Genomic DNA, 105,207 nt, shown 5'->3' on the forward strand with positions numbered 1-105,207 from the left:
TAAACACTGGCATGTGCTTCAACTACTGACTGTACTATTCAAAAGATTCATAAGAAACTCATGAATAAATTTCCAAATATTGTTGCATTAAGAAATTGCATTGTGTTAATGAAAGTTAAATATTTAGAGTTGGTTTAGACAGGCAGCTATAATGCCATGATTGCAGTTTGTCTATGTTTATTGGATTATGATCATCAGGGTACGAAGTCAGTTTATTTACATAGCCCAAAATAAGTCATATGTTTTTCCTAGAGGGCTTTATAATATGCACCATATGACCTCTATCCTGAGTTGCTAATATCTCAGGGCTGTGTCAGTTAGAGTAGTTTACCACCAGAGGGAGACAAAGATTTTCCATTTAGTGAAGAATCAATTAATCATGTAAAATAATACTTCTGCTAAAACTGACCTGATTTAGCCAATTTGGTCTCACTCAACGCTCAGAGTGGCACTCTCTAATAACAAGGAGCACTATTACCTGATTGTCATGATGTAGTGTTATGTTTGCAAAGATTCAATTTTGACATATCTGATCTGTTGAGGGCCTCTTTACTACAATGTGTAGTATGTAAGAGTCAAATCTCAAACACCTTTGATAGTTAATGAGAACCAAACTCCTTCTCTACTACTTACTGTAGCAAACTTACGTGTTTTTACAAGCCATAGTTTTGTGTCAATCTCTTCAAATGTCTTTTTTTCTGTATTTTCTTTTTGCATAATATTTTCCACACAACAAACACCTCATCAAAATCTTGCAAGCTCATGTGAGATCTCAGGTCAAGGTTGGTCATTTTATTATCTAATGTCTATAAAACACTTGTTATGTGTGGGGTCTCCCACAATTCCACATTGGAAAACTTTGGAGTGTTCCCAGTTCAAACCACATTTATTCTTGATGCAGCGCTAGTGCAGTTTTGTGTGGTTTTAGGGGTCCTGTTGTGGGAAACTCTCCATATATATTAAATACTATGCCATGCACATAGATTTTTTGTGCATTATTATATGTGCTATATTGTTGCCATATGACCCAGCTATTTGTCTTTGAAGCAAAACTTTTCCATTTTCCTTTGTTTCCTCTCAGATCTAGATTACTTACAAGACACAGTGTTGGTCCCGAACAATCTATCATTGTCACCCAGAAAAAGGGCAAAAAGTTTTAAAAGAGTTTGGATGTTCTCCAACATTTTTGGCTTCAAGAGCCTATAGAGTTTGTCAGTCCCTTTGTCTTCATCAGCTATAGGAGGATGGCTCTCATTTCCTGCAGATGTCACACATACTACAATGCACGAAAAGGGCACACTGATGCTGACAAGATAGAAACACACACACAACCCAGAGGTTGTACACATTAGCATGCGGTTTACACTCCTTGCCAGGAGAGACCCATAAGGGAGAATTGGGAGCAGCTGGTGATTCACCACTCCCATGTGTTGGGAGTTGAGGCCTCTTTGCATCACAAGCAGACACAGACGCACACATACACGACTTACAGACACCCACCATCCTCATCACACTGTAGTTAGTGGGACGATATTTCAATGGGACAGCTCATGAAGTTCCTTAGAACACATGTTGCAATATCCATTTATCTGTCAACTATGGAAAGTGCGTTTGCATGTGCACTGATAAGTGTGACACACACAAATACCTGCAGATTAACCCCAAAGAGAGCAAAGCCTTCCAGGACGGAGCAAAAACAAAATGTACTGATGTCATTTCTAAATTATAAATGAATGCATTAAACTCTGTTTGGTTTATGTCCCCTTGCATGTCAGTGCGCTATCACACACTTGGGTTATGGGTTTTCTGTGTCTATAAGGCTTTTGTTGAGCTCTCATAAAACTTATTCTGGCACAACACAGCTATTGTCTCAGTAAGTCCACCTGTGTTCAATATGTGCAGAAAAACTTAAGGCCTCAATTGTGGTGATCGAATGCTGTGGTGCCTTTAGCATAATAGATGTGTGGGAAAGGACTTCTGTAACACATTTTGTGTTGAATGTAACACGCCTGAAGGTGCACATTGAAAGAAATGGATGAAGTCTGGTTAAGGATCCATTGTGTTTCCGTACCTCCTTTACTCGCCTCTGTCTTCACGTCTGCGTTAAGATCAGGAAGACAATCAGCGTCTTGTCTCAAACTGAAACTAGAATTTACATCAATGTCCAAGGATTGGCTCTTCGTTTGGCCATAGCTAGACTAGACATGCCTGAAGCCATGGGACTATACAGACAAAATAATGCAAGCAGTTCATGGAGAAATACTTCGAAGTTAAGTCAGTCACAATTACAGGCATTGTTACAAAGGTGGGTCAGATTAGGTTGAATGTCAGTTAGCATTTGTCAGTTATTAAAGGGTTTTGGATATGCACTTCAAAGGAACATGACAATCAATCCAGATCCAAATAGGCTAAATCATCTGTGTATAAACTGCAAGTGTATTTGTCAAAAACCTGCAAAATTAGAATAATAGTTGTACCATAGCAAGCACTCTTTTAGTCGTACCCTGTTTTACCTTTATATAAACATTAGCCACTCAGCCAGTAAGGAGTTACCTTTAGCCTTAGGATGTTTTCTAAATACGACCTCTGGTTTCTACATCTATGTTCTGTATGTTGATGGTCATCCTCTGATGAATGAGTTTGCCTCTGGCCTGAAACACATTAGCTCTGGCCACAAGTGTGTTTGACAGATTTCTACAGGGATCAAAGGCACAGGGAGGGAGATAGCATGTTTAGATAACTTCAGCACCGGACGTCAAGGATTAGGAAACTGAAGACCTGCACGCCAACATAAATTGAAAACTAATATCTGCCCTGATTTACTCAAAAATACCTTTATTTAGCATTTAGAAATGATTGTGGGTACCAATGTGGACATACGTTACTTATATATGTGAAGAGTGGGTGGCAAACAACTGAATCTTGCCTTAGAATGCATTTCTTTGAAAGGCCTCAGGATGCTTGCTCCAGAAGTGCTCATAATTCACTAAATCAATAAAAAAATCCCCCAACTTCTCTATAGAAATCAAAGCCAACCATTCTTTTGCTCAGAAAGTCATGATTTTAGTAGTTAATGTCTACTGTGTGTCTCTTGGTAGTGGTTTTGCAAGAACTTCAAGTCTTAAAGCAGTGGTTCCCAGCCTGGGGGTCACAACCCCCCAATGAGTCAATAAATCAGAGGTGTCACAAAATGATTAATAGATTAGCAAAGCAGAAAACACACTTTTACTACCCAATACTACATTTATTTTTCTTGGCTTTTTTGTAATCTTGTAATCTGGTTTTTGCTTACTGGATAATTTAACTTATTTAGGTTTGAATTAAAACAATTTTAATCACCCTGTATAGACATAATACAATCTGTGATGAGGGGTGACAAGAAAACAAAGCCTCATTTTAAGGGGTCATGCCAAAAAGGTTGGGAACCACTGTCTTGAAGCAGACTATGTTTTGCCTTGATTGACAGAGCTCACTCAACTCACTTTAACTCTAACTACGCTGCACCATGTTGCCCAATTTTTGATTTGACAAAGATGGTGCCTTCTTCAGGTTTTAAAATGTCCATTCTGAAACTTGTCACACTATGTTTGTATAGACTGTGAAGGGGAGAAAAGGCAGCTTTTGGTTTTAGGGTTTGTGCTGTCACAACTGGTCTTGTAACTAAATCTAAACAGCATTTGTAATGAATACTCTCATATTTAATAAATCTGTCAATTTTGTCATTTCAAAACGCTTATACCTGCTGAAATGAAACGAGACTAAATCCTGGACATGATGTTGTAGTATTTAAAGACAACTACATGTCACATAGTAATTTGAAAGGGGGCTATAAGTGCCTACCCCAGACCCCTTCAGTTCCCAGTACCCCCACAGTTGAGAAAGCTGTGGTTTCTGAAGTATGTGTGTGTTTCAGTGTGTGTGTGGGAGGGTATTTGTGCATGGGAGAGTGAGTTTAGATGGAAACAAACTTATGAAAGTGTTTCAAGACGGCTTTTAAAAAGCCTGCTGTCTGATAATGATGATGAGTGTCATGTTGATGAGGACGCTGATTGATACCAAACAGATGGCAGGGTGGTCGGAAGGTTACACAACCGTGTTGTGATCTATTGTTGCGCTTACTGCACAGGTACCGTAGTGGTGCCTGTGAAATGGAAATTAGAGACTGTTGCCAGCGCCAGTATCCTCTGAATAAAATGATGTCGTGTCGTGTACTTGACTAGCATCAACCATTTCGATAAGTACTGACAGTTTAGATTAGCATGCTTACATAACCTAGGTTTGTGTATCAGTGTGTTTGTTTAATACCCATTCTTTGTACAGAATAAATTGTTGTGATTTGTGGTACGTGATCAGATTTGCTTACATTACTGTCAAACTTGACGGACTTGTTTCCCAGCGTGAGTCAAAGAGAACTGTCTGTTGGGTCAAAAGCATCTGTTTCAAAGTGATGGATGTTGTGTTGCTTATATGTGGTAAAGCGGGCCAACAAGGCTATGGAATTTCATGCTTCAAGTACGTCGGGAGTGCCGGACTTTGACACAGCTTCTTTGACATTCACTGATGGTGTCGTTAGACTGTAACTTATATGGGCTGAGTGGCGTTTCTGTTAAAAGCGGGGGTTGGAGTCTGTAAACTTTTACAAGTTGGCCGTAGTCTATCTCTACACCCTATGGATTGTTCTGTCAGTTTGTTAGCATGCACATACGGAAACTATATAGTCAGCTTTGTGGTGTTGTGAAATGTATATTAAAAAAATCCTATAAAGAAGGAAACGCTGCAACAACCCAGAATAAACTGAAACAATGTATGTACAAAAATACTCTTTAATTACTAAAATCCAGCCTTTTGTGAAAGTCTGTATTTTTGTGAGTCTGCAACTGAACTGTTTTTGTGGTTATGTTTGTGTACAACTAACACGTGTGGTTTTGTAAGTTATTTCCACTTGATATCAATAATATCTCTACCTTTCCGCTCAATGAAAAACACGACTGCCAGTCTTTCAGAAAAGAAGAAAAACAGCGTTAGTTTAAACACAGAGCGGTGAGCTGGAAAGGATAAGACTTGTATAAAAACAGATTAGTCTGTCAACCTGTGTTTATTTATGCTCAGAGATGAATAAGAGAAGAAGAAGCGGATATGATATTTGGAGGGAGAGTGTATTTATCATACGCGGAGAAAAAAAAAAAAAGAGGGGCAGAAGGAAAATAGCGTGAGAGGAAGTTTTGCTTCCCCCTCTGAGATTGATGGCACGGAGGAGAGCATGGGAGCGACCTTGACTTGGTCATGAGAGTGGTGTGATCTTGGACAAAGAAACAGAGAGAGAGGGTTTTTATTCAGTAAACAGGTTCTCGAGTGCCCCTTAGGAAGTAAACACTTAAACATGAGGCGCTCTGCCATTATAGCACAGAGTTAAGATACGGACAATAAAGACAGATGGCAAATTGGTTGAAAGGGAGGAAAAAGCTGTTTGGATTTGTAGAATGCACAAAATTCAGTAGAGATTTTAGAGTAAATTAGCACAGGCATCATACTGAAATGCACGTTCTTTGTTTTAGAAAAGCACGCTCTTTTGCTGAAAGGCTAAATGGTTTTTGCATAACTGTAGGCAACTTGTGAAGCAATTATCCAATTATCCTACTCTTATTGATACTTTTGTACTGCACTTCAAAACTTCACTTATACACTGAGACAGGACTTTTTAGGTCTCATTTGTCTTTTGTCTCTAATGTCGTACAATCACACATTAATTGCCATTTAGTTCTCTAATGCCACTATAACAAAGATTAAAGCATATGTTCACAATTTTTCAAGCCCGTCTTAAAACAATAGTCAGGTTCCCATTTGAATATTGTAACAGGTTTTGCTTGCTGTAATAATGACCATTAGAAGATCCCCTCCAAATGCGATTATAATGGAAGTGATTGGGGACAAAGTCCACCATCCTCCTTTGAGAAAAAATGCATATATACACACAAATGTTGCATCTGGTCTTAATGTGTTAAAAGTTTATCTTAAGATAATAGACTTCAGCTGTCAGAGTTACTCTTTTTAGTAAAAAAAAAATCCTCTCTTTGTGCCTGACAGACAGTGTTTTCCTGTTAAGCCGCAGTAGAAAGCTCGTAACAAAAAGAGTGAATTTGGCACTAAAAAGCTAGTAGCTCTGAAAGATATTGACTTGATTTGACAAATAAGATGACGGAAGCTTCATATTAACTTCAAATAAACTTTTAAATACATTTTTATTATCCTTTTTTTTTTATCCAGGAAGGTCCTATTGAGATATAAGATCTCTTCTTCCAGGGAGTCCTGGAAGAGTAGGTGCTTTTAGCACAGAGGGAGGGTTGTGGGTTTTGTCCCACATCCTTTACAATGATAGTACATTATGAAAGGATCTCTTAATGTTCAGTATGAACAGGAGATTATTGTTTTATGACAGATTTGAAAAATGGTGAACTTATCCTTTAAAATACATTCTACGTCTAAGTCAGTCAATCATGTCACTCAGGTTTAGTTTCTGACATATCTCTTTGTATCATTTATGACATATGAAATCCACATTTTTAACCTGTTATCCATCCTACATTTAATACACGTGCATTGCAGTAGTCCAGAGTGTTGTTAACATCCTTCCCAACAACTTAAATTATCTTCTCCAACTTGTCCAACATCTGTCATCACTCATATCAGCTATTACTGCTCGAATTATCGAACATTCCTCTCCTGAACTAAAGTCTTTAAAAACCTTTGATTCAGTCAGCAGCACGTGAAACAAGCATATGGATTTCCTCATGCCAGGGCTCACTAGGAAATGATGTGTTTACAGAAAGCAATATTCTAATTGACAGTTTCACAGCAGCAGCGCAATTGAGCTATTTCTCTTTATCATAGCCTTGATATGCGTGTAATTTTGACATTTATGGAGCTATAACGCAGGTTTGGAAATATAAACACTGCATGGTATTTCATGGGAGTGTGATTGTGTTTATGCTTGGAGCTCTTGAAGAGTCAACCTTAATTTTCTTTTTGCCGGACTGAAAGGTGCGTGTCAGGCCTTAAGGTGTGCAGCTGTGGGAGATATACATTCTTTACATCTGGATATCCTTTTTAAGAGTGGCTAGGATGGAAAGTGTCTCAATAAATCAGGATTTGTCCAGTGAACATGATTTTGAATGTTGTAGTTGTCGGTCCTGGCAGCTGCTGCATCCCATCTGTGAAACATATCTGCAAATAAAATGATTACAGGCCAATGTGATTTATAAACAATGATAGCTTTAGCCTCAGGGATTTTCATGTAAAGTAGCTCTCCTATAGGCACAAACCCAGCAGTATGCCTGTATGAAGAAACTCGATATTGTATACCCTTGATACACTACTGCAGAGCAGACATGAGCTTTGAGTTTACCCACCTGGCAGTTTGATCAGAAAAAAAAGAAATGACCTTACCCTCAATTGCATGCACTATTAAATATTGCAAATGTAAGTGAAATCTACACTGTTAACACTCTTCAAATGATCCTAAAACAATATTATTTGCCCTGCATTTAATTTCAGTCTAGGATTAAATAAAAACAGCTGGTTTTGTGTCCATAAATTATGTTAAAGTTGGTTTGTTGATGGAAGAACGCCCCAATTTAAAGAGTAAATTCCTGTAGGTTCATACACATTCCTTATCCGCTTTTTTAGAAAAAGATGCAAATAAGATGCATAAAATATTGTATTTATCTTCTGTGTTGTGTTCTGTGTTGAACCTGATGTGCATTCGTGGGGACTGGTCAGAAGGTCAGAGCCTATAGATTTTGTACATACTCTGTTTTCAATTAAATATATATTATATATATATCCACATATATATATTGAGTTGACTGAAAAACTCACTTTTTTTAAAGGAAAACATGTCACTGGTCTAGAAATTGAAATGAGCATGATTCACTAATGTTTTTAGTTTTTAAATATTTTGTCATATAGTGATATTGCACAGGTTTGATTGCAATATTACGTAACATGAAATAAAATTGCTAACTGTGGTTTTTGTCGTATTTTATGTGAACCTCATAATTTGTAGCATCTTAGGATCTCTCATGCCAAAACGCAGCAGATCCCCCAAAAATTATACCATTTTCAATGATCTTGCAAAACAGTCAACTCCTCGTCATTTCGGTTTTCCCTCTCAGGTGATTTGAATTATAGACAACAAGATTTATTGGTGACAGTTTGAACTTAGTTTGTGGTTTGGTGTTCAGACAGTTCAGCAGACATTGGTAAGCTGTTTCTTCTGTGTGGCAAGGAAAGTTTCACCAATACTGTGACCACAAGTGCATGTCTCTGTGTGTAAGGGAAACTCTGGATGACTTTAAAATGAGCATACCATCGCACAGACATGCATGCACACATGCACGCACGCACACACACACTTCTTTTCCTCTGCCAGAATGGGATCTATTATACACATAACAGGGAGTTACTTACACTAATGTGCTGGCAAGAGTCAGCATTAAGCATTAAAATAACAGGATCAGGATGACAAATGTAACCAACATGCGATTCTCATTGTATCCACCAGATGGACTCGGAGATCTAAATGGACATTTTGGCAACCCTTTCTATCCTCCCTCCTTGTTAGAAGTGTAAACCTTCAACTTGGACTGTCTGCTGATGGCTGTGATGATTGTGTTCATCAGCGGTGAACATTTCGTATCATTTATCCAGCAATCTTCTGTAAAACAAGAGCAAGCTTTAACAAAATATCGTTCGCCTCTATAAAGAAACTAAGGTTTCTTTATTTGTTTGCTGTAGTTACTTCCTATTGTTGAATTCTGGCAAGAGTATTTATTGTGCTCATTTGCGGTGCTCTAAGAGCGCTATGTGGAAAATGAAAATAGTCATGTGGTTATGAATAAGTAATTGTTTTTTTTTGTGTTTTTTTTTTTTTTTTTTACACAAGGAACAAACACAGAAACAGATGCAGGGGGCAAGTTCACATGGGCACTAAAACAATCACCATGGAGACCAGGATTTAAGTGTGTTTGTGTGTGCTTTGTGCGGTAAGCACATGCGTGTGCAGGCTCATGTGTGATGTTTCACAGAAGCTGGCCCGACGTCTATTACAGAAGTGTCTCTCTGTGTAAGGAAGAACATGCCTCCATTTGGCGAGCTAAATCGGCCATGTCCGTCTCTGGCCAACTGGTGTTGTGTGAGGATAGAAGAACACTGGTGAGGAGAAAAACAGGGTAGGTGTTACTGATCATCACAGAGGCATAGAAATGGGATCTTAAGGCAGAATGTTCTTCATGAATAGAAACAGCCTTGTAAAAGCGTCCCTTGGATGAATTCCTTTATCTTGCTATTTTACTACCATCAGAGCTCAGGTTTTAGCAGTATCCAAAGTAATGATGTCAATCTAAAGTAATGATGCTGTAACAAATCGTACAAACATGTATATGATATAATCAGGGAATCCTCTCATAACAAAAATGATTGCTTCACCCAGACACTTATTGACACGCTTTCATTTTAATTCAATATAACCACTGTGTGCCTCATGAGACAAAGAGTGTCACCGCCTGCCGCAGATTTCTGCCAGTGCTCATTATGCAATCCTAAGCTTTGATAATTCCTCCAGTGCACCGTTTAATTAGAAACACATGGCCCTGAGATCGCAGAGGAGTACAGAGCTTCTAATGTCTATACAGCCTGCACCATGAGTAATTGTTTCTCCCTCGCTAGTGGCGAGCCATTTTTTAACCTGCTGACAGCCAGCAAGCAGGAGGAGGAGGGAGAGGGAGATGAAGGAGAGAAAAGAAGAGCGATATGAGATAAGAATTAGTCCATATCTTGAGTTTTTATTGTTGGTATTTTGCTTCAGAGGAAAAAGAAGATGTGAGGAGAAGTGAGAAGCAGAGGCAAAGCTTATGGATGAGGAGGTTGGTTATAACCTCCGCCACCTCCCTTTTTTTTTTTTTTTTTTTTTTGTTCTTTTCTCTCAGCCAGGAGTTGTTAAGAGTGAGGGAGGTCCCAGGTGAGCCAGAGACCAATGGAGGCTGACATCATGACAGGACACTTCATCAAAGCCTGTGGAGGCTGTTTGGATACCTGCCCGAGCTGAGGAAGAACTGTTATAGCTTCTCCTATATACTGCCAGGCAGTGCAGGAACTCTCAAGTTCACCGGATATCAAGATCGTAATAGGTCATGAAAAAAGTGTGCATATGTGTGTGTGTGTGTGTGTGTGTGTGTATGAAAGACAGATGGAAAGTGCGGTCATTTTTTCTACTCAAACCAGTTGAGGATATCTTGTAGACGTTTTATCTTTTTCCATTACTTGTCACCCCTTTCGGTCTTGATTTGTGATAATTGATTTGTCGCCATGGATATGATATTTATTTTTGTCCCCTCTTTACTTTTACGTGTTTTCCTCACATTAACACACCACAAACATGCACACATATGGCTTTTACACTTTTACAGGATGAATAGATTATACAGCAAAGGAATGAATGAGTGAAAGTCTTGCACAACTTTAGGGGAGACAGAAGTAGCGCATAAATAGTGATATTTTTGAGGCCAGCTGTCTATTTCTGGTAGTTCCTTATTTGTAGTTATTCTAAATCATCATTTTAAAATACTTAAATGAATAGAAAGTGGGTAAGTTACACCCTTAATTAAGAGTCTCCATTTGGACATGATTAAGTTGATGGCATGAACACTGAAACAATCAATAGTCAGTTATTCGACTAGTTGATAGAAAATTAACTTTTTTTTCACAACAATTCTTAGATTTAGCTTTTTTTTCAAGGAAAAATGCAGAATATTCATTGATTTTAACTTGTTAAATGAGAATCTGCTGATTTTCTGATAATTATAAATTGCGTCACCATCAATAAATTAATCAAATAATAGTCAACAGATTAATCTATACTGAAAATAATTGTTAGTTGCCTGCCAAGAGGACATTATTGAGTAGAATTAATGTAATACAACCCAGTTATTTAACATAATTTCACACATTTCATTCGAGGCATCAATGGGCAGCATTGAGGACACAAGTTTCTATTCTCGGTGAGCGGATTTCTACTCATCATTCATTCTCTTGTCGAACTTTGCCATGCTGTGTTCCATGCCTATCTCCTCTTTGTCAGATGTCAGTCATTCCCAGCCGGCGGGTGCTACCCTGCTGGGTGGTGTGTAAGCTGAACTCAAATACCCACAGCTGTTCACAGACATTTTAGATGGAAAGACTGAGGCAGAGTGGAAAGTAAAGGAGGAGGAGGAGGAGAGCGGAACTTGAGAGTCGTGAAGTCGATCAGCTTCTCAAAAGTCCCGCTAAACTCTTTCCCTCTTTTTCGTGTCTCTCTGTGCCCTGTCCAGAATAACCATTAGGTGGTTGGAATCCCAGCTCACATGACTCAAATCCTCCTCTGTGGGAGCTAACTGTTTGGCACCTTCTGCTTGTGGGTTGATGATGTCACCGATCAGGGGGCCCCTAGTTGTCATCGGGGAGCCGGACTCCGGGCTGATGTCACAAAACTGGCGTGTGGTGAGCTAGTGGCCCTGACGGACAGCTTGGTGTGTTTGTATGGCACAGATGGTTGGGAAAGGGAGAGGAGGAGAACTCGGGTGCCAGCATAGAAGGTGGCAAAGACGCGTCTTATCAAGTGGTGCCACATGCAGGCTCTGATGTGCCACTGTGACAGGACGTTTCTCTCCCTTTCATCTAATTTTGTCTCCTATTGTCTATTTTTTCCCTATTGTTCCTCTTTGCCTCATTCTTCTCAAAGTCATTAATTAATTTCTCTTTGGCCCATGCCTTTTTTTTTTTGCTCACTCTTGCTTGTTCTTTGTCTTTCCCTCTTTGTCTTCCTCTCACTCGGTCTCACTATCTTTTCTCCATCTCTTTCAATTTGCCAGTTTGTTTGTGGTGGTTTATCTAAGTCTCTCATCAGTGCTCTCTATAGCTCTTTCCTGCACTGTCTCCTCCATTTCTAATTGGAATGCTTTTTAATCCCTCTCTTTGTCTGTCTCTCGCTTCCTCATGTGTTCTCTCTCTCTCTCTCGCTCCCTCTTCTCTTCTCTTCTTCCCTCCATCCCTCCCGTTATTCTTTGTCTGGGATTGTGTCTTTTTCTCCTTTGTGTGCTCTGACAGGCCTCTTCCTCTCATTGATAGTGATGGCAGGCTCAACCCCACTCCATAATGCTGCTGATATTTTTCCCACTGGAGACCCCACTGTTGCTGCTGCTGCTGCACTCCCCTACATCCAAAAAAAAAAAAAAAAAAAATGGACAGAGGCACCCCTCCTCCCTCTCGATCCATACTTCTCTGTTTCCTCCAGCTCTGCCAAGCTTCTACTATTCAGCAGGGGAGCAGTTTCAACAAGACTGGTTTGTTTTGGAGAGTCACTAGGCCCCAGCTTCATAGAGATTAATGCTTAGACAGACTGGGATGACATTTATGAGGCATGGACTGTAGTAAAAGATGGAAGAAGGGGAAATTGTACAGGGTTATGGTGTTGGATCAAATGTGACCCTGTGCCGATGCACAACGCCACTTCAGAAGAAAGCTTTTGAGAGACAGAAGGAGGAACAAAGTATGTTTGTGTGACTGAAAAAAAAGAAGGCCATATCTACAGAATGTGTACAGTGAAGTCATAAAATGAAGTCACAATGACAATGAGTCGGCCTCGCATTTGCCGCCTCAGTATCATCCAGTGAAATGCTAGTGGTCATTCTGATTGATGGCGACAAACTCAGGGCCAGCCGAGTGTTAAAGTAACTTAATTAAATAATTCATCTCACAGCTATTTGCTCAGAGCAACCATTAATACATGTATCGACATAGCCTTCAGTTAGAAGTGATCGCTGCACTTGAACATACACACACACAGCAGTCATGAATGCATCCATAAATGTGTCCAATTATATCCGCTTTTAGCAGAATGATGAATATTGCTCAAAGGCTGTAAAAGAGGGCTTACTCTATTCTGCAACCTAACATGCACTGCACATCGCTACAAAAGGGTTCTAGGGGAGAAGTTATCAATATTAGAGCCAAATTAGAATGGATCTGAGAAGAATTAGAACATGCACAGCGCTCTCTCCCCGCGCCGAGGTCCATCACTCTTCACAGCCAAGTGATCAATTGGGGCTGAGACAGTGTTGCCAAGCTGCTATCCATTCTCATTACTGGCACCGCTGTCCACTGGCGTCGCTGCTTTATCCTTGTTGTCCGGCAGAGGCTGAGACACTGCAGACAAGACAAGCTGGAGGAGTTGTCAAAGTGGATTTGCAATAGTGTTGAAAGCGGGATTCAAATTGCCATGTTCTTCACAATGGAATTCGTGTTTTATTGTGTGACCTTTGGCTGAACTTAAGACGTGTCTTCAGGGAGCGATGATGAACCTGAGCAGTGGCATTTGCAGGATCATCGCTGTTAAAACTTTGTCTCTGTTACATTCCTTTTCCTTGCACTAAAACTAGGACACATTCACACTTGGTCTGTCCATTACAAAATATATAATATGCACATCCTCCAGATTTCATGTACATGTACATATAAGAAAGTATTTGCACAGTTGTTGCACAGTATCTGCAACACTCTTTACATAAAAAGGAGCGCAGGAAAACTAGAGCGAGCATGAAGGTCAAGGCATGCAATTTCATCCAAAACATGCAAGGAACATGAATGGCATGACTTTAGTGGCCTTTTGTGCTTCCCCAGCCAAGTCCTGTGGAGTTCAGATTATCATCAGCCCCCTATAACAAACATTCCTTCTTCTTCTTTGAAGTTGTCTGAAGTAAGCAGAGTCCCACTGATTATATTCTGTTTCCCAGAGATTTCATTAAGTCATCTGTGTCACATAGTGAGTAATTGCTTATGATGTACACATGCATGCATGTACAGTCACATACACGCGCATTTGTGTATGTGCACAAACCTCCAACCACACACAGCAACGTATGGATACACTGTACATTTTCAATGCAAACTGCTTTGGACAATGAGCCTATATGTGCATGTGCTATAGCCTGCAGATAGTCCGATGAAGATAAGACACAAGCGTTTGCGCACAAGTGTGCATGTGCACCCACACTGACATAGCCTGGTCTGTTGATTCTCAATAACTGGGCCTCCTGTTAGGGAACATGCCAGAACACAAGATACATCTAGTCATGTCTTAATTCAGTTATTTCGGAATTATAAATATCCATGCTTGTTTGTCATTCATCAAAATTATGTCAACTAAAATTCCTGCTCAGCTTTCTACAAACAGCTCCATTGTGAGTTGGAAGCCTTTGGGGGCAGGAGGAATCAGGATAATTAGATTGAAAGGGTAAATTATTTTTCTCCAAACACATCAGAGTGCTGTTGTCATGTATGAAGCTAATTGTTTTGGGGGGAAGAGACTTGGTACTTGGGTACAAGAAGCCTTTTGTTTTGCTGTGTTGTCTTGTGTGGTCAAACACTGAGCTGTTTAAACAGCCAGAGACATTTGATTTGAGTTTAAGAGCACTAGTGTAACATATGGCATGGTCCTTAGGGCTTTGTGGGTAATTCAGACATGCCAGAGGCCATGGGAATTGCCAATTGGGAATGTTCAACACTGACATATCTTTTCTCCGTAGAACTTTATTTTAGGTTGGGTAGCATACTCTTGTGCAAGAGACATATATGTTACTGTGACCTTAGAAGCACCACTTGTGTGGTGATTCATATCTTATCCGTGTTGCACCTGTGAATAAGGCTAATATCATTACTCACCCAAGAGAAAAAGGAAGTAATGAAATCTTGCATCTGGACCCATTCTAACAAAACAAAGCACTGTGTCTGCAGCACGTATATAATATCACATTGTGTTGTCATGTAAATATTTTCAAGTAATCCGACAGTATTCTTCTGTTATTAACCCCAAGTGAATTTTTATGACTGAGAACAGGCCACAGAGGCAACAATGAGCATGAAAGGTGATATCGATTTTGATGAATGCCAAATGCGCGCCGCTGGAAATGGGAGTAATTTCACAAGGGCTGAGGGCTGCATTAAAGCACAGTGTGTCTCCAGTTTCAGCCAGTGTTCATTTGGGAAGTGCGGCATTCGATTCATTTGTCCCTGTGTGTTGTTTCATAGACAGGGTAGGTTACTGATGGTTGTGGTGGCGAAGCAGTCCTCCATCATGGCTGACGGGTGTGACAGTAATGCAGAATGTAGCTGCTAATGGGACCGCCGGGACTTTCCGCTGTGTGCGACATCAATCAGGGTCCTCAGCACGCTCACTCAAATGGCCCTCCTCACTCACTCAACACATAGCAGATGTCCCACTCTGATCCTCCAGCACACGTATAAATAATGCCAAATGCATGCTAATGACGTTGTTCTGTTGCTTTGGCAAAACAAATCCCCATTATGGCTACAAATGGCTGCAAGGTGCTGGGCGTGTTCCTGCATCCTGTTCAATTCTGTTTTACGAGCAGCTTTCACTGTTTCCTCGAAAATTTTTAGTCTAGTCAAAATGAAAATCTCTATTGAAATGTTGCTGATGACAATTTCTGATATTGGTGGGCCCAAATGGTTGTTGACAGGGTTGAGTGTTTTATTGCATTAAGTAGGAGAACACTTCTGAACTCCCACTCCTGCTTCACATTAAAACTAATTTGATTAAGACTTGATGAATGTTCAAAATATCTACTCCTCCTTACAGCCAAGACACCTGTGTTGTGCTCTAACATGAGCAACTGTGTCTGTCGTACTGGAATGTAAGGACTGGTGTTCTGTAGGACAGGAATGGCACGGTAAAAGGTGTTATCTACCTTGATTTGCCCAAACTCCAATAAGTTACTGCTTTCTTCACCTATTTCTCCAACGAGCTCACTGTCATTATTGAACAATGAGTGACTGCTATTAAGAAAATGTGTTATAAAAACATTCTAGTAGTTTGTTCAATTGTTGATGGGAATTAGTGGGTGGATGGTTAAGATTAGTGGTTAAACATTAAGCATACTGAATATATGTCAGTATTGCCACTTACAATCAGTAACAAATGAAACGATCTTAAATTGCAAGTTCATGCTTCATCATCCACACTTGAAGGGCTGGATGCATTTTGGCTGTGGTGCGGTACAGCACGTATCCCGCCGTGGTTCACCCTACTGCATTGTTCCACCAAAGGACAGGACTAGTCCGCGGTGGTCCCAAGGGTTCCTGCAAGCAATAAAATGATTCACCTTCACAAAGGATCCCACAAGTTCTTCAGAGTTAGTCGAGATGTCACTTTATTCTTTCCCTTTTACCATGTCCCTCTGGCCAGGTGCTGAATCGACACACCAGTGTCTGTTGGAGCGAAGCATCGATCTCTCCCCCAGTCAGCATGTCCTCAGGGGGGGAAAGAGAAAGAGAGTGATATGCTTAGAGCAGCATAGCCCCTCTTGTACCAAAAATGCTGAGACAGAGAGGAGATGCGCTGATCTGTGTAAGATACACTCCTGAACGCTGCATGATGGACGCGATAGACTGTAACCTTTTGGCAAAGTTTCAAGGTACATCAATGTGAACAGCTTTCGAGCTTGTTGTGGTGCTTGTTGCAGTTGTAATCTGTGTATTGAGGGCACAAAGCCTTGATTCTGACAGTCCAAACAGCTGCATCCTGCTGCCTTTTTTTTTCACTCAAGGATATGTGTATAGTGTGGCTACCTCTAGCACTACCTGTTCTCCGTGTTGAATCAGCTTCTTTTCCTGTCGCTGTCCCTTCAAGAACAAGATAGTCCTTTTGTCTCTATGTACCTGCTCATTTCCACCATTTCCAGAGTGACACCGCTGGATTAAAGCCCCACGATTTCCTCGCTGCCATCATTCCTACCCCCCTTCACCCAGACAGGGAGGGCTTTTTTGTAGTTGGTCCCCTCCCCCTGTAGGCTGTAATCACCCTGAGAATGGGGTAATTAGGGCCACTGTAGGGTAATTACCAGAGCTTGAGTTGTTTAATTACGGCCTTCTCTGGAGCTGTCTGATGCCAGTGACAGTGGAGGCGCCACTCACCGATGGAGTGATTTCATCCTCTTGACTGCAGCAGCTTGTGAGGGACCGAGAGAGAGAGGAGACACGGTGATAGAATGAGTGGGCGTGAGTGGGAGGGGTTGCAAGAGTTAAATTGAGAGTGAGGGGTACAATATAGGCAAAAAGCAAAATATCCTGTGTTGATAAATGTCCATGTGTACAATAGTGAGGGGAGGCAATGGATAACAAAACAAAGCAGAGTTCATTTATGAACAGGAGATGTACTGTACCTTTGCATGATATATTTCACCTTAGTTGTTTTCTGTTGGTATTTTATTTATTGTGGGGTTTTTTTTTTGAGCATGTGATTTATTAAGCTTCTCATGACTGTGCAACAACAGCTGGATCAGGGAAAGCAGCTGAAATGGTGCATGGTTTGTGTTATGTGTGATTTTTTGATAATTACCCTACAGAAACTTTATCAGCAACAAATTTCATAATTTAAGTTAATTTTTTAAATCATTTATCAAGTAAAAATGGTAAACATTTTCTCATTTTATTTTCTCAAATGTGAACATATTGTCAGGTTGGGGAAGCAGGAGTGGACCCAAATGCAGAGGCCATAATGCAGATTTGATGAAAAAATCTCCTTTAATCGTGGATGGTCATGAACAGACAAACAGAGCTGAACAGAACTAGCAGATGAAACAAAATGAATGATCCAACAAAGACTCAACTCAAAACCAGACCTTAAATACAGACTAAACTAATCAGGGAATGGGGAACAGGTGACGAGACATAAGGGCAGGCTGGGAGTGATTGGCTGAGGAAACACAGGAAGCAGGGCAGGGCTGACAAGACTGATACAGGGCAGGTGTGGGGAAGACACAGAGCAGAGCAGGGCTAACAAGGGTGAAGCAGGGCAGGTGAGGAGGAGTACATGAACACAGAAGGGAAACACAGTAACAAAACCAAAACCCAGAAAACACAATACAACCCACACCAACCTGTCCAAGAACCATCATGAACCTAAACTAAAGTATACAACACACCAGGCTAAACAACAAAAGGCAGTCCAAACCTACCACCCAAATATAACAAGAAAACCCATATGACCCGGGGGACTAAACAGAAGTGCAAACCAGGAGACCCCAAGGAGCACAAGAACATAAAAAGACCAAAAAACACACAAAGTCCAGGCAGGGTGTGACACATATGCTGCTTTTCTCTGCTTATATCTCTGTAAATGGAATATCTTTGGATATTTCACTGTTGGACTACACAAGCAATTTGATAATGTCACCTACATTGGGTTCTCATGAGGTTCAATGAGCATTTTTCACTTTTACCAAGCATTTTCTGACATTTTATAGACTAAACGGTTAATTGATTGATTATTAATTGGATAAATAGTCAACAGATCAATCAAAATAATCATTTGTTTCACACACAATGTATTTGATGTAAACAGTAGACATATCTGAAGAACACAAGGAGAAAAAGGTAAATAAATGAAGTCAGCTGTGGTGGGCATAAATGCTTTGCTGCTGAACAGCCTTTGGAGTCTGTTTTGGAAAAATCTATACTGTATCCAATCTATGTCTTAGAAACTGAGAAATGATAATCATTTTTTCTAGAAATGTAGTAATTCATTTGAATGACCAGTTTCCAACACAAACGGCAGGGGCCAACATGACAAATAAGCTTCCAAAGGGCAGCGTAAAAGGTTCCTGTTTAAAGAATCACACATGAACGTGACCGAGGGAACCTAGGCCTCCCTTTTGTCTCTACCAATGGGCCATGACACCAATGGATGGCCATCTTGGACTCCAACAGTAAAGGACCTGTGGACCTGATGATTTGTGGGGCAAAGGGCAGGGTGTCAATCCCCAGACTAGGGAAAAGGAATTCACCCGGGCGGCCTGAAATTCCCCCAACTGGAAAGATGACTCTGTCTGCACAGTGTCTCAGACCAATCCAAAAATAGTGTGGGTGAGAAGTTTCCCGCCACCCACAAGCCACAATTCCAAAATCTTAACCAGACCTAATTAATACACATCATTTAAACCATGTTCTAATATTTTGACCAAAAGCAAAAGGTCACCATCGTAAGACTGCATAACAGTTTTAGATTTAGCTGGATTAGAAGGTCTGACTGCAGTTAAGAATAAGTCCACATTTCAGTCCAATGTGGTCAGTAATTGAAAGGGTCTGTTGGACACATTTGCATGCATGTTTACCAAACATCATCCTTTCCAATGTTTCTGAACTTTATGACTGATGATTGAGAGGCTTTTTAATGGTGCGATGACCTGTTAAATCTTTGTTCGGATTCCAATGAATTGCATGTGAGCTGTGTTTGTATTTCCACTGTACCAGAGACCCTCGTAACTCTAAACACCAGATGAAGATGTAAAGACAGAAAATATTTCCCGACAGATGTGTCGATTGACAGTGGCCCTTTGACCTCTTGAACTTTGACCCCACTCTCCCATATCTGGGATACTAGGTTTAGTAACACTGACCCTCTTTTTTGGGTTAGGTTTGTGTTGGTTGTAGGAAGTGTTCGTTGATGCAGCACTTTAACTCAACTAATCCCAGTCCCTCCGCAGCAAGTTGTAACTCTCCCTGTTTCTGAGAGTTGAATGACAGACATGTGTTTCATATACTGATCTTCAAACAGATGAGTTACAGTTATTGTGAACAGCGCAGATGTGACATACGACCATTCTTTAAGATATTTCACATGGTGCTTGACAGATGTTACAGCATGACAGTGGAAGTCCGTTGGGGAGGGATCGTGATAGATGAACCGGCTGCTTTCCTCGGCTGATGAACCCCAACAATGCGGGGAATCACCTCTGCTTGACAAGGATGACTGACTGAGGCACCTTATGGTAAAAACCACAAGACCTTAAACCCATGACCCGCTCAATATCTCATTGAACTTTTATTTGTTTTCACTGAGTGTATATTAACACTGTGTGACTGTCAGTCAGGTGGAACCGTCGGTCATATAAGTGTAAAACGAGGAGATACCAAAGGCTTGTTGAGAAGTGCTATTTCCAGACAGCCTTGCCCTCCCTGGCAGTTACGATGCAGGGTCAGATGGACACCCTCAAAACATCTTTGACACTCTGCACTCACTATCTCTGTCACCAAGTCCACTAATGTTTCTTCTAGGATGTGGAGACATTACAATTTGGTCCAATAACACTCTGAGTAATTTTTAGATTTTGTTCACACAGCATTCAGGTTTATTTCAGAGTAAAGAAACAGGAGCTTTGTAGACAAAACTTTTGGCATGGTTCAACAAGCACTTTCTTGTAAGGGCCTGTCCATATGTTGTGGATTTTCACTGATGTATTTTCCATGTGCGGTATCCTCTCATAAACTAATGAAGGTGCAGGCTTTGAATAGTTAGAATTTTATTAACTCCCTTTGCTTTGTAAAATTATTCTAATCACAAGAGTTAAAAAGCTGTTTGCTGTTACTTTGCTTTGATTGGCTGAAGATTGATTGCACAACATATAATTAGTTGCTCCCAGCATAATTACTCTTTCAGTGTCGAAGTTCCCATACAGAAATAACTCCACTGTATTTAGAACACATCTCTTTTGCCAACATGTTTGCTGCTTACGTGTGGTCACCTGGCAGATTTCTCTCAGTTCAATAGCGCTTTGCTGTCTCATGGGAATTTATGAAAAAACATGGCACTTTTGAAACATTTCAAAGCATTTGAAAGAAAAAGAGGAACTTCATATCAGTGACCTTCCTCAGTTCCAGCTATCTCCTGCATCCGTCCGTGAGTCTTCTCTCCAATTAGTGAGAGAAAAACAACCTAACTCAGAGAACTGAGACAAATTCAATCGTAGACTGAAAAAAAAGCAGCCTGTGTGTTTGATCTCTGCAGGCAACGGAATAAAGAAACCTTCACCGAAATGTGTTATCTTCAGAATAGAGTGCAGCCTCACCTCCTCCACCTCAGTGACCTTGTCATTTGGCTCTCCATCTTATCAGAGAAGGGAATGATGTCAGCACTCATCCCTTTTCAGCATAACAAGGGGTGAAACCAGACTCTCCTGCAGCCAGTCAGTTAGAAATAATTAAAGTGGAGGCTCAGTGATTTAACAGGAGACCACAAATCGATAATAGCCTGTAGTGTGAAGACTGAAAATGCTGGGTAGGTTTTTGCAGAAAATAAAAATAAAATAAAAAACCCTCTCCATGGATTCTGATGTGTTTCCAGCGTCACATGAGGGTCAGTGTAATGCAGTTGGCTGCCAAACTCTGGTTTTTAATTGGCTCCCTTGTGTTGATCATTGGACTGTTCTCTCCTGCACTCCTGAAGCAGCAGTACAGTGCTACTGCCTCGCTGCCTATTAGAACTGACAGTTTAGCATCCATCACTTAATGTGTCCAATTTCTCATCCTCCTGTCTCAGGGCAAACTCAGAGACTAGTCCGGCTGCTTTACTTTCTCTTGTTATTTCTGCTTTGTTGTCCTTTTGTTCAGGCTGTATGGATGTATGCAGAATAGCATTAACCCCGTCCTCTAGTGTCTGTCAATCAACACAGTGCCTGTCCTTTGTGTATCACGTCACTTTTGCCAAGCGCCTTTAGCTGAGATGAAAAAGCCACCTGACCTCTTTTAAAGAGGAGCTCCGCTTGCAGCCGTGTGATCGCTCTACCATTTGTGCCCTTCCCCATGGTTTGGGTTTGCCCCCACATTTCATGGCTTCAGACACTCTCACTGAGATCAAACTCCCAAAGTCCCTAACCCCTGCTGGGACTCCCTTCGAAAGTGCTAATGACCCTGTTTGTCTGAGGAGAAACCAGCTCCTCTCTTGCGTCCGCCTCCCCCCAAGCCCTGAGTTCGTCCTCACTTTATAGTTATTACTTTGCCACCTGTGGCCTACTTGTATGACCTTAACTGCCTTAAGGTGGAGGATGTTTGAACTTTCACTGTAGGTCAGTGTCTTTGGTGGGAGAATAGTGCTGGTCTTGTTTTTTAAGGAACAGACGGGGCAAACACCTGCTGACTTGCTGATGACACAGGTGTTGACATGTCCGTGAACACGTCACATAGTGTAGATTTCTATATTAAAACTTGTTAGGCCTACAGTTTCAGATTTAGATTTAGTCAGGAAAAGATTTACTATGTCAGTTTGATAGACCCACAAGGACAAAATACTGTCGGTAGGAGGACTATTAAATGTTAGCGTCAGCGCTGGCTTGATGTTCACAGCCTGAAAATGAATAAAAAATTGGGTGTAAATCCACCCCAAATCACAAGACGACAAAGGACCAACTGTATCATTTTCATCTGGCTATGTTTCAATAACACAAACTATGTAAGGAATCTGATATGAGAGCTGTGGCTATGTATCCGGTGTTTTGCAGTGATGCGTTTTTCCTTTATGTCAGCGGTTAGGATCGCAGGGAGATCATCTGAACTGTGATGATGCTTTCCTGGGATCAGACCAACTCTACATTATCCATGAGAGTTGAATTTGCCACTCCCCTACCCCCTCTGCTTTAGGCCTCACATTACCATGAGCCCACAAAGTAATTTGTAGACTGATAATTTCAATGACCTCTGACAGCAACTAGACATTGTTCACTGTAGTCCTTGTTTGGTAGAATGACTTTCAGAGGTTGATCAAGTTGCTAGCATTGGGAAGCTGGCAAGAGTGTCTGTGGTAGCCCAATTAGTGGTTTTGGCTGATGGGGCAGGGGATCAGTGTTAGTTAGTGGAGCACAATAATGTGCGTCATGTTTCTTCATCTACAGTACAACAGGATAACCAGTGAAAAATGAAGACACATTTTTAAAACATATTCTGCTTATTTTCAGTGTGCTATGTGAAGAGACACAGTATGTCCAGCGGGCTTAGTGCGGGCTGGATGCCATGAAAATCTGCTCAAATAACAGAAACAGAGAAGCTGGAGTCAACTGAGAACTCAGCCATCAGTTCTTGCATCAATCACTTGTGCAGATGCAGTAAATTTATTTCAGTTTTAATCTGTGTTGCTGGGTCTTTGTGGACTCACACTTATAGAAACACACAAGAACTTAACTTATCACCTCCAACCCAGAATGTAAACAATGAAGGGCAGTAGACACTCAGCTTGGAATTGAAAAGTGAAAAACAGTCCCAGCAATTCCCTTCAATCACCCACAATGGATATGTTCTGTAGACATAATTACGCTCCAAAAATGGATAGTAGTGCATATGATCACTATCAGTGTTTCCACTATAATTGTACAGATCTGGCAGTCTGCCAGGCCAATGAGAACCCCTGCCAGGCCAAAAAAAAATTTTTTTTTAATGCCAAAAATAACGCCAAATATCCATTCATTTGGAAATCAGTAGCGTTTGGGAGCCTCTGTGCAGCACTGTTCCAAAACGTGAGTCAACCTCTGTGTCGTTGCCTGGGAAACTCTTGGCAGCGTAGCTCCTTTTAAGGAATAGGGCAGTGCGTAATGTGTATAGAGAGTGAGCGGTCGAGTGAGAGAGTGAGCGGCAGAAAAGTGACGGTGAATGTGAGCGGAGCAGAAGAAAAGGTTAGCAGTAAGTTTTCAGTCTGGCAGTAAATGTACAGTATAGGCTACAGCGTGTCAGTTAATAAATGCTGCAGTTTGTCAAGACCAAGAAAAGTCCCGTCTGTTGTTTACCAAATTGCTGGAAAAGTGAAGGGGGTTAGCTCAAAAGTTAGTGACAATGGGTTAGCCTAACGTGACGACGCAAAAATCAATAGAAAGCTGAAAAATGAACTTATTTATGTAAATTAGGCTCTGATTTGAGGAGAAGATGAGTTATAGTAAGAGTTAAAAGTAGCTAAATAGTAGTTATAAGTGTTAAAAGTAGCTTATAAAATATATGATTAGTGGACACTGGGTTGACGTGCTAATTAAGTGATGCTGACAAAAAATCCTGAATGAATTTAATGTTCCCAAAAGTTTAACCAGATATTGTGTATATATATATATATATATATATATATATATATATATATATATTATATTCACTTTTTGTCAACATTTCATTCTGGTTTCATAATTTTTGTGGATATGATAGATTATACAGTATTCACTATGGTTCGCTATCTATTTATATCTATATATCTATATAGATATAGAAGCCAAAAACAATATAAGAGGTTCTTAATTCTTGCACATTGTTGTCAGAGAGTCTGTTAGTTGCTGGGACCATATTGAGTTACGATAGTAGTGATGATAATATGATTTTATTTATGGTTTACTTATTTCTAGGCTATTGAGATCCATTTAGCCAATAACCTTGTAACATTTTTGTAGATGTTTTATATGTGGGCAGAGCTGCTATTGAAAAGCCAGCCATTTCTTTTTTATTACTCTCTCAACATAGTTAAGCAGTCACATAGTGGTTAGTATAAACTTGCAACACATCCACAATGAGCATAAAGACTTCTTTTTCAGCACAGAATGGTATGTGAAACAGCAGAAAGCCAGTGACTGGAATACTTTTTGGCAGATGCCCTGATTTTGTAGGAAAAGGCCACTTGTGAATGAGTTAAACCCACTTTGGGGGGTTCATTCCTGCTCCGGTACCTGTGAGAAAACCACTCACTGTACTGCAAGTCTCCAGTCTGATTAGTCAAGGGTTTGGATTAAGCCCCTCCGAATGCTTGTGGTTTTCAATTTAAAGCCTTGAAAAGCATCCAAATAATCTTGTGGCAGCCCCAGAATAACTTCTCCGCTTGGTGAAATCTGGTATGTAGAAGCAGCAGAAGTCCAGTTGTTGATTTCATGCCCCTCGTGTGATTAACTAATCACAGTCAGTGATGAGCCATGGTGAAATGTAAATATTTTCTTCTATACAACAATGTAACTTCTAAGCGCCAAACTTTTAGATTGCTTCCTCTTGTCAGGTTGTTTTTAGTCGAATTCCAAGAGCAAATTATTTTGACACTATGATTCATTTATGCAAGATGAGAAGTTAAACAACATCAGTGGAATATGGACACTGTCTGACTGCAGACTTGCTGGTGTCCATTTACGATTTAAAATGTAATGTTGTAGCACAATTTATTATTGTTTTAGGCCTCATGTTTAATTTCTCCTCTATGCTACTTTTTAAGTACCTCTACGTCTACAGAAAGATGAAAGTTGATATATTTTCATGTGCTTAAATGTACCGTATGGTTGTGGAAGTACTGTTGGATATTATGTCTCCATATTTTAAAGGGATTTTGACTTTATATTAGTGTGTTAATTTCCCAAATGACTTGGAAAATAAATTTGTATTCAGGGAAATAATGTAAACTAATCAGCCTTCAATAAATGGCATAAGATTTTCAATGCAAATACTCTTTCATTACATAGTTGACAAATAATTAACTACTTTAATTCATTCATTCATTCATTCATTAAAGTCACCCCATTTGGTGATGGTTTGTTTTGTATGTCCAGAAAAAATCATGACAAATATAATAAATGTTCTGTTCATTAGCCAGGTCTTTAAGTAATAAAAAAAACATTTTTTATGAGTTTAATGAGGTTAATGAGGATTCTGTTAATCGAATATAAATGCATTTTATCTTCTTTTCTGCTGCTTCTTCAATGCTCTGAGCCCCCTTCACAGCTGGAATCGATACACTTTTTCCTTGGAATTCAATGCACGAAAAGATAATTACACTATGGTACAGGGAGAGCGCCAATGAGTTGCAAGCGTTCTTTAATTACTCTTTAGCATGTGAAAATGAGTGCCTGCAGTGCTGATTCTAGTGCTGCGAGTGGTGGTGTTAAAAGGAGCTGATAATGCCTGCAGACTCACCGCTAGCTCTGGAACAAAAGTAGGTTACAGACTTAAGATGTGAGGAAGAGCTGCTGACCGTGACAATACTGTATTCTACTACATTATGGAGTGGGAGAAACACTGAGAAAATGTTTTAATTGCTCTTATTAATTTTCCTGTTCATCTGTGTTTAAATCTGATTTATTTTTAACACTAGATTTTTCAGGTCTCAAATTGATGTCTAAAGTTTTACTCCATGAACTGTAGTGCGCTGGGGTAAAATGCTCGAGCATTGTGGGGTTTTTTTGGCCCAAGACAGTGAAAGCTTTTTTTGTTTGGTTGAATAGAAAATTGGTCAAATGTGCATCCTTCATCTGGCCATGGGCTCCTGCATCCTCCAGAGTGGGTGATTCAGGGGTGAGGGATGACGTAGGACTGAACAATGTGCCAGTCGTCATCTAAAATTCCCCCACGTTTAACTACCCATGGGTGGTATTAGTGAATGCAGTTAAAGGCTACTTTGTGATTAGACTGTTCAACATCAATGCCATGTATCTGTTTTGTTTTACACTTGACGGAACGAGAGGACGTCAGCTAAACACACAGACATTCAAGTCTGATTCCTCAAAGTGTTTTCATGATGCAACACGCCAACTTGAGCATGACGGCCAAGTGCAGCCACAGGATTCCATTACAGGGAAGGAAAGGCTGATTTTAGACATGGGTGTACGATGCATAGATGAAAAATAACCTTTTAGAAGCCATGCGTGTTATCCTCTGGGACCGTCTCCACGCCTCCATTGTGTGTGTGCTGGATATTGTTAGGAAAAAGAATCAAAAACCAATTTAGCGCTTGAATTGTTTTCCTTCAGAGGGGCCAGAGTCTTTTCTGTAGGTATGTGGGTTCACTCTCTAGCAGTAGAGACCCTTGTTGTGGTGTGGTGGCTGTGTTGTAGCAGTGCAGCAATATAACAGATCTCCTGTGGGACACTGATTGAGTTTGAAATAGGGCAGGTCAGCCTCAAGATATCTGAACAGGTCTAATGGACCTGCAGAAGCCCCTTGAGGGTGAGGCTGGCTTGTACGGGTCACCGCCGGGTCTTGTTTATTCAGTGCATCTTGGAGTGTGCCAAAAACCACGTGGTGCCTCCTTGTACCCCTTACCCCATTCACCTATTCTGTGTCTCCAACCCTGACTGACCGTGAGCCAGGCTCAGGCCACATCTGGATGCAATTCCCCTTTAAGCTGATGCTTAGAAAGTCTCCTGAAATTTTTTCAGGCCGGGGGAAGCAGGGAGATGTGACCAAAATTGAAGGAAGATGAAATTGTAAAATTGAACTTATTTTCTTTCTTTATTTATTTTTGAGTGCACCATGGTATCTGTCAGCCTTAAACGATTGCTTGTACTGTTGGCTGTCAAATCTGCAGATTTAGACAAATGTGACATATTTATATGGATATTCGTAACCTTGTGGGATTAGGTGGAGGGAGCACAGTTTCATATTTGAGGCCTGTTTAAAATGTGCAGTCACATTTCATTAAATTCCAACCAGATTTTGGAGTACCTGCCAATTGTTAACTACACTCTTTGTGAGTGATGCAATGGGGAAACACTGTGCACGTGAGGAGCAAAATAATGCACCGAATGTGTGACAGAAAAAGAATAAGATGAGAGGGTTGACTAGTTCGCAATGCAACACTCTGGACTGTGGCTCAGCTATAATAAACGCAGTGTATGATCCTCAATGAAGGCTTGGCACTCGTCTGCTATGTAAGGCCAGCCGCCACCTATTAGCTTCACATTTTATCAATAGTTGGAAGAGAACTGGGCTGAAAAATAGGAATGCTGTTCACCATTAAAAATCTGAAACACTCCATTCACCATCACATTAGTGGTAACTTCTAGCATGGTTTAAAGTTCCTCATTAAATTTTATGTTTTGCTCAAATTTGTGTCAGAAACAACAATATTATTCAGTGAACTCAAGAGTTATAAATGGAAATAGAAATATTTCATTATAAACGTAAACAAATGAGGACTCTATTGCTATTAGTTTGCTTGTAATTTAATATATTTTATTGGAGAAAAAATGAGAAAAAATAGGGTAAACCAACACATTTAACACTGAAATAAAAAAGGTTATTGCGCTCCGGCACTTTGTAATGTATTCACATATCTGAAATGTGATCGGAGTACAAAGGATATAAAGGATAATCTTGCTATTATAGTTTTACTCAGGTTACATTCTGACGAGTTAAAAAGGTACAAATCAATCATCAGGGCCTGCTTCCCATCTGTAGTTTCTTTCCTAGGCTCAATATAGACATGGCATTTTCTTACACAAGCTCAGATTTTATTTGGAATTATCTCATTATTTGGTTATTTTGTGCTCCCAATAGGACAAACTAAAGTTGAAGCCAAGTTACTTTGACTCGAAGTCTCACAGCGTGGGCAACAAGCCCTCACGGAAGCCTATGGCTACTCAGTTGGCTTCGTGAGTAGGCTCGGAGTTAAATTGCTTGTGAAAGCTGTTCATTTGCATTGATGGGCAGTGAACTTCCTCTCACCCTTGGACCTGAGAGCTAAAGAATGCAACTCCCATTGACTTCAAATAAAGGGATTGACTTAAGTTGAACATCCTTCTAGTATGGAAAAGAATATATGCTGACACCTGTCATGTTCTGTGAAACTGAGTACTGAGTAACCAAAGAATATGAAAGGTGTTAATTCACAGATGCTGTCTCTTAAAATAAGTGTTGATTTTTGATTGTTCTGGAGGCACTTTTGTGTCTTTGGGTGCACATATGTTTCAGCGTACATGCACACCAGTATTTTCTCTTAGGTATAGGCCGTGAGTGTGTGTTTCAGTGTTCATAAATGTGCACTCATGAAAGTGTATAATTCAGGGAGAGCGGTGGTCAAACCCCAGCAGTCTACTGGGATTTGAGAGGTATCATGTTCAGCTTTTGTGATCCGGTGTAAGACGCTGACTGACCCCACTAAGACAGCAGAGAAGTCAAAAACAGCTGGGAGACTTGACACACTGTTTACTGATATTTATCTGTGACTCACTCTGATTACATGAATACTATCAAGGAATGGTGAGCTGGTGATGGAGAACGAGTCATTGAGAGAAAAGTATTTGACAGGAAAGATTGGCAAAATAAATGGTAAGGAAAAAGGAAATAGCTTAACAGAGATTCAGGGAAATTACCCATATAGTTTTTGTTTAATCTGCTCATATTTTGAGTAATCCATCACAGGATTTTTTCCACAACCCAAACAAAATGGAATTAAATGGAATTTTGTTTGTGGTGCTCAAAGGAATTAAAGTTCTTCCAATGAAAACTGTTGACAGTGCGGTCTGGTGAATTCTCCGGGGTTCTTTTTTTTTCTGGAAAGACATGTTGCTATTAAAATTCAAATGTATTTTTTCAATGCTGTGAGCACCGCAAACAACATTCCTTTCACCTCAAGCGTATTGTGTTGGCAGCATAGATATCCCGAAGTTTCCGCATATAAAACCAAGTTAATCTTTTTGTTATTTGTATGAAGTGACCCTTTAATGATTCACCCTGAGCATTTGCCTGTGCTCACAATAACTGTAGACTCAAAGATACAGCAGCAAACCTATGATGGGAATCAACAAGGAGCTGAGGTTGCATGCTGGGATGCCTCATCAATGGGCCTCTTCAGCCTCACCTTCTCATCAGATCATGGGCAGGGAGGTCAGGGGCTCTGGATTAGCACCCCCCCGCTTTTGTGTCCTGTCTAGATCTGAATGTTATCAGCTCTGTCAGATTCACAGACAACGGAGGTCTGGGACCCTCTTCCTGCCCTGCCCATCAGCTCCCATAGGAATTCCACTAATGAGGCACTATGGGGAACAGATGCAGAGAGGGCAGTCTGGGCAAAAACAACCTGCCACACTCACTTAATGATCACACACACGGTTATGTCACAGAGGCTTTCAGGACGGTTTGTTTGTGTGTGTTTGTGTGCTTGTGCCATAGAGTAATTATATTTGTTTCTGTTTTTGTGAATCTTCATTCCATGTGTACAACTAAATTTGCAAACAGCTGTGGAGGGAAACATTATTTAGCCTTCCACAATGTGACTTATTTTCTTTGATGACTCATTTGATTATTTTTTTCTCCTCTCTAATACGTCACAGACTAACATTTTATTCTGTCTGTGTCAATCCTTGTCCTCATTTGAAACCATTTTGAAGTACTGTATCTGGGAGAGTGAGTGGGCTGCTGAAGGCATATGGCATACGGCACATTCATTACTATTGGCTTTTATTTCTGTACATATCAGGAGAGATGCCCTCAGCATCTGGTATGTAATTTCAGGAAGGGCTGTGCCTTCCAGAACACTCTATCCATCCTTTCCGAGAGATGAAGTGGTTTATTATTACGGTACAGAAGTAATATCAGATGCGATGTTTCCACACGCCAAGAATAATGCCCAGAACATGCCTCGAATCACACATGGTCACTGTTCAACCCCACGCACATGCACTCTGCCTGCCCTTGGGAAATGGGCTCATTCTGATTCTCCAAGGTTTCAGGCCTTGACTTCAATCAAAGCTGTAAATGTTAGGACATGTTTGTGTTGTGCAATTGCCTAGTGTATACTCCAATGCCCCGTGTTGTTTGCATCAATTGTGGTTGGATAGGATTAAAGGGCTAGTTCATAAAAACAAGTGAGGGCTGCCAAGACCAAACAAGAGAATGAAAGGAGTGGAATCTGTGCCAAGTACTTACAGACTATAAGGAGTCTTTTGAGAAGAACTCTTATGTAATTAACATAGTTTAGCTTTATTTCTGTCTTCTTGGTCAGTCGTCTTCTTGATCAGTATTTATTTTAATTAAGTATGACTACACTGATATCAAGTTTGTTTTCTTATTTTAATAGGATCACCATGTATCAAGGGAATGTGGTGGATGGGAGGAGTTAGTTTCATATATGGAAGGAGGCGGCATATCTGCTCCAGATGTGTGTTGACACACTGTCAAGTTGTGTGATCAGGTACCATGAGGCCCAGCCTCTCTGTCTGTCTGTCTCTATCTCTTCTTGTTTCTCCATACTCTCACTTGTTCTCTCTCCTTCTTACTTTTCCTGTTTTACCTCCCATCTTTCCATCTTCTCCCAGTGAGACTATTTACATGTCCACCTTATAAGCCCCATTTCTCTGCCTGTCCAAAAGAGACAGATGATCCAGACAATGGAAATGAGCACATACCAGCTGTTGGTAGCGATCAGCTCACGCTTACCTCAGTCCCAAATCGGATCACAGATTAAATACAAAACAGAAACCCCATGCTAACTGCATCTGGATGCAGATTCCTTTTCATGAGATTCTGAATCGCTTCTGGCACGGCATCAGCAGAGGCCCCTCTTTCATGTACATATTGAGATTTATGGAGTTCCAGCACATGAAAAAGTTGATTTATAGGCTTTGGCAGGTACATATTGTGAAATACAGACAGGGGTTTATTTCAGAAATATCATAAAAAATTATTTAGTTTAGTAGTTGTCTTTTTTCACTATCACCAAATCTATTTTTAACATGGGCAGTGCTACAATATGCCAGGAATACAACTTGCTTGGATAGTTGTTGGACCTATTGAATTGGCATTGAAAAACATATATATACACCTTTCTAAAATGTATAAGGTTTAATTTCACTCTGTGACTATTTCCACAATCTATCTGTTTCTCTTTTAACAACACAGTTTATGTGTCTAGACACATTTATAATTGTTCACAGTACCGTCCATTTACAACTAGCATTAGCATTTTCCTGGCATGAAACAAGTGTTGAAATGCCAACTCAACAGTGTGGCACAATGAAATCAGCCCTAAACAACTTGGCCCACCCAAATCTAAACTGTTTCACAATGTGAAAATAAGAATGTAACAAAAGGTGCACCAGAGGTCCAGCGTTGCTTAGCGCTAAAGGTCTTTAAATGTCTCCCAGGGGAAAACAACGGCACACGTAGAGTGAGGAGTCAGGCTTGGTTAGTTATGAACTCAATAAGACAAATTTTGTGATTGTGGTTTAACTTGTACAAACATGTCAAGTTCCCCCTGATTAGCCCTCTGCAAAATCCCTGGACACTACGTGGGGGAGACCTCGATGATTGACAGCCTCTAGGCACCTTCTCAAGCTGCCCAATCAGCACAATTGAATTGGGACTTGGCAAGTCTTTACAGATTTTTAACAGCCCCTGTAATCATATTGATTGGCCTCCGGCTCCAGGTCTGAGGGTTTGTATTGAGTAAGTCATAAATAAGAGCCATGTTTTAGTAAGAGGAATTATACCACAAACAGCTACTGAATTTGAGCGTTTGAAGTGGGCGGTTGAAATCGCCATGAACTTTGTGGAAGATTGAACTGAGGGCTGGAGTTGACTGACTTTAAAACTATAATCTCCGTACCAAGGTGCTGTTGGGGTCACCTCCTTGATTGAATAATCGAAGATGCACCGGCAGGAAATGAGGGAATCAGTTTAGAGGGATTGGGTTATCTAAGTAGAAAATTACACTATTGATTTTCATTAAAGCGCCTGGCCGCATGTGAGTGAATTCATTAAGAGGAATTCTTTAGGTCAGACTGTCTGCACTTTCACACTATCTCTGTCTTTTTCCCTCTGTCCCTTGTCTCTTTGTATCGCTCCTCGTCTCTTTTTCTCATGTTGTATAGTTTGGCAAGACAGTCAGTGCCCATCAAGTGCTCTCCAATCAAATCATACAGGTGAATGCAGTCTGCTCCTATAAAAGAGAAAAGAATTTCAGAACCGTTCTTTGTAAAACTCACCTGTCAGAGAATATTATCAGACTACTTAGGTTTCAAATCTTCAAAGGCTTGACTTGCATTCCTTTGTGTTTTTGGAGAATATTTTGTGTCTGCGAACGTTCCCACCTCTGCGTCCGGTTTCATGTTTCCATCCATTATGAAACCTCCCTCGTAGCTGAGCATGAATGACAGGGGCACTGCTAATGCAAGGTTACTCATACTGAAACTCTGGTAGAGGAGCCAGATCAAATCTCACCATGTCGTAGACAGCACACATTACAGTCTTGAAATGTCTTCATTGTACGAATGGACAGATTGTCAAAGACATGCTCATAAGAAAAAGAGCTATTACAAATACAATGTGCCCTCTGTATTTGTGCTTGCCTGCAAAGCTCTTCTTTAAAGCCAATATCAGTTTCACAGCAGGTTCACTTTGCGTGATCTTGATCCAGTGCTAGAGAAGGACAGTTACAGCTGAGGGTGATGAGGAGTTCTTGGTGAAATAGATATTTCAGCAACTAAGGTTTCCTCCTGGATTGGATGTTTAGCACAGATGGACATTGGCTTTCATGCACTTTACCTCTAATCCCCGTAACCTTTCGTGAAGTGTTTCCTCACAGGACTTCAAGTACCAATAATTGAACTTAAGTCAAACTGATAGACCTCTTAAGCGGAATGATGAAACGGCACCTCCTGACCTTTGGGATTGTTCAAGCCGCTCTCTGTTTTACCATTGCAGCAGGGTGTAAGTCATGATGTCAAGCTCCCTAAGCCGGGGTCCATGCATCTTCCACTACAGATGAACCGTCCCCTCTCAAACCCGTTGACCTCGCCGTTAATACAGGTAACACCCTGGTAATACCAGTATTGAGGCAGCATTGGTTGTAGGTATTGAGAGGAGAGTGAGGTAAACAGAAAAGTGCTTGGCTGGAGCATGGGAATCAATGGCTAGGTGGACAGAAGGCCAATGCAATCAGGGAGCCGAATGAAGCGGACTCAAAGCCTGCTGAGCCAGCACCAATGCAGAAAGAGAGTCATTTGGAACTGGGTGCCTTCTACTTGTCCTCTGGGCAACAAACACTTCTGCAAACACAACAAAGCTACATGCATTACAAGCAGGACTACAAGCATTACATTTTCTCCCACAGTTAATCTCGATCATGCATACACTCTAATGCAAGCACACACTCTTTTCTCTTTACAGTTCTCAAACCATGCCCTGGCTGTATTTATTAATAAGAGCTCCTGAGCTGAGACAGAGATGGATGAATTCCATTTTGATTTCAGTGCAATTTTCTTTGAGAGGAAAAAGGCTGGAGCAGGAAAGGAAGTACATTTTTTCATAAATAAATGTGTTGTGTTGAGAGAACTGCTTGTATTTGCAGGTTGAGGTCGCTTGGACGGTTGTGCAGTGTCGTCATTTCTGTCCCTCCGAGTGCGTGTGCATGTAGGAATAGTTGTGTGCATGCTGCTTGTGTATGTTTTTTTGTGGTGCTGTGTTTGTTTGTGTGTTTGCATGTGCGTTGTGTTCTGCAGAGGCTTGTTAAAAGTGGTGACAGAACCCCGCTGGAATTCCAGGTTCACTTATAAACATCAGCACTCGGATGTTCTGCAGCTGCGCCTCCCCACCTCGACTAGAAAACAATGTCTCAGTATGGGAAATCTCAACATAGGTGCTTGACAGCGGGATTCATTTCATATATGCCTCAAATTCCGATACTTTTTCTCTTGGAGCTTTCACTTAAGGGTGGTCTAGTTGAATGCAGTGAGGTCACTCCTTTCATTTATTTCCAATGAAAGCATGGGTGGTGTGGTTATTGTAGACCACAGACAGTAGTAGTTACAGTAAAATCAGTCAAAGACTAAACGGGTCTTGCTGCGGAACAGGCAAAATGGCCAATACAGGCTCCCTTGATTTGTAATAATACAGGACTGTTGTCTTTGTGAGATCTCTACTGGCTGGCCAACGTGCTGGCATGCTGTTTTCCTGTTAAATCTCGGTTGAGGTCTCTGTCTTCTGGCTCCATTGCGTACTCAGCCTCATCTGTGAGCACAGTTGGAGTTTTTCATTAGCTATGTATGCACTGCAGAGATTCTGTGTGTGCATGAGTACATGACCTTAAAAATTTGCATGCACAAGAGAATTGTGTGTGTGCGTGTGCATGTGTGTTTGTGTGTGTGTGTGTGTGTGTATGTGTTGTTGTTGTTGAAGGCCACAGCCTGACCCTGTGCAGGAAGAGCCATTGTTGTTTTGACATTTTCTGCGGAAATTGGAATTAATGAGAAAAAGTTTCAAGTCAGATAACCTATAGCGATACCAAGAATCTGACTCTAATTTTAACCTGAGTGACATTTTCTTCACACTTGACACTTTGACATAGAGAAATCTGAAGTTACCAGCAGATTCTTTGTATTTTCCTGTCTCTCAACTGGACATTGCAAGAAGCAGCCGAAGTAGGTCAAATTTTGATTAAATGTTGTAAATGATGTGGATTTGTGATTTCCAGCATTAGAAGGTTTTGGTTTTCATTCATAACTGTGAAGATATTCCTAAATCTCAATAAATAATTTTTACTTAAACGGATACTTAAAAGGAACACTATTTGTTTTGTATTAAAGTAATGGTATAGTGTATTGAGAAGGTGTTACTGCTGAAGGAGGTTTGTATTCTCTGTTTATCTTCTAGTGTAGTTAATACTAGGAAAATGAAAGAAGAAAAGGAAAGAAGGCCTTTTTACCAATTATGTAACATTCACATAATCCATCTGTTTTCTGTCATCTAAATTAAATTATTTAAGCTCAGTGCCAATGTATTTGTCACTAAGAAAAATTTTCTTGAGCTGCTACATTACTAATGAAAAGGAAAGATGCCTTTCTGGTGGTTTTTAGTGTGGTTTTTTGTGTTTATTTTCAGTATTAACATGTTCAGTATTTTCTGCCTGTTACCAATTATGACATGAAGATGTGCCAATGTCTTCGGGAAATCCTGGTTCATGCATGATGTCATCAAAATCATCCTTGGTATTTGTGTTGATGACTCACATAGGAAACTTGCCTTTTAATTAAAAAAAAAAAAAACTTTGTCTGACTGTTTAGAACAATATAACACTAAGTAATGAATGAGGTCTCAGTAGAGGTCTCTTAAAGCATGTCAGTTGTTGCATTGGCTGTGTGTGAGAGAGAGAGGGTGTATGCATGCAGGGTTAGATGACCGACTGGGCAGTGTGAAAGCACATTGTGGTAACTCCACTCAGGTCAAACTGTCTCCTGGGACTGAAAGTGGAAAGTGAATGCTGCCAGTTTGGACATCGGAATATGACAACTGCTCTCAGCAGCATCTCATCTGACAGACCTATTAGTACTGACGCCAACACACAAGCACAGAAACAGCGGACAGGCACATAAGAGTATAAACACAGACTACAGTAGGGGTAAGTCATGCTTTAAAACAAAGTACAGAGGAAAAACTTTGACATCTGTCCTCTCCTCATAACTCTTAGTATACAGTAGGCATGCAAGTACACACATCACCAGTAGGCAGTGAAGGGCATATTTCATATGGTGCCTCTTTAAACACATCACAAACCTCAGACCACAGGGTGCAAGACATTTGTGTTTCATTTCCGTTTACGTACTATTTGCCAACAGCCGCCTCTTCCCCACAAAGAGGAAATTGAAACATCAAGCCCCTGCGATTATCCAAAATATAATTATTTTCAATTGATGTACAACATTGAGGATGGTCACTCTTGGTTGAGGTCTAATCGGGTCTCATGAAGACAGCATAAATTAAGAAATATCGGGTTACACTATCCAAAATAGTGCACAACTTTAGGGCAGTTAGCTAAAATTGCCTGTGGCACTTTGAAATTTTGGTTTTACCCAACACACTTCTTTTCACATGGAGGGAGAAGTGTTTGGTAGAACTGGCTAAGGATTAGACAAGTTCCAGCCCTTTTGCATTTCCTCTATCCTCATGTGATTGTTTTCAACAGGCGTCTCTCTAATGACTTCAATCAAACATTGTGCTGCTGAAGCATAGAAAGAACCCAATGCCCTATGTTAATCATTTATGGCACAATCAGAGACAGAAAGTGGCAAAGAGAGTTTCACTTGGACCACTCACATAGAATAGATGATGCAGGCAGTTTGTAGATTTCTTTTTAAAGTGGCTTGATTTTGTTTGTGCTCAAGGCTCTATTATTGCCTCAGAGTGGGTTGCGCACAGTTGCATTTGTTAATGGGAAGTTCTTTGTGGATTAGAACTTGGATCTCGGTTATTTATGCAGACTTGAAGTTGTTTATTGAATGTTTACTGCTGAGTAATTAATGTGTGCAGTTTTCTGTTATTCATATTGTGTTGTGTCTTTGATGGCGTGATTCAGGTTTCATTCCAACGTCATTGGGTCAGCCATTTGTGTGCGTTTTCTTAGCTCCGGCCTGTGTGATCAGAGGTCTTGATTTGTGCCGCCTCGTTCTCAATCATCTATTCTGGCTTTGATTTGTCTGGCTGACGTTGTTGCTCAGACACCCAGGTGTTTCTCATCAGTTCCGTAAGAAGGAGTTTACTACTCACCTAAACCTTTCCATACGTAGAGGTGCCCTTTTTCCTCTTCTCAGGTTTCAGCTTACTCGCACTGATGAACCTCGGACAGAAAGCTCCACTCCTTTAGACCTGGAGTTTATTAGGGCTTCAGAAAGAAATCCAAGATAGAAGAAGGAGCTGTTGAGAGTTGTCGCGACTTGTTAGTTTGTAATGATTCCTGCTCCTTCACAGACTTGTCTGTAGTCTTGCACAGTGAGGTCTGCTTTATGGTTCACATGACACTGCATAACCATACTGCAGATTTGTAGTAGTTTTGTAAAGTTTCTAGTAACTACATTAGAGAGTAACTATTAGAGATGCACTGAACCAATACCAGTTCCGATACCTCAACTCTGGGTATCTGCTGATACCAAGTACTAATCTAATATGGCCCTCTCTTTTTCCCAAATTTAAAATTTGTATACCTCACTGTGTGGAACTCATTGAAATTATTTGATATATAATAATATGAATAATAGTAAGTTAACAGGGTTTGCTGTGGTGCTAAGAACTATTTCTGCAGCCCACTGTGAATGTACAGTAACTGAAAGCTGAAACTGTTGTGGCTTATAATATTATAATAACACTGATAAAGACACTGTATTTAATTTGGATTGGTAACGTCATGGCCTGACCTGCTTAATATGGTGATACAACATATCAGATTGGTGCTTCCCTATAGATACTGTATTTGAAAAAAGTAAAATGGTTATCAGTCTTGCCCAACCTAGTTTTTGAATCTGTTGTATAACCATGTTCATCATAAAAATAACTGAACCAGTAGCTCTGCACACTGTTCTTATTCAAGAAAAACTACTGCTAATATTTTATAGATGTAACGTATATGTGTGAACTAATCAGGATATATCAAGTTGCTTTTTTGCAGGCTTATTTTCCCTGTAGTAGCTGATTTCTCAGGGTTTTCTCATGATATTTGAGATATGGTATTGTATCCTGAATTATTATTGTTCCTTATAGGATTACAATAGTTATTTTTCCTACAGATATAACATTATTAAATGTGTTCAGAACAGGGTCTTTATTATAATCCACCCTGGGCCATGTATCCATATTTCTGTTGTATGTTCTGAGACGGAACTAATCTGCCATGTGTTATAATGGTTAGCAGACACCTGTCAGTAAAACACCACTAGGTATTGTGAGAGAGGGCACTCAACCTTCACAGGGGCCACTGGCCAGTACTTCAAACTATTAGAATGCCTGGCTGAATTCATGCTTCTCTGTTTAACAGCCCTTGGCCCCACTTTTAGGAAAACGGGCCTGTCCTTTTCATTGGTGCACCTGGAACAATTTTATTTGGAGCTGCTGGAAATATTCAAGGTGCAAGGAAAGGGGACATTAGTGGAGCTGTGGTGGAATGAGTCTCTTGGCTTATATTGTCCTGAGCAATGCCAGAACACTTTTCATTACTTCCTCAAATAAAAAATTATTTTCTGTTGCTCAGTAGGTTGTTACAAAGTCAAGCTGAGTAGTTCTGAATAGCTTGGACATTTTTGGCAGCTATTGGAGTGTCTTCTTTTGTCATTTCATTTATGCAACATGACTGTTTAATGCAGGCCATCCCTGGGAGAAATTTAAGGCTCATCCTTTGTTACAGTGATGTGAATCCATGATGTCAGCTTTTTTTTTTATTTTTTATTTTTATTGGTGCAGAGTACATAAACACAGGGCAGAGGTAGTGAGAAAATATGACAAGAGCTAGACAATAACCCACAAACCATAGATTAAAAGCAAACAATCAAAAACAAGTGGGGCTCAGGTAGAGGTCAGACAGGTTGGGCCTGTTGGTCACACACTGCACACTTAGCTGGTCTGCTTAGGGCGGCACCCTGACCCTTGGGAGGGTGCTGCTCCATTTGCAGATCATATGGTCCCTTTTTAGAACCGGCTCTTAAACCTCCTGGCATGAGCCAGCTCTGACAGGAATGAAAGAATGGTAAGTGTTTTGCGGTTTGTTTGCTTTTTTCCCTCCCAGCTGGAGGTCCTGGTCCTTGCCCTCACCCTGCCTGGTGACCCCTCCCCCACCCCCACCCCACCGCAAGGCTACTGTAGCACATTGCGGAAACTACTGAGGTGCCCAAAGGTGCCCGCCCATAACCTCAAAGAAAAAGTAAACAAATAAAATAAATATTAAAAAATAAATAAATAAATTACTTAATTAATAAATAATTAAATACATAAATAAAAATAGAGAGGAGAGAGAGGGAAACATATCTCTATATATAGACAAATCAGTAATGATAGTAATAACGATAATAATTCATGTAATTATGTTGCTAATAACATACAATAACAACAACAACAACAGTAATAGTAAAAATAAAAATAACAAAAAGCAAAGCCCGTCGTTAAAACTAAGCAAAAAAACAATGTAATTAAATAACAATAGTAGCTTTAAATAATAGTTGCTAATCTTGTTGGTTGAAAAGAGAGAAAAATAAAAAATAAATGAATGAATAATATATTCATATATACAATACATACACAGGAGGAAACAGTAAGGGTGTAATGGGTGAAGGTTTACACAGCAGCAGTAATTGTATGTAAAGGTACCCTATGTATTGGAGGTTCATCTTTCAAGGATGTGGATATTTTTTTCTTTTTTTAAAAATCAGAGACAAATCCGCCAGGTAGGGCAGTGTTTTGATGTGAAGTTGGTGTGAGCGGAGTTATTGGCTTCACCAGCAAAGGAGGGAGGCTGTTATTTGAGGCATGATTATATGTGAGTGAGTTACTGAGTGAGTGAGTGATTACACTGTATATGCTTGTATGCTAATAGGGTTACTTACACTGTAGAACTGATGAGTGGGGTGAATGGGGCCCAATGGAAATTAAACTGGTCAACTTGGTTTTTTGTTATTGCTTTGAGTCTTTCCATTGTGATGTGCTCAGATAATAGGTGAAGCCCCTGGGATGCTAAGAGGTTGTGTCTGTTTTTCCTGTAGAGTAGAATCGTTTTCTTGACAATTGTTAAAGCAGTCAAAGTTGGCTGTTCATTGGTGAGTGGGGATTCAACTGAGGAAAGTTCTCCCAAGAGACATACAGATGGGGAAACTGGAATGCTGAAACCCAGAATGGAGGAGAATTTATGAGTAACAGTTGTCCAGAATATTTGAATGGCTGGGCAGAGCCAGGTGGCATGATAGTAGTCGCCCATGGCATTTAGCGTGCAGTGCGTGCAGTGCGTGTCTGTGTGTCATGTGTTGTTGCCTGTGAATTCCATTTTGAACATTTTCTGTTGAGTGCAGTATACTCTGTGCGTGATTTTGTATGGAATGAGTTGTATTTTAGTGTTTTAGGACATTGAAAAAGTGTTATTCCAGATTTGTTTCCAATAGTTGATATCAGTGTTAACAGCTAGGCCTTTTCCCCAGTTTTGGGCCAGAATGGTCAGGTTGTCATCACTTTTTTTTTAGAAAATCTTGTAGATTTTTGAGAGGGTTTTTGTGAAAGGTTAGTTGTTTAAGTTGATTGATCATTGGAGGTGGTTTAAGAGTGTTGTTTAATAGGTTGATTTTACCCTTAAGACAGTATTTCAGCTGTGAGTACTGCAGGAAGCTGTTACCACCAATATCATACTCTGTTTGAGCACTTCATGTGGTATCAGTGAGCCATCTGGATTGTGCCATATTGGTGTCAATTTATTTTGGGTCAGGGGATGTCTGGTCATTTGGTTTCCACCATGCTGTCAGAGTCACTGCTATAAATGGGTTTTTGAAGCAATTATGTTTTTTATCTGACTGTGTATGAAATGGTAGATCTGATATTGGTTATTACTGGCATTCATATTATTCGATACCCATCCATGGGTGTTGTGATTGTTTGTTAATTTGAAGCCATTTTGTTATGTATTGAAGATGGTTTGCAAGGTGGTACAATCTGAAATTTGGGGCAGCTAGACCTCCATTGTCTTTGGGTTTCTGTAATGCTAATAATCAGATTCTTGTTTTTTTTTATGTTTCCAATAGAATTTAATGATAGAGTCTAGGGTGTTAAACCAGTGTGATGTAGGTTGGACTGGGATCATTAAAAAACATACATATATTTTTGGTAGTATGGTCATTTTTACTGCTGCTGTTAAAATAAATGGGTAAGTTGTTCCAGCGGATAAGGTCTTCCTCAGGTCTTTTAGTAATGGAGTGAAACTTAGGAGAAATAGCTCTGACAACTTGGTGGAGATATTGATATCAAGATATCTGATATTACCTTTTGTTATTGTGAAAGGTAGTTTTTTTCATTGAAACCTTCCAGTCTTTCCCACAGAGTGAAACAATTATTGATTTAGACCAGTTTATAGTGGTCTGAAATTTTTGAGAAATTGGAGATTTGAGATTTCTGTAATGGATGTTGGTTTTGTTAGATATAAAAGTATGTTGTCTGCATATAAGCTAATTTTGTGGTGGAAGTGTTTTATTTGTATACCTGTAATGTTATTGTTTTGACAAATGGATACTGCAAGTGGTAGATGAAGATTGCAAAAAGCAATGGGGAGAGTGGACATCCTTCTCTTGTGCCTCTCGTTGAAGTATAAAACGTTGGTGCAATTATTGGTAATAACAGATGCCGAAGGTAAATTATAGAGTGTTTTGATCTGTTGAATGAATGACTCTCCCAAACCAAATTTCCCAAGAGTGAGGAAGAGGTATGTCCAATTTACTTAATCAGAAGCTTTTTTGGCATCCCATGATGTGATAATGGTGTGTAAGTGGTTTCTTTGGGATGTGTTGATTAAACTTAATAGACAGCGCATGTTGGAGGATGAATGTCTGCCCTTTATAAAACCTGTTTGGTCCAAGTGGATTATATAGGATATGACTGATTCCAGTCTGTTGGTTAGTGCTTTACTTATTATTTTGAGATCTCAGTTGGTCAGGCTTATTGATCTGTAGCTGGAGGTGAGTTTTTGGTCTTTGTTGGGTTTGGAATAGATCTGAAATGAGAGCACTATTCATGTGTGGTGGTATATTTCCTGATGATTTGATTTCATTAACCATTCTGAAAAACAGAGGAGATATGAGGTGCCAAAACTGTTTGTAGAATTCTATGGGATATCCATCTGAACTGAGTGATTTATTGTTAGGAATGGAGAGGAGAGCTTTCTTGAGTTCTTCGCAGAGTTATGGGTTGGTCTTATGCGTTGGCCTGTTCTACGGATAGTTTAAGAAGTTTGATGTTGTCAAGAAATGAGTGGACACTCGAGGCGTGGCATTCATTGTCAGAGTGGCAGAGCTCCTTATAGTAATCATGGACGATGTGGTTTATGTCACATTGTCAACTTCTGACATACTCTCTTTCTCCAATGTGGCCTGTATTGCTGAGTCAACAGAGCATTTTTGGATATTTTTTTTTCTTCAAATCCTTGTCCCTTTCCCTGTTCCTAAATCACATCAAAACCTCAAGCTGTTTCTTAAGTGCCTACCGTGTTGCTCATTTTTTTCTTTCCTTTAATTGTACCAAACATAGTTTTTTGAAAACCACAAACTCTTAAAAAAATCACTGGCCAACGGCATGGCCGGCAGTCTTGAAACAAGCACTGCATTTGCACACACACACTCACACAGAAACTCACTCACACACACATCTGGTTTCAGTTTCGAATGCCTTTCCTTATATATTTTCCCCGTTCATCCTCACACACACAATAGTCTTTTTATCCCTTCTAAATCTGGCAATGCTCGACCACAGTCACCGCGTCCAAATAGGCCAATGAATCGCAACATGTCATCAGCATAATTAAGCCATTTAGTACAGAGGGCTGAATGTGTCATGCATTTCATATGATGCCTACCACTTCCCCATATAGATCAGGTAAAGTATTTTAGCTGCTCTTTAGGAAAGTCAGGGAGGAAAATAAAGAGTCTTCAGTAGCCATGGCATTTCACAGAAGGCAATTACCATCAATCATGCTGAATTCTGTGTCAAGGTGGCCTGGAGTTGATTTCTGTACCGTAGGGAGAACGTTTTGACAATGACATAAGATCCTCTATTGGCCACAAGCAGGAACATAGAAGATGAAAGATCCTATTGGACCTAATGGGGGCCATGTTCTGAAATGTAATGCATGGCCATTGACTATCATTATGTCCTTGAAAAGCCAATAAACTGCTGTAGGACACAGACCATTATATGTCATTAGAACTCAGCTCATACCCTCCGTCTAAACACATTAAATAATACTGTATCCCTTTAGCAACTAGACTGTGGGAACAAAAGTGTGCTTTTCAGTAAAATAAGGTTGGAGTTAACAAATGACATCACATACAGGAAGGCAGGGAGACTAACACAAATACGCTTTTTTTTGTACCAAATTTCCTGTCAACATAACCACAACTAGCTCTCCTTCCCAACCCATATTCTCTTTCTCCTCTCTCATTTTCCACTTGACGCTTAGTGCCACTGCAGTAATGTACACACAAGGAGTGCATTTGCACACGTAATAATCACCTGTTTCCAAGTATCTTCCTGCGAGTGTTTATAGTCCCAGAAAAGGGAATTGACAGATCCCACTTCTGTTTTTCCCGCTCTCGGCACGGAGCATTCCAGAGCTCCGCAGAGGTGTTGGCTAATTAGTCACCTGACCTTTCAGGTCAAAGGTTGCTGGTGCATGCAGCCTCAGGGGAACCCAGTGATATTTTAAGGAGTTTTGATTGTGGATACTTAAAACAGAGAAATACCCTCAAGGCCCCGCAGACCATCTTAAGTGCATTACCTGGGTCACATAGTGACAGGTGACAGGTATCAAGATGGAGCTTTTGTGATTTTTTTGACCCCTGATGCTCTGCTCCCCCAGAGCTCTCAGGTAAGGAAAAGAGCCTGTAGTTGATGATGCAAGGGGAAAGGGGCAGTCCTTCAAAAGCTGACCTGAAATAGTTGCTTTGGGCTACGGTTGAGAATTGCAGCATGTTCCCTCTTTCGACTGGGGAGGCTCAAGGGACAAAAGAGATAATAGCTTACCACAGCACCTACAGCCTAATCATAGCCTCTCCCCTGCATTTAATGGACTTAGAGAGAGTTTAGAGTTTATTAGACAATTCCACAAACCCAGAGTTTTCAAATTCTCTCTTTCTGCAATATCTGCGGATGATAACTACATTATGGTTAAGGAAAGATCATGGTTATGGCAAAATAAATTATTAAGGTCAGCTAACTAAAACATGGGAAAGATTATGGAAACAGTTCATAAAAACTTGAATGGTTATGCAAGTCTGTGATGGAATAGAAACTCTGTGCTGCTGCATGAAAGTCGGATTCACTACACCCCCACCCACCACCTTGACCTCTATACCCTTATTCTCTGCCTCACTAAAGTAGGGCATAGTACACTACTTCCTGCATCAGCACTTAATGTTGGCATTGGGCATAAATCGTGAGGTGCAGAATTGTCTAAAACTGATGAAATTCTTAGGGATACTGGGCTGTAAAAATGATGAACCAAACAAGCTGAGTCAAGTCAGTTTTATTTACATAGCTCAAAATCACAAATCGTATCTATCCGTAGAAGCTACATTTGGAGGACAAAAAAACCTTCAAGGTGAAGAAAAGGAGAAACCTCACCAAGAGCAACAGAGGGATTCCTTTTCCAGGACAGATAGACATGCAAAAGATGCCTTACATATAGAGTAGAGAATAATAGAAATAGAGTGATAACATTAAGTAACAAAACAGAACATTGTAAGAGAATCTGCTGGTGAACTGGGGAGTCACAGGGTTCATAGAAACATCTCACCTCCAAAGACCCGAGCAAACAGAGACAGTGACAGAGTAAGAGAGAAAACAGGTGTGACAATGGGAAAAAAGAGCTATAACCCACAAACATGGAAACCTCATTTACAAGCCCTGGCTTCTTCATTATAGATCTCAGCCTGTATATCTTCCCCACTTTTTGACAGGTGATACCTGACATGCATAAATCCATGAGCATTCCTTTCCACTGATCTCCCACTGTATCTTTACTAGTCACCACCCAGGTGGAATATATAGCTGTACATATTGAATGGCTTTGAAAGAGTACTCTCACTCTCTTAGCCCCAGGGGTGTTTGAACATAGTGCAGATGACCCACCACACCATTAAACTTACCAACCACCGTGGTCAGGTGCAGTAAATGAAAGTGCATGCTATGATTTACTCAAATGATTCAGTTATTTGCCAAGACTTAACCTTGGGCTCACTTGTGAAATATTTGAAAGATAGATGCATTTCTGTAAAGCACAAACCAAGGCTGATTTGAAGAACTGCCTCACTGTACTTTACTGTAGCTTGGATGTAATAGTTCATGGTGTGCTGAGACCACAGTTTTGGTGGTGACAGTGGTGTTTTCGGTGGGGGTTTGGGTGGGAGGAAAAGAGAAAAAAAAAAGTCCCAGTCGCCATTGCAGTGCTGCTGCATCCTTGATAAGTGTCCTTGTATTGCTGCTGCAGACACAGCTCCACTCTTTCTGTTGTGACCGCAGTGCAGTGCATTGTTTTGTTTTCCTTTGGTTACAGAATGTGTTTGGCCATTGTCCTACCAGTTAATTAGTCCTCCAACATGAAAACAAAATGAGAAAGTGAAAAATAGCAGCCAAAAACAGTCGATCTGAGCTGACACACTCTTCATGTAACTCATTAATACTTACCTTATTTATGACTCTATGAATATGAAATGTGATGTCAAGAACTCTTTTCTTGATAAGGTTTGTTGTATTTTGCAATATTAAATTTGTCACCACTGACTATTATCATTTGTAAACCATAAATATGTTTTACCTTTGCTCTGTACTGTAACCCTGGGGTTTGCCTCCCACTGTGTCTAAATCCATGTTTTTTGCAGTGGTGTTATTGCACAGTAAGCAGGACCAGCAGGGGGTTTACAGAGTGTGTAAAGCATTAGGAGGCCACACAGACAGTAATAAGTCTGCTCCACCATGAGTGATAGGTCCACTTTATTACAACAGCAAGAGAGTGCTGGAGTCCCCTCAAGGGACACATAGCTATCTGCATGATGGGTGGAGATTTTTGTTATATCATATCCCCTGTTCGCTTTGGGAAAAATAAGTTTTTCACTTTTGTTGAGGAGTATTTTTGAACAGCACTATTTGGCCAGTATGTGAACAATTAAAGTGCATGGAGTGGAATGTCAGAAGTTCAAGCTGATAAGATATTGTGGATTTGGGGGAAGACAGGTTTTGCAGGGTGATTTGTTTCCTCTCTATCCACCGAGGATTCGAATGAATGAGCTCCACTGTGCAAAGAGCCCGAGCAGTTAGGAAGTTTGGAAAGTGTGAAAGTAAGTTGAAGGTGCTAAGTTGTCAACCAGCCATCAGGCAGCAGGGTGGATGTAATGAGCTCACTGCGTGTGTGTATATGTGTGTGTATGAGTGCTTTTAAGAGAGATCGAGAAAGAATGGGGTGTTTTTGATTGTGTGTGTGTATGCTTTTCAGTAAGTGTATGGATGTGCGTACCTATATGTGTGTGTTACAGTGGTCATTCCTTTCTGTTTACACACACACACACACACACACATACACACATGCCCACACAGGTCACTTTGACACCCATTTTAATAGGAAGAGAACAAACACTGCAGATTTATCAAGACTGACTGCTTTACTGGGGCTTTGTTAGCGCACTAATCCCTGCAAATACAGGATCAATGAACACTATTACAAGCCACGCTAAACTTCATTTCCTGCCTGTTTACAGTGGCCTACTGCATAGTACATCAATACCAGAAAGGCTATCTTTCTATAGAGGTGGGTCTTTGTTGTGATTGTTTTTGAGGTCCTTGAATGGAGGTCACTGCTGGTGTTGGAGCACAGCTTTGCATATCGACACCGCACAATGTTTGAAAACATGACTTATTGATTCATATCAGGTCGTTAGGTTTATAAAAGTCCAGCACTGATGGATGGTGGTACTTGGCTCAAAAACATGTCAGGCTGCCTGATGGATGTTCAGCTCGGGTAACATGTCAGTATTGATAAGCAGGGATTCTGTGCTAAAACATGCGTGTGTATTGATTGGTTGATGCAGATGAACCAAATGTGAGGGTCAGAGGGGGCCCTCGGGGGCGCGTGGACGTGTTGGTGTGAATGTCAACCAAGGTTGGATCCAGTCGTTTTGCAACACGTGTGTTTAGAAAGGGCTGGGGGCTGGGTGTGCGCGCGCAGTATTGCTCCATAGATGTGTGTCTTGTGAACATAGATGCATACACATTGTCTCTTCATATTTGAGTGTTTCTTGCATGAAAACAAATTTTTTTTTAAAATTACCAAAACATTTCTACCAGATACTCTATGAGCGTCTGTGGTCAATGTCAAAATTTTGCAGTAAACGTGCAATAAATGTAATTGTATGGCTATCAGTGCTATGGCATGTAGCCATACCTCAATCATTTTGCGGAGAGAATTGTTTCAAAAGGTTGTATTTCAAATGCAATATAAACTAGACCTCTAAATACATCTAAAGTTGCATTATTCTCATAGTTTATAAACTGTCAGTAATGTTTCTGACATTGCTTATGTTGGCAAAAAACACAAAAGACAATAGATAGACTGAAAATGACAAATACTGTTAGAGAAACATGAGGTAAATAAAAGCGGGGGAAACATGACCAGAGGGGAATTTTCCATTAAGCGCCCTTTAGAGTGAAGGCATTTCTCCTTGACTTCTGTAGACACCTTGGATTGTTCCCTGATTCATGAGCACTTCAAGTTGAAATGAGCATGCCTTCTGTCAGTAGGAAGGTTGACACTTTAATTTGGTAAAATAAATAGCCAAATGTTCAGCTCAGGTCTTTTGTTGCCACGGGGCACGCAGAAAAAATGCTCTAAAAGCCTAAGTGTCTTTTCCAGTTTTGGATTGTATGTATTTCAGTGAACTTAGTTTCAGCATTTTTTTTTTAATGCAGCTCTGTAATTCTGTTATGGCCATGAAGGAGGGAACACCTCTCTCACCCGTCCTTCGCTATCAATGTTTGAAAATCTTAAGTGTGGTGTAGATTTCCCCCGATATTTGTTCAGTAATTGCTAACAGAGTAATCCTTGTCACTAATGTTACAGTTATTATGTTAGTTTTGTCACTATATGGCAATTAATCTTATCTAGACAATCCTCTAGGTGATACAGCTCAGTCAGATATCGTCATTTGATCCTGGTGATCTCACAGTCCGGCCTGTCATCGCCAGATAGCAGAGGTTATTACACTTTCCAATGAATACACTTCCTATTTGGATAGTATATACAATGTGCTCCAGTGGTTTGGATAATATTGTGACAGGCTGTGTTTGTTAAAATAGCCAAACTGGCAAACACAGACTACTTGATTCTGCTCTGCCATTGATCACATTGATTAAATTTCTGTTCAAGTGCAGCTTTGTCTTAGAACACTTAAAGTACTTTTAAGGCACCTCCCCTCTATGTGCGTATCTGACCTACAAACCTGGACCGTGTCATATTTAATGCATCTGGGTGCCACGGTGAGTTAGCCTTTCAACTTGGCTCCAGTTTCTGTCTTTTCGCTGCTTTTACCATTTCATTTTCCAAAGAGAGAGAGGGAGAAGGTGCTGTGCAGTGCACCTCTCTCATCCTCACACCTGCCCCCGCTGTAGAAAAGAAAGGGAGGGAGGGAGGGAGAGAGAAAAGCAACAGTGGATCACATGTCTTCATGGCTGTCCAACAGTAAATTAAAATGAGGAGCAATTTCCTGAGGCCCAATTAGCAGAAAATTGGTCCTGTCTGTTGGAGTGACTCCCTTGGGAGGAGGGAGAGGTGGGGGCTGTTGCTGAGAGAAAGAGAGAGAGAGGGTAAACTCTGCACAGATTGTCACATTACAGTGTGTGAACGAGAAATGGTGTGAGACGGTAAACTAGGTTGAATTGACAGTCAAAAATAGATTACAGCGGTGATGGAATGAGCAAGATTAAACAGACATACTGTTAACATGGAAAATATGTGTGGTAGAAATTGTGGGCTAAATCTAAAAACGCTGTTTATGTGGATCCATGTGAGTATTTTCTGGTTATTTTCATAAAGATCTAATCTAAATTGTCTGAACATTAAAAAACAGCTGAAATTCTTGTCTGTTTTCATTCAGCAAAGAAAGATCAAAAGCAACAGCTGGTTAGACCTCTGATCTGTCCTCTACAGCTTTCCATTGTCACTTATACTGTGTTTCAGTATAATCAAACTCACACTTTAGTTTTTCTCATTGACATATTTTTTCTGTTTCCGTTGACAGATAACTGAAAATACTGATATCCTTCTGGTTCATGAGTGCTACCTTTTAACCAAGCTGAACAGTTTTTCCTGCGCTGTTGCAATGACACATGGGGTTGGGTACTGTTTACATTTAGACTGATATCAGTATCAGTACCCGACAGTGCCTTTTTTTGGTACTTTACACTATCTGTAATAACAAAGTACTATATAATAACAAAGTAGTATTACTTAGTTACTACGTATTACTTAAAGAGACCATACGTAAACCTATGGTCTCATCCATATGTTTACATAGGATTAGCATGCTAGGCTAACAATCTGTCAGCTGTGTGACTTTATATCTGCGCTAAACAGGAATCACAATGGCTGCACCTTATTTTTTCTGCAGTCTATGGGCTACACACAGCATTGCATGGCTATGCTGAAGATGCTAGCCATGCTAACTAGCTGCTAGCCACAGTGCAGGCTGGTAAAATGGATCTATTTCTTTGTATCCGTAGGTTGGTGCTCCTGTTAGCATCGGAGCCTCCGTGTGAGATGCTTCGGTCAGTAAATGTGTGTTTTAAAACTTATTTCAGGGCTCCACTATTTCAGGCCAGTGGACGCAACGCAATTCAGTCGGTACCCTTAAAAGTTCGATACCCAGCCCTAATGACACTTTGATCAAATTGTCATTGTTAAACAAAGTCAACATAAATACAAGTTAATGGCAACACTTGGATTGTATGATCAGGTTTTTGGGTTTGAAAAAATGCCCAACTGGCTTAGCATGGACAAAAGGCCAAAACCGAGGGGAAAAAGTTGCATTTACAAATTTGGGCGGCTTAGTGTGGACGTAGCCTAAATGTATTGGGAAATTTACAAAGCAAGGCCAACCCTGTCTACTACGTATTTGTTTTGCTGACAAACATAATTGTTCCCTGGATTATGTGCACGGACAACATTTTTGCGAGTGACGGCAGAGCTACATTCTTCTACCACACAGAAATTGTAGGGTGTATTGTGGGCAAATAAATCGCAGGACACAAGAAGTGGTGTTTGCATCCAGAGTCTTGCATGTGGTCAGGTTTCAGCAGCAAAAGTACTTTGGTTAAGGTTAGAAAAAGTGATTTCAGTTGCATGTTAATACAGTAAACACAGTGTGTATTGTGCTTCAAGTCACTTTTTCAATTTTCAACCAAAACCATAATTTTCCCCTAATTTTAACCAATCTCTCTGAGTGCATAAATATAACCATAAAACATAACCAGAAAAATGTTAATAATGCTGTTGTTGCTACGAGCAAATATTGTACCACGAGAGCGGATATTGTAGGAAAACAAATGACTTATTGTGTATTGTCAGTGGTCATTTTACAGATTCGTTCACTTGCAACATTTTGTGACTTGGCAGATACGTTCACTAACAGTGTTCCTCACTCTTTAGTTAAACCTAATCAGAGACGGGGTTGACAAGGGCTTTAAGCAAATAGAAAGGCGAATGAGAGGGAAAATAATGCAGGAAATTAGCTTTCTAGGTATAATCAGAACCACTGAGAAGCTGGATTTACTTTTACTGATAAAGCAACAAACACTTCCACTCTTCATTCAATCAATTTCCACTTTTATGTGAGACAAAAGTCAAGTATGTTTTCGCTCAAATCACAAAACGACCACATAACTAATGAGGCGGAATCTGCTGAGCTTTAATTAAACCATAATGGAGAATTGATAATGGAGGCAGCATAGTGATGGATGTGGGTTTTTGGATGAGGTCCAGTGCCTCCACAAGTACTACTCTGCATGTGCACACTTAAATCAATTCACACACATTGCGCCCCAAAGGGCTTAGACTATTGATGACAGTGATGATGGACTTGGGTAGACACAGGACTCATGTAGGGAGGGAACTGGGTCAATGTCAGTCCTGGTTCGGGATCGACCCGTCTCGGGTGCCCATCACTCAGTGTTAATGAAAGTGCCTAATCGATGCCCGGGCAGGATCCCGTCACTACAACAGAAGCCGTCAACCCTGCTAAAGTCATTGACCGACAACAGCCATTGATGGAATTATTGTCGTTGTTCTGTTAATTAAGTAAACATTTATCTGAGCTTCTCTCTCTGCTAGGGTTTGATTCAAGGACGAAAATCTGTGTCCTAATGCTTGTCATAAATCTTTCTCTCCAGCTTTTTCCATGGTAAAAAAACCATTTTGTCGGTACTTTTGTCAGCACAGTGGTCAAAAAACATCTGAAACAAAAAACATGACCTAATCGTGGCAAAAATATAAACCACTTAAACTGCTGACAGACCAACAACTAGCAATGCAGTTTATGTTCTTGGAAGTATCAGGATTATGTATAACTATAATTTTGGTCAAAACAATATAGTAGGCTATATTTTTCATCAATGATTGCATATTGCATGGTTTTGGTTTCTAACAGTTTAATCTTTTGTTTTAATGTTGCCACGCAAACTCTGTAAACTGTTACCATTTTAATAAGACTGAGATTTAAAAGAAATTATTATTTATTTAATCTAATGAGACAAATGTTTATGCCTTAATTAGAACATTTGAGTTCTGGCCTAGTTGGTATGTTTGAAAATGAACACCACAGCGTCAAATGACAAGAATAGCTTCTACTCCGAGGACCTGAATCATCCTCTTCGTTCATTCATCCTCTTATTTTAAATTAAATAAATGATGGCCTGTCCATGTTGATGAATTTCATCTTATCAAAAAATCATTCCCGCCCTCTCTGGACGAAATTATCATGTTCTCCTAGAATCAGAGCCAGTCAAATATATATAAATGTGTGTCTAATATATGTGGGAATTACTTAAACTCTGTAAACTCAAAGTTTGATTCTAATGAGACACATTTCAAATAATCCCAAACTAATTTTGCACACATTAAACATATTTGTTTTGCCAGCTTTATAGCGCCAATTTTAGCACAATGTTTAGTCACACTGTGAATGTAGGACAAAACTTTCAAAGAGTATGTGCCTCTGTGGACCCAACAAAGAGACTAGGACATGACGATCCAGTATTGTCTGCTTCCCTGTTGTTCCTTGCTGATAAGATTCAGCACTGTGTCTACTCATCCATCTAATTATCTGTCTACCTGCCTGCCTCTGTCCGTCGCCACCCTGCTCTATTGTCATTCACTCCAGGCAGGACAAACATGACTTGCTGACCTCTGGCCATTAAAAACCTTTCAAGCAAAAAAAACAAAAAAAACCCCAACTGTGACCCTTTTTACCTGTAGCGCTTAGGGTCATCGAATGCCACTGTTTCAATGCAACATGCCATTATATCATCAGAAAAGAGTATAATGGCGGTTTGCCAAGTTTCATAGCCTCAACCCAACTTCAACTGTGGCTTCCAAGAAGACAAAAGCAAGATAACCCTAAGTGAAACCAATTGAAAACTTACCCTCCTTTAAACATCCACAAACACAAGGACAGAGCTTCTCCTGCACTTGGGGGTTAATATATAATCACACATTCAGGAGTTTCCTCCAAGATCTCAAAGACACAGGAGGGACTTGACCTGGATTTTAGTAAAGCTCTAACTCTGGGCGATAGTCGTACTATTCAGGGATATCGCGTCTTATCATATTCTCTCTTTTTTTCTAAGTAGTATCGCTTACTTTCGTAAAAGCTCTGGCTTGTAACAATACGCCTTATTCTCTTGGTGATTGAGGTGCGGCTTTATGCTATAGCCCTCGATGCATAGGAAGGTAATTTCATGGCTCCTTCCTGCAGACACATATCAGACACAGTGCTCTATTATCAAGCCCTGGGTATTAGGCTCCTAGGTAAGGGATGGAGGCAGAGGGGATATTAAGCCTCAAAGTGTGTATATGAGTGTGTGGTGTGTGTGTGTGTGTGAGTGAGAGAGAGAGAGAGAGAGAGAGTTGGAGACAGAGCCAGAGAGAACCTGAGTATACGTGGTCTTCATGAAGCAATAGCGAGGGAATGGCGGGGAGGTCTGGAGCGGTCCTGTGCATGATGTATCACGTTGCCGACTGTGTGGCTGCTGCCATCACATCAAAGAACAAAGGGGTGTTTATGTCAAGCCTGACTGATTTGGTTTTTATTAATGTCTTACCTCCCTTTCTCCCCCACTACCATCAGCTTCCACACATCACTCCCCTTCCCCCATTATATTAAGTCCAAACGGTGCTTTGGAGACCACACTGATTTCTTATGCATTTGTCTCCCACCCTTCAACACACACACACACACACACACACACACACACACATACTGTGCAGGGCTCTTGCCCTACTCCTGTCTTAGCTGGGGCCTCTCTGAAACGTGCCATGTATTCTCCCAGAGTGGATGAAGCGCACAGGCAGACATTCATTCCCACTTGAGTTCCTCTTTCTCCCCCTGAGCCATTTACACAGTGGAAAAGGTTAATTGCTTGAAACACCAGCGGTGTTATTTCAGCTGATTCCAGAAGCATTGCATTTGATATTAAACAGACAAGAGATTACTGCGATGATAACATACTGAGTGTGCCAACGGATTATTTGTACATGTGAACGGGATACGCTCTAATTCTTAGGATACGTTATGGGGATAAGTTTAACAGGCAAGACGCAAATATTAAAGCTTATCCTCCATGCAGCCACTGTACAGTATAACGCCATACATCCACAGAGGGAAAGACAGAGAATTCAGAGCAGCTCCAAAGTTGTTAAATCATTTTCAGTTGAAACTGCCTTTGCTCTCAGCTGTCCTCACCCATGAGTGATGGGTCCATGTGCAGAGAGCTGCGCTAATCCCTTACGACCACATTGCGCACAGTATCGTCACCCCATGAAGACCATTACCATCATAGCTGTGGGTGATCGCTCTCTACAGCTCCGGGTCAGTGCTGGGTTTACTTTGAGGTAGCAGGAGCCCATAAGAAAGAAAGATGTGGATCAAAGTGAGGGTTTTGGAGGAGAAGAAAGAAGACAGACAGAGACAGGGGGGGATTAACTGAAAGAAACATTTGACTCGACAAAGCGGAAAGCTCTTGTGAAAGAAAGATCCATCCCGCAAAACTTAAACAGGTGGTTTCACTAACTCACTAATTGGTTTCCTCTCTCTGGCTTAAGGTGTGCTAATCAATCACATCACCTGTGCTCCATCCCAATTCAACACTACTGAAAGAATGATTAGAAAACTTGATGTACTGATGTTAAGAGAGTCTTTGTTGTTTATACATATATATACTGCTTATGCACAGTACATATATACCTTTAAATGTTAATTATTTAATTACAGTGTATTTTTCAAATTCATCCTTTAGAGTATTTAAATCTTAGCTTCAATTAAACCCAAGATTGTGAACGCTGGTCCAATTTTCTGCTGCCTCGCCTCATGAATTAGAGTTATTTTATCTTCATTCAGCTTAATCAGTTGTATGCTTAAAGTAACATTTTTCACTATGTATGTGCATATGTGTGTGTGTGTGTGTGTGTGTATAAGTATAAATGTGTGTATGGGGGTGTATGTGTGCTGTGAACGCTGAAACACATTAGGTGTAAGTGGCATCGGAGAGGCTAGCATCGTCAAACAAATTACACAAAGAGAGAGGTAGCTTGTGCTTTCAAACACGTTACAGTGATTGAGCTTGAGAGGTAGAGTGTGGCATTCTTTAAACACAGCGTGTTTGGGAAGAGGTGGCGTATTCAAACACATTATGGATAAGAGAGATGGGGGTCGTGTAGCAAAATGCATTACGGAGTCGGAGAGGTTGAGGGAGTGCAACGTTTCTAAACATTATGCTGGAGTGACGATGGCATGCTTAAACAGAGTGTTGATGGAGAGCGGAGAGAGAGAGGGGGTCAAGAGAGTTTCTGTTTTATTTCGGTGAGGTGTGTGTGCTTTGTCTGCCCATTGAGTGCTGACTGAGTTTTGACATCGGCTCAACTTGGGTACACAAACTTAGCAAGTTATTTGTCTCACCCAAAGTATACGTGAGGGCTTTATTGGCACACACATATATTCACAGACTGTCAAATACATGCACATAGACATGGAAATGTGAATAAAATCACAATTTGACAAGCACACCCAGTCTTTCTTGTGATCTTCAAAACTTGAGTCATCCAATAAAACCAGCTTGTAGAATCACTCCCAGAACTACACTCCTAACCCCTCCGATAAAGCCCGTCATGAAAGATTAAGCTCAGATCCAGCAAAACACTTCAAGACATGTTCCCCCATACTTTATCTTGGCACTGTGTCCAGCCCAATTAACCTTACAAGCAGGCTCTTTTTCACGTTGCCAACTCTGAAGCAGCAGGGGTACCTCATCCCTGGCATTTTTCTTCGCCTGGCAACAGAACACCTTCAACAATGTAGGAAAAAACGCAGAAAATGCTGTCTTCCACTCTTCTGCTCCTGTGGCGGCACTCAGGTCGAATCTTTTCAATTAGCCAGGTTGACTTTGCATGGCTAATTAAGTCCTCATCCTTGACGAGCTGTCTGACTTCTCCTCCAAGCCTCTTACTGGGGGCTTACAGCCCCGCAGGGGCCACTGGCCAGACGGATTGTTGTCCAGCTGGAATGGGATTAGCAGCGCGCCAGGGGCCTGAGGCCCACAGTCCCTGAGCCTTTGTTTGAGTCTGAAGTGTGGAGTTGGAAGGGGTGAAGCAGGGAGAGAGGATTGAGGTAATCCCCTCCTCTTCAGGACTGCTCCCCAGAGGAGTGAATCCCCAGTAAACCACTGAATGCTGTAGACCACCAACCACCATCAGAGCCACTGTTTACCCATCAACCCCCAGCAGGTAGAAGGCTAAAGAAGAAGACTCCTCCGCCTTAATATGATTTAATGTTCTGAAGGATAATTTCCAATGGCTGTAATCAAAACATGTTATTCCTTGGCCAAGCCCAAAGTATAAGTGTTGTCTGGCAGGATTAGAGGCTTTATGCTGTAGAACAGCAGGTTATGAAACCCACCTAGTCCACTGGGATTTTGTCCGTTGCACCCAGCACAACCAGATTATATAATCAACCAACTGCCATTCTCAATCATTTTAAGGGAACAAAACAGGACAACATAAATTAGCTTGCTCAAATAAAAACTTGAATGCTGGAAAATAGTCCCTGAGCTCTGATTTGTAAATAAATGAATAAATAAAAGCATTGCAGAGCTGCATACTCTTTTTGCATTCCAGACTTCATTTACACAAGCATGTTGGCCTTTACCTCCAAAATTGAATTCTTCTCATCAATAAAAGATTGAATGTAAGAAAAGAGTAAAGGATGCTGACTCCCAAGTGCACATAATCACACCTGTGGCATGCAGGTGTTAGCAGACATGTCCTTGCTGTAGAGTGTACACAGTATGATTATACAGTGCTGCTGCAGATAATAATAGATGATTCAAAAGGTAGGCATGTTGTCAAAGGACTTGTAGGTTTTGCCTACATATTTTCCGCTGACAATTGTTATTTTAAGGTAATCCTGTATATAGAAGATGAGGACATGTGAATCACAAATAGCTTAACTGTTGAGGCTAAACTTGTCAAGTTTGCAAAATCCTGCAACAAAGAACACAGTGAGTGGTTTGTTTTAAAAACCTCCACCCTTTCTAAGGGATTAGGGGCCAAAGAATCAGAATTCCGTAAATAGTCAGGTTAGTCGCTGCAAAATCACTGATCAGGTTTTACAAGTTGAAACCGGTGTGTATTCACTGCTTTAGGCTGCATTTACATCAAATCCAGCAATGTGTGAAAAACAGCAGCTCTGCCATTCATTTAAATGGGGGCAGTGTGTTTACACTGCGGGAGTGGGGACCGCATGTGGACTCAACTTTTGCCAAAATGCAACCTAACGTCACACTGTGGTAGCCAATCACATACATACAAGCGCACATTCCAGCTGTTTACCTCAAGATCATCGTAACCAAAGATAAAACAGTTGTCGCTGTGAAAACTTTCCAGAGTTTTAAAATCCTGTCTATGAGTTTTACAAACTGCTGCATGGTGTTTTGGCTTCTGATAAATCCTTAAATGCATTAATCTGTAATTCCAACTCGACTTTCTGGATCGCATTTCATTGTCTCAGCAGTGCCTCAAACAACACGCTTCCACTACCGAAGCCCCATGCGTCGTAGTGCTGGATTGCCGGATTTGGTCTGAATGCAGCCTTTGGGCAGCCGCACCGAGCGCTTCTAGTTGAAAATCTCTTTAACTTTTCAGGAAGGCGCTGGTGTCGTCACTGTCACTCCTTTTCATGCAACCAGTCATATATTAGATGGGGCGTCCCATGGTTGGTGCTCATGGTGAAGAAACAATGTCAAACAAATAGATAGTAGCCTAAGAATAACAAATAGATAATAAAAAAACAAAAAACAAAGGGGCGAGGCTAGTCATATAACGGCAGTTAGAGTGGTAATATGTTGTCAAAATATTGTTGTCATAGAAACAAAACCCATGCGTAGCGCTTCATCATAAAAGCGCTGGGAGTGCTGGGATGAACCACTCCCCATCGCCCTGCCAGAGCTTTTCTGCCAGACACATGGACACATGCCTTAAGGCTGAATGAGATGATTGTCAGTAGAAATCCCTATTAGTCAGCTAATTCGTTTAATTTGTTCTGTGAATGTTCCTTGGATGAACATCATATTATTTTTTTATTGTTTGCATTCCTGGTGAATATTATTGAAGATGCAAATGCGCTGTGAGGCTCAGCTTGTAGTGTGACCTCTCCTCTCTCATGGTGCACCTGTGCCTGTGAGTCAGCCTCAGCATTGAGCCAATACCAACAGGCTGCCTTTCATCGCAGTGTGACAGAAGCACATGAGATTAGAGCAGAATCCACCAAAAACAACCACACTGAGCTGAGGGATAATCAGAGCCCAAACATCAGAGGGAAACGGGAGGACACTGCTTCATCTATCATCCAACAAGAATCCACCCCGAAGAAAAACAGGGATGAGATGCGTCGCTATTGTCCAACCTCACTGTCACAGGGAAAACAGGATGTGATGAGTTTCAATGCCTGAGGTGACTACTGAAGCGCAGTGCCACCAGCTTGAAAACTTATTATTTTATTGGAGCAACAATGTCTACATTTATTCATGTTAACAGAAAAGTTTTCTTCTTTTCTTTTTGACCATTTGGAAGCAGACAAGTGTGTAAAATAGTTGGCCCAAATGGAGCGTTATCAACGAGATGGGCACTGATACGAAGTTCTGAATAGACTTCAGGCTTCAGAGCATTTTCTAAAAGTTGACTGTAGCTGAAGAACAGTGCACTATTATTCACCATTCATTGCTCAGGTGACTGATGTGATCTTTCAGTACTCTACATCTTATTTTTCAGTCATCACAAAGACTTTACATCAAAGGTGTGATACAATGCCAGAACATGTGCAATACCCCTGTTTGAGACACTTAATACACCGGTATCATCTTAAGATTTTCTTTTTATCATCAACCAACCCTCTGCCACACCACACACACACAGCCCCCCTACATGTGTACAGTATCTTGTTGGCTCTCCCTATTGAAATGCAAGATGGTCAGAATACAGTGAGTCTGTATGCCATTGCATGATGTGATTGAGAATGTGTATAGTAAGCCTTGCCCAGTTCTCACCAGCAGGACCAGAGGCTGTTTTTAAAGCTGCATTTCTTGCATCAGTTCTCTGAGACGTCAGGACTGACGGGTCAGAGAAAAGGAGCCTCCAACTGAACAGGAATGAGACTGATCCTTTGCCAGACAGCCTCAGCTGGGGGGCCACCATCCACTTGATTTTTCCAACAAGTGCCCGCCCCCACAAACCCTCCACCATCCACCCACTGTCCACCCTCCCTGCATTCATTTCTGGACGTGCACTGATAACAGAATTTCCGGGGAACTGTCCAAACAGACTGCCCTGTGTTGCATTGTGTGCTGTGTGTTGTGTTTTGGACATTGTGCAAAATCGGGATTACTCCATTAGATGGGTATCGGTTGTTGCTGCTTTGTCAGCATTATAACTGAGAAAAAAGTCCCCATTTGAGATGTTAAATAGTGGAACGAATCACAGCTTGATATTTGTCCTGCAAATTGATTTTGTTTCTATCTTCTCTCCTAATTTGAAAAAAAGGCTGTTTAATCTGAAACTTTATGCTTGAGCTTGAGATATTTTTTCAGGCCCCAGATGGACTGTGTCGTGCCAGTTGAAAAGAGCATACAAATGACATACTGACTTATTTATTTTAACAAGGCCTGTTGCACAGACACAAACTGCTGACATTTATATTAAATCCGATCCCTCCTTTTCTTCTCTTTCTGCCATTTTCCATAGACATAACAGGCCTCAACAGTCAGCATCATTGTCATTCGTCCTGATCTCTGGGCACTTTCTTTCATACTCATGGAGACATTCTTTAAAGACATTTATTATAGGACAGTAAAGAGTAATGGGGTGTTTCATTTGCCATAATGAAATCTAATCACCCTGTGGACAGTGCTTTGAACCCATCTGTCCAGTGGTTTTACTAGTTTAAGTTTAGGCGTGGAACAGAACAGCTTTCGGTCTGCAGGCTTTCAGGGAAAGCAATTGAAGGGAGGGACTCCTTTACATCTTAAACAATTGAAGTGTGTGGATGATGATGAGATGAGTAGTTGGAGGTCAAACTGTTTTCCTCTTAGGAACAGATAAATTCTGAAAGATGCTGGTGGATCATTTAAGAGAACTGTCAATGGGATTTGTTAGGTGGAAATGAAACCGATCATTGCACAGCTACAGTTTTTTGTATAGTTTTAAAGAGGATGTATAATGCACATTTCAGTGTATCTGTGTATATTCTGGGGTGCCACTGGAATATCTTTGCATGATTTAGAGTTTTAGAAAAACTCCTTTATCCATTTATCTTATACTGGACCTTTATGCAACTCCTCAGTTCAGCCTCTGTCTGAAAAGGCCATTTTAGCTCCTGTATCTTTAAGGCCCCCTCCCAGTGAACCCACTTTGTTCTGATTGGGCAGCTTCTGGAAGCTTCCAGTAGCTGCTCCTCGTCAGACTTCTGGCAGTTCTGGCTATGTGAAAAAAACTAGTAGTACATTTTCACTTTTTCTTCTCTTCTCTCTTTGCTCGAAATGTCAACATCTCCAAATTATGTGAGTAGACATCGTAAACAATCATAGCACCAACCTTAGACTACAGAAGGGATGGCCATTTGTGGACATGCTGAATAATCTGATCCAGTAACTTTGTAAACAGGGCTTTCAGAGCAGGCTGAAGCCATGGGCTTTTGACATGCAATGGAGCATTTTTACATATGTTCACCTCAAGTTTTGAAACATTTATGTTATAGACATCTGACATTATAACAGTGAACAAATGACAGAAAATCACAAAAAGATATGTCCACTTTCAGGCATTCAGCATTAAAAGGGCACATTTTGAAGAGAAATCAATTAATTCCAATGGAAGCACTACAATCAGTGAATTCACACACATATTTCATCTTGAGTTCAATTTAGGTGAACCTGTGAATTTGCATTATTAACGAGTAGCAAGCAATCTTGACAGGGCTGACCTTTGAAGGAATGGATAGCCAGAGAGTCCAAAATCGAGGAATCTATTGTAGCTTTTAGCTGTGTTGCACCATCAACGTTTATTTATATAAACTCCACAAAAGAGGAATTGTTTGCAGTCATGTACAAGACAGGATGTTATAAATGCCTCTTTTGAATAAACTATCTGAATTTATTGTCCCATCAGCGACCAACTAACAAACACAAGTTAAAGTTAGTTAGCAAGCTGGATAACTGACACTTAGCCAGCTTGCTAGCTTAGAGAGCTTTTTGCCCACTTCAATACTCAATAAATAATGTGCAATCCCAAGAATAAAATTCCAGAGGGCAGTAAACGGCCTAGTACAGAGAAAATAGAAAGAAGCTCAAAGCTACAATGACTGACTAGTGCTAGCATGTTCACAGCTGGCTTATGTGTCAGCGGTTAGCTCGCCATTCATAGTAGTTTTTCAGCTAGCCATGCAAGTAGTACCTATCAAGCTCCTAGAACCACATATTTTGCGATGATGCATGAATTTCACTGTGGACTATCAGGTGTGACCAGACCTTTAGAATTGTTTTTTAAATACAGTGAGAGAAGAAGAAGAGACTTGATTGTTAACTGTATCTCTTCTTTCCTATACTTGTCTATAGTGTACAGGCAAGAGTTTGCTGTTTAGTATCTGGCTGCCTGTGTTATTTGCCAAGCAAGTGTGAAAGATAATTGGTCACCTAGGAGGTTTTAATGGAGCTGCTTTGATGAAGTCATTTAGTTGCACCACTTTGCATTTCATCACTTCTGTCTGTCAATTATACTTGATTTACAAGGTGTCTAAGGGACAGTGAATGTGAAGCATCAATTTGTGAGTGGGTGATTGCACTAGAGAGAGAGGAGATGGCAGGATATATCATTTATTAACATGGCAGGATGTCCTTCAATTATCCCTTGTCAAATTGGAGTGAATCACTTCAGTCATTACTCTTATCAGGAACGACCTCTCCCAGGTATACGGCAAGAGACTGCATGAGTGTGCATGAGCTTGTATGACTTGGATAAGAAGGTACATAACCACTTCAGAATCCCAGGAGGCTTTTTCCATAGTATTGTGCTCTAGTACAGGTGGGACTCATAGCTCACCAAAGCAGCCTGTCAGAAGTCGGTGTTTACACAGATGGTTTGTATTCACCTAGGGCCCTATATGAATGCTGTAAAGCTAGCAGAATACGAGGACTTTGTCTGCATAGAGTAATGAATAGAAAGTACATGGCAGTTTTGTTCTCAGGGTTACATGACATGGGGTCTCATAAAAAGTTAAAGTCGACAGACATGAACCACTTCCCTAGGCAGACTGGGGCAGAAAGGTTCCTGAAGTTCCCCGAGGTTGCCTTATGAGCCCTGATAAATCTGAACTGATAATATTGTGCTAATGGCTTTGGGAGAAGGTTGTGACAATAAATAAAAGAAGCTAATTAGGTTGTTAAAAAATGGGGGCCATACCTCCATTCAGGAATAAGGTCTTTTATCTGGGGAAAAACAAGGTTAAGTAATGAAAGGTGATGAAATTCGGTGCTAGACTGCTGCATATCTGCAATGTGTTTTCTTCTCTTGATAAAACACAGAAATGTTTTCCCTGCCGTGGAAGTGTTAGCCTGTTCACACAGCTGGGGCAAATCACTGTGGAGAAGTTGTGGTGGTTGAGTCACCCACATGCCACAACGCATCTACTATAGTAAAAGGAGACATTCAGCAACCAAGCTAAAATACATAATTTAACTTTCAGATAGCTTTCACTGAGGTCATATGGTAGTGATCAATGTTGGGCTCATTTCTCAAAAAATACATTTTTCTCATTCATCATTTCAAAAGAATATTATCACCTTACTTATTATTCCCTAGGAGCAGTAATTTATTGCACTTTTTACATAACTTTCTTGTTACACATCCAAATTGGCCATGACTTCTTCTACTCCTAAAAATGAGAGTAACTCAGTTATCTCACCTCTCTTTACCTGTAAATGATAAGAAACAAAAATGAAATAAAGGGTGTGTTGAAATCCAATATGCCTTTCATTTCATTTTGTATTATTAAAAGCAGTGGACATACTTGTACAATGAAAGGGGGGTGAAGTTGTTCTGTTCTTACTCATCCATGCGCAATATATGAGGGGAAGCAGCTAATGAAAATTTGGTGGACGTGATGAAATGTTTTTGCGTAATTCATTTTCATCTATATATCTTAAAGGATGACAGTTTACATGATTAACTTCATAACTGTAATATTATTGCTGGAAACAAAAGAGTCATTTGTCTTGCTGCTCATGCCTGTGAGAAATAATTTGATTATTGAGTAATAGATTATCTCCTAATTTATGCAACCCTAAAAGACAACATGACTGATGTTAAATCCACTGAGTCATGCAGTAGTTATTGCATTTTGAATTATGATTCTGTTTTTAAAAATTAAAAAGCACTCATGATGGTAGCGCAAACACTGGGGCAGCCATGGGCTCTCAGCTAAATTTTATGCACATAATCTACAGTATTATACCAGTCAGATATGTATTAAGTCGGAGAGATACTACAAATGTGAGGTTTTTACTTTTTTGTTGTTTTTTTTTTACTTTGGTCTAACTCCTCAATAAAAAAAAAACTTCCAAATGGACCATTCCACACTTGCTCTGCAGTTTGGATGCAGTTGGACCCGTTTGTCTGTCTGGCTGTCCGTCTCTCTGAACCTCTCCTTATTTAACACACATATTCTTGGAAGCGAATGTGAGCCATATTAAATCTGACTCCTCTGCCGAGCAGTAATGCGAGCGCCGGCGGTTAGTTTTATATGTTTCACAAGCGTGTAAATATTTAATAGAAGAGCGGGATGGAGTGCTGTGTCACTGTTCCTGCCCTGTCAGCCATACAGACGTAGAGGGAGAAATACTGAGAATTTCTCCCTGACAGGAGATTCATATGCTAGACTTATTCTTAACTGTATTTCGCAGTCACATTAGTTTAGTGTAACAGTCGGATTCTTGGATCGTGTGACACAGACTTGAATATACAAGCTGTTTATGGTCCGAGAAGATGTAAGTTGGTATAGATGTTAGATACTTAACTTGATATGTATGAAACATGATTGCGCCTAACAACATTCCATACTTGGGGTGTGTATTTGGGAGGTCTGTTTGGTATTTCATTACTGCATACTGTATGCTTACAAAGGGTCGTGGGAGTTCAGATGCATTTTTTTTTTTGGGTCTCATGGCGTTTTCAATTCATATTTTTGAAAGCCGCAGGTCTTTCAGTCCTCATTTAGATGTCCTGCTTGAAATCCTAATCAGTCAACTGACTTCGTATTTGTGCAGCACTAAATGAAAATCCTCAAAGCTGGATTAACAAACAGTAATGTCAAACTTGGTGAGTGGTATTCATGCCCATTATTAATTTGCAGATAAAGTCACCATTGGATTAGAGCTAGAACCATTGGTCAAGTGAATTGTTTGAGGGTTTTAAATGTTAACCATGATTAACAATATTTTAGGGCTACAACTAACAATTATTTTCGTCGCTTGGTCTATAAAATGTCAGAAAATGGTGAAAAACCTCAATCACCTTTTCCCACAGCCCAAGATGCAACCTCAGATGTCTTGTTTTGTCATGACCAACAGTCCACAACCCAGAGATATTCAGTTTACTATTATGGAGGAGGACTAAAGAAACCAGAAAATATTCAGGTTTAACAAACTGGAACCAGAGAGTTTGGTATTTTTCTTCTTAAAAAATGACTCAAAATGATTAATCGATTATCAAAACAGTTGGTTACAAAAGAGAGGAAGAACTTTGGTGTCTGCAACAAAAAATTGCAAAGATATGACAAAGTCAATACCTGTTTTCTGAAATAAGAAAATAATGATGGTCACAGTGAATGTCGGAGGCTGACAGAACTGGTATGTCATAATTTGTTAAAAGCCTTGCTTTATCCAAACTCATTAACTGTTGGAGGCAGTAATGCAGGGCTTTATTGTTTATAAATTACCATTAGACTAAACAAATCTATTTGTTGTTATGTCAGTGTGGGTGACTCTAAGAAAACATCCTGAAAAAGTGAAACTTAATTGGTATTTTCCAACTCAGTCTGAATTAATGTGGACACGGCATAAACAAGGTCTTAACGTAATGCTTTTAGTCTTATCATTACTCCACCACCTTATCAAATCCCTACCACTCAATTAGGTTACACTTTAATTTCAGTGACCTAGCTGAGAAGCTAATGCTCTTTGAGAGATCTCTCAGAGATCCTATTCACTTTGACTGTGGGCGCAGATGGGATTCTCCCAGGCATATAAACTCCTTGATTTGGCTATATAGAAGGAATAATGAGCTTCTCTACCGTTGTCTCAGCCCAACCCCGGACTTAAGTCCTCCCCCAAAACCCTATTCACAAATGGTATGTTTTGCATTTACATATACATACAATTTAAAGGAATCCTTCAAGACTTGGATTAGTCCACGCCCCCCTTACTTCAAGATTTCAATTGGTCTTTTCCGCATCAGTGGCGCTTCATGATGAGCCTCCTTTGGACTCAAATGACTTTGGAGTCTTTCACCCCAGAGCTGGAAGTCTTGTTGTTCTTGTTGTTCAGCTGCTCTGATTTAAAGCGCTTGTTGGTTCATATCTCACATACATTACTATAATTTACCTCAGCAGAAGAGATTACATCTCCTCTCTGGACATGGTCATATTATTGCTAACAAATGCACGCCAGCTGATGTCAGACAAAACAACTCCCTGCGTCCTCCCCCACATGAACGTCAGCAACGTGTCTCAGCAGGAAATGATCATATTTTATGAATCAGCATTACGTTTCAGTCAAATTTCCTCGCTTCCTGTAAACGGTTCTTGATCTGCCCTGTATCACCGTCATCATATGAGCAGAGCGGACACATCTGTGTGAGCCAAAGCTCCACAGGAGACTTCCGTCACCAGAAGATGGATGGAAATGTATCAGCAATGAATAAATACACCCAACAACTTCCCTTCATCCCTCCCTTCTTGCAACAGATGTTACAGCTCGATGGTCTTTTCCTCTCCCATAGTGCAATATGGTTCCACTTTTGTTTATTTATCCACTCATTCCCGTACTTGTCTTGAGTGGATGCGGAAACTGGATGTGCACGCACAGAACCCGGTGTATGTATGCGTAGGTTGAAAGCCTCGCTAAAAGAGATTACCCAAGCTCCGTCATGCACACGATGGGGTTTCGTGACCCCATTGTAAACCTGGAGGCTGACCTCTGACCTTTTGAGAAGCGATGAAATGGAGTGAAACCTCCCATTTCCCTCCACCAGGGTTTAGAGGCACTTGCAGTGCAGAGAAAGCATTGTTAATGAGCTCTAGAATGGATTTTTAATGAAACTGCCACTTTGTTTGAAGAGCCAGATTAGGACAAAAAAGAGCATGCAAAGAGCAGAAACAGGTGTCAGCAGTTGAACAGACAGAGAATGAAATAATGGTTTATATATTTTTGTGATTTTTATGATTGTGACTGTGGTTTCTGAATGAGATGCAAGTATATGTGTCTTTGTTCAATTAAATGCCAGACCCTCTTTCTATCACGCTCCAGATGTCTTTTCTGTTAAAGTTATCTCTTTGTCTGGGTTTTAGAAATATTAGAAACCTTGAGTTGACACTTTCACATGCTAACAGAGAGGTACTGTCAGGCTTCATATAATGTGATATACTGTTCATTGTACAGCTCTCACAGAGAGACAGGTTTACAGAGTTACAATAATGATTGCCTACACAGATGTTTTTTTTTCTTCTTTTTTTGCTCTTTTCCCATGCCCACATGTTCAGGTAAATGTTTAATTGTGACATACTGCTTGTGCAACTGGTGATATATTAGGTGATACTCCTTTTTTACAGCCAAATGTGCATGATGAAAAAGTCCAGAGTTGCACAGTTATCTCCTTCACTTACGCTCCTCTTATCCTCCCTTTTGCAATAAACGTGGTCAGTATAACTCACCCATGTGCTGATGTTTTAGAGTTTCACTTTCCTCACTTGTCATCTGTTACTGCATCTTTTATGGCGTCATATGATCTCAGATACCCCCCCCCCCCCCCCCCCCCCCCCCCCCCTCAATGTGCCTGTACCTATGCACATGAAAACACACTCGCTCTAGTCTCTATGCCTTAGCCTGTCAAATAAGCAGCTTTAGGGCCTTGGTTAGTAATTTACCATTGCACAAAAGGAAATGCTGTTCTGTCATAATATGCACTACTTGCTACTGTTCTTCCTCTTTCCCCCCTCCTATCTTTGCTGACTGTCCTCCACCTTTTCCTTATCCCTGTTTCCTGGGCATGTCATTTGCTGACTAAGAGGATGCTGTGTGACCCTTTCTAACATGGAATGGGAGGTGGTGTTTGGCAACAACAAGTGAACAGGAAGTGGAACTCCTGTTGTATAAAGGAAGTGATGGCTGTACCTTGAACTTGATGTGTCATTTATCGGCACAACAATTAGTTTATCTGCGCTAGCAGTGGCAATGGCCTCAGGAACTTAAGGTTACTTGTGATATGAGCGCAGTGGTTTGTAGCCATGTGCTAATGAAGAGTAAAGGTCAAAGGGCAGTGTGTGTGGAGTGCAGGGTGGGACGTTTCCGATGTTCTCTGTAAAACAGACATCTGGGGTCATGTTACCGTAATCATTTTCTCCAACACACACACAGAACATTAACAGCACTTTCCATACCGCCGGATGAAGATACACCATCATATCAGTAACAGCACACTGACACTCGCCACACACACAGACCTATCTGACGCCTATCCCTATCCACTGTGTCCTCAGAACCAGGGTGTCTCGTGTCCTCTCCTATTTTTACCGGCAGGCGCTGAAAGCCTCTGGAAGCTCCTTGTCAATGGGCATCTCATTCCACTGCCAACGGCGTGTCACCATTTATTAAGTCGTCATTACTCAGGGCTGCTTCGGCTGCCGGGGTGCCGGGGGGTGTCGCAAATAGATCGGCAAGGATAGGTCGGACTGTTGCTGCACTCCCTAAAGGGCAACTCATAAAGGCGTGTTCCAGCACATCTCACTCCACCAGCGAAGATCGATGCAGGTAGCCAGGCTACCATTAGTTTGGCTAATGCAGATTAATGGGAGAAAGGTGGCTGATCAGGGCAGAGAAGAGAAGCAGAGGTCGATGGAAAGAGGCTGACTGAGAGTGTGAGGCGCTTTCATGTGTCTGTCTTCACATCTTTTTGTTTTGGGTAAACAGCTAAAAAGGCTGTTTAGACTAAAAGGGGTGATGAGATACGAGAACGTGCGCGCCATGGTTGTGGAAGTGAATACACTATGGAAGACATGGATGGATGCAAGCACACACATCAAGATTCCCCCAGACCAAACACATTCAAGAAGTAAAGAAGTTCAATTGCTTAAACACGCGCACAATGTAAAATTCTTTATCCGATCGTCATCACAAAGCATGAACATCTGGCTTACTACAACTTGGGTAATGTAGCTTTGGCCATCGTTATCAGACAAGTTGTAAACAAGTCAACTTTTTAGCCACATTATATAAATCTGGAGGTGAAATGCACCTGAAATATTGGTAATAATCCCTTATAACACAGGAAAACTGTGTGTGTGCTCCCAACTGTGGTATGTATGGTAAGGCAAAGCTGAAGCAGGGAGTCAGTCTGTAAATGGAGGGTTCCAATGGACAGTTTAGATAATAATTTTACCATTTCCCCTTATTTTTTCTTCAAAACAAATATTGTTAAACTGGTGGTTTATTTAAAACTTGGAATGATTGCCAAAACTACAAAAATAAGTTGTAATTAACCAGTATGAGCCTGTTGTTTCTTTAGGAAGGAGATAAATATCCTAACTGCTTTGGCATGACAACTTTTCTTGTACTTTCTCCAGAAACTATTTAGGACACCAAAAGCACTGACCGCAAAAAGTTATGTTGCACTTCTATAACACTCACACCGAGAAAATGCCAGATCAGGTATGCGATTAAATTACTGCAACAGTAGTTTCAAAACATAAAGCACCAGAGGGAATGCTGGAATATGAGGGTACCCTTATATCACAAGCAAGCATGGGCCACGCTTGCCCAATTCTCAGGTCTTCTTTTAGTGTCTTGAGGTGTGTGAGTTGACACATCAGCACTCCTGTTTATCAAAGCTTTTATCACCTCACCACTGCTATGTCAGCCCCCTGAGAGGAAGCAGGAGGTGCCCTCTCACAAACACACACACACACACACACACACACACAAACACCTGCAGGGGCTAGCAGGGGTTGAGAGTGGTTGAGTAGGGGGGTGTTGTTGACCTGCCTGACTGATGTGAATGACTTTACCAGAGACAGGATCTGTCCCAGACTATACAGGTTAACTACCAGCATGTGTACTTTTTAACTGGCAGGTTTCATCTGGACAAATCAAAAACACACTCAAAAGCTATTCGCACTGTGGGAAAAATTGTGGCATGTACATTATTCCTCATAAAAATATGAAAATATATAATCTAACCTCAAAAGAAAATAAATGTTTGAACTTAATATGGAAGTTTTAACAATGTACCGATACAATTGATCAATATTCCTTATAGGTAATGTACTTTGTTGGCTATTAATATAGAGGTTAGACATTATCTTCCTGTCTTGCCCAATCTCGATTTATTTCTCTCAACCTTTACTAGAACCATGACTGTTTTTCTTGGCAACCATATACCGTAGATAATACCGTATTAAATCTCAAGTCCTTTATACTTCAGTCCCAACTTTCAACCCAAAGATCCTGAAAAATGTCTTAAATATTATCTGCAGTGCACTCACATAATAGAGATGTGGAGGATCCTTTGTCTGACCTTTTTTCCCTTGTAATGATGAAGCTCCTAATTGTGAAAACAGTATTTTGTATATTTTATAAATTGAGCAAATAACAGCTGCAGCGTATGAAACAACTGTAAGATGATGATTGAGCAATAAAATATAATTTCCTGGCAAACAGATTCACTTCTAGGACAGACTTTTCCCTCCTGTCCCAATCGCAACAACACTTGTAAAATCACTCCCGTTTGATCATGATATGTCTTGACAAGGTGCTGGTGTTGTTTCACAAAGCCAAACTCACACTTTTCTGACTCTTTTAACTGCAGGTAAACCACTGGTAAATTCAGCATCTATGCCAGTTTCTTAAACCAGCTCATCTGAAATAGAGCTGCAACGATTAGTCAATTAATTGTTTAGTCAGTCGACGGAAAATTAATTGTTTGAATTATTTTTTAAGAAAAAATACCCAAATTCTCATATTTTCTGGTTTCTTTAGTCCTCTGTGATAGTAAACTGAATATCTTTGGGTTGTGGACTGTTGGCTGGAACAAAAGAAGACATATTATGTTGCATTTTGGGCTTTAGAAAACAATCATAGACATTGCACAACATTTTATAAACCAAACAACTAATCCACTAATTGAGAAAATAATTGACAGATTAATCGATAATGAAAATAATCATTTGCAGCCTCAGTCTGAAAACAAGGTACCTGTAACTTCAAGAATAGGGTACAAGAGATTTAAAGAGGCTGGAATTTCCAAAGTAATGGAGATCATTAACTTAGGAAATCCCAAAAAATGCTGGGTGGAGGAGAAAGGACTTCCGTTGGTTTTGACTCCCAGGATTTAAGGTTAGGACATGCTGTAAACCTGGAGATGAACAAATGGTAGTGTTCTAGAGGTGCTGGATGGAAAAAACAAAAAATGTTGTCAGAACTTAGACATAAGATCCTTACAGTTCTCTGTTAGATAAAAGTGTTGCCCAGTTAACTTAAAGTTATCGGGAGCTCTCTAAACACCGTTTCAATCTTTTGTCTGACTTCTGCCTTCAGTTCACTTCATTACTGTATGTAATCTACCATGACCATTATTATACCATGTGCTTGTTGATCCAAACTTCTTCCAGGAGATTTCATAATCCATTTATATTTGATAGGAACTGATGAAAATTTTTCACAGGATTGCTCGGCCAAGACCAGCACTCTCTGGCTGCTTTTTGGTGAAAAAAGCTGATTGGGACATTAAGAGATACAAATCTAAATTAAATGACCATGAACAAAGAAAAAGAGGTAGAGAGAGAGAGAGAGAGAGAGTCCGGGTGTTGGAAAATTAGAGCTCAGGAAATATACTGTAGAACAAATGATGAAACAGGAAATAGGAGAGGAAGAGACAACACTATAAAAACCCAACCATAGAATACTTCCTATCCACTATATTGGTTTCATCGTTGCTCTCAAGTCATCCCGCCCCCCTCTACTGCTCTCTCTCTCCCTCCAGCACTCCCTCTCTCTCTCTCTCTCTCTCAGCTGCTCTTCCTCCCCTCCCCTCTCTTCCCGTGGATGGTTTAGCTCTCTCTCTCTTTCTCTCTCTCTCGCGCAGTCTGGTGGAGCCGCACACAAGGATTAGAGGGTTGCTGTGAGTGTCTGCTCAAAGAGAAGAAGACAGAAAGAGATCCAAATTCTCTAGAAAAGGATAGCCTTATCATTCTGGATAAGTGTTCTGATTTACCTTTTACACAGGCTCTACCTCTCATCTCATTCCCGCCTATCAAGCCACCCTATTGCTGAGCCTTCACCTGGGGGAGGACAGATAAGCCAAGGGACTATCTAGCCTGGACCTCCATACAGGGAGCCATGTGAGCAGCACCCCTCCACCCACTTCACACTACAGAAGTCCCCCCACAGTCTGCACTCTGATCTGGGGAGCGCAACCAGGATTTTTTTTGCCCCCCCCCCTCCCTGGAACCTCCACTTTCAGGGCTTGCGTGGAGGGACTCTCCAGGCTCGGCGTACCCCAGCGGGAGCCACTCATCTCGGGGCACTGGTTGGGGTGTGAGTGCCCCCTGGTCTGGAGGCCAGCCAGCAGCACTCCAGCACCATGGATTACCTGTTTGGCATTGTAGTGCTGCTGTGCGGGGCGGTGCAGCCGGGAAGAGGAGTTGAGCCCAAGCACAACGTACCCAGGCTAAAGCTGTCATACAAGGGTAAGCCCATTCTCTGTTCTCCCCTGACTTCAGGATATATGGGACCGCGGTGGTGGTTGCTGGTGCTTTTAGCATAGACTAGCTCGTATAGACTATTTTTCTTGCCCGTGGGTGCTCTTCCTTGCTTATCTTTTCATCCATTCTTTCTTATGTTGAGTATCTTTTTTCCTCCTATGTTTCTGTGTATCTATTTCTGCTCTCTCGTTCACTATTGGTCAGCACACAGCATCTAACTTAACCTCTGTATTCCTCTCTCCCATTAACTCACTCCTTCCTTCTTACTCGCTCTGCCTGTCTCTCAGAATTCACTATTCTCCTTACAAATAGTCAGATTGGTTCCATATGCTGAGGAAGGGCTCTTGCCTGAAGTTAAATGTATATATTGGCCCCTGTACCAATTTTCCCCTTGTGCTGTCCCCTTCTGTTAGTACTGTACAGCCCTGTTAAGTGCTCTGAACAGGCAGTAGAGCCTCTGTTTTAATGGCTTCTGTCCCAAAAACTCCTAAAAAAGGGGGGGATCTGCTTTGGGCCTGACACAGAACCTTTCTTTAAGAAGGTTTCCTGACTTTTCATTACTGTGTCCTAAATGGATCCAACAGTTGGAGAGTTTTGTTCACATGTATGTTGATTTAATGCTCGTGCATTAGATCATTTATTTGCAAAAGGATTGAACTGGTCGAGAATGAGAGGGAGTTTCGTGTGTCTTTTTATATCGTGCACGTGTAAGTTTTTGACGTATACAGCAAACATGTTATTCTCTCTCCTTCTGTGTTATTTTGAGGGGAGACTGCGGAGCGCCGGTTCTTCCTCTCCTCCTCCCTCCTTCTCTGTCTTTCTCTCTCTCTCTCTCTCTCTCTGTCTCGTCTCCTCTCTCACACCCTACACTAAATCAGGCTCTTTGTAATAGCAGACTTTTCATCTCCGCTAGAAATAACTGGCAACATTTTTGGCATATTTTGGGAAGGTTTTTAATGTTAGTGAGGGAGGCTATTGTGGTTCTTTGCCCTAAAACATGACCTAAAGTATATGGCTGGGAGTGTGGTCTCTCAATTCTTTATTTTAGTCCTGCCTCCCTCGTAAAACATGCCCTCCTAAAATTTATGAACTGGCTGATTTGCCGTCGTTTTGCAGCTGACAACATGAATGTGCGGTTGAATGTCCCCTTGTGTGTTTGACTGTCACCCAAAGCTTTGGTTCCTCAGATAATTTCAATCTATGCTGAGGGAAAATCTGATTTCAGTCTCGAAGGGGGTGAATAAGATGTTTGTCGCTCTAATTCCTTTTCTATCTTTAGCCGAGACGTTTGGTATAACTTATGTTTAGAGGCCTGCTATATGACATGTTTTATTCTTCAGATGAAGTGCAAGTTGTAATTTTGGTATGGTATATTTTTCTTTATCACCCTTTCAACTTCCAAATGATGTTTGTCTCTGTTAGATTCTAAATCTAAATAAAATACACAGCTTTTGTATTTTAACATTTAATAAGCTTGTGCGGTGATGTTTCGGTGCGGTTGGCATATCACAATGTAAGATGTTAAGGCGTGATGACATGCATTGACCATGTGAACAAAATAAGTCTGGAAAGAATCATAGTTGAACTTACCTGCTACATTCATATATCCCCTGGGTTCCATCATGTCAGTTCACACGAAGCCAAGCCTCTAGGCATGATGAGAAAATGTCATCCCTTCTTTTACACAGCCATCTGTTTAAAGAATGCAAATATAGTTCCCTCCTGCCCCCTTTTGTGATCCTCTTCGCTGTTCTGTCTGACAAGTGAACATGTTGCTGACAACAATACCAGACAAGAGATATGTCATCAAGCATCAAAGCCTGTATTGACTGTATGAGTGATGGATGTGTATCGTCAAACCAAGAGAGCGGGTCTGCAGGGAGAGAGTAGCCTGTCTTGATAGATGCACTTTAGTGGATGTGCAATATTTTTGCTAAAAGTACATCAAAGCCTCCTTGTTTGTGTGTGTGTGTGTGTGTGTGTGTGTGTGTGTGTGTGAATGTTCTTGCCACATCTTGGTGTGAGGACTCAACACCCTCTCTTGTGATTTCCCCACCTTAGACTCTAAGCAGAGTGTGTGTGTGTATGTTTTAGCAAGGCAAAAATGTGTCAGGTCTGGCGTGCACTCATATAATTAGACACCTGGTTTTGTGCGTGTGTCTGTGTATGTATGCATCGGCTCACAAATGTGTGTCTTTTATTGTTATGTGTGTGTGTGTGTGTGCAGCCTTTCAAGAGCATCTGAATCAGTGTTTCTACAATTATATGTGATTGCAAACTGCTGTTGGCTTCCACTGTTGTCTGTGTATATGTACGCATGTCAATTGTGTGAGTGAACAGGAGTTGGAAAGGCATGGGAGTGTATCATGTGCCACTGCCTTTGTGTATCGCTGCTTGCCAGTGTCTCGGGCCCACAGGTGTTTGATGGCTCTCTTGATGCCTGTCAGGGGACGATTCTCAGTTAACACCCTCGCTGTGGTGGATGAAGGGAAGGATGGAGGCACGGTGGGAGCGATGGTGGAGGGGAGGAGATTTGCTTTAATGAAGGAAAAAGCTGGCAGACTTACAGTAGACGACGCAGAAGGAATGGAGGCTGGTCGTTAAGTGAAGTGTCACTCATCCCCTCTCCCTCTGCGAAGCCGGCATAGTAATTAAGTCAAATAAACGACAAGGAGGAATCCTCTTGGGAAGGACAGTCAAACAAATGCTGAGCAAAAGAGTGGGCCAGTCCCTCGAGTGGGACGACCACATGAGCAGAGAATGGAAGAGAGATCGAAGCCCTGGAGTTAGACAGTCAAAAGAATCAAGCATGGCCTGTGATTTGGGAAAGTCAAATAAACACAGAGCATGTGAGTGAGCGGGGTCCCATGAAATCATTCTCAACAGTTGCGTGGCGTGACTTTTCCATGATGTGGGGCCACAGCCCTAGGTAGCTCTGTATATTGGTTGGTGCTAGATTGAATGAGTCAGAGGGACAATTTGCGAAACTCTTGCAAGATTTGTACACTAACCTTAACCTTAACCTCAACCCTAACAGCACTTGTGAGAGTTTGTCCTCCCGGCCCATCCAATCTAGCATTTACCCTGTGTATTTTGGCCATGAGCATGTGCCGTACAATGTAGCAGAGAGCCAGCTGCTGGTGGCTAGCGACTAGGCTAGCAGTTTCTAAAAGTTTTTAAAAAGTATCTTTTATGGGGCCACTCAGCAACTGCTTTCACTTTACAGTTATCACCACAGTACAACAACCATCTATGTGCGTTTTGCCTGCTTTCAGGGGGTAAATCTTGTCTAATAAGGAAGCAGCAATTGGGTGAAAATCGCCAAATCTTGCAACACTTCTTGGGCGTAAAATTTACCGACCCAGATCCAATTATTTTCAGCGTGCGGTGTCAACTAATCAGGTCTCACCGGGAAAAGCTGAACATATTACAAACATACCACCATTTCGCAGAGAAAAGTACACCCTTTGGCACACAAAGATTGTAGACAGCGCTTTTTCATTAGTCAATGCACATTTCTGTAATTATGTATGATTTATATGAGAGTACCAATTGAAATTTATATACATACACACAACACAACAATTACAAAACTTTTTTTCATTAAAATATGTATTTCACAATTGGAATTGCAAGAGCCCTGACACCCTTAATGGACCACACGCTCCTGATTCTCAAATGAGTGCTGATGACAGGCCTCTAGGGACAGATAGTCAGACAAAGTGAGTCATTTTCTTCTTCTGGAGAGGACAGCCGAACGACTGCAGAGTGAGCAGTTTGTGAGTTAGAACGACAGAGGAATGGAGGCAGGTAAGATAAAATGACCTCTCATGGGACGGCTGGCGCAGCAAGTGCAGAGTAAATGATTTCCCGGTGGGGTCAGTTAGACATTCAGCAAAAAGGATCTGGCTTCGCGGGGACAGAACGATGATCACAAGAGTTAATGATTTTCTCTTCTCCTTGAGACGGAAATAGCTCTTACTCTCCTTGCCTCGACTAGTAACATAAGGAGAGGGAGGCATAAGGTGAAACTCAAGTCCAAGTTAAAATAATCTTGCTTAGCAAAGATATTAGGCATGTTGATAACATTTCATCAAAGGTTGATGTGTTTGAACCACTGATACAAATCAATTTCGGTTGGCAATACTTAAAGGAAACAAATGGCAACTTGATTTCTTATTTAATACTAGAATCTAAAAACGCCTAGCACTTAAATTATTATCTCATGTACTTTAATGTTGCACAACTGAGTCTGTTCAATGCTTTTGCTGCACTACTGCTATACAGCATCCATATAAACTGCAAGGATAAAACAATAACACTCTCCCATGGTTCAATACATACCTGCACACAATCACATTCCCGAACACACTGCATGTACAGCGCTCTCTTATACTGTAAGTAGCCATCAGGAGGAACACTGACCCCTAAAGGTCGATCAATGCACATACATCACAGTGAATGCACAGAGAGCAAGGGGGCAGATCCGTAGAACTGCAAAACGTGACCCTATTGTGATCCCTAAAAAGGAGCCAGCAAGCTACACTTTAGGACTTTAAAGGCCTCGTTAAACAACCTGATAATTACCCTCGGCCTGTGTAATTACGGAGCCTACTGTATGACCTCTTAATGCCATCACAGCCGCCCTACGCTGGCTGGATGGGTGGAACTGAGGAGGAAAAGACAGAGCAAGACTGAGAAGGAGACAGGGAATCTGGAATTGGCTTACAACCCTTCAAAATAGACACTTGGTGTGGAACCGCACTCAACGCAGTCTGGACTCAGCCCCATAATAAGCCTGTCTGTTTGAGCATGTCCATGTGTGTTTGTGTGTAGGCGTGCCTGCCTATGAAAATATGTATTGTGTGTATGTTTGTGGGTGTTTGCGTGCGTGTTGGTTTATCAGTGTGTCTTTTATATGTGAATGAACATCTGACTGAGTCTCCCTCTCTTTTGCTCTCTGTTTCTCTCTGTTGTATCTGTCCATTCTGTGGGCTGGGGCTGACAGAGCGGATGTAGATAATTATAAGGTGTTCTCCCAACGCGGCAACTTTGGAGATGTCTGCCTCCATCTCTCGCTCTCTTTCTCTCTCTCTCTCTTTCTCATCGTTCTTTTATTCCTACCCCCCTCCTCCCCCCCCCTTGCGGCTCAGTCGCTTCTCAAGGAACCACAACACCGCAGACCCTAAGTACAATCTTCAAGTAGGCTGTGTCTGTGTGTGTGTGTCTGTGTGTGTGTGTTGTCTCCTTTTCCTGTCTCTTTGATTGCAGCTCAGTTGATACATGTCTTCTGGCTATCCTTCTTTTCAACTCTATTTGGACACACACTCACACAAACACACTGGACTACCCTCATCTTTGCTCCCACACAGCCACATTCCAATAGTATAAACCAATGTTATGCAGTGGCTTACTTTTCAACTATGCCCATATGTTACATCCGAATATATCGCATTTTCTTACATTGACTCATATACCTGACCACAGTGTTTGGTAAGCTAACCACCACAAGTTGATAGATGGCATAATGAAGTGTGAGTAAGTGTGTATTCATGCCGACACCCATTGCTCCGCAGATAAATGTGCAACGACACAACCGCACTTGCAAAACAAAAAGCCATTCATCAAGTCATTGAGCAATCTGTCACATGTTTTCGTCGTAGTTTTACATTTGCATACTAGTACAGTGATTTTAACAGCATTGTGCATTTTGTGCTTATTCATAGATTGTTTCATATGTGTCTTATCTTAATGTATGTGGTTTAAAATAATACAGGGATGCAGGAGGAGCAATTATGTTGTGTTATTATTATCCCGTGTTTTCCAAAAAAGGCTGGAATAATCTGTGAGTTTTATGACCTTTCGATTGCTTGCGTCCGTAGTTTTGCTTTCCAAGTTGGTGTGTGTTTTGGAATGTCATGTCTTTCCCCAGTCTTCATAAAATTTCCCCTAATTACAGTGCTATTTGCTTTAGAGAATTTTAAAAGAAAATGATAATCAACAGCAGTCTGGATGTGTGCTCCTAGGTTGTAACAGGAGGTAGTGTGAGCGCAGTGTGTGTTTGCTCAAAGATTAATGTGTGCACGCATAGCAATTGTGTATGTTCAGAGTCAGTATGTGTACATAAGCACTGTGCGGACATGCACGCAGGAAAAATATCCCGTGTCTTTGCATCTGTGTTTGGGATGGAGGCTTGGGTTACAGCGTGGTGCAGATTGCTGAACTGTGGGTATGAATGGGTCCTGCCACCTGCTAAGTCTTGTCAGTCAGATGGAGAAAGGGCGCACCGTTCAATCTGAAGAGAGTCGTGTTACAAATGAGGGGGACATCTCTGCCGAAAGACAGCCTGAAAGGACTGATAGACAACAGACGGACACAGACAAAGAAAAGGGAGTGGCAGACTAACAGAAATATATTTAAAAAGTAGAAAAAAGTCAGGTATATAATGATTTTGCACAGGACTTTTATTACTTAGGATGTTCAGTGATTTATTATTTTTATGAGCATTGTTAGCAATTTTAATCCAAAATGGACCATTTTGGTTATTTTTAATGTCACATTTTAAGGTCAGCTTGAAATATCAATCCTTTAAACTCACTCTGAGTACTTTAAGATTTAATCTGTCATAAAAATGAAACATAAAAAGCAGCATGAAATGTGTAAGGATTTTGTTGTGGCTCAAAATATCAGGTTTTACATCAGCACAGCGGGGAATGAAAAAATCTTGACTTTATATAATTTTTTTCTTATTTAGGAAGTAGTAATGTTATTCATCATCATTTTCCTGTACAAATGCATTTCATGAAATGCATTACAGACCCTCAAATGATGTTGCCCAGAGCTGAAGCGTGCATCTGCGCCTGTGGATTTGTGTCTCTGTTGCATTGACGCGTTCGCTGTCACAGTTTGCCTGGGACACATTCGGATCTGTAGCTGTGCCTCATTAATTTCTAATAAAATGGCAGAGCTGACATTCAGCTACACCGTACAGCTGACAGGCTGCACTAACAGGCAGTGGCTCCAGACATGACCACGCTAACCACAGCCTGGTTCCTCTCAAAGTCGATCCATCAAACTGCCTCGCGATAGCACTATCTCCCTCTCTCTGCACAGCCTTGCAGAGGAGTGATACAGTGATTTGTGAGTGTTTGCATGGATACAAATGGCCCATTTTGCTCCTTTTGTTCGTATTCAAACAAGCTTGTGACTTTAGTTGTATATTTGCATGTGTGTGTCTGTGTGTGTTTTCCTTAAAAGTAATAGGAACCAGAAAGTCAAAGCAGCCTGGTTATACATGAACATTTAGTGGTGTGTGAGTGGGCTTTCTGTGGTAGGCATGGCCAAGCCTCTAGCCGTCTGTGGTCACAGCACTGGTGGAAAACCACTCTCTGTGGTCCAGCCATCCAATGACAAGAGGAGACACACTAATGAAATGGTTCCATATCCAACCACTTTTGTTGTATGTGTGCTGTTTTTTCATGTTTCTGCCTTAGTTTTCTGTCACTATCCTTGATTTCCATCTATTTGTCTCTATCTTTTAGACTGTTGCCCGCTCCGCTTTTCTCCTGTCAACTCTCTCAGTATGCTCTGCTCTTGTGTTTCTGAATCCCTCCTCACTCTCTCCGTCTTTCCTTCTCATGGGAAAACAGGAATGCCGTGTGGTGATGAGGAAGTCTAGCATTTGGGTTGCGAGAGATGAATGGTGCTGTATGGTGAAATTCAACACATACTTTGACTACTCATATAGATTCTGTGTGGTTTGGGATGTGGTTTCGTTTGCCTTGTTAGTGCCTCTGATACATATCCTATGGTTGAACATAATCTGAGTCATATTTATCAGACAGAATATGGTATTAAAACATCCCATAAGAGTAGTACTTACAGTATTTGACTATGAATTGTGGCTATGAGTCACTTTGGTTGAAAAATTGAAAATTTAGTTTCTATTTCGACTGAAACAGTCTTTTGTAGAACTGTAATCAGAGAAAATTTAGTCATTTTTTGTGCAAAATAATATTACGATGGATTCAAGGGCAAACTTCTCATATATTTAGTGTGGTTTTAATGAAGAATCAATCAACACACACTTTTTCACACCCTCAGTCTCCATTCTTTTGGATTTAAACACACATGGCAGCTTTTCTCATTTGTAAAGTTCATGACACAATGTGTAAGGTAGCGCATTTCCTGTCAGAGCCGTCACTCAGCTGCACCTGAATGAGAAATCCAATGGCCCAGGTTGTGTTATACAGACGGTCACCATGGAAACCAACCCACACCTGCTACTGTGCTTAGGAAGGGAAGAGAAAGGGAGGGAGAAACAGAAAGAGAGAGAGAGAGGAGGTGAACTTTTGAGGCATGTGTGGATATCCTTGAGCTTACGATAATATTTGAACACTTTGTTAAGCAAAGCTCTCAGCAAATTTCCATGGGGCGGCTGTCTCGTCTTTTTTTCTGACACCTGTGTTTTGTGGCTGAGGCCATCAGGGGAACAGCAAAAACATACACCGCACCACACACAGAGAAAAAAGAAAGCATTCGCAGGCAGGGTTGGGAAAGACGGTGAGTTTGACATGCCAAACCACTGGAGATATTACAGTACTGTATGTCTTTGCTTTTCTGAAGCTAGCCTTGTATTTGAAAGATAAATATGTGTAATTCTCCGCGCCAATTCCTTTTGAGCTGCCATTTTCTTTTCAAACTGTCTTTCCTCCCCGCCTGTCAATGAAATAGCACTTTGTATTACACAGACACAGACTTACTCACACTGAAAAACCACAGAAAGACAACTATTGGGTCGAAGTCACGCACTTTCTCCCAGCTGCTGAAGAAAAAGGAGGTGGTGTCAACGAACAGGAAATGAGCAAGTAAAAGGTGTCACTCAAACACTTCTTTACATATCGAACACTCTCCTCCTCTCGTTTGAGCCTTCACTGTATACATGAACGAGAGAGAAACACTTAAAAGGTGTTGCATTAGTATAATGGAATATTACCCATCTGTTGAATCTCAGTCAAGTGTTTTCCTCCGTCAGGCTTTTATGTTTCACGTTACTCAAACACACACTCGCACAGCCGAGCATACACACATTCAGATAAACATAATTTAATGCCCTGTCGCCTTTCTTTCACGGGGTTTCATTATTCTGCTATTGCGTGGCGTGTAGGCGTCTAAAATGCCTGCCTGTTTGGAGAATGGGGGAGTGAAGAGTACTCCACAGACAATTGCACTTGAATTTTGAATGTAGTTTTTTTTTTTTTTTTTTTTCCTGGGGCTTTTTAAGATAAGAGCCAGGTTATTTTCCATAATGGAGTATGACAGAGGGACAAATTATAATATATTTGAATGAATCACTTGTTTTTTGCCTGTTTCAAGAGGTGTCCTTGAATATACAGTGTGTGTGCATGGAGAGAATATGAAAATGAGGACTTATAACCTCAGTCTGGTACGTATATAAATATATAGATAAGCACATATAAAACGTCCATCGCTCAACAACGCACAGATGCACACAGGTGTGTCTTCATATTTGCATCTGTGTGCGTACATGTGCGCATGTGATTGCATGTATACATGTGGCTATTTGTCCACTGTGCCTGGATGTGTGTACTTGAAAGACGTGTGAATGAAAGAGAGCAGACAGAGAATGTGTGTAACAAGAGAAAGTGGGATAGAAACGGGAAGGGGAGGCTGAACAGAGTGTGTGTGAGTGTGTGTGTGTGTGTGTGTGTGTGTGTGTGTGTGTGTGTGTGTGTGTGTGTGTGTGAGGCAGCAAATGGAATGCATATGCACACACGAGCATATATGTTGAAATGTCTCCGTGTGTCCAGTGGCTAGTGTAAGCAGACTGTGTGTGGCGAGGGAGCGCGTGGCTTGTGTATGGACGTACACACATACATGAATGAGAGGATGTGTGTTTGAACATGTGTGTGTGTGTGTGTGTGTTCAGGGGTGAGCGTGTGGAGTGGGTGGGGGGTGGGGGGGTGTATATGGGGCCAGGGAGTGTGCAAGAGGTGGAAGCTGCTGAGTGCGCTCACTGTTCCACCAGTTCATGCTGCATAAGCAGAAATACTGATTGGATTACAACTTAGTCTTGGAAGAAGTATGTGTGTGTGTGTGTGTGCTCGTGTGTGTGATTGTGTGTTCAGGAAGAATTGATGTGGTGTTAACATTTAGGTCAAAATTAATATATGCATGTCAGTTTGTGGGTGTGGTAGGTGTGCATTTTAAAGGCAGAGCATAGTGAATTCATGCTGAACCTGTTTTTGTGTGTATGTGTGTGTGTATTATTGTATGTATATGTTCACTGAATGTGTGTATGAGTGCTTGTCCTTTGCCTGGTTACTATATTTTGTATGAGCTGTGCTGTGTGCTCTCTACGTGCTTGTGTTTCCCTTTCCAAACGAGCGTGTCTGTGTTTAGGTTGGAGGTCCTTAGGTGATCACGCCCCAGTTCCCCCAATTCTCTAAACCACAGTAGATCCCAGCTCAGATAACGCTTCTCTTTGTGTATTTGTGTGCGCGCAGGCTACCTCATCTTTGTCAGAGATCGCCACGTGTTAAAATATGCGCGTGTGTTTTTTCCTTTTTCGGCCCATGTGGGGGAAACCTTTCGTGACAGACCTCGGAGGCTGCCATTTTGGACCGCATTCCTGGCTAGGAGGTTCAGCTCCGGCCTCTCTCTTTCACATAATTCAGGTCATCATGTATAGAGCCAAGATAGCAGTGAAGAGGAGTTGAGATAAATCTCTCCCAGAGGAAATGGAGAGAAGACAGAAAATATTGTTATTTGTCTTCTGGATTGTTCAGTTGTTTGTCCCTGTCATTCTTTTCTTCCCCTTTTACTTGCCTAAAACTATTAACTTTTCCATTTCACTTCAGTTTTTATGCCTTTTTAGCTTTCTGCCACATCCATTTCTTTTTCTGTTACTTCATCATTGAAACATTAGAAGACCTCCTCTAGTGTTCTATCGACTGGAAATCACATTTTCTTACTTCCTTTCTCTAACTCATTTCCTGACCCGGTATTGTCAGGTGTGGTACTGAGATTAAGGGGTTATCTGAATGGCAACAAAATGGCTCTGATGGCGCTTTTTAACTTCAATATTTGATTCCTTGTCAGCGTAATATGTACCTTAGAGTATTGTAACACTGCTTTCCTGTGGTGGCAGATGTGCCAGTGTGTATGCCAGGAAGTTGAGGTGCATGGAATGGTCATTGTCAAAAAAAAAAAAGAAGCTACCTACACGCACACACAGAAAACACACATACGCTCAACCCATCTGTGGTACAGTACAAATTCTCACAGAAGCACACATCCACAGTCCTCCATTCATGCCCACACTCACCCACTCCATTTTCTTAGTCTCAAACTTAGCCCAAACTGAAATCCAACTGACGCAGATGAGCTGCAACCGTCTTTATTAGGTGACGACCACTCCTTCTCGCGGTCCTCATCCACGCCACCGGTACTCGATACACAGAAACGGTTGACACACCACTTCCTCCATCTCCCCTTCCATCAATCCCTTCTTTTATGGAGACACAGATGTCCAAGATCTTACACACTTTGAGTGGGCGCAGATGGCTCCTATAGCAGCCCGTCAGTCAGAGCTTTTGCGGAGAGAGCAGGGAGATCACAATCCACCGGATTCTACGCCCATACTGTACATACAGTATGTGTTTGTGTGCACATGTGTGCTTGTGCTGGTCTGCTTTTTCCTGCGTGTGTCCATTCTATGTGGTGACACTGATGATGATGGATGATGTTGTGTGATAGTGAGGATGATGTATCAGAAGACTGTACCTCTGGTGCAAATAAAAAGCACATGTTCTGTATCCAGTAGAGCGACCGAGAGGCAGATGGTTAAGGGGTTAATTCAATTTCTATCTATTTATTTGTGAAACAAATGTTACTGTCATTATATTTCAGAGCAGCTTACACTGTATGAGCAACTGTTGATTGACATACTTTAACATTAATTGTTCTGAGAGTCAATTTGCCTGCTACTCAATTAGCCAAAGATGTTGCATTGTTTTATTCGTAATTAAAATTAAAGATAGATCATTTTATATGTGTTTAGGTGCCTGAGGCTCTTCATAATAGAAAAATCTAGTAATTAGATGATGTGACGGGAAAAAAAGCACCTAATAGAGTTTCTCTATATTGTATTATTGGTGCTGCTTTTAATATAAATGGATGAACAATAGATATTGAATTTACTGCACATATTTGGTTGACTTGGACAATGAACTTTTACTGTTTACACCATAACAACAACTCTATGTGACTTATGTTTTTCTCTTGCATGTGCTAAGGTTCACTAAAACTAAAACTGTTCATTCTAACATTTACTGGCCATGTAATCCTAGGTTAACTTAGTGTCAGGAAGGGAGTTTGGTTCTTTGTTAATATAATACTTTGGCTGTTGTGACAGCGCACGCTCTTCAGAGTTGGTGGACCTCATCTTTGGTGATTAAATGTTAACTGATTGTCAGAGGTCTGACTGGAGTGGCTCACACATAAAAACTTGTGGTGCAGGTTTTCATTTAGACTGACGGTGTTAGTACAGCTCATAGCACTTTGTACTTTTGGTACACCTGAATGGAACACTGTTTAGAAGCACATGTGTACTGTGTCACACACTCATTAATGTTAATTTACATAATAACCCATTTCCAGCTACATGCCACACACACCCACACATACTTACAAACACAGAGTCTCCCCTGGCCCTGACTCCATATGAATTATTCAACCAATCACACGGCTGAACAGTCTGAACTGTGTCCCTGATTGGGACATGCTGTGTTCACTTCAAATGTCTCACGCTATAACCTGACTGACGTGTGTCTGTATGAAAGTGTGCGCAAATGTGTACGTGTGGAACAACTATTAAGAAAACATGAAAAGCAGTTTGTAGTTTCATACAACAAAACATCTTGATTAACTACGATTTAATATTTTTTCTTTGAGGCTAAGAAAAACACAAATTTTACTCTTATCTTACTATCTATCTCTTACTATGAACTGTGTCATTAAAACAGAACTATAGTTTGACTCAGTACCTCTATATATATAATTTGACAACATATTAGTTGTGAATATTAGTGTTTTATATTGAATGTTTATGTAATGAAAGAACCACATGAATAATTCAACAATAATTGAAACTTGATTATGTCCACTTTTAGTTTTGTTTGTTTTACAAGGTTTTCCTGAGGCAGGGTTTGTTTCCCCATTTTACATCTGTTCATCCATCAGTCCTGTTGTCAGACATTTCCATAGATCCAAGAATCGGCATCATTTTTTTTTTCCTTCTTATTCTTCCTTTTCAGAGATGTTAGAGTCCAGCAACCTCGTCACTTTCAATGGCTTGGCTAACAGCTCGAGCTATGACGCTTTCCTATTGGACGAGGAGCGAGGGAGACTACTGGTCGGCGCCGAAGACCACATCTTCTCATTCGACCTTGTCAACATCAACAGAGACCACAAACAGGTAAGATTCAGATGTTCTAAGTTTGATTTCGGCTACAGTTTCATTAAAGTTTATAGGTCTGTGTGAGTGTTGAATGAAGTCTTGTTCTTTGTTGCAGAATGCAAAGTATTATTTGAGCTTCTCTTCTCTTCTCTTCTCTTCTCTTCTCTTCTCTTCTCTTCTCTTCTCTTCTCTTCTCTTTTCCTCTCTTCTCGTCTCTTCTCTTCTCTCATTGCTGCTCCCTCTGGAGTCCATTACTCCACCTTTTCCTCCCTCCCCTCATCCCTACCACTGTCTGTCTCGGTCCAGACGGGGCTGTCCATAATTCCATTACTCCACCTGGACTAGGTTAACAGTCTTTTTATCTGATTCGGCCTGCTATGATAGACACACAAGACTGACACAGACTTGCCTGCAGGCTGCAGAGAGTTGAACAGGAGAAATGAAAGTGCTCAGATATACATAGTCAATGCAGGGAAGGAGAGTGTGTCTCTGAATTATTTTTGCCCTTGGCTCGGATGTGTATTTTTTTTTTTTTCCTTTTTCGCTCTTTTGTTCTGATCTTTGCATCATTACAAGATAAAGGCCAAAAAGCAGTGATTAAGCAAATCTAATGTAATTACCCTGAAATGTGCAATGCAGATTCCCAAGAGAGGAAAACTCAGCTGATCTAGAGAGGAGATAAAGTCTAGGAATAGAATAAGGAATGTGTGTGTGTGTATGTGTGCCAAGGACACACGCAAACGTTATTTTATGGACATAATAATACATGTCCAGCACGTGTATGTGCATATATTTCCATTGTCTGTCCACATCTGTGAGGCCACCAGTGAAAAAGTGAGCTCAATGGCACCCAAGTTTTGAGTACATAATCATTCCCTGACTCATTATAGCTTACACATGCACACTCATACATGCCATGTGTGTTTATAATTCATGTGACACCAGAGGCCACAGATGGATTCGCCTTAATGACAGTACAAAACCATCATTTATTTGACAATGACTCTTATCTTTTCAAGAACAAAGTAGCAAAAGCATGTTTTCCATTCAAATGTTCAGGGAAAAGTGCAACCATATGGTCAGCATTTGAACTGTAACTCTATTGTAGAAAAATTTTGGATGTCATAAGTTTAGCCAAAACCTATATTTAGAATACATAAAAGACTATATTAACACTGCGAGTGCATGTAGAGGGTAACAATTTTACTTATTCCTACATATGTTGTCCAGCTTCACATAAACACAGTTTGTTTCAGATGGTTTTTCATCATTTTCTTTTACCTAAACCTTTCTTCTACCCCACTTTGATGCAGTCTATCTTTAAAGTGTATAAAGACAATCCCTTATTTATCATATGTGGAAACGAAACTAATGGTATTGCTAAGGCTTCAGTGGGGAAATAAAGGAGTGAATAAACTCGGGATTCTCAAAACATGACAAATCCAAAGTCATTCTCCTGGAATTATACAAATCTTCCTTCCTCTGATTCATCACATTGACTCACAGCCTTCCCATTTCATGAAACATCATATGAATCTGTCCTCTCCACCTTCGGCATAATGTGACTATGTCTATTTCTCATTTGCACAGATTGCGTGGCCTGCCACCCCCTCTAAAAGAGATGAATGCAAGTGGGCAGGGAAAGACCTTGGGGTAAGTCCAAACTCATGATAGCATCATCGTTTGAGCTCTTCCCTACAATTTTTTGCTTCTATTGTTAGCTAAATTATATGTCTGTATTGTGTCGCTCCTTGTAATTCTTGAGCATTTTCTGGGATGGGATTTTTGTTGACCTAGCCACGTTAAAAACGCTAAAAAGATTGAAGTAACTATCTGGGACCAGCCTCCTTACAGCTACTTAAGCACTGTACAGATGGGAAATTAGCTCAGATAAAAGCGATAGTAGCCATGTTACATCTCTTAGCTCTGACGTACTCTACTCTCTATCGGCCAACACCCACAACCTAACACACAGAAATACACTATACGACAGATGTTTGGTCACAGTAAGGTGTACACAGAGTCTTAGTGGCAAGAGCATAATGACATATTACCTTAGAGGTTGTTTGTCCCTGCAGTGTACAGTTTTATGTTTAAAGTATATTTATAGATGTGCCTCAGAATACGTGCATGTGTGCATATTTATGTGGGAGTGTGTTATTTGAGTACTCGTTATCTGGCGCGGAGTGTTAGCTCACATGTGCAATCCTGCGCAGGTTTGCTGAACACATACTACATGCTGTCGGTTTTGTTTGTGTGTGCGAGGGTGTTAGAGTGTGTTATCTTTGTGTTGCTGTTTGGATAGGCCCTCTCTGTGTTGTATCTGATCTTAATTTCATGGCTGGATGAGTCTGGAGTGCAGCGGGCACAGGGTTTTAGGATTATACAGAATTACATAGTCCTTTTAAAATCACAGAGGTTCCAGCGGGGTCTAACTCACTGCCAGCTTTTTGGGTTTCACACACAAACACAAAGTCAGAACCACACAGGCAAAAACTGCACCTTCGTTCCTTCACACAGTGGAAAGAGAGTGGGCTCTGGCAGTACAAAATCTCGCAAAACACAATGATGAGGAATTTGCGTGCTGTAAAAATGTTTACCCTTGAAAATGAGGCGGTGAGAGCAGAGACGGAGTGCAGCAAGGAGAGGCCTTGATTAGGACATTACTAAAGCATTCAGAGCTCCCAAAGTGATGCATTTCTCCAAACCACAATTTACAGCCGCAGAACAAATGTAACAGCTGCCCCCCTCCAAAATGCCTAATAGCTGTATCATACTCTTTGGCAAGATGAGTGTGTAACATGGCCCAGGTTGTTGCATTTGATTCAGCAAACAAGAGGTTCAGATGCCGGGGTGTGGATTCACATTTTAGCATAACTGCCTGATGTAATTTCCGAATATATTTGTCCACCTATTACAGATATTAAAGGAAAAATAATAATCCAGGGTTATACTACATTTCCAATGCATTTTCCATATTCAATTAGAGACCTCAGCATAATCTCAAAATTCACTCAATTCATATACAAACCCACATGAAGATCTGTCAAACCATTTCTCTCGTGGAAAGTCATTATTAGAATCCAAAGAGAGTCATTCATTTTATCCAATAATGAGTCATTTATCCTCTGTTGGTATTGTGGTTTTCACATAATGACATGGTTTGTGACCAGGGAAGTCATTTTTCACCTGGGGTCGAGACAGAGTCGCGTGTTTGAGTGACTTGCATAACTAACGTCTGTCAGTGTTTAGGTGCTACCTTCCTACCTACCGCATAGCTAACTTGAAGACAGCCATGCAAAATCCTAAACAGAGCTGACACTGGCAGGATTATAGGAGTTGGTAAAATGCATATAATAAGGGTGTGAGAATGATGTGGGGACATGTGCTCCCACTGTTCAGCAATAGGAAACACAGAGGGTAAAGTCATTAAGCTGCACAGTTACATAGACACACAGACGTGCAGGGTTGAGGTCAGCCACAAGGCATCATGCAAGTTTAGTCTTCCTCTGTGAACTCAGCAATAGTCCTGTGGCTGAAGTGTAATGATGATATGCACAGTGGAAAGGTGTCGAATGCTTGAATGAACCCCAGTCAGTCAGAAATTAGTAGCATGCTACAACATGTGTATTAAAATAAAACTAAACTGAGATTGGCACATAATCATTCATATAAAACATTAGATGAGAAGATAAATACCACTTTCAGAACTGTATGCTCAAAATGAAGCTGGTGCCAGCAACCACTTAGCCTATTTTAGCATGAAGGAACAAGCTAACCTGACTCAGGTAACAACCTGCCTACCAGCATGTCTATAGCTCACTATTTAGCATGTTGTGTCTCCTTTGTTTGATTTGTCACTGCTCCTGGACATAACCCCCCATAAAGCCAAAAAGTGTCATTTCTACACTTTGGTTTCTTGCACAGATTAAAAACTAAGCTAGCTGTTTCCCACCTTTATGCTAAGCTAACCAACTGGCTCCAGCTTCATGTTTAATATACAGATGCGAGAGTGGTATCGATATTCTCATCTAACTGTAGGCAAGGCAGCAAATAGGCGTATTTCCCAAATAGTCCAACTATTCCTTTAAGCAGATGTCTGAGGAGGAGAAACACTTTCTGCCATTTTGAATAATAGCAGGAAATTCTGTTTTTTGGAAAAGGTTTGCAGTGTGCGAATCCAAAGTTACTGTAATATGGTGTACTGGAAAATGTCATCACTCCAACTTGAACTCAGTGGAGCCTCATATCCATTTATGTCTCATATGAGGGACATCATCAAGACATCAAACTGAAATGTTTAGAAGCCTGAAGAGATACATGTGTTGAAGGGAGGAAGAAAGAGGGATTATTTGGCTGTCTGCATGTGATGTGATGAGTGTGCTGTGTTTCCAAATCCCCCAAGCAAATGTGAGCTTATTTGTTAGGTGGATATTCAGCATGTATTTATAATTAGGAAAACCACAGACTAATCTCTTAAACACATGTGCCTAAATCAACTCCTCAAGGCCGCTAATAACCCTCCTACATTAACCAATCCTGTTGATTAGCACTCTAATAAACAGTCTCACACCACTGGGACTATCAACATGTGCTGGAGCGCCAACCCAAATACCCTCAGTAAATTCAAACACATGGATCATTAAAGACCTGAGGTAGATTTGCCTGATTTGACTTACAGGTGGGATTTCCTTGAAGGAGACTCAGTTTCATAAGTCTTTTCCAAACCAACTGGAAAGTCCCCGCTTTAAATGGAATTCCACCAGGGCTTTTCTCTATTCTCCTATTCTTTGCTTTCTATTAGTGTCTTATTTCAATCACGTCAGAGCTTTTCTCGATTAGAGGTGTCAACATTATTTTCATAAAGGATAAAACTTAATTTAAACTTTATGATTTGAAGGAGGGAACTGGCAGATTGGAGACTAATGTTAACATTTGCAAGCTCTTTCATAAAAAAAAATCCTAAAGGTCTCACATGCTTTGCATTATAATATACTTTGCTGGTAGGATTACTATATAAACAGATACCATTATTTCATACACAAAATCTATTCAAATCTCTTTGCCAGCTGTATGTCTCATTGTATAAAATTACTCGGAGGCGGGGGGGTTTGATGTTTTTTTGTCTCATTTCTTTTCCAGAAAGAGTGCTCTAACTTCATCCGGGTCCTCCAACCATACAACCAGACCCACCTGTACATCTGCGGCACAGGAGCCTTCCACCCCATCTGTGCTTTCCTGGAAATGGGCAAAAGGGCAGAGGTAATACATAATCACACACAGGGGTGCGTTAATGTTCAGCAAATGTTGTGGCCTTTTTCCACACTTTAAATCAGTTATATATATGCAAAAGGTAATTTAAATCTCAATCGAGCGTTCATTAATGAGTCATGAAATGTGACACCAGTGCTATAGTAAACTAATGAGAGACTAAATCCAATATTATTCCCCCTTTAAAAAAAAGTATTTGTGCGCTGCAACTGCACTGGCTGCACCAAGCATACGCTCACACATTTTTCTATCAGCGGTATTCATTCCCCTCATTGATTGTCTTCTCATCAATGTTTTCTTTTGTGCAAAGTGGAAAAAGCGGTCACTATATGTTTCAACACCAGCCATCTGAAATTAAACAATCTCTGCCTTACATCAGAGTTCAATCAGTCATCTTGATAAAGGCCTACAGGTTAATCAATGTACTAGCATGGGTCCTGCAGTCTCATAATGGGGAGGGGAATGAGTGTTTGCACCATGCAGGTTTTCACTATAGAAGACCCTGCATGTGTTCACTTGAGTTTAAAGTAGTGTTGTCAGTAATTGATTTAAAGAAAACTGTGTAAATCTCACTTTCCTTGTAATATATTCACTGGAGGTGATATGTGGCCTTGCTACTTTATTTCCCTAGTATATCTGGTTGGATAGAGCAGTGTAAAACATCGTATTGCTCCTGTCAGGCTGAACTGCTATAAGAAGAATATGTTGTAATTTGAAACACAGGCTATAAATGTACCTTTAGCAAGGCTTAATGTGGCTTTCCCTGGCCTCTATTTGAACTCTGACCCTTTCTACCACAGGAAAACATCTTTCGGCTGGCCTCACATTTCGAGAATGGCCGCGGGAAAAGCCCCTATGACCCCAAAATGCTCTCAGCCTCACTCCTGATCGGTGAGTTTGATCTCTGCTGCTGTGATTAGTTCCAGGAAGTACGCATTCACTTCAGAGTTGGTCATTTGTTCCTAACCATACTTTCTCACTGGCAGATGGAGAGCTGTACTCTGGCACATCTGCTGATTTTATGGGAAGGGACTTCGCTATTTTCCGTACCCTGGGAGATCATCATCCAATCAGAACAGAGCAGCATGATTCAAGATGGCTGAATGGTAAAATATAAAAATTTAAAAAAGGGTTCTTCGATAAATGTCAGTTTAATTTGGTACTGGTGATTGACACAGCTAGTTTTAGTGTGGTAGACTAATCACATATGGTTTAACAAACTTCACAACTTTACTTTTAAAGTAGAATTGGATACTTTAACTTTCGTCAGCCATTTTTGAAGAAAGAACACCATTGAGATTTTCACTGGACTTAGAAGCATTAAATTCTCTCACAAGCTTCAAGTCTCCAATCATTTCCATTCATGTGTAGTCATCAGATATCAGAGCCCATTCACAAAATCACTGGATTTGCCTGTGCTAGTAAGATTAGCGTGCCAGTGAGGGAGAGTTATTGACTGTTCAGTCTGTCTGGCTATCTTTCGGCACCGCGGAGGACTTAGGGAGCCACAAAAGTTCAGTTTGAACCTTTCCCTCAAGCTGTGCCATCCCTTTTTCCCTTCTTTCCCACAGAACTAATCCGCTCTCAGCTGTTTTCCTGTAGTGGAGTCAAATTCCTCTTAGTTCACCCCCCTCCCCCCCACAGCACCATCAAAAATCAAACACACAAACACTGGTCTCTGCAGTGCTGATTACTGTGACATATTAATAAAGAGCGATTTAAAAAGGAGAAGTCTTTGTTGGCACGTTAATCCCCATCGATCTTTCACCTTGTTCAAACAAATACGCCGGGGATTGTATCCATTCGGCTCGGCAAAATCCAGCTCCTTCACCACAAAGGGGGACTTGTAATTGCATGGATTACTGGGATGGGGATATTCTATTGAGCCTTTATCAACAAGGTTACATGGTACTCAAATGTAACAAGAGAAGAACTTGGGAATGAATTCTTAATAGCAGATTTAGCGTTAAACGGTAGCTTTGACTTTAGTCTCGATTCATGCGATTTATTTACACATCTCTTCACCTTTTAATGCCCTCTCGCTCACATGGAGTTTGGATTAAAACTCCTCTGAATAAAGGGACCTTTTAGTTGGGAATTAAATGTAATGAATTGCATGACCTCATTGGCGGCAGCCTGTTTTTATAAGCGTGTGTATACACAGTTGAATTTATGAATGTGTAGATTTAATGGCAGATATTCACAATAGAGGTATGAAAGCATGTGTGGGGTACACACATGATTCATACCAGAGGTCTCGCACCCGCACGGCGCTTATAAATCTGCTTCCCACTTTGGCCACACTCTCCTTTTTCACAGCTACTCTATATCCTAAACAGCCATAGAGGCGTAACATGGCACTGCTTGTTTCCTTCCAGCTAACCCCCTAGCTTTTAGACACAGGCTCATTTTACGCGTGGCGACGCCTCAGCGACTGTGGCCACTTTTCCTCAGTCCTTGTGCCCTTTCGTGTGCCCGTTTAGCTTTGATTTCCTCTCGCGCTTAAAGTCGAGATGAATTTATTCAAGTGTTACCCGGGACAATCAGAGCCATGTGTTTTTGTGAGGATGTGGTCTAGAGACAGGGGTTATGTGGGATTTGGACTTGGAGCGCTCAATTGGGGTAAAGTCAGATACTGTAACACCAGGGTGTAAAGTGAATGGCTGTTATTACTGAGCCGTGACTGGAGAATATCATGGGGGATTGGTTTCAAAGGTGTAAAATAGGGGTGAAAGGCTCGCCATTAGGACAGAGGTTGAATTGTAAAATTTGTGTAGAGGTGTGCGTGTGTAATTCAGTTTGTGTTATGCGAGTGTGTATGAACAAATTTATGCTAATTTTATTGTCTTGAATGTTTCTATAATGCACCGTACTCACTGCAGACAATCTTTCTCTCTTTATCCCTGTAGATCCAAGGTTCATCAGCGTACACTTGATCCCAGAGAGCGACAATCCTGAAGACGATAAAATCTTCCTGTTTTTCAAAGAGAACGCCATGGACGGAGAGCACACGGGCAAGGCTACCATCGCCAGGATAGGACAACTGTGTAAGGTAACAACACACACAAACAAAGTCAAAGTCTCTTAAGCGATGGAAATGTGTAGTGAATCAAATAAATCTATGTTCTCTTACAGAAATACTTTAACCGTGTGTTGGTGTTTGCAGATAATGGGTTGATGTTAAGTGTGTTTGTCATGCAGAATGACATGGGAGGTCACAGGAGTCTGGTGAACAAGTGGACCACTTTCCTCAAGGCCCGGCTAATGTGTTCAGTCCCCGGGGTCAACGGCATTGATACACACTTTGATGAGCTACGTAAGTGTGCATTCTTTATTCACACCTGTTTGTACAGTACATGAAGAAAAGATGACCTCACACACTCAGATCCTCTTCAAAATGCTGTTAAAAACCTTCACCTTCACCCAGTCTTGTTTTGTATTTTCAGAGGACGTGTTTCTCATGAACTCCAAGGACCCAAAGAATCCAGTTATCTATGCTGTATTCACCACATCCAGGTAAACTCTACTCCAGATCTTTTCATGATGACCCCCGAAATGTGCTTGCAAGGGCTCAGATTCTCAAATAGTGTGCAGAATGTTGACTATGACAGACGCCGGTAGTATCATATTTGTTTTGCTGATTTGTTGCTAGGAGATCAGAAGGAGCTGATATTTATTCAACGGGCAACTGTCCTGGACAAGTTATTTCCTCTGTATTTGAAAAACACACATGCTTCATATTTCCTTTCAAGGATTCTTTCTTTTCACATCCTTTATTCCATCCCTTTATCTGTAATTTCCTAACCATTTTAAATGACACGGCAGGATGCGAGCGACCAAGCATGCCTCAGTTAAATTCCCAGACGGCGCTCCCCGTCCCATAATCCACTTACAGGTGTCTTATGGTTGCTTTCCCCTCATACAATACCCCTCCCCATGTCTCGCCTCTCCGATTGGAGATTGCTTTTAGCCGATTCCCCGTTACCCGCTACCTGTCCCTTTTTTCATTGAAACCTTGGCAGAGGCTTGTAGGGAAATCAGATTATGGAACAGGAGGGAGTGAGAGAAACACGATATTCACTCAGCAGGAACGCACGTCTCTCCCCTGGCCGCCGCCCCAGTCTTGAATAGGGTTTTCAGAGGCCGGGTGTGGTTCTATTGAAGCATGCGGAGAGGTGAAGGCAAGGGGGAAGCCAGATAAGTGAGTTGAAATGGCACAGATGGTGGCACTTATCATGATGATGATGAATTTGCATTTGGGAATGAGGAGGGGGGTATTTTTGTGTCCAGTAGAGTCTGTGAACTGCTTTGAGAGGAGGACAAACACTTCACCATCAATCACCACTAATGATAAGACAGGTTGAATGGAACGGCGGTGCAAGCTAACGCATACTGACAGGTGCCTCGCATCGCTAGGCCCGTATGGCTTTTCTCAACTCTCTGGAATTTATTCAAACCAAAAGGTCGGTGCGCGGCGGTGGGCGTACACCTACGTACCCCACATGTGTGCCAGCACGCACACACATGCACACAAATTCAATTATGGGGCATTGAGGAATTAGAGTGGTTTAATTGGTTTTCTAAGTGGCCGGTTTTCAGAGATGAATAGAGCAGAGATTCAGAGGGACCGGCTTTTAATATCACTGCTTAATGAGGCACAAAGAAGCTGCCACTGACAGATCAATGTTTGATTGTGCCCCTATTTGTGTGTATGTGTGTGTGTGTGTGCACTTTTGTGAGGTTGACTGAATTTGTGTGCCTCTCTCTCAAATTGTGTGTATCTGCACAAACACATGTTCGCCCTTCTTCTTAAGCATAGATATTGGAGAGTCTTTTTTTTGCCCCTGGAGTTAATTGAATTTCTCTGTAATTAACATTTTCAAATGCTAATCCATTCATCTTCCATGCTTTGGTGAGTACTGTCGGCTGTGTGTATGCCACCCACATCCCTAATTAGTCTGATACAACTTCCCATTGCAGTCAGCAAGACAAAGGACGTCCTGAATCTCGCTGAAGCATTTGGTTCCTGCAAATGCAAGAAACTGCTGCCCAAATGAAAATGTGCCATCTGTTAAAAGTGACACAAAGTTGATGGATGAACTTTTGAACATCCCACATATAAGCAGATAATTATGTATGAAATTTTTAAATAGATCTTGTCACATGTGGTCAGGGATTAATGGACTTGATGGTTCTCAGAGATTTAAACAGTCAGCTTACTCTGTTACAATCTCCACATGAATATTTTAGAAACTCTTGTAGAATAAAAATATCTTGGAATATTCTTAGGGAACTCCCAAATTCTCTACTTTCATGAGTCACAGTACAAATTGCTGTCTGCTGGATGACCTGGGACAGAGCATAAATTGAAATAAAAAACCCACATCATTCCCGTTTTCTTTGCATGATTGATTGACCTTTCCTGGTTCGGACCCTGTCTGGCTAGCGAAAGCAAAATCCACCCATCTGGCTCAACTAACCGCTCACAAAACATTGGAGGGGATTTCAAACATGCTCTGAACCAGGTCTCCTGTTTTGTTGGTGATGTGCCCAAATTCCTGTCTGTTCTCAAGAGGCTGAAAGCAATCAGAGAGAAGTTCCAATCTGTCATTCCCATACTTAGGTAATAACAACCTTGCTCCCCTCTGTCTTTGTGCGATGAAAGGTCATTTTGTTGTCTTTCTGCAGTTTTTCACAAGCTCCTAATCCCTGTCTTGTGACCGATTATTTATGAATCCCTTTTGTTTGTCTTTGTCATCTTTTTTTATTTCGCCACCTTTACACTCCCTCCTTCTCTCCTTAAACTCTCTTTTTCATCTGCCCTTCCCTATTTCTGTCTGTTCAATACTTCCTCTGCTTTTTCCCCCACAGTAACATCTTTAAAGGCTCGGCAGTGTGTATGTACAACATGGCAGACATCAGGAGGGTTTTCCTGGGTCCCTATGCCCACAGAGATGGACCCAACTACCAGTGGGTCCCCTTCCAAGGGAGGGTGCCCTACCCACGCCCTGGAACTGTAAGTCCAAACATAATCAGTTTTCCATAAATGCATTACATTTGCAAGCAATATGAATAATAGTAATACTGCTTCACCTTCTTAAATTTGTGTTTTCTGTAAGAGGTTCTTAAAGTTTTTAAAAAAAATCTCAACCTGCCTCTTTGGTCTCCTCCTTAGTGCCCCAGTAAGACATTTGGAGGCTTCGACTCCACCAAGGACCTTCCAGATGATGTCATCACTTTTGCCAGGGGTCACCCAGCCATGTACAACCCAGTGCACCCAATAGGGGGGCGTCCCATCATGGTGCGGACAGATGTGGACTACCAGTTTTCCCAGCTTGTGGTGGACAGAGTAGAGGCAGAGGATGGACAGTACGACGTCATGTTCATTGGCACAGGTACACACAGTTTGTCTTTGTTGTGTCCTTCTTAGAAGTACAGTTTAGACAAATTATTGAGATCAGTCACACTCAAAGTTTGGCTGAAAAATAGCCAGGTTTATTTCTTTTTAAACTGACTTTAACCTGGATTGTACTGTATGTCTCTATGCACTTAAAAGTTGTTTGAGGCCCTTTTGCTATGAGCACAGTTCAGAAATGTGAAGAGAAAAATGGGGAAAAAATGAGCTTTGATAAAACATCGCAATCCAACTTTAACTCAATTATTAGCCTGAAAGAAATTTTGTTTGCAGACAGGCTCTTCATGAGTTTTGTGTTTTATTCAAAATAAACAATAATCATTTTGTTTGTTCGTTTTAAACTAAACACAGAATATTTTTTTTCTTTGGAAGTTTTATTATTAGTCCTGAAGAATGATATTACGATATCTGATGGAAATTTTGTAAACATTACAATGGTAAAAAAAAGAACCTTTTACTGCAGCAACCAAACTGTATATTGAAAAGCTGAAATAATAAAACATAGAGAATAATCTTCATTTCTTCATGCTATAAATAAAGCAAGTGTACATATTTAAACAGGGACAGGGACAGAATATGTTTATATGAGAATATACACATACTGTATCTGGATATCTGTTGTCTTGCAGACATGGGCACAGTGCTGAAGGTGGTGACGATCCCCAGAGAAAGCTGGCATGACCTGGAAGAAGTGGTGCTGGAAGAAATGACTGTCTTTAGGGTATGGCATGAGAATAAATTATGAAGCTGACATCCTCCTTGTATCAAACTGAGATCTACAGTCTGAAAATAGACATAACGTGGTATTAAACAGGCTGTATTTGTTTTACGCAGGAGCCTACTCCCATTACTGCAATGGAGCTGTCAACCAAGCAGGTAAAGACTTTTTTTCACACATTATAATTTATCCAGAAGTTATTGACAAGTCCAAGAAAAACAAAAGAGTGAGAACTTCTGGGCCTTTAAATAAACACTGATATCCAGAAGCAAAGACATCTAATGTGCCTACTGAGAACCAAACCCGCAACCACCTTCTTTTTACAAGAACCTTTCCAACTGAACCACAGGAACATTCAATTTACGTCCCTTGTTGTTTCTTTGGCTCCCACAGCAACAGCTGTACCTTGGCTCTGCCCTGGGTGTATCGCAGATGTCTTTACACCGTTGTGAGGTGTATGGGAAAGCTTGTGCTGAGTGCTGCCTGGCCAGAGACCCTTATTGCGCATGGGACGGCAGCGAGTGCTCGAGATACTTTCCTACCGCCAAGAGGTAGGAGCACGCACACACTAAACTAAAGCTCCTCTTTATTTATCCTCAGAGGGTTTGCTGAGCCTGCGTGTTCCCTTTTAGCAACATCCTGCTATTGTATTATTGTCGTCATGCCTGGGAGTTATCAGTACACCTGCATTCTGCTGTTGCTGTTGGCTTCATAGCAACTGGCTTTAAATGTTTTGCTTAAGGGTATTTCAATATACACACAAGCTTGTTTCTCCAACCTCAGACCTCCATAGGCCTATTACCATGTGCTACAAATCCAAGAAATTTTCACTGATATACAATACATGCCAAACTTCTAAACATGGAAGTAATCTGGAGTAGGAATAATACACAGGCACAAAATACAGTAATTAAATACTCGTACACACACGGATTTACGAATGCATTCCAAGAAGTACAATCCAGCAACCTGGGTTATAGCTTCTGCCAGTAACAGTTGTTCTGAGTTGTCACCCTACAGCTAAGATGCACACAGACATAAAAAGAGACATGTGAATGAATATACATCTACTCATGCACACACACACTAAATTATAGCCAACAGGAGCTGTCTGACCACTTCACCCTGCAGCCAGGAGGTATGAACATACACACCCTCAAATTACCCTCTGCTGTATCCAGAGGGATTAGGCTGACCACTACAGCCCTCACACACACACAAAGACACACACACACAAAAAGAAACACACACCCCTTCATCTCATTCATCCAGAACTTCTCACACCAGCAGAAGTAGGCCAGTGGGTATACTCCAGCTTGGCAGGTTTACAGAGGAGGTGGCACACCCCGTGGTTAAGGCCAGGACCGGCTCCTCTCAGCTCTCCTCTACACTCCAAATATTTTCCCTCCCGCACTCTCTCCCAGAATGAGAACCAGACACCCGGTCCGCACGTGCTTAGACGGCCAAAAAGACAGGAATGTTAGCCAGGAAATGCTTAGAGGAGGGACCTGTGTGAGAAAGACACAGAAAAGTGTCCAAATATGTATGACATACAGAAGTAATGGAGGGAAGATGGATGAGCAGGATTCACACACACATACTGACGATTTCATTCCATCTGTTTCTTTTTGTGCCTCGAACTTTTTTCCTCTTATTTTCCTTCTTTCAGCTCTCCCCTCACCTTTGGCTTACCCCACCTCTCTCTGCTTTGATTTTTTACAACGCCTGTCAAAGATTTTAAATGTGACCATGACAACTAGGAACAAGGGAGACACATTTGCAGTTAGTCAGTAAAGCCAGCCTATGAAAAACGCCTCGCCGTCATAGTAAAGAGGCTGAATGACAGAGTGGACTTTCATATCGAGAGGACAAAGAGTGGGGCTGCTTTTACAAGGCTTTTCAAGGGCGAAACAATACTGTATGTGTTTCATAATAACGGCTCATCAGAAAGCAATGAAGCACGCACTGTTTCATTGCTCTGCAGGTTTATGTTTCCTATATTCTGCCAGGATTTGGTTGTTTTTTTTCTTCATCCATGTGATTTAACAGTGGAGTGAAGGTTGAATAAATACACCTTTTCTGGGCTGAATGTGGAATAGCATTGGGTAACATTGCCCCCTAGTGGTTGAAATTAAACAGTAGAGTGAACAGAACATGTGACAAGTGCTTCTCTGGTGTATTTTGTAGAACGTGTGTTGCTTAAAATGCCAGCACACGCAGGTATGTGTTCATGAGTGCCATTAAATGTCAATTAAATGTCATTACAACACTCTGGTTTCTTCCCAGGCGAACCAGACGACAGGACATCAGAAACGGAGACCCTCTCTCCCAGTGCTCAGACCTTCAGCATCATGGTACGTTGTTGACTTCACTCAAACACACATTCTTTCTCTCTCCATCTCCTCTTCTTTGCCACACACTTCTCATACCTTTGTCTGCCTGTGTTTGGATTTGAGCAGACGACATGGACGGCTTAGGAGCCAGCGTGGAAGACAGGAGTGTGTATGGTGTGGAGAACAGCAGTATGTTTCTGGAGTGCAGCCCCAAGTCTCAGAGAGCGCTCATCTACTGGCAGCTGCAAAAGCCCAACGACGATCGCAAGCATGAGGTGTGTATTTCATACATATGCATGTGTTTTTTTCCATTATTTTTTGTTATTTTGCATAATGTAAGTTCAGTGTACAGAAGAGTACAACTGCTTCCTAACTCAGTCACCTTTCACTAAGTTAATGAGAAACAGCTGGATGATTATAAATCAGACATATATGCTATTGCATCTGTTTCAAACTTATTAAATTACTGCAGACAAAACATCATCTTTCTGCCAAGGGCCACATCTTTTCTCCTCTGTGTTATCTTGCAGTGACCTGTGGCCCTTTTAACCTTTAACCTTAGTGACCTAGAAAGGGTTGAAATCATGAAGTGTGAATGTTTAGATTGACTTTTGACCCTATGACGTAACAGAGTTTCTACTGTGGCTATACTTGTCTAACTGGGTGTTCAGGATGTGTTTTAGTGAGACCGTGAGATGATGAAATACAATCCAGGAAGTGCAGTTTTATTAACAGATCCATGAGTTTGAAGGCTTATCAGATACAAAAACACTGCACACTATGAGGAAAGATTCTACTGCTGTGGCAAGTTATCACAGAGGCAGTTATTTTACCCTTAGGTAAACAACAGACATACAGTGTTATGGATACAAAATAATCTAACAAGAATGTGCACTTTGCACGTTTTTTGTGTTGACACACCTTCTGCATCAGTGCAGTGGTTTCTTTCAAATGAATGATGTTGCTGTTTTTCATGCAGTGCTGTTATCTGTCTAAACATGGCCGTGGTTTGCACTGAACCTTTGGCTAAATCCAGATCTCAGTCCTGTGTGATTTAAATCCTGGAAGACATGAATTGTGGCATTGGACAGCTCTGCTAGTCTACTAGTCTTTTTCAAATTTCACACTCTATTTATTTGTCTTTCTCCCTGTGTCTTTTTCAGATCAAGCTAGATGACAGGGTGCTTCGTACAGAGCAGGGCCTGCTGATTCGCAGTCTAACCCAGACTGACACAGGTGTCTACCACTGCCAGGCTGTGGAACACGGCTTTATCCAGCCCTTGCTGCGTCTCAACCTCCAGGTCATCCCCGCGCAGAAACTGGGAGACATCCTTCCTGGACTGCCCGGTGTAGGAAGTGGGGCAGGTCACTCGGCCAAACACAGGCTGTGGTACCGAGATTTCCTGTCTCTCCTGGACCACCCGGACCTGAACAGCGTGGAGGAGTTTTGCGATCGAGTTTGGAAGAAAGAGCGCAAGCAGAAGAGGGTGAAGACACCCAACAACAATGGTCAGGGTAAACCTGACAGCACCGGCGTTCCCCACTCTGCATTACAGCCAAAAGCTTTGGCTCCAAATGCTCAAAAGCAGCAAGCCAGCCCACCACAGAGCAGGCAATGGCTCCAAGCTGGAGCTCCAACAGTGGAAGGGCCAGCAAGGAGCCAGACTACCCAGAGAGGTCAGCAAAACATGGGTATGTTAAGCGGCCAGGCACCTAAGAACAACCAGAAGACACAAAATGGCCAGAAGGGGCAGGGCAGCCTGGCTGGTTCTCAGGTTGCTGGGGGGTCTCGGGCGGGAAGCCAGCACACGGCGAAGTGGAGACGGATGCAGGAAAATAAGAAGGGACGCAACAGGAGGACCCATGAGCTTCAAAGACCCCCACGTAGCGTTTGAGAGAGAGAAAAAAAAACAAAACTAAGCACAGAGATGCACACATGCAACCAGATCTACACACACAAGCACCAACTCATGCATCCACACACGTACACGCAAACACATTCTATAGATTGTGTATCCAATGTATTGATTCAGTGACCTCTCCATAACAGCAGCAAGAACCCATAAAAAAAAACAAGCAAACACACTCGTAGGTAGAAATACATGAAGTGCACACATATAATAACAATAAATCTCCCATTCAAAGACATATACACAAATGCACATGACCTGTGAAGAGGACAAAGATGAGAGGAGGACTGAAAAACTGGAATGCATACTGTAAATGTGTGAGGATACGGCTGGTTGCCTGGGATACTGCCTGGCAGACACTTCAGCCTCCTGTACATAAGCTACTAAAATAAGACTGGGACAAAAAACATTTAGCAAGGTGTTCATTGGTAAGCAGACGGACTTAGATGCTAAGAGGACAATTTCTGGAGACATTAATAGATACATGGACATTTATGGAAGCAGAAATATGCATTCGCTGCAACCTGCCCTCTTTGACCTGAGCATGTGAACTCCAACATAGTGTACATGGAACGGATTAAAAACTCTCATTTTAAAGAACTGTTTGAGGAGAAAAGAGCCTTCCATCTAGCAACAACAGCACCCTTAAAGGAGGAAAGGAAAGGGTTGCAATCCACCAAGGAATACTTGCACCGGTGTTGTTTAAAAGACACATAGAAGCATTGTTACATGCAAAACTGCAAAGTCATGCCATGGTGCAGAGAAAGTGCAACATCATAACCCTCTCCACCTGAGGCTGGGAAAAGCATTGTGCATGTTGTTGTCAATCAATGTTTTAATAAGCTAGTTATTTTATGGAATCCTAGAGGCTTTTTTTACACCCTACCTAAACAATGTTACATTTTTCTTTTATATTTACTTTCTTTTCCAAACCAGTGCTCCTATTATGGGGCAAAAAAATACAAACAACATAGTAGTCTCATTGTTCATTATCCCTTCTCCACCCGAGGATTCTGTGTAAGTTATTATGTTGTTGCTTTTTCTGGGATTTATAGAGTATGGGCACGAATTCCAGTTGTAGGCTATGATAAACTCAGTCTGAAATAGACTGCCACTTGTTTTGTGTACATATATACAACAAACTTAACTCTCTGTGTATATACAGTACATATACAGTACAAGAACACCACTTGATTATTATTTATTGCTCATTGTTTTGTGAAAGGGTTGCATTTATTTTTGATATTATGGTATTTTTGGCTCATCAATATATTGGAGAAACAACGGCAACAGCAACTAAGAAAACTTTGATGGACCAACTGACTGAAATTGTGTCAAGGAATCCCTTTTTGGGGATATAAGGGATGATAATGTAGTTTAGGAGCACGAGTACAGGGGTTTGTGTCATTAACCAAATTTTTTTGACAGAGATCCCACCAACGATAAGCACAATTTTGTCTCTTTTGCCTTTCATAACAAATAATTTCAGTGCTTTTTCCTTTCTCCCACATCCATCCAACATGTCTTTTATTCGTCCAGTAGCCATTATGTGTAAGATAATTCCCCAAACTGAAAAACATTAGCTGTGAATCTCTGTAAGAAATAGTGGAGAAAAATGTTAAATCTAGTCTGAGGAGAAGACATGTTATACTGCATGTGAATGCTACCTACAGTAAGTGCATCTTTTTTATTGTCTCTTTAAGTGTTTTGTGTGAGAGGTAAAGTTCCCTTAAATCAAGGTGTGAATTACTTTTGTCCTTTTGCCAAAACGGTGATAATAACAACTCATGATACTCTGGCCAAGCTGTTTGAGCTCCGAGCTCCTTGATCTTTGATTCAACGATGGTACCCCCTGTCTCCCCCTGTCCCTTTAATACATGACAAGAGTAATGTGTCATTGCAATAAATTAGAGCAGATAGAGTTCTGTACCAAAACTCAAAAGTTTGGTGTGTCCCTAATTCGGGTCTCTCCCTCAGAGTTAGAAATGTGAGAGAGCTGAAAGTTACCGCTGCTGTAACACAGTTCTTTCTGGCATGCATTCAGTTGTCTAAATAAACATCTCCGTTACAAAAGTGTCCCTTTGTTCTCATTTCAATGAAAATCTTCAGGCACACAGTGTACCCAGACTTACTTTGACTAATGTGCTTCTGCTTCTGACAATTTTATGCTTTCTAGACTCATGATACAGCTACACATAAAATCTGAAAGGAAAAAACACTTTCTGTACAGTATTTATGGATTTTATGAATAATAAACCATGTTCACCATCTTAATTTAGCATATTAGCATTCTAACATTTGCTAATTACCACTAAACACAAAGTACAGTTGATACTGATCACTATTATTTCCGCGGTCCATAAACCGCGGAAATAATCCATTAAAAATACTAATTTATTTAAATCCATTAATTATCCCCTTAAAACCTATTAATAAATACCTTAATTCCATCATTATTTATGGATAAATGGAATTTTAAGGTGAAAAAAATTAAGGGATTCAGTTTCATAGTGAATGGGAATGTCATCTTTTTGTAGTAGTAGTAGTAATAAAAAGGTATTTGACAATAGAAATTTTGACCTGATGATGATGCTATTTGAAAAAATAAGGGCTAAAGTAATTACAATTCATCCTGAGGTAGACATGAATGTTTGTTCCAGATTTCATGGCAATTCAATATTTGTTGAGATATTTCGGTCTGGACCAAAGTGGATATTGCCATCCCTCGAGCCATGTCACTAGCATGACTAAAAACATATTTTCTCGCTACCCCTTGTGGTTTTAGTGATGCAGATAGGTTTCTAAGATAGGCTATCCATCTCTTATGTCTGCTGTCACAACAATACAATGACATTGAAGCTGGTTTTGTTTGCTCACAGCTTTGAGCAATTCCATTAAAAAATCAATAGCAGTATATCTTTCCAGAGACACTGTTCTGGTTACTCTGTATAATCCACAGAACACACTGTTTTACAGTTTCAACAGGTACTGCTATTTCTTTGATTGAAAGTAGTTCCAATGAAAACTGCAGGATCTCTTTGGTTTATAGAGAATAATGATGACACTCATTCTCCAAAGTCTTAATATTGTTGACATTTTTAAAATGTGATTTTTATCATATATTTGCTGTGAGGGCCACAAATGAAACTG

General features: G+C 41.0%; 1 protein-coding gene across 5 annotated transcripts; it reads left to right on the top strand.

The window, feature by feature from the left end:
• Window positions 1–30,776: 30,776 nt before the first annotated feature.
• On the top strand, window positions 30,777–104,125 carry LOC121891214 (semaphorin-3A-like). 5 transcript variants are annotated; one of them, XM_042404027.1, is made up of 18 exons: window positions 30,777–30,793; window positions 71,452–71,915; window positions 85,268–85,428; window positions 87,001–87,063; window positions 90,553–90,672; window positions 91,482–91,572; window positions 91,668–91,787; window positions 93,591–93,733; window positions 93,883–93,997; window positions 94,128–94,197; window positions 96,553–96,697; window positions 96,857–97,076; window positions 97,726–97,817; window positions 97,931–97,972; window positions 98,208–98,365; window positions 100,101–100,168; window positions 100,274–100,422; window positions 101,311–104,125. In XM_042404027.1, the coding sequence occupies exons 2-18, from the start codon at window positions 71,810–71,812 to the stop codon at window positions 102,040–102,042; spliced, it is 2,595 nt and encodes an 864-aa protein (XP_042259961.1). In that variant the 5' UTR covers window positions 30,777–30,793; window positions 71,452–71,809; the 3' UTR covers window positions 102,043–104,125. The 5 variants fall into 5 exon arrangements, with proteins under 5 accessions (XP_042259961.1, XP_042259960.1, XP_042259959.1 ...); XM_042404026.1 differs by lacking the exon at window positions 30,777–30,793 and adding an exon at window positions 60,400–60,465; XM_042404025.1 differs by lacking the exon at window positions 30,777–30,793 and adding an exon at window positions 70,245–71,347.
• The last annotated feature ends 1,082 nt before the right edge of the window (window positions 104,126–105,207 follow it).

This window comes from Thunnus maccoyii, chromosome 23 (assembly GCF_910596095.1).
Source record: "Thunnus maccoyii chromosome 23, fThuMac1.1, whole genome shotgun sequence".
NCBI classification, from domain to species: Eukaryota; Metazoa; Chordata; class Actinopteri; order Scombriformes; family Scombridae; genus Thunnus; species Thunnus maccoyii.

Coding starts and splice junctions, on each gene's coding strand:
- LOC121891214 (XM_042404027.1), top strand. CDS start 71,810: ATGGATTACCTGTTTGGCATTGTAGTGCTGCTGTGCGGGGCGGTGCAG. Junction 71,916..85,267: donor GCTAAAGCTGTCATACAAGG/GTAAGCCCATTC, acceptor CTTCCTTTTCAG/AGATGTTAGAGTCCAGCAAC. Junction 100,169..100,273: donor CTCAGACCTTCAGCATCATG/GTACGTTGTTGA, acceptor GGATTTGAGCAG/ACGACATGGACGGCTTAGGA.